The sequence below is a fragment of the Cololabis saira genome, chromosome 19, assembly GCF_033807715.1.
Source record: "Cololabis saira isolate AMF1-May2022 chromosome 19, fColSai1.1, whole genome shotgun sequence".
NCBI classification, from domain to species: Eukaryota; Metazoa; Chordata; class Actinopteri; order Beloniformes; family Belonidae; genus Cololabis; species Cololabis saira.
The window spans coordinates 34433269-34577447 of NC_084605.1; the positions used below are offsets into that span (position 1 = coordinate 34433269).

General features: G+C 41.0%; 1 protein-coding gene across 1 annotated transcript; it reads right to left on the minus strand.

Annotated features, from left to right (window-relative positions):
- Positions 1-14263: 14263 nt before the first annotated feature.
- On the minus strand, positions 14264-58337 carry gfra1b (gdnf family receptor alpha 1b). Its single transcript, XM_061707856.1, has 10 exons — positions 57789-58337; positions 57268-57588; positions 53847-53930; positions 32667-32845; positions 30983-31155; positions 23391-23500; positions 21400-21534; positions 20481-20668; positions 17714-17761; positions 14264-15755 (listed from the first exon to the last, which is right to left on the minus strand). The coding sequence occupies exons 1-10, from the start codon at positions 57823-57825 to the stop codon at positions 15603-15605; spliced, it is 1428 nt and encodes a 475-aa protein (XP_061563840.1). The 5' UTR covers positions 57826-58337; the 3' UTR covers positions 14264-15602.
- Between the last annotated feature and the right edge of the window lie 85842 nt (positions 58338-144179).

Here is a 144179-nt window from a genome sequence, read left to right on the forward strand (position 1 = left end):
ACAGTTAAATGAGCAGAGGTCATTGCAAAGCTCCGCAGAGGGATGTGCTGCAAATAGTCTGAGTGACCGCTGCACTGAACCTGAGCCACTGCTGGCAAACTGACGTCCAGGCCTGGCCAGCTCGGCTGCTTATGTTGCCTTTCATTTACAAACATTTGGTAGGTTTTTCTTTCTAATCAATCTGCTTATGATAATGTTAAAAGTCCAGTGATTAATCTTCATTTGATTTTCAAATGGAGACATATTTATTACATATGTGTGCGTGTTTAGTAGGCTATTATAACCTCATTTAACCTCCAGATTCAAACACACCAAGACAAATGACTGCTCTTGAAACAAAAATAATGTTGAATACTAGTTGGTCTACCATCATCAATACATCTGCTTTGTCATCAGTAGAAAATAAAACATGCTATATATTACCGTATTTTCTGAACTATCAGCCGCTACCGTTTTCATAGGTTTTCAACCATGCAGCTTATACAAAGGTGCAGCTATTCTGTGGATTTTTCTTCCACCGCTCGGGGCGCTCTAACCGGAATTAGAATAAAAACTAAGACAAAATAAATGCAAAGAAGAATACGCTACTTCTTCTTTATAATAATAATAATAATGACTTGGATTTATATAGCGCCCTTCAAGGCACCCAGAGCGCTTTACAGAGATCATTATTCATTCATACTTTCTTTATGCTGATAAAAGTAGGTAGAAGCAGATTTCAAATAGATAAATAGATACCGGTTATTTTGTCTTGGTTCTGTCCCGTTTTAATCAGCAAAGCTGCTGCCGTGTTAAAAGACACTGTTAGGAAAGGATCTATTTAGGTACAAACATGTACATCATTTACAGTTCAAAATCCTTCTCTACATGTAGTAAATATCTAATCTAACAACATAAATATCTGCGGCTATATCTTTTTTTTTTTTTAAATAGAGCGGATGCAGGTGCGGCTTGTATATCTTTTTTTAATAATTTTTTTTTAAATAGAGCGGGTGCGACTTATATGCAGGATCAGCTTATAGTCCAGAAAATACGGTAACTTTTTTCAATAATAGAAAACATACACTGAAGTTTATAACATACAAACGATTATAACCATTTAAATTAATAAATCCACGTGTCTTTTGTCTGAATGAGCAGACACATCCACAGTACTGGAGGAAGAACAAGTGAAATCGTTACAGTTAACAGCTGGTCCTTTGGCCACAATGACTTCCAGCAAGTATTTTCAGAGGCTCTTGATCAGATCTACACAAGGTTCAAGAGGAAGTTTGGACTGATCCTCTTTACAGAACTGCTTCGGGTCAGACGTCATCATCCTGCTGTAGAAACCACCTTCTACTAAGCTTCCACGGGCAGACAGACATGATGACATTATCCTTAAGGAAATATTGATAAATGTTTGGGAGCATATTTGAGACCGCAAGCCCACTTGCTCTCACAATGAGGTTCAGCCTCTGAAGCAGCGAAGGAATCCCAAATCATGATGCTCCCTCCACCATACTACACCATACACTGCTGGGAAGATGTTTAGATGTTGTTATTGCTGTTCAATAACGTTTGCATCCTAGACTCATAGACTGAGATCTTTACCGGCCTTTGGCTGAAATGTCTGGTTCTTCTTTAAGAAAAATCAGGATTCTTTTTTGTGCCTTTAATGTCATCTTGGCTGAATGCCCACTTCTAGGATGAGTAACCACAAAACTCCCCACTCTCCTTGTTTCCTAAACTATCTCTTTCCAACATTTTGTTGATCAATTACTCTGGAGGAGAAGTCTTCAGTGATCTTGTTTTTACGAGCAGTGTCTGAAACTCCTCCAAACACATTTCATTGATTGCCCCTTGGTGCACCAGCACTCTGAAAGGTAATGGGTATGTTGAATAAATGACATGAGATTATAATAGTTTCAGTGTTAACAGTAGATAAAGGTCATATTACATTTTTTGGCGCATTAAGGCAGAAAACAAATTAACTACAAGGGGTTCATTAACCTTTTCTTGGGAATGCTTTCTGATAAGAATGTTATACATAGAAATAGTGAGTCCATTTCAAATTTGTCATGGGTCATACGGATGCCAGTGGAGATTGACCTGCTAACTCTCTCTTCCTCACCAGCTCTTCCTGTTTTTCATACATGCTGCTCACAGCACAACAGGTTACCAAAATCCAGAGGTGAACGACCATCTGAAGTGGCACCAAAGCACCAGGAAATGCTTATTTTGCAAAGCTGCACAGTGTTCCCAGTGTTTATTTGCCAGTTTGCAGCACAACAGGAAAGAGAAAATGGGCCCATTCAAACAGACCATCAAATTCCATTAAAATAATAGGACTAGCTACCATGTGGAAGCCCAAACCAAACCAGGATTGTTCAGAGTTTGAACCAGCACAAAATGGTTACAACCTGCTAAATCATCCGCTATTCGTCTAAAAGAGGTGTAAGAAGTCTGAAATCCCTCCAAAAAAATCGTCTCTTCCAATTCTGAGGCAGTTTCAAAAGCAATTCCCAACTGATTTTCGAAGATGGGTCTCAATCTGAACAGTCTGGTTGCTCAAATAGGATTCCGAATCGCATTTTGAGTCATTGAAAAACAAAGTAGAAACAACTATATCTACCAGAACGATGGAAGTGATAGGTTCAGATCTTATAAATGACTTCATTTGTTCTGTTCTGACTGACCTTTTTCATATGATGGATAGTTAACATGACAACAATTAAAGCTGCAAGCAGCGATGAACGGGCCCTCGCACCCTTGTGCACGTTCAGGCTGCAGTGGAAGCTTGTATGACTTGCATGTAGATTCTTCAGACCTGGACATTTAGCGAATGAAACCACCCATGACTCTCTATATCAAACCATTCAAAAGTTATGGCAGAAAGTAGGAACTATCAGATATGGACCAATCAGATGAAGGGTGGGCGCGCTTTTTGCCGTCTATCGTTGCCATGGTAACGCTTTTGAAAGAGAAAAGTAATGCGCGTCGTCGCAGGATGGAGACGCACATTTTGATGTATAACACACCTGGGTGCACGTTACGGTTTGGGCCGCATGACTACCGAACTACCGAAAGAATGGCATAAATTTCGCCAAAATTACACAATTAATTCAAAATGGCCGACTTCCTGTTCGGTTTCGGCCATGGCGCCAAGAGACTTTTCTTTAAGTTGTGACATGATACAGGTGTGTACCGATTTTCGCACATGTACGTCAAACCGTATTGTGGGGCTTGAGGCACAAAGTTTTCTAGGGGGCGCTGTTGAGCCATTAGGCCACGCCCATTAATGCAAACCATTAAATATCACATTTCAAAATTCCTACAGATAAAATAGGGCCTTCGCACTTACAGTGCTTGGGCCCTAATAACAAAAGTCTATGGTCCCGTAAACAGTAGTCACCTCTTCATCTTGATTCCATGATCACTTCTTATATACAGTATAATGTAAATGGTCAGCCAGGAAGAGGGAAATCTGATTGGATATGCCTAAAAATCTTATTCAGGCTGCAGTCTGAGCATAGTCTAAGTTGCACTGTGACTACGACATGTACAGGAAGTAAAATCTGGACTACAAACAAAGTTTATGGCAGTTAAGGGGAAGTGTCTTCTGTCTTTCGACTTTAGTTTGGAATTCAAGACTAAATTTAAAGAGCACTCAAAACATCAGATAACATATGCAGCAACAAAAACGATCCACATCTCCTTAAAAGAGCATTATGTCCTCATTAGGATTAATCTGATATCCATATCTGTGTTGTGATTGTACAGTCAAGACAAAAGTATGATGAAATATTCTTTATATATAGCCATCTGACAAGATCAAGTTTGTGCCTACATAGGTGGATATCCAGGTTCAGATGTGACGATCCAAAGTTACTATCAAGTTATCTAATCCTTTCCCCTGAGAAGTATCACTGCTGATAACAGTTTTGTAATGTAGCTTCAAGGAAGTTGCCTATTACTGCAACTCCCCAGTGTATCGCTTTGCTGAGTTTAATGTTTCCTGGAAATAACATAATGAGTGCCTGGATGTGTAACATATCTACACATATAATCATGAATGTGTTTTCTAAACTGGACCAGTGATATCAAGAACCATTTAAAGTATAATGTTTCATCAATGACTAGTCACCAGCTTGCTGGAGTTTACACTCCCTTTCCTGAAGGACACTTTGTCAAGGTCTCACAATATCTGTTGTATACCATACTCTGTGTAAAGTAAAACATGACTCTTTCTGAAACACAAACAAGAACTAGTGTGAGAAATATACTTTTAGAGAATGTTATTAAAGAATTAAAGCTCCTGCAGGAACAACTAGAATGCACATTCGCAGTAAGAAGGCAGATAAGTGCTATTGTTGTAAAAATCAGGCAATGTATTAGTATCCCATGAAGACACCAGATAACATGGTTAGACAGAGTGCTGGCCTCAGTGGGCAAAGTGACAGCATTCAACTTCTGAGGCTTTTGTGGAAAATGGACAAACATTCTTGTTTTTTTTTAATAAATGAATAAATATAGAAGCAAATCCTCCGGTGGGAGTCATTAACTTGATTGAGAACAGATGGCATCAAGCAGCAGCTTCACTCCAGGTCACCCTTTGTGAAGATGGCGCTCTCCGTGGTGCTGAAATAATAGTGACATGATGTTCTAACAGATAAGTTCTAATGGATAAGTGGCATGGTGTTCCAACGCCTTGTGGTTGACTCAGTGATGATAGTTACTCACACACAGGACTCTTTTAAAACTTTATCTTCTTCTTGCTGTAATCCACTCAAAACAAAAACATAATTATTCAGAAGAGAGGGTAAACATGTTCAAGATGACTAATTGTATCTTAATGGGATATATTTCTGAAGAGAATACCCATTTTACTGGAATACTGTTATGCTAATATCATACTTTATTAAGCAAATTCTAACCTCTTATAGATATTATAAACAACTGGTAATAATAGGCCAGTGAACTCACTAATCATTGTAGCATATAATTTGATTAGTTTGTAAATATATCTGGTTGTAACTGTCAACTTAAAATACATGATTGAAATCAAAACATGAAATTAGTTGCCACATTTTTGAATGTCCTATAGTTGATAACTGGGATTATGGTGTTTTCTGGAATTTGACTGAGGAGAAACTAACACTTGAAGTGGTGATATCTTTCCATATCTCTTACATTTCTCAAGGGAACTTTTCTCAAAATCAGTGTGGTTATTATCATTATTATTATTATTATTATTATTATTGAGCTTTATTTCGAATATGCATATTAAAAAAGAACACAAAAATAAAGTATAAATACAGTATATATATATATATATATATATATATATATATATATATATATATATATATATATATATATATATATATATATATATATATATTTGTACTTTATTTTTATTTTTTTGTTCTTTTTTAATATTTTTAATATATTTATAATATATAAATACATACTTATCAGGTCCTACCCCTGAAACTTATATACATTTTTCCAAATAGCAAGATAATCAATAAGCTTACTTATAGAACACAAAAAGCATAATATAAGTCTATATATCAACATGAATATACATCCATTTATCAACATATCTACATATAACTATATATCCATATATATTAACAGAGATATAAGCCATACATAAATACTGTATGTATAATATATCTCTATATATCCATATACATACTTATATATAACATGTTTATTTCCATAATATTAATCTATATATCTACACATATTAAATAAATCTATATATATCTACATTTTTATTCGCCACTGTATTTTGAGAAAAAAGTTTCTTTTTATCTTTTTTTAAATTGTGATATGTTTTGACTTTGTTTTAGATCTATGCTCAGGCTGTTCCAAAGTTTTACACCATAGGTAGACATACAGAAGCTCTTCAGTGTTGTGCGTCTATTGATAACTTTAAAATTAAGTTGGCCCCTGAGGTTATAACCTCCCTCCCTTTCAAAGAATATCCCCTGTATATGTCCTGGTAATGAATTATTCTTGGCTCTAAACATTAGTTGTGCTGTATTGTAATTGACTAGATCTAGGGACAGTTCAGAGTCTGTAATCTAAAAAAAATCTAACCAACTAGGAATCTTTGCCAGTGTCTCAAAGTTAAATCTAAACTCTAAGTGGAACTTTGCTGAAGTGTGCAATCAAGAACCGGCTTTATTATTCCTTCCCCTTGCTCTCATGCTGCTCTTGAAAACTGGTGAAGGGAAAGCATCTTGAAATAACTCTCATAAAGTGTTGAATGTGAAAAGTCAGGCACACACTGACATTTGGGCACAACAAAAAACAAAAGTAATAAAGTGAAATTGCCTCTGCTCACCTGGTAAATGGAAAAGGTGAAATCCACTGAGTCAATTTTGAGGAGCTGAAACAGTGGTGCCGGGGAGGTCAAAGTTGCAGTAATTAGATACTGGGCAGCGCTGCTGTGATTGAACTGTTTTATCAGCAACCCAATTTAATCCATGCCAAGGATGAACTTTCTGGACTGAGTAGACATGCGAAGGTTTTTTATAGTAGCCGGACTGGAGGTCTCAAAACACTATCTCCTGGTCCTCAGGGCTTTATGGCATGAGAACACTAAACCAGCAGTGCAATGATATTTATGTACGTTTGAGTAAGTTTAATGACAGCTATTTGTCTTATAGCTTTGTTTGGATTGCATTCTTAAAACTTCCCCAGTTAATGCTGCAGTGTCATTCATCTTCCTTCCTGTATTAATGCCAAAGTAAAAGTTCTCAGAGGTTCAAGGCACTTAGGAATCTTATTTACTGCAGTGTGGTTATTAAAAAGTTGATTTAAAAAAAAAACTTTAAAACAAAGACAGCATTGCCTTAAGAACAAAATGCCTTTTTGAAACGTATTTTACTTTTAACTTGGATATAGTAAATTCACTTAAAGAATGAGGCTTTTAATCTTCATTATGCAAAATTCTGAACATTATCCATATGGGTCTGAAGCGAACTATATTTATTGAGGACTGCTGTCAGAAAGAAAATGATGCAACATAATGCATTATTGAGTGTCCACCAAGGATATGCAGAACTGTCTGGCACATAATACACCATAGATACCAGGGATTTTATCATAATGAAGGACATTAGTGCAAAAATGATGAAGGTCTGTGGCAAACTAGCATCAGTTGTGAATGGTGTGCACCGTATGCTTCAAATATCTCCCATCGCACTCATCCCGTTTATTTTCCATAGAGAACAATGAGGCATTGTTGGTTCTTGGGAAGGCAGGGTGTCAAAAGGCTGAGCTTGGTGGAACTGTATGCAAATGAGAGGGTCCAAAATGAAGGGGTTATCCAATCTAAGTAAACATCATTCTGTAGGGCATTTATTTAAGGCAGTTTGTCCTTAGGTTTGTACCTCTAGTGGTGGTATCTTAACAGAGTAGGTGAAAACTTTGTACCATAATAAAAATCACAGAGGAGGAGCTGATAATGGCCATGGTGGTTTTTTTTACTTCATGATCCATCACTGCCTGCCTAACTGAACAGCGAGTAGTGGAATAAAGCTTGGAGGTCGATAGCAGAAGTTGAATTACTTTTGTTTTCTAGGGTTATCTGGCTAAACTTGTTGTTTATAATTTGTTAAACCCTGTAGTTTGAAATTCTAGGCCATATGTCTCCACCCCAATGCCACAAAATAAGGAAGTGATGCATTTTTATGTCAAATTGCTCACAGATTGCAAGACACTCTTTCCAATCCCAATTCAGTCTAGTTTATTTACTTGTCCTCTAAAGTTAATCTGTTGAAATTTCTTGATGTCATCTTTGGATCTTTAAATACACCAGATGTTTTCATAATATTTCTGTGATACTTATACACATTTACAGGCTCACAACACCATCGTGTCGCCGCCGGTGTATCCGAAGTCAAAAACAGTTTTCTAAGCTGACTTAATAAACTTGATTCTGATTCTGATTACACAGTGTTTGGTTTAGCTTATAATCATTTTGACAAAGACTGAATTTAAATATCTTGTGCACTTTTAAGTCAGCTTTGACAGTCAAGTAAAAATGTTGGTACAACCAGAAACTTCCTGATGTTGCTGCTTGTTGCCAGCAGCTATAACCCCTAAAGCACGCAACCCATATAGTTTCTTAATTAGATTTTATTAGGGCCTGAGCACTAACAGTGCGAAGGCCCTATTGTATCTGTAGGAATTTTTTTAAATTTTTTTGTTGTTGTTTTTATTTTTATTTTTCTGACGAAATGAGGGCCTTTTTGCCCCCCTAAACGTGCCCCAAAAGTCACCAAATTTTGCACGCAAGCCAGGCTTGGTGAAAAATTTGATATTTAATGGTTTGCATTAATGGGCGTGGTCTAATGGCTCAACAGCGCCCCCTAGAAAACTTTGTGCCTCAAGCCCCACAACACGGTTTGATGTACATGCACAAAAATCGGTACACACCTGTATCATGTCACAACTTAAAGAAAAGTCTCTTGGCGCCATGGCCGAAACCCAACAGGTCAAACTTCAATGTTAAACAGGAAGTGATACTAGTAGCTGATTGGTCGATATTTGATAGTTCCTATTTTCTGTCATAACTTTTGAATGGTTTGACATAAAGAGTCATGGGTGGTGTCATCGGACTCGGTTTTGAGTCCTTGACCTTTTATTGATGAAGTTTGCACGCGCGAGGGCCCGTTCATCGCTGCTTGCAGCTTTAATTATTATTAATAATAATATTATTCTTTGTATTTAGTTGTATACTTGTATTAAGGAGAGAAAACAAAAAATGTGGTCAATACTAAGTTGCCTCATGTATCAGCAGTCTGAAGATTCCCCTTCAGCAGGAATCATTGAAGTAGGGCTTTCCTTCCAATTCCAGAAATTAAACAAAGTGAGATATTTATTAATTAATTTTTGAGATCCTGATCAGCTGTTTAATGTTGCATAGAACCATCGGATGGACAGTTATGTTTTACATTTTGCGCATAACACATGGCAGACATTTTAGACCTCCTGATTCTCTGACATGTCTAATAAATCTTTAGCTCTCTCTCTCTCTCTCTCTCTGTCATATATTCCATCACTCTGCCAAAAGAGGGAGGAGGGCTGTAAAGTTGAGGACTCACGTCCTCCTCCTGTCCAGAGAGGAGTCTGTCCTCTGTAGCCGACGTCCTTGTCTGCCCGTGTCACTCCACACGAGGACTGATATGATCTGACTGACAGAGCAGTCTGTCTGCCAGGTGCCATCTCATAATCCTGCTTTACAGGAGTTCATTCTATAATGAAAAACCAGATAAACTAGCAAAAAAAAGAATGAAATAAGCCAGAAGGGGTTATATTTGTTTACCGTTCAAACAAGCATATATCATATTCACCATTTTTATTTTTTAGTGTGCGGCAAACACTGAACAGATAATAAAAAGTTTGAATATTTACTTTTAGATTAACTTTAAGTCTTCTTTTTTTTGTCTTTTGTCTTTATTGGATTTTCATGTTATTACAACTGCACATTTTTACCAGATTACAAAGATCATCTGTATATTCACTGTGCAATAGAATAAGAAATCTGAAATAAAAAAGCAAAAACAAATGCAAAAAACAAACAAAAATAAAAAGTAGAGAAACATGAACATAAACTTGTGGGTTAGCACATTTATAATCTATCCAAAAAAAGAAAGAATAAAAAAGGTTGGCATCCTTATGCTTTCTCTAGATAAAATGTCCACTTTTGCCATCTCTTCTCAAACAGCCCTTCCCTCAAACCAGGATATGGGTCAGTCTTTCTATCGTCCATATTTCTTTCATAATATCCAGCCACTGTTTTAGAGTAGGTGATTCAGGTTCATACCAGCTTCTAGTAATGGTTTTCCTAGTAGATGTAAGGAGTGTCTTAACCAACCAGCGATCCTCTGCCTGCACTACCGTTGCAATGTGACACAAGTATAAGACAGTACATGTCAATGGAATCTCATACCCAAGTACTTTTGTCAAAACTGAATGTACATCTTTCCGGAAAGATTTCACTTTTTCACAATCCCAAAAAATATGTGCATGATGTGCATTTAAAGAACCACAATGACTACGTTTACATGCAGTCAAAATTCAGGTTATTGCTAATATTCTTGTTACTGAAACATTCGGAATATTCCGTTTACATGGTAATTAATCATTCGGGATATCTGGATCAAACCAGAGAACGTCATGACGCAATTCCCGTCATTTCCGCTTCTTCTTCCTCCCTTCCGATCAGAGCATGCGCAGAAAACAAATTCCTGTTCCGTTTGATGGGGATATTCTGTTTGGCGTTTACATGACCCAATATTCGGGTTTTAAAAGGAGTAACCCAGGGGTCATATTCAGGTTTTTAAAAACCTGAATATATTAGCAAATTCGGGTTATTCAAAGGGGTTATTACGGTGGCCAACAAGGGCCAAAAGCACTGTAACGGCCTAATGCGTCTCAGTTAAGGAAAACAGGTTCAAGTACAGAAACGATTCAAATTCACAAACTCAAAACGAGGTACAAAAAGAGGAACGTGGTGCAAAAGAAAAAACGTGCTGCAAAAAAACAAAGACAAATGCAGCATCATCAAACGCTGCTGCAAATAGAGAAACGATGCAAATTACAAAATGATATAAAACAAGAAACCATCTTCAAAAGAAAAACGCTTCATAACCAGTTACCAAACCTGCAGGGGGCGCTCTCGGCGTAACAGCTCAATGGACAGACACACGGAATGTAGAGAGACCGAACAGCTGACTGTAACGTTAAAATATAATAAAGAAACGTCTCGTAATGTACAGCGTTGTACAGTGATATAAACCACATTATATCACATTACCGTTCCCGCTGTATGTTTAAACCATGGATGTAAACACTGTGGTTCAGTCAGCTGTTTGGTAACCGGTTATAAAGCGTTTTTCTTTTGAAGATGGTTTCTTGTTTTATATCATTTTGTGCTTTGCATCGTTTCTCTATTTGCAGCGCGTTTGATGATGCTGCATTTGTCTTCGTTTTTTGCAGCACGTTTTTTCATTTGCACCACGTTCCTCTTTTTGCATCTCGTTTTGAATTTGTGAATTTGAATCGTTTCTGTACTTGAAGCCGTTTTCCTTAACTGAGACGCATTAGGCCGTTGCAGTGCGTTTGGCCCTTGTCGGCCACCGTAGGTTATTGGTGTTTACATGGCCCTGCAAATTCGTGTTATTGCCAATATTTGGGTTTTAAAAGGGTTATTGACTGCATGTAAACGCAGTCACTGTCTCCAGCAAGGATGAGATGTTGATGATTTTTTACTTTGGATCTTAGGCGTTATAAAATACCGAATTAAATTAAATTGGAATATACTGTACACGTCATACCATTCTTCTGATGAAATTTCCACATTCAATTCTTCTTCCCATTTCAATTTCACATATAATGTTGAATTGCCTTTGCATTCCATAAGACTCTCATAAAACTTGGAGATCACTTTGGTGCATTTACTGTTAGGTATATGCACTCAGCATAACACTTATCACTGAGTTTATCTCCTGTGAAGGCTCCATCTTCACTTCCTTATTGTAGTAATCTCTGAATTGTATAAATCTAAACAAATCCCTGTTTTGAAGCCCGAACTTGTTTGTTTGGAAACTCTGCAACTACTTATTTTCAATTACTGTATATCAGTATATCAATATCTTTTCTAATGCTTTGATTTACTGGACTATAATTTACCTCATATAATTTACTTTGATTTCTTACAATATTCACACCTAAATATTTTATTGACGTCATGTCCCATCTCAAGTCATATCCATGTTTGATTTCTTCTGAAGGAATATAATTAAATGTCAGTAATTGTGTCTTGGCAATGTTCAATTTATATCCTGCATAGTAGCTAAAATCTTCTAAGGCATCCAACAATATAGGCAGAGAAGCTTCAGGTTCTGTTAAGTGGATCATGACGTGATCTGGAAATAGACTAATCAAATGATCATTGTGTCCTATTTTAATACCTCGTAGATTTTCATGTTGACGGATTAACTGAGCCAGTGGTTCAATATAAACTGAGAACAACGTAGGACTCAGGCAACATCCCTGTCTAGTTCCACGTTCCAATGGGATTGCTGATGATAGTGACTCATTAACCTTGATCCTTGCTGTTGATAAAGTGTTTTAATACATTCAACTGATTGCTTGTTAAAGCCGAATTTTTCTAAAGTTTGGTAGAGAAATACACAATTAACCCTATCAAACGCCTTTTCTGTATCAAGGCTTAATAGTATAGCTGATTTGTTTTCTTGTTATATTTTATTTATCAAATGTAAGGTCCTTCTAATATTGTCATGTGTTTGACGACCTTTAATGAACCCTGTCTGATCTTCATCTATTAAGTCTGGGAGGAGGTGCTCGAGTCTTTTTGCTATAATCGATGTGTACAGTTTGTAATCGTCAATGAGGATTGAAATAGGCCTGTAATTACTACTGTATTCCCTATCTTTTCCCTCTTTTGGGATTACTGTAATGATCACCTCCTTCCATGATGGGGGGAGTTTACCTTTGTCTTTTATCCAATTGAATGTTTTCAGCAGGAGGGGTGATAGCTCTTCTTTGAATATTTTGTACCACGCTGATGGAAAACCATCACTACCTGGAGTCTTACTCGATTTGGAGTTGCCAATTACTGTACTAATTTCCTCTAAAGTAATTTCTGATGTAATGATATAATTCTGTATTTCGCCAATACAAGGTAAACACAATTCACTAAGAAAACATTTAATTGCTTCCACTGTAGTTGTAGAGGTGTCTGTATAAAGCTGTTTATAATAGTTAAGGTAAATTGTCTCTATTTCTTCTGGGTGATGTGTCAATTGATTAGTTTCTGGATCACGTATTTTGTATATGGTACTACCAACTTGTTTTCGCAGACGTCGGGCAAGTAACTTAGCTGCTTTAGGTCCCAACTCATAATGTGCCTGTTTTGTAAACCGTGCCTTTTTCCCCGTTTCTCGTTCTAATGTGTCACTGATCTGTGCCCTCAGATGTCGGATTTGGGTTAGTAGTTTTGGGTCTCTGTTGTGTTTATGCTGTTGTTCTACTTTTGATAGTTCTGATACAATTTTATTATATTTAGCAGTCCTCAACTTTTTGTTTAATGCTGACAGAGCAATAATTTTGCCACGTATCACTGCCTTCAGTCCCACAGTATAGCTGGATCTACTTCCCCATTGTCATTTATTTGTCAAGTACTCTTTTATTTCTAATTTAACTTGCTCCACAGTTGCTTTGTTGCTTTGTTGTTTAACATCCATACTGTATTTCTCTTTCTTTCATCAGCTGAACTGTCAAGTACACCACACTATGATCAGACACATCTGTTACTCCTATTTTACACTCCTTTATTCTGTGACAGTCTCCTCTTTGCATGAAAAAATAGTCTATCCTGGAGTATGTTGAATGTGGTGCTGAATAGTGAGTAAAATTCTGCTCAAACGGATGAGCATATCTCAATAAATCCAATATCTTCCAAAGTTGTGTTGATTAATTTTGTTAACTTGCTCTTACTATTCTTCAGACTTGTTGTGTCCATATCCCGATTTAATATTACATTAAAATCTCCACCACATATGCAAACACCCTCTGTTTCCAGTGCAATCACATCAATGATTTAAAAAAAAGTTTGTCACTATCAGGAGGTGCATATACATTTATCAAGGTCACCATATTTTCTTCAAGTTTTCCCTTGACAATTATATATCTGCCCTCTTTATCTTTTATTTCTTTATGGCGTTTGAATTTAATCTTAATTGATATAAGAGTGGCAACCCCTCTTCTATGATTTTGTGAATATGAATTATAGTACGTTTTTTTTTGTATCCAAATCATTTTAATTTATCATGCTCTTGGCGTGAAGGTTTAGTTTCCTGCAGGTAAATAATATGCACCTCCTCCCTTTTTAATTTGGCCATCACTTTAGCCCTTTTAATTGGATTTCCCAATCCATTAACATTCAAAGATAATAGTTTCACCAGTTCAAGTTGCACCATATATTAACTGAGAAATATTTTGCATCTTTATGCTCCCACAAGCTAACGTTAAAACAAAAAACGAACAGAAAAATAACAACAAACTTAGAACTGTTTGTTTTCAACATTAGAACTATAACAAAAAATGACTTCCAATGCCTAAAGAACATTCTCCAGATAAGTGGAGGGGGTGAAAAGCCTCTCCTAGTGAAAGTCTTCTTTTTTAAATCAAAAGCTTGACTTTAAAAACAAAAACGAATGTTTTAAGCGCCCCCTCTTACAGAATACAGCATTATGGGCCTTTGTTTACATATCAACAGAGATCTGACATTACGCTGTTTTAGAAATGAGAAGGATTTTTACAAGCTTTGATTATGTCATCCATTTCTTCTGAATGTATTTGATCATTAAAACTGTTAACATGTACTAAATACATATTTTCATCTATTTTTTGTCTCTTCAAATCAGATATAATTGCTACACTTAACGTCTGTGAGCGTTGTTTTGCATTCTCTCTGCTTTCGGGTACGTTTATAACCTTTATTCACTGAATCTTTGTTCTTTTGCTTTTTACCCAGATGTGATGGACAAAATAAAATAGTGGCAGTCTCAAAAATTTGGATCAAACTATAAAACATAGTGAACCTTTTAGCTATGAAAGACCTTTTTGTAAATTCCTTGTGTTGCGATGACAAATACTGTGATATTTAACAGAAAATACTGTTCCCATCACGATAGAATCACTAAATTAAGTCATATCTATGAACACAAGCGAAACGAACCACATCTCACATTTGTTTAATCACAGCAAGGCTGGATAAAGCTGAGGGACCTCAGTCACCTGTACTCACATAGACTCTCCAAATATTACAGACAATATGTTACAAGCCAACAGCAGCATACTGTCACAGGGTGTACACGTGTGTATTATATGTACCAAATGTTCTTTTTCAGAAGTGATGTGATAAAGCCACGAACCACCATGACAACCAAATCTACAAAACTGATCTATACCTAATACCAAACATATAGAAGAGATACAAGAGGAAATTGTTACTTTCTTCCGCCGGATGTGTCTTTGCCCTTTGAGGATTCTCCGACAAATTGAACTTTTTAATGAACTCAAATGTACCTTTTTTTTTTGTATCATATTCCACACAATTCATCGTTGCTGAGCCATATTGTAACCTCTCCATTTCTCTCTTGTCCAGGTTTATTAACCAGACTGATCCAACGACAGTTCAGCATGTTGGCAGTCCAGTCAGTCATTTGTGCACTGGTTGCACGGGCTCCAGAAAAAGTAGTGGATTCATGTTTATCTCCTTAAGTGGTGCTGTTGCTAAACGCAACAGTTAACAAATATAATCCACATCAATAGTCCAGTTTTGCTTATGATATCACTCTGTTATTCAGAAACGTTGCACGTCGGGCAAGTGTCTACATTTGAAGAGGTTAAACTGCAACTAGAGAAGTGTAAATGTGCGTGGCTGTTTGTCTGGTTTGTCTCTGGGATGGTTGTTGATCTGTCCGGGCCGTACATCCCCCAACAGGATGAAGCGTGTGTAGAGAATGAATGGATTCTTCTTGAGACATGTAGGATGATCTTTTTCATGGTTCCTACAAAAGCTGGAGGTCTTTGAGCTCTGGTACTGTTGATGTAAAAGCAAAGAGCGCGGCCAGGAACACGGTTGAGGACCGTAAGCAGGCGGGTTCTGCTGAGGAGCTTCTCGCCACGGCATTGAGAGCACTGGACTCATCCAGTTGATGGTTCTAAAGGAAAAGATAAAAGCGTGGATTGTTAGTTGTATGTTGGATTGAAAGTTCTTTTTCTTTTTTTTTTTTTGTAGATTTAACCATAAATACTGCAGAAATAGTAGGTGTTACCCATTTTGTGCTTTGTTGGATTTGGGTCTCACTTGAAGTCAGAACTTCAGGAGGAAAAATATCAGCAGAGTCTAAACTACGGTGGGCGACAAGGGCCAAATGCACTGCAACGGCCTAATGCGTCTCAGTTAAGGAAAACGGCTTCAAGTATAGAAACGATTCAAATTCACAAACGCAAATCGAGGTACAAAAAGAGGAACGTGGTGCAAATGAAAAAACGTGTTGCAAAAAACAAAGACAAATGCAGCATCATCAAACGCTGCAAATAGAGAAACGATGCAAAGCACAAAACTATATAAAACAAGAAACCATCTCCAAAAGAAAAACGCTTCATAACCGGTCCCTACAACCGGAAGTGCTCCAAACCTGCAGGGGGCGCTCTCAGCGTAACAGAGACCAAACAGCTGACTGAACCACAGTGTTTTACGAGACGTTTCTTTATTATATTTTAACGTTACACCAGACGATACAAGGCTGTACATAATACACATATTGATATAAAGCACCCATTATAAAGAAACGTCTCGTAATGTACAGTGTTGTACAGTGATATAAACATCGTATATAAATATAGTCATAAAAATCACATTACCGTTTCCGCTGTATGTTTAAACCTTGGATGTAAACACTGTGGTTCAGTCAGCTGTTCGGTCTCTCTCTCTCTCTCTCTCTCTCCATTGAGCTGTTACGCTGAGAGCGCCCCCTGCAGGTTTGGAGCACTTCCGGTTGTAGTGACCGGTTATGAAGCGTTTTTCTTTTGAAGATGGTTTCTTGTTTTATATCGTTTTGTGCTTTGCATCGTTTCTCTATTTGCAGTGCGTTTTTTCATTTGCACCGCGTTCTTCTTTTTGTACCTCGTTTTGAGTTTGTGACTTTGAATCGTTTCTGTACTTGAAGCCGTTTTCCTTAACGCATTAGGCCGTTGCAGTGCGTTTGGCCCTTGTCGGCCACCGTACTAAATGAACCCTTATGACATATCGTGTAATACTATCCTGCAAATGTATTGATATAAACATTTTTCTGTCTGTCAACATCTTTGTCTTATTGCAATATCTTATTCCGTCGACATTTGGTTGTGGCTTTGTGTAAGACTTTGGAGCCGAGCACTACTGTACTTTAGTGGTTGATAAACCAGCCTCTGCAAATCCAAGGAAGGTCCACCATCCAGTTTCCAAACCCTCCTCATGGAGAATTGACGCCCTTCTTCCTGTCTCCTTTACTGTCTTCTGAGTCAGCCCTACCGCCTGGGTCTCCAGTCCTCATGTCAGAGCCTGCAGGAAACTTCCGCAAACAAGCCTCTAATGACATTACGCCATCAGTATGAGCTGGCATCTGGTTGTGTCCTAGCCTGAACTCAGGACTTTGCTTTTTCACCAACAAAGTCCCACTTTCGTCAGCTTCGAGCCCAACCCTGCATGACTGGCCAATGATGTCTGGGTCACCAGTTTTGAGGTGCCTGACTTTAGTCTACCCTTGTTCTTTCCCTGCAGTGCCTCATGTTCTTTTTAGATTAAAGTCCACTTTTCGTTTCCACACTGCCTAGCTCCTTTAAGTCCTGTATTTGAGGTCCTTCCCTAAACTCAATCCCATGAAACATAGAGCTTAAAAAAACAATTAGTTCAGGTGGACTGAATTAAATTAGATTCATTAATGCAATATACATGAAAATGTGAGTAAGTGATTGGTCATTAACATGATCTCAAATCTACCTGTGAGTTGGAGTCTAAACTCACCAAACTGATGTTTAAGCTCATGTTGATGAAGAAATAAAGGCAGTTCTTGCAAACACACGATGCCCAGTGGTATGGCATCATTTTGTAACAATGCAACAAACTAAGTCTTACCACACAAAGAGCAGTGTCCACTGTTTGATTTGATACCAGTTTTTTGGCCTGGAGGGACAAGAAGAAGAAAGAAAGAAAAGTGATATTAACACAGATTCTTTTTGTGATTGGATTTGCCAACAGCCGGACAGAGGGAGGGGAAAAAAGGGGTGAAAAACCGCTATTTTCTGCAATTCTCACGTTTGGGACGACCTATGTGGACCGAGCTGCATAACTGGTTGTCTTGAGCAACATATGTTAAATTGAATTGTCTGAAATATTTTCTGTTTAGTGTTTACTTGTTGCATCAGTCCAAGGTTATGACAGTTTAACATACAAAACCTTTTCTCAGTCAACTCCAAATCTCTTCCACCGCACAAACATATACTATCCTGCATTCGCACGCACCGACAAATGCAAACACAGATACAGGGACGCAGCACAGAAAATGATAAAGTGACTGTTTGGTGGTTCCAGGAACAGGATAAACACTCCATGTGCTGGTTCTTAAGTAGGAGGAATCTGGAACCAGGATTGTGGAGAAGAATGATTAATTGCTCTATCAGAGGTCTTTTCTCCTAAAGATGTTTTACTGGTGATAAATCATATTATCACCATTAAAAGCCAATATGATAGATTGTTTCAGTTAGAGTATTATGTGATATTATCTCGTTTAAAAAACATAGCCCCAAATAATTTATCAGAGGAATAGAGCAGATATCTGGAGTGTGCTGGTGAAGGACCTGGGCTGGCTACCAGGACAATGAAACAAATTAAAAAAAAAGCGAAATGCTACATTCGCTTCTCTTTGTCTATGTTCACGCAAAGCAACATTGCATAACCATGTCAGTGTAAACTTTTTAGTTTAAATGTTTAGGTTTTATGTGAGGATGAACAGGACCACACCTGTCTTTGTGACTCGGCCCAGATCTCTCACCGATATCAAGACCTCAGCTCGCTGGCTTTGTTCACCTGAAGATAAACCAGCTTACTATTGTTGGTCAGTTCACCGTGTCAGAGGGGCAGTAGAAACCGAAGAGGATCAAGTCAGAGGTAGAGGAAGGGAGGATCATTTTTACTTTTTGGTGGGATGTAGAGTGACCGAACAATTGGTGCCATCATCTGTACCGCTACCTGTGGGTGGGGCTCAAGTCAACGCCACACAGGATGATGGTATACCCAGTACTCGAGTTGTAAAAAAAAATCAGGGGGGATGGTGGATTTTATCATATGGGGACAGATAATTAGTGCTGATTACAAATAATATAATATATTACAAATAATAGCAGTGACCAAAACACCTGCAGAAATACTGCAGGAATGACATAGCAGCAGTTAAATGCAGCCTTCTGTAAGCTTTAAATATCCACTGGGCTTACATCAAATACATCAAAACACAACAATAAAAAACACTTTTCTGAACTTATCAATATGACTCTGTCCTTCACAGGATAAGTAAAATGGATCACTGCAAAAACTCACAATCTTAACAAGAATATTTGTCTTATTTCTAGTTAAAATGTCTCATTTTAGTAAAAAAATCTCATTACACTTAAAACAAGCCTCATCACTGGAAAAAACAACAATTTTCACCTGTTTCAAGTAGATTTTCACTTGAAATAAGTAGAAAAATCTGCCAGTGGAACAAGATTTTTTTGCTTGTAATAAGAGGATAAATCTTGTCCCACTGGCAGATTTTCCTACTTATTTCAAGTGAAAATTTACCTGAAGAAGGTGAAAATTGTCACATTTTTCTGGAGCTATTTTTCTGGTGATGACTCTAAATGTTGAAATATCAGTAAAACCACATTTATTGATGAAATGACATAAGGGATGGAAAGGGGGGATGGCAGTTTTACAGGGGGGATGATTTGGACCGTTTTTATTTCAGGGGGGATGCCATCCCCCCTCAACTCCAGTACTGGGTATACCACACTTGGACTGTAGGGGGTCCAAAAAACAAAACAACAAAAAAACAGCATTTTTTTTTTCAAATTCTCATCTTAAATTTGGAAATGGCAGTTAAATCAATCATATCTGACATTTCAAATCATCAATAGAAAGATTCAGATATGTTTTTCTTTTAACCTAAATAAGAGCAGCGGTGGTGGTACAAAGCTGCTTATACGTAAAACAGCTCTAAAACCTCAGTCCTGCCTCACCATCCACCATGCAGCATTGGGGGAAAACATTTAGTTGATCCTTGCTCTAATACTTTGTCCCCACCTCCCCACACAGACCATCCCTGTAGGCCATTTCTGATGTTACAGAGGCAACCAATTAGCTTTGACAGGTAAGCTCAGGAAACTCTGACTCCCAACACATGTATCATCTTTCTACCGGGGAGGAGGATTGCTTTCACGGCATCATACAGCCGACTTTGATCTATCACGATGACGGAGACAGATGTCTGACACTCAGACACAAACAATGGTAGCAACTTGCATGTGTGTGTGTGTATTTTAACGTTGAGAAGAGTCACAGCTATTACATGCCAATAAACTATTGCATTTAGATACATAGTAATAGTGATAAATAAAAAAGAATAGTCTGGAAAGGTAAGGTCCCTTTTTGTTTTAGCAGTGAAGCACTTAGAAAACCACTAAACCTTTTAGTTGATGAAATAAGAGCAGACAAACATTCATTCCTCTTAGTCTGGTAGAAGGTTCTGGGCAGCTCCACTACTGGGAGATTTATTACAAAGGCAAAGGGACTCTGCAGTGGAATCAAATGTATATTTTTTTCGTTTCTTCAAATAAATTAATAAATAAAGGAAAAGAAACTTCACCTGTAAGGTCCCGCAGATGTGATAGGAGTCGCTGTTCAGATCCATTTTGGTCACATCTGTCAGCACAGCATTGTTGGTTTGAGCTTTGTGCCGCCGCGTGAGGCTCGGCTCCGGAGTGAGCAGGATAGGGGGTTGGGGTTGCCAAACGCCAACGTCAGTACCGTTTCCAAATGCCTGGATGGCATTACCTACAACAGATTGAATATTGATCCTATTGATTTTCTGAATGAATGAATGAATGAATGCACTGAAATGTCGTGACTGTGATGCTGTTATTCTGTATTTAATCCATTATTTACTAGAATTACAGGACTGTCTCAGAAAATTAGAATATTGTGATAAAGTTCTTTATTTTCTGTAATGCAATTAAAAAAAACAAAAATGTCATACATTCTGGATTCATTACAAATCAACTGAAATATTGCAAGCCTTTTACTATTTTAATATTGCTGATTATGGCTTACAGTTTAAGATTAAGATTCCCAGAATATTCTAATTTTTTGAGATAGGATATTTGAGTTTTCTTAAGCTGTAAGCCATGATCAGCAATATTAAAATAATAAAAGGCTTGCAATATTTCAGTTGATTTGTAATGAATCCAGAATGTATGACATTTTCGTTTTTGTAATTGCATTACAGAAAATCACAATATTCTAATTTTCTGACACAGTCCTGTACCTAATTTTAAAAAGTATAACGCAACTGAAAGCTATTTATACGTACATAAGTAAATCCCAAATGCTGTTGATATTGTTGTAAAACTAACATCTAACATAAACGATGATAGTTGTTATAAAAACATGCCAGATACATTGAGATTAAAGTAAAAAATAAATAAATGAATAAATAAAAGTGGTCATCTGATCTCGTGCTGGGAAGAGTAATAGGTGGCTGGAGAAAACAGAGTATGGGAACTCACGCAGACATCGATTGTTGGTGAAAAACGTGGTAAATTTCTCACAGCCGGGCTTGCTGTTCCCACTGCTGCTGCAGTCGCACCACGGTGACACACTGAGACCAAAATACCGCACATAATTAGGTGTCATTACTGTACCTGCGGCACAAAGGAGAAGAAAGCTATTGTCAGTGCAAACGTAGTCGTATTATCCTCACAAATGCCCTACCTATCCAGCGGGTTAACGCTGAAATTAAAATGTTCAGGGTGAGCTTTATAGACAGGTTCTACACAAGCCCAACAGAGTATTAAAGGAGACATACCATCCACTTGTTTTTTCACAAGTTGACACAATTTCTTGAGGTGTTACTGAAACGTCTGTGAGTATTTTTGGTTGAACATCCCAGATATAGTACCAGAGTTCCTTTTTCAGTGTGTATTTACAGCTTTTTGAAAACCTTACTGTATTTTCAGACTCAAACTCCAAACAAAGTGACGGGGATTGTGTCCTGTTGGAGCTTTTGATTTGGTAGATGCACACAAATGTGCTTTCAAGTACAGAAGAAATAGCATTCTTCTTCATAGGAAAGGTGTGTTACGAGAAAGTCAACAGGCTCTGCTCGGGCTTTACTGTGCTTAGCTGTGAAACCCTTTGAGTTCATTATGTGTCCCGATGCCCATGCTGGGCATAAAGAACCTGCTGCATCATGACTATAAGCCCCATTGACCTGAACAGTGCCCCCCCGATGATGTGGCCCGGCTTCTGGTTCATCTAAGTTATTCAAACAGGCGCTGATGTCAACAAAGGTGGAAAACAAGAGGTCTGGCGAGACTTTCTGAAAGTACTCCGAGGGCTGCTTATGCTTCACTGGGGACCTGGGGCACCTTGTACTTTACTGGCAGAAAGTGAAGTGAAAGGACTGTTGGCTATTTTGCCTTTGTGCTGGAAGCATGAAGTTGAGTAGGTTCACAGCAATTAGCTCTGCAAGTCCAAGTGGGGGGTGCGGGGGTGGGGAGGGGGGTACAGGCGGATAACAGTGTGATGTGTGATATGACTGGTGCAGATTAAAATGTCTGCCTGTCGAGATTGCAATTGGTCACTGTTGCCTTGCATTCAAATCTCATTACAAAAACGCAGCAGGACATCACTTTTCCTCTCTACATAATGAAACCTCATCTGAAGGAAGCGGTAAGTGCACAGTGTTGTGCCGTACGACCTGGGGTGACATGTTCACTTGATTTATTTGCAGTTTGACTGTGATGTCAGCTGCTGCCAGACAGCCGAGGTGCTGTGGTAGCTCAGCCTCTCCCCTGTAGACCACATGTAAAACGTTCAAATCATGATGGTTTTCAAGCTGTGTCTAAAACACAGATGTGAAGGTGGAGGTGAAGTCTAAAGCTAACAACATAGGAAAATGGGAAAAGCACTGTACATTAAAACCTCCAGACACAAGGACAGTTTCTTCCCCCAAGCTGTTGCTCTGATGAACTCTCACAATTAATAGAGTCTCAGAGAAATCAATCACGTGCAATAACAATAATAGCAGTAACATGCTGTAACAATGCACCTTCTGGCAATAATCATGTCTGCCTCATTCTGCTGCACCTCTCACTTAAAAAAAAAATAAAATAAAAAAAATAAAAATTGTATATATGTTATTTTATTCAGAGCCGTCATTATTCTACCTCATACTGCTGCACCTTCAGTTCTTTAATTGTATATATGTCAATAAGTGCCACATTTGTTTATTTACTGTTTGATATTTTTAAATCTAAAGTGCAAAATAACGAGTAAAATAACAATAATGAGTCAAATTCCTTGTTGGACAATGTTCGAACCTGGCCAATAAAGACGATTCTGATTCTGAAAATATGACTTATGTGTTGCTTTTAGTAAAATAATCAGATTTCTTGCTTCTCTGTTTCTTACTTAAATAAATTACCTTGAAACAAAATAGGCACAAAGAAATGATGAATATACTTATTGGTGCAGCCTCTGGCCTAGAATATCTTACCGATAAGACCTGAGTAAGACAGCAGACAGTCAGCGTAGTTCTCTCTGAGACAGCCAGATATAGAGCGAACTTCTGGCTGACAGTTACTGATGAAGTCTGCCAGCCTCGACCTAATAACGAGAGAGATACAAAAAATGTGTTTATGATAGCTTTGGGACTTAAAGGAGACACAGCTGACACAAATTTCTGACGACTTCATGAAATGTCTGGGACATGTTTTGGTTAGTATACCACAGGGATACGTAGAACTTTTCAACTCTGACTATACCGCTCTCTTTGTAACAGCTAGTTCAAAGGAGTGGAGTCAAAAGTTCAAACCCCCTCCATCTCCATTCTTGGTTATACAGAATTGTGTTACCTTCAATAGTGGTTGCGCAAATGCAGCAAGATACTGTATGAAATGAGGCGCAAATAAACATAGGAAAACTTTATAATTTCCTACAATTGGGGTCTGTGATGTCACAGTACCCTGACTGAATTAAGTGGCCCCAAAGAAAGTGAAAAAGTGCATAAAGTATACTCATGTGGAATGTTTTCCAAGTAAAATTGCTTCTTGAAAGATGTTTACAACTTAAACAATGTGTGTGTGTATATATCAGAAACCCGAGAGCACCAGAGAACACATACCGGAAGTTACGAATGTAACTATGGTTCTGTAAATTCCTGGATGACTGCCAGTGGCAGTAAACAGAGTGGATATGTCTCCTCGCGCTCCGCGCAGGTCGAGATTTAATAACAACAATGTCACGTGAGTGACGTGTAGGCTACCTGTGCGTCTATAAATATCGCCCGGTAGCCTACATCCGGCCTCCTAGAATCTTCTTGCAGGAAGTTCAGAGTGACCGGTGTGACTGGCAGTCATCCAGGAATTCACAGAACCTTAGTTGCATTCGTAACTTCCGTTCTGTTTCATTCCCTCCTGACTGCCAGTGGCAGTGAACAGAGTGGATGAGAGTGGATGACCAGCGTGGACCCAGAAGCCACATTAAGGCGATAGAACCTGGAGAAGGTGCACGGCACCGTCCAGGATGCCGCTGCACAGATCCCAGACAATGGTACCCCTCTCATCGCCGCCCAGGAAGTGGCCACACCCCTGGTGCAATGACAGACAACGCCTGAAGGGGCAGGTCTACCTGCCACGTCATAAGCCCGTTTGATTGCGTCAATAATCCAGTGGGAGAGCCGTTGCTTCGACAGGGCACGGCCCTTGTGCGCCCCACTGTAGCAAACAAACAACTGCTCAGAGCGTCGAAAGCTCTGTGTCGCCTGAAGGTACAGCTGCAACGCCCGGACTGGGCACAGCAAATTAGCCCGCTCCTCCAGTCGGGACTCAAACGGTGGAGGATGGTATGCTGCCAACTCTATGGCCTGATTGACATGGTCAGGGGATAACACCTTTGGCAGGAAAGTGACATTTGGCCACAGGGTCACTCCTGAGCCGTCCGCCTTCCACCGAAGGCATGTAGGATTGACAGAAAGGGCGTGGAGCTCACTCACACACTTGGCAGACGTAACAGCCAACAGAAAGGCAGTCTTCCATGACGTCGTCCCCAAGGACCCCCCTGCCAACCGCTCAAGGGGCGCCTCACCCAAGGCCTGCAGGACTAGCGGCAGGTCCCATGCCGCTGCATGCTGCACTCTGGGGGGGCGCAGTCTCCTGGCACCCCGCAGAAACTGTGCCAGCCAGTAATGCGCACCGACTGGCCTGCCATCGATGTGGCCATGGTGGACAGATATAGCTGCTATGTGCACCTTCAAGGTCGAGGCCACCCGACCAGCACCAAACAGATACTGCAGGTACCACAGTACAACTTGTAACAGGCAGGACACTGGGTCAAAACCCCTGTCCCTGCACCAGGAGGAAAAAGCGGCCCAACAATGTGAATACACCGTTCTTGGGGAAGGAGCTCTAGCATTCTGCAAGGTCTCACAAACATAGGGCTCAAGGTCTGTCAAGAATGACCCCCCCCCTCTCAACGGCCAGGCCCAGAGTTGAAGGAGGCTCGGAGAGGGATGCCACACCTCCCCGCCCAGCTGGGACAGGAGGTCCGACCGTACTGGGAGCTGCCAAGGCTCCCCGTCCAACAGGCTGAGGTGCGTGGAGAACCAAATCCTCGAGGGCCACTTGGGGGCCACCAGGAGGACCATGTGACCCGATAATCTCACCCTGTGAAGCGTGAGCATCACCAGGGGAGTCAGAGGGAACGCATAAAGGAGGCCCCTCGGCCAGGTGTTGGCGAGAGCGTCCATCCCGAGCGGGGCACTGGACTCCACCAAGGAGAACCACAGTGGACAATGAGTCGTGCACTCCGAGGCAAGCAGATCCACACGGGCTTCCCTGTATCGATCCCAAATCATCTGCACCACCTGGGGGTGCAACCGCCAGTCCCCCGGGGGCAGCCGCCGGCGTGAGAGGGAATCCACTACAGCGTTGGCTCTGCCAGGGAGGTGCATTGCCCTCAAGGAGGCCAACTGAGGATGAGCCCACATCCACAATCTCCAGGCCTCGTTCAAGGAGTCCAGCGACCTGTTTCCCCCCTGGTGGTTGATATGAAACACTGTCGAAGTGTTGTCTGTCCGGACGAGGACATGCTTGCCCCTGAGAAAGGGCAAGAAGTGCCTCAGCGTCAAGTAGACAGTCCGGAGTTCTAGGACATTGATGTGCCGTCCCCGCCACAGAGGGCCCCAAACCCCCTGGACTGACCTCTTCTGCCATACCGCACCCCAACCCTGAGATGAGGCATTTGTTGTCACCACCTCTCGCCTCGACGGGACCGAGCCGAGAGGAACACTGTGCAAAAAAAAGATGCTGTCCCGCCACCGGTGGAGATGAATAAGACACTGGCGTGCGACTTTGACCTTGACCCACCTGTGAAGGCGAGGGTCCATATGGAGGCTGTTGAACCACATCTGCAGAGGTGTCACAGCCGAGGTCGCCGACAGCATCCCTAGCGATTGGAGCCATGTGTGGACGGGCAACCTCGCTCCGAGGCGGAAAGACCGTAGCAGGCCCTGAATCCGCTCCGCCTGCTCTGCAGTCAGGCGTGCCTGCATCGATCCGCCCGCTCTGCAGTCAGGCGTGCCTGCATCGATACGGAATTGAGAGACAGGTCGATGAAGGTGGTCCGCTGTGTAGGACGCAACAAGCTTTTCTCCCAATTCACCGACATGCCCAGAGCCTCGATATGTGCGAGGACCCTGGATGTCGTCAGCTCCGCCTCCTGGAACGAGGGGGCGCATATAAGCCAGTTGTCCAGATACGGTGAAAGGATCAGCGAGGCGATACACGGGTCCACCGGAGGCATGTGAACCAGGCCATGTTCTTCCACCATGGTGGGCAAACGCCTTTGGATCTGCCCAGCAGTGCTGCAGCTCCTCCAAAAAGGCAGGTAAGGGCGGGGCTACAGGAGTCCGACGAAAGAATGGGTTGCCCGCCGGTTGGGCAGCGGTGCATCATCCAGCCCGACCTTAGCCAGTGTTGCCTGCAAAGGGTAGGGGCCCTCCCCCAGCTCAGTGCTCCCAGAGCTCCTGAGGGATGTCTCCGAGCCAGCCTCTGCCTGCATGCTAACTGGCTCAACCACCAGACACGGCAGCTCAGGGGAGGGATACTCGCCGGGGCTAAACACACTCTCACGACCTTGAAACATGGAGCTTGAAGCCCTGGTAGACATAGCATCGTCTCCATAACCCGACTCCCAGGGGACCGCCAGAGGTGGGGAGGGCGGAGCCCACTCCCTCACTAAGGCTTTAAGCTGCTCTAGTTCAGCCCGTAAATCCTCCATCTCACTGCGAGAGGGAGCATCCTTCGCCTTCTTCTGCGCAGGGCCGCTGCGTTGGTCATGGGGCCCCGCTCTGCGCTTGTCCGCTTGGTGTTTTTTGTGGGAACCTGCACTGACATGAGCGGGCCCAGAGGGTGGGAGGTCGCTCCTAAACAGGAGGCCTTCCACCTGACGCAGCCGTTCCTCTCTCACCGAGAGCGGCAAAATGCTGCAGTTGATGCAGGGGTCGGACAGGGCCTCCCTCAGGTGCCCCAGCCCCAGACACTGGGGGCACAATTCATGGCCATCCTCTACCAACAGTAGAGTGCCACACGATGTACAAGCCATCATCGCTTCCTCCAAAAAATAAAAGGGTCAAGTTAGGAAATCTGGGCGAGAACTGAGACCCGATCAGAACAACTAACAGACTCCCCACACCACTGTTTTCAACAACAAACAATTGAGTGTGGAGCCAGGCAATCCAGGCGAGAACTGTGGCAGGCCACAGAACGCGTCCGGAACCTCCGGCAATAGTAGAGCAGCTAGCTCTGTCCCAGCACGCGGCTGGAACATCTAGCATGTGGAGGAATCAGCTCAACAACAAACAATTTAAGATAGTTTGTGTAGCTGGTGAGCGAGCCAGCCCAAGACACGCCGCTTGAAAACCTCCAGATAGACAAAGGAGAGGCAGGATAGCTTGACAACCACAGCCTTAGAGGGCAACAACGTGCACTCCGACCAAAGAGTCACAGGCAGGCTGTCAAACACCAACAACCCAGAGTTGAGCTTACCTCCCACGAACCTGCAAACAAGAAAAATAGAACCGAAACACGGATCTACAGTACGGAGCGATTAACCCGCGAAGTACGTCAGGTTAACGGCGAGAAGATCAAAGAGGCCGGATGTAGTCTACCGGGCGGTGTTTATAGATGCACAGGTAGCCTACACGTCACTCACGTGACTTTGTTGTTATTAAATCTCGACCTGCGTGGAGCGCGAGGAGACATATCCACTCTGTTCACTGCCACTGGCAGTCATCCAGGAATTCAGGAGGGAATGACAAAAAAATGTGATTGACAAAAAATACCCATACCGACTGAAACTTTAGGACTAATCTTGAGTGTAAGATCAGGTTTTTACACACACACACACACACACACACACACACACACACACACACACACACACACACACACACACACACACACACACACACACACACACACACACACACACACACTATGAAGTACTATTAGCATCTTTAATAGAGGAGCCGCGCGCAGCAGCGTGTGTGTGCACGCGTGAATAACATAGAGAATTTTGTTACACGTGCGTGCGTGTGTGCATTGTTACGTACGCAGACTACATCACGCGTAACAAGAAGCTGCGTGCTACACTAACAGCGTGTGCACGTCTGTCTGGCACTGTTAGAAGATTTCTTTTACGCGATCACACACACTTGCGTTCGCATTCTCTGACTGTTCGCAACCGGAAGTAAATTTCCTCGGTGCGCAGCAGACGCGTCACATAAGCGTGTCGTGTAGTTTCTCTGTGTTCCATTTTCATCCAGTATATGGTGCTATCGAGTCAATAATAGGCACAACTGTCCTTAAATGAATAAAGAAGGAAAGTAAGACAGCTTCCTTTGTTGGACCAGAGAAGCTTAGGTAGCGTGCAGTAGCACATGGCTACTTAATATGCAGAATGACATCATTCTGCATTCTGCACTGCGGGAAGTAAGGGTGCTGGGGGTGCGGCAGCACCCCCTCCCCCAGCTCGCGCCCCCCTCCAGACAGGAGGGAGGGATGATGGAAAAATAAAATAAAATAAAACCTGTCACATTATTCAAATAAATAAAAGGTTGGCGTAGGCTACTGTATTTTATAGTTATGACGGGCTGTTATGACGGGCTGCTGTGCCAGTGTGCCACTGTATAGGCCTAGCCAGGGCTTAATTTGAGGGGGAGCAAGCCGGAGCGCGCTCCGGCAAACCTGTAACAAATAAATATATACTTTTACGCACCGCTGCGCGCTCATATCAATTCAAAAAACACAATAAACAGCACAACGGCATAATGGTAAACGTTATACATCTATGTGGCTTAAAAAGTACAGTTGGGTTGCTTAATGTGTCTCACACAGCGCATCTGTGTGTGTGTGAGTATTATTTCGGTTATTTTACCCTAATTTAATGGATCTTATTGACGGAAATGTATGAACCATATGCTTGTTTTACTTCCTTTGAGTAATAAAACCACCAATTCTCTTGCATTGCCCCGTTATCAAAATATATGCTTAATTAGTAAAGTGGGAGGTCCCGGAGCGCAGAGGATGAGTGCGGTGCGAGAGAAAAAAAAAAGCGCCCCACACACACACACACACACACACACACACACACACACACACACACACACACACACACACACACACACACACACACACACACACACACACACACACACACACACACACACACACAGACAGACAGACAGACAGACAGACAGACAGACAGACAGACACACACACAGAGCTGGAGATTGCCCATCTCCAGTGCGCTTTTGGCTTTTACGCATGGAACGAAAAAACAACAACACACACACACAGATGCGCTGTGTGAGACACATTAAGCAACCCAACTGTACTTTTTAAGCCACATAGATGTATAACTTTTACCATTATGCCGTTGTGCTGTTTATTGTGTTTTTGGAATTGATATGAGCGCGCAGCGGTGCGTAAAAGTATATATTTATTTGTTACAGGTTTGCCGGAGCGCGCTCCGGCTTGCTCCCCCTCAAATTAAGCCCTGGCTAGGCCTATACAGTGGCACACTGGCACAGCAGCCCGTCATAACAGCCCGTCATAACTATAAAATACAGTAGCCTACGCCAACCTTTTATTTATTTGAATAATGTGACAAGGTTTTATTTTATTTTATTTTTCCATCATCCCTCCCTCCTGTCTGGAGGGGGGCGCGAGCTGGGGGAGGGGGTGCTGCCGCACCCCCAGCACCCCTACTTCCCGCAGTGCAGAATGCAGAATGATGTCATTCTGCATATTAAGTAGCCATGTGCTACTGCACGCTACCTAAGCTTCTCTGGTCCAACAAAGGAAGCTGTCTTACTTTCCTTCTTTATTCATTTAAGGACAGTTGTGCCTATTATTGACTCGATAGCACCATATACTGGATGAAAATGGAACACAGAGAAACTACACGACACGCTTATGTGACGCGTCTGCTGCGCACCGAGGAAATTTACTTCCGGTTGCGAACAGTCAGAGAATGCGAACGCACGTGTGTGTGATCGCGTAAAAGAAATCTTCTAACAGTGACAGACAGACGTGCACACGCTGTTAGTGTAGTACGCAGCTTCTTGTTACGCGTGATGTAGTCTGCGTACGTAACAATGCACACACGCACGCACGTGTAACAAAAATGTTCTATCATCTTCATGCGTGCGTTCATGCGTGCGTTCGCGAAAAACGTGTAAATGTTACACGTAGTCACTACGCGTACTGTGATCACGCGTGTGCAGCAGTCATTACGCATGAACGTGCGCGTACACGCGTGACCGTTATAAATCAATGGGGAAACTACATTACATGTTACCCGTTGCTTTGCTGCACAGGCGTCAAAGCACACGCGAGTGACACGCTCAGTCGACAGGTGCGCACGCATTATGACTCGCATGGAACTTCATACACACACACACACACACACACACACACACACACACACACACACACACACACACACACACACACACACACACACACACACACACACACACACACACACACACACACACACAAAGCAATCATAACATTGCACTGTTACCTGCAGATGTAGTTGGTCTTGCACGTGTTCTGAAGAGAGAGACAGTTTGGTTTGTCTTTGTCCTCGTAGGAGCAGACTGGTACAATGGTTTGTCGTCTGCGTTCGGCGCATGCCGTCTGATCTCCCGCTGCGCACGAGCAGAACAGCATCCCATAGCTGTATTTGGTTGGGACCTTCATTTTGGAAAGGAACCAAGATATGCTGATGTAAACTGTTCTTTTTTCATGCAATCCAGACAAATATCTCTTATTGCAGCCCGGGTTTTGCATTTGTGTTGTAGCCTCTAAAGTTTATAAATGCCTTGGCGTTATATAATGGGATAAAGGAAATGCGGACGCCATCAGGCTCACCATGGCAACACTGAAGTAGCTTCTCATGATATATTCACATGATATGCAAATAAAAGTTGAATTGGATGGCAGCGATATTGAAAGAGTAAACGAAATCAGATTTCTTGGAGTAATAATGGATGCTCAAATTAATCTCATATTAAGCATGTACAAAACAAAGTTTCAAAGAGCATTGCCGTACTTAACACGGCAAAACAGGTTTTGGATTACAGGGCTCTTCATATTCTTTACTGTTCACTAGATCTTCCATATTTCACTTACTGTGCAGAAATTTGGGGCAATAACTATAAAACCAGGTTACACTCATTACTCGTACTTCAAAAGAGAGCAATACGATACATTCATAAGGCTGGATATCGAGATCACACTAACTCACTATTTTTACAGTCTAAAGTACTAAAACGTATGGATTTAGTGGCATTTCAATCTGCACAAGTAATGTTTAAAGCAAAAAATCATTCGCTACCGGACAACATTCAGAAATTATTCATTGGGAGGGAAGGGGGTTAGTATTTAAGGAGAAACCTAAACTGCAAATCTTTATTTGTCCGTACAACAAAAATACGTTTTTTTGTGTATCAGTTTGTGGAATTAAACTGTGGAATGGTTTGAAATTGGAGTTAAAAAAATGTACAAACATAAAACAATTTAAGAAGAAATATAAATAAATAGTTTATTTGAGGTATAAAAGTGAAGACTGTGTTTAAAGATCACCAGCTGTGTGTTCTGCTATTTCGTCATGTTGTCTTTGTATGTTTATATACTTAGATATACGTATTATATTTATATCATAGTTATATTATATTTATATCATAGTTATATTATATTTATGATAGAGCTTATATCTGGTATTAAACAGAATTAAACAAAATTTTTGTAAAAATGATATATATTTATACAAATTAGTGTATAGTATAAAAAGTAAAGACATATAATTTATGTTTAGTTGTGGAAAGGGGGTGGGATTAAATAAGTTTATACTTCCCCCCACTCCTTTTCGAACATGTAACTGAAATATGTGTTTTGATGTTGTTTTTTTTTCTTTATGTGGTGGAATGCCCACCTGTATTTGTTTTCTTATCTTTTTTCTTGTTTTTTATACATGTTCGAAATAAACAAAACTAACGAACAAAATATTGTTACCTGTGGAGTTGCATGTTATCAAATCTGAGACTTCTACAAAGTGGTTGGATTTAAAGTGAGTTCATTTTAAAATGAGAATGAAAGTGTTTTTTTCTTTTTTTGACGATTTTGTCACCTGGTAGACATAATGGTTCAAATCTCAACATGAAATCATATACAGAAAAGCTCTAAAACCTGGAATGCTTAATTACCTTGTCAAAGAACTGTCGCAGGGCCTTATGGCATTTGCGCTTGTTGCACACCTCAGAAGCAGACACCCTGCTAGTGCAGGGGTTGATGTAAGCCGAGCGGTATTTCTTGCAAGTATCATTCAGGTTACAGGCTTTGGCAGCATTCAGACAGTTGTTTTCCTTCGTGGACGCCGGCTCAACTAGGACAGAAGAGAAAAGTACATATTGCATGTTGTGAATGTAAGAATCACTGTCGTCTTAACACCGTGTCCACACTGTATGCGACGCGAGCGAGCGTCAGCGTCAAAAACAGTTCCATTGCTTTATTTTTTATTGCACTGTCTATACTGATTGCGAGCGATGCGGCGCGGCGCGCCGTTTTGAGCTGGACTTTTGTTGCACGCCCTGGTTCTATTTTCTTCCTGTCGCTCGTGTTGAAATCTGGTTGAAAGTTGAAAAAAAAAGTTGAAAGCGCTGTGGGAAACAGTCATTTCAATACAAGAACCTCAATAAAGTGGCAGCTGGCTGGAGGGAGATCGCCAGGGAGCTGGAAGGTTCTGATAAGAAAATAAGATATAATAAGAATCTTAACTTAATCTTATTAGGGCTTAATTTGTGCCGGATCCTGCCGGATTTCTCGTGTCCTCTGCTTTTTCCCCACATCCCAGTAATGATCTGACATGCTGACATGTTTGCTGCATTAACACCACACGCCGGTCACTCCACGCTGTTCGCTGTTTGATTGCGTCACCGTTCGGTTTTTTCCCCACTTATTCCACCAAATAATAAGCTTGTTTTCTGTTTAGAAAGTACAAACGTAGGAAGATTACAAGTAATCACCATCTTTTACTTGTCCCTTTACTCTTTCAGGAGTAATTTTAGGAGTTTCTTTCAGGAGCGCACCGGCGGGTGAATAAAGGCTGATTTATGGTTCCGCGTAAAATCGACGGCGTAGCCTACGGCGTAGGGTACGCGGCGACGCGCAGCGTTCGGTGAGTGCGCCGCGTACCCTACGCCGTAAGGTCTGCGACGGTGTAACGCGGAACCATAAATCAGCCTTTTAAAAGGTGAATCTCAGCTGTCAATCAAAAGAACGTGGTAGAACGTGGGGGCCCATAACGCGTTCAGTGTGGACAGAGCTGGTACGATGCTACGCAGTGCGACGCGACAGTCGGACGCTCGCATGCAGTTAGGACAGGCTGTTACAGGTTACAGTCTCAGTTAATGTAACGGGCACTGCAGTCCTTCATGGCAGCTCCATAAAACATGTCACACCTATAATCCCCATTTCCAATATTATAATCCCTTCCCTTTGGAGGCACTACACTATTTTACTTAGCACATTAAAAAAAATCAATATGAAACAAACGTAATTAGGGCCCGAGCACTTACAGTGCGAGGGCCCTATTGTATCTGTACTTCTGACAAAAGAAGGGCCTGTTTGCCCCCCTAAACGTGCCCCAAAAGTCACCAAATTTTGCATGCAAGCCAGGCCTGGCGAAAAATGTGATATTTAATGGTTTGCATTAATGGGCGTGGCAAAATGGCTCAACAGCGCCCCCTTGAAAACTTTGTGCCTCAAGCCCCACAATACGGTTTGACGTACAGGCCCAAAAATCACTACACACCTGTATCATGTCACAACTTAAAGAAAAGTCTCTTGGCGCCATGGCCGAAACCGAACAGGAAGTCGGCCATTTTGAATTAATCGTGTAATTTTGGCTCAATTTATGCCATTCCTTCGGCAGTTAATACGGCCCGAACCATAATGTGCACCCAGGTGTGTTATACATCAAAATTTGCGTGTCCATCCTGCGACGACGCGCATTAGTTTTCTCTTTCAAAAGCGTTACCGTGGCGACGCTAGACGCCAAAAAGCACGACCCCCCCCCCCCCCCTTCATCTGATTGGTCCATATTTGATAGTTCCTACTTTCTGCCATAATTTTTGAACGGGTTGTGATAAAGACATGTGGGTGGTCTCATCAGACTCGGTATTGAGTACTTGACCTTCATTGCCCTGAACTAGCCCCGCCCCTTCTTCTGATTGGTCAATATTTGATAGTCCCTATTTTCTGGCATAACTTTTGAATGGTTTGACATAAAGACTCGTGGGTGGTGTCATCGGACATGGTTTTGAGTCCTTGAACATAATTGGTGCAAATTAGCCCCGCCCCCTCTTCTGATTGGTCGATATCTGATAGTTTCTACTTTCTGCCATAACTTTTGAATGGTTTGATATAGAGAGTCGTGGCTGGTGTCATCCGCTAAATGTCCAGGCAGAAGAAAAGTCATACAAGCTTCCACTGCAGCCTGAACGTGCACAAGGGTGCGAGGGCCCGTTCATCGGACAGAAACGGAAATGATCTCAATAGGCATTAATAGGTTTTATGTTTTAAAGCGCTTTGTGTTGCATTTTTTATTTGTATGAAAAGCGCTATACAAATAAAGATTGATTTGATTTGATTTGAACACTTTAATGGGGAATTTATCACAATGTTTTCCGGCTGATTTTTTACTCCAGTTGCTGCATTTTTTGCAGATGCTTTGTTTCAAATGTAAATTTAAACTATAAATTGCTGACTAACTATTGTAGTTCTGGTTGTTAAACACTGCTATCAGAACTCCTCAGGCAGTGGCTCCACATTCGGCCATAACCGCACATGTGTTTCAGCAAACTGAGTTTTTCGCTTCCTTGTTGTTATGACCATGTCTTGTCTTTTCTAAACCACTTGTGAAGACGTCCGAGGTCAGTCGCATGCATGCTGGGTCCCCCCTCATTTACCGTTCAGTTTACTCAGTTGAAACAACTGACATGATGTAATCTTTATTCCAAGGGGTTTACATACTTTATCTTGCCATTTTATTTGAATCACAGCACTTCTTGCATCTTGTTTTTCTTAACAAAGCTAGTAATGTTTAAATTAAGCCTGAGGGTTTCACTCCCTTGCACCCTTCGGTGGTACTGGATCTGAACCAGATATTTGCAAAGGTCCTTTTAAAAATGTGGACAAACCTGCAAGTGCAACAGTAAATTATTAAGTCATTTGGCCATACTCCACAAGGACTTTATTATAACCTCCTGTCATTTCACTTCATTAAAAAAGCCAAACTTTTCTATTGTTTGTGAGACTGTTCCCATTTTTCTCATCTCATACACAGTTGAGTGTGCTTCTGTTCTCCTCTGCCCTGAAAACCCTTGAAAATACAAAAATGTGGTTATGGAAATAAAGTGCCTAACCTTTGCGTACATCCTAGTCTGCCTTTCCTTTCATCACAGCAGAAAGCTCTCAACAAAGTGCCTCCCACTTCTCATTATTTTTCATTTATGTAGTTAAAGTCCTTCCTGCTTCATTGACTTCTGCACACTAACACAAACAGCATGCTCGCCCTCAACGTGGAACAATGAATTTTGTAATTTTGCCATTTTTGGTAGACTTGACTTGAGCTCACTGCACTCGTTCATGCACCACAGAATGCATTATGGGTAAATCTGAATACATTCCTGAACCTTAGGATAAACCCACATTACAAAACCCATTACTGAGATGTGACAAGTGCCCAGAGATGTGGGCTGTGATCCTTGAGTGGCTGTGTGTAGGTCCTGGGCCCAGGGTGAGACAGGTTTACCTCATTTACAGTCAACCTGAGGCAAAATGCACACATAAATTGTATTAAAAACGCACTTCTTAAAACGCTATTACTTTGAAGTTCTGGGAAAAAGTGTGTGTACACATGCAGCAGCAGGCAAGTTGAGTTGAGAGTGGCTAAGATGTTTGTCACAGTGTGAGTCGATGGAGACGCATCACCTCAGAGAAAGCAAAAGAAACTTTTTCTATTGGTTGCATATATATATATATATATATATATATATATATATATATATATATATATATATATATATATATATATATATATATATATGTATATATATATATATATATATATATATATATATATATATATTTTTTTTTTCATTTAATAAGTAAATTTCAGTAATATTTGCTTATATTTGATTTATGTTACTAAGTACGTCAACACGGCTGCTATTCCATGTTCATGCTTTGCTCTCCACCATTAACGACTAGTTTCCTATTATTTCAGTGCTTTGATTAACAATACTTCATGAAATGTCCAACGTACTGAACAAAGCATGTCAGAAACTTCAGAGGTGATTGTAGTTTACATCACAGGATGCTATGATGTCATGCACTTGAAACAAATGTTAGCCAGCCTGTTTATGCTGCACCCCTTGAGCAAGGCCCCCGCAGCAGGACAATCTGGAACCGGACCCCCCTGACGTTCAATGGGTTGATGCAAGAAATGCTGTCAGTCTGGTGGGATTAAATAAAGAAGTGGTTCTGCAGCAAGAGTGCATTCACTAAAACACTGGGGGTGAGAATATGAGAACTTCTACGCAGCTTCTTAAATATCCAGTTATTGAAACGTTAATGCTCAGTAATTGCTTGGAAATGTTTAGTGTATTTAGTATGTTTCCTGAATGCACTGTCATATATTGAAGCTCTCTCAAACACACAATCTCTGTGATGCATCAGTGCTGTCCAGCAGTCTGCAGAACAGGTGAATCTTGTCTTCTTGCCTTTGTAGTTTAGCACTGACTGATGTGGACACAACTGGAGGATGAAAGAAACTACAAACAGTTTTTCTTTCCTTCTCTGTATATGGGTCAGAATAATATAAAAAGTGGCTTTTTTTATTTCTTTTTTCTGATTGGGAATATAGCAGCATACAGGAGAGTCGTTGCTGAAGGTTTACTTTTTAAATAAAACATGGCAACATTGTTTAATTGTTTTCCAAGCATTTTTTTTCCAGTAATACTGTAAATACACTGAAGAGCGGTACATCCTGAAGTATCAGACTATTTACATATGATCTAGAACCACAACCTGAGCTGAAAAAGATCTGATCGGAAATTCTGAACCGATGATTGCTTTTACCTTTTTACACAGCCCTGGAAAAAAATAAATAGATAAATCTGATATGAATCACATCAGTCAATCAGATATTGATAATCTGAGCTAGTTTGAGTGAATGTAAGTTGTGATGGAGATCTGTTATTTCCATTTACTCTAAGAGTTCATTACACTCAGTACAGACAAGTATAATGTGTATTGTTTTGGGTTTAGCTGTCCTAAGCAACTACAAGGATTTATTAAGAGATCTGCATGTTAGTTTGTCTAAAGCAGCTCGCTCCGCTCTGGTAAAACTGTTGTACTATTGATTCGCAGTGTCACTCGTCATCAGCTTCCAGATATGTTTGACCGTTTGCACAGAATGATAATTAAAAAGATTCACTGAATTTAGCCGTTGGCCAAGTCTTAATTTCTGGAAAGTTATCTTATTTCAGACTTATCGTCACCTAGTGATTAAAATATACACACAGAAGTATTTTAGATATGTTTTCCACAACATAGGTTTTGGCTCTCTTCAGATTCTGAATTAAATGTGTCTGAGGAAACCCGATGACGGATGTCCAATGTTAATGTGTGCTCTGAACACATATTAACCATTCAGGTCCCATCACTGAGGACACGTTTGGTCTGGGACAACTGTGTCCGCATTCTCCTATGAATGTGAAAACGTCTTCTGGCAGATTCGGGGACTGCCTAAAAACTGTCATTGACGGAGTGATCATTCACTTGATCTTGCGTGTCAATGACTACTGTCATTGACACGGTCATGCAGTTTTTCCTTCACGTCTCTGGTAGATCTTTCTTCGTATTCTGTACAGGCCAATGTATATTGTACATGTGATTTGTTGAATGCATTTTGTGGTAATAAAGTTTGTGGTGGATTTTCTTTTTTTCCTGTGAGTTAGACTTTGTTAATCAGCCTTCGCTAATTAACAATGCGCCTGGCATTTACAAGTGAGAATGAAGTGCATGTGGATATGCACATACAGTGGAAAAGTCAGATGTAATCACTCAATATGCATTTAAAAACACATTTTATTTCCAGGTGTGAACACACTAGCTCAGCACACGCCACTTGTGATTAGATTTGTCGGGATACATGCAGGGTCTGAAACTGCCAGTGCGATGTTTCTGTGGTTGTAAATGTGATTCAAATCTTTATTGAGTTTAATTTGTGCCCACATTTACATTTACACAAAAGTGCAAAACCCCTTGACTACACTCCCTGGATGTGGAAAGCTGTCAGCTGACCCCGACACCTGAAACCAGCTGCTATGAACGAAGGCTGTAAAGACAAGGCTGAAAATGGTGCTGTCACACTGAAGTCTTGGGGAATTTTTACTAAAGCATGTCCCGTAAAATTTCCCAAAAACCTCAGGGAATTGCAGTCATTTGTATAAATAAAGTGGAATAATATTTCCAACAATTTTAAGATAATGACCAGTAGTGTGAGAACAGGAATCTAAAAAAATTCATAGAAATAAACAGTATTTGTTTCTATCAAAATGTGTCTTTGCTAGTGTTTGAAATGTTTTTTCTATGATGTCGTCTTAAAATACGAATAGACAGATGATAAATAGTTTCATATAATCCACTAATACTACATGCTCTCAAGACTAAAACAGATTTTACAATTGACGCATGTCATGTATGTTAATTATATTCATTCCGTATCACCTAATATCTGATTAGCTACTGAGACCAAAACCTATAAATTGCTGTCTAAGATGGTGATTCATCAGTGTGATTCAGGACATGTCAGTAGTTTAGTTTTTTCTATCTATACGGTTTCCTGCATCTACTGGACTCATTTTCCTTCATAAAGATAAAACAGCAGTGGGCCGAGCCTCTCCCTCATGGTGTCCAGTCTCCAGCCAGGCTTCCTGTCAGCATCGCTACACCCGGACCATTCCCTCAACATTTATAACCGGGACCCGATCCTCATTTATTAAATTGACTCGTGTAATTAGTCTTGAGTCTCTGTTTCAGTCATTAATCTTGAATGGACTGGAAGAGTATTAATTTGGCCCTGCGGGAATGCAGCATGATGAAACACTGTGATTGTGGTTACATTAGGTCGTTGCTCTGGTCACATTTTTGTACAGCGTTTAGGCACAAAGAGGAAACAGAGACGGTCACAAGGTCGTGGGTGGCACCCCATGTTGAGAGATGACAGCTCTGCTTCGGCTTTGACTCACTGGTTTTTGTTTTTGCATGCCATTTGTGGTTCACTTACAATTAAACCAGACCTGGGTGTAGAAAATGTCAAGGTTAAATACAGTTCAAACTTCTCCGTTTCCATGGTGAAAGACCAAGCAAGCTAAAATAAATATGTTCTCCAACAAATATAAATGATGTAATCTGTCTACTTATGTAATCTGTTTTAACATATATGAAGTGGTCTCCCCTCACCCAGACAACTCAGAGAAGATGAAATCCCATGAAAATCTGCAGGGTCTGTGACCCCCGCCTGAATGAATCTTCCAGTGTCATGTGACTTTTTTGAGCCGTTCTGAATCTGCTCCCGTTGTTACGTAACGACGGGAGCAGATTTCCATAGGTCGGCCTCCGCTGCTGAAACCACGCCCACAACCAGCTCAGCCGGCTGGAGCTTCAGCCATTGTTCAGAAGCGGTGACTGTTTTCCACCGGTTTCCACAGCGAGGGAGAGTTAAAATGAGGTTTTGCATCGACACTTACCCTCATAAAAGGATCAGTTCCCACAGTACCGACCCGGCAACTGCACACAAGTCAGCGGTAAGTGACATTATTTTTTTATGTTATTTATATTTGTCTACAAGTTTGTTTTTGCATGGGCTAAGTATTTAGCTTAGCTCCGGAGTACCGGGGCCGCATACGGAGCTGCCGGAGCTGCTCATGGACCGGACCGGTGAGGAGCCCCGGTCAGGTAAATTAGTAATACATTTTTTTTCTCTTTATGGTTTCAGATCTACCAAGCACCTGAAGCTGTTCAACGACACCTTCAGAAGACGCACGGTCCTTCTTTGAGCCAGCAATAGTGCATACATGTTATTTATATACAACTCATATTTTATTTTTTTAACAATAAAGTTGCCATTTGTGAAAATTCAGTGTTGTGATTTATTTACAGTTGACATGATTAATTTGTCTTGTAACATAAGAAATGATGAGAAATCTTCCTGTGTGAAGACGAGGTAACTAAAGGTTGATTTATGGTTCCGCGTTACACCAACGGAGAGCCTACGGCGTAGGGTACGCGTCGATTTAACGCAGAACCGTAGATCAGGCTTTAACCTGTTTACACCGTGTAACTGAATGAGAGCGTCCGACTATCAGGTCGAGCTGCGTGACATCGGACGCTCTCTGTCCACACTGAAACCGTTAAACTCGTGGCCAGTTAGGACAGTCCAATACAATTGAATTTATCTTGTCGCCGAAGCTTCTCTCATGGGAGACGCTTTGTGTACGGAGACGCTGCTCTTCTGCCCGGAGCGACGCTTATTCTCCTCCCCTCCTACACGTCATTCAAGCAGCCAATCAGCGCAGAGCCTCATTATCATAGTCTCCCCCTCCCCTTAGAATGGAGCACAGAAAAACGCTTTAGAAGTGATAAAACTATAGACATGGCCCACAGGCTGAATTTCTCATTTATGTAGAAAAAACAAGCTTTAGATTGTTTTTAAGACATTCAAGGCCTGTTTAAAATATTAATTAAATGCCATAATATGTCCCCTTTAAGTGAAGGTAAGAAGACACATTAGTGGAGCTTCAGTGTTCATTTATAATTGGTGGGGTCATCACAAAACAGTAGGCAGAGACATGTTGTTCCTCAGAACAACGCATGACTGATCATGCCTGACAGATTATCGATGCACTGATGGCCGGAGAAGGCCATCTACATCACAGGCCTGTTTTTCCATTTTGTATTTTGACATTTTTGGTATCTGATTCAAAGACAAATAGCAAAATAACCACCAGTGAATGTTTCATTTTTCAATGACTGATTACTTAAGATTTTGTGTAACCCTTTGGGTATACATTTGACATGATACAAGTGAACACATCATGAACTATTTGACAGTTCATGGTGCATTCAGTTGTCATTTAATGCACCCTGCACTCTAACATGTTGTCTTGATTCTGATACCATCACCAGAAATGCTGGCTGATTCTACTGAAAATGTGGCTATCAGGATCCGTAAGTATTTACATGGATTCACCATCCAATATAATTTTTATAATCATACTTCCAAAAAATGACACTAGCAAAACTGTATCACTATGCAAGGCTGCAGTTTCCAGATGTGGCACGAATGTTTCAAAGTACAACAGTAGCAGCCTTATGAAGCTCCCCAGTAGCCATTACATGGGAGAGCATGAGGAGTTATTACGCCAAACAAACGCACAAACCATGGCGGATATAACAAAGTCCAGGGCTCAGAATCAGCATTGGAAAGGTCACTGTAGATTTCAGCACAGATGAAGCTTACCCTGAGATCCCTTACGTGGATTAGGTGGATTTTCCAAAGTGATGTTAATGAAATTTTTAAGCGAGTTTTTGGGTTTGATCTGCATGTGGATTAGATTTATTTGCAGCACCAGTGCAGGGTTTTGATAAGTATGCACTGGTGGACATATGGAAGTATGGATGAAGGGTGTAGTTAGTTCAAACAAAATAAATAAGAATTAAAGCTGCAAGCAGCGATGAACGGGCCCTCGCACTCACGTCCACCGCCCCCCATAAGCATATCAGAAATGACACCACCCACGACTCTCTATGTCAAACCATTCAAAAGTTATAGCAGAAAAAAGGAACAACCAATCAGAAGAAGGGGCGGGGCTAATTCAGGCCAATGAAGGTCAAGGACTCAATACCAAGTCCCATGACACCACCCACGACTCTTTATGTCAAACCATTCAAAAGTTATGGCAGAGAAAAGTATTCTAGGGGGCGCTGTTGAGCCGTTAGGCAACGCCCATTAATGCAAACCAGGAAATATCAAATTTATCACCAGGCCTGGCTTGCATGCAAAATTTGGTGCCTTTTAGGGAACTATCAAATATGGACCAATCAGATGAAGGGGACGAGCGCTTTTTCGCGTCTAGCGTCGCCACGGTAACACTTTTGAAAGAGAAAAGTAATGCGTGGTGTCGCAGGATGTAGACGCATATTTTGATGTAAAAAAAATACAAAAATTGCTGACAAAAAATTTCGTCACTCAGCCAGACTCGAACTCTCGACTTCTGGAACCAAAGACCGCAATGCTGTGGTTGAGCTATGTCTCAGCTTTGCCTTTCCCTTCGACTTACTGGTTTAGGAGGGATCAACACAGTGATAAAATGTCTGGAACTTTTTTTTCCTAATTTTTTAAATATTTGTAAGGTATAAATATTAGTAAAACACTCCTATTTTTATTACTTTTTCTGTAACCATTCTACCGAGGTTCTAACCGGGCTGAGCACGGGTCTATTTCTGATGTCACCATATTACAGGCAGCTGATTGGTCGGGGAGCGGGGCCGGCACAACCCTCCGCGCCACTGATCGGTCGGGGGGCGGGGCCGTCATCACCCTACTCGCCACTGATTGGTCGGGGGGCGGGGCCGTCATCACCCTACTCGCCACTGATTGGTCGGGGGGCGGGGCCGTCATCACCCTACTCGCCACTGATTGGTCAGGGGGCGGGGCCGTCATCACTCTACTCGCCACTGATTGGTCGGGGGGCGGGGCCAGCAGACGTTTGAATCAGGAAGCGGGACTCTCTATGTCAAACCATTCCAAAGTTATAGCAGAAAATCGGGACAACCAATCAGAAGAAGGGGCGGGGCTAATTAAGGCCAACGAAGCTTAAGAACTCATTACAGAGTCCCATGACACCACCCACGACTTCCTATGTCAAACCATTCAAAAGTTATAACAGAAAAAAGGGACAACCAATCAGAAGAATGGGCTAATTCAGGCCAATGAAGGTCAAGGACTCCATAAAGAATCTGATGACACCACCCACGACTCTCTATGTCAAACCATTCCAAAGTTATAGCAGAAAATCGGGACAACCAATCAGAAGAAGGGGCGGGGCTAATTAAGACCAACGAAGCTTAAGAACTCATTACAGAGTCCCATGACACCACCCACGACTCTCTATGTCAAACCATTCAATAGTTATGGCAGATAAAAGTATTCTAGGGGGCGCTGTTGAGCCGTTAGGCCACGCCCATTAATGCAAACCATGAAATATCAAATTTATCGCCAAGTCTGGCTTGCATGCAAAATTTGGTGACTTTTGGAGAACTATCAAATATGGACCAATCACATGAAGGGGGGGCGCGCCTTTTGGCATCTAGCGTCACCACGGTAACACTTTTGAAAGAGAAAAGTAATGCGTGTTGTCGCAGGATGGAGACGCACATTTTGATGTATAACACACCTGGGTGCACGTTACGGTTCGGGCTGAATTAACTTTCGAAGGAATGGCATGAATTTCGCCAAAATGACACGACTAATTCAAATTGGCCGACTTCCTGTTTGGTTTCGGGCATGACCCCAAGAGACTTTTCTTTAAGTTGTGTACTGATACAGGTGTGTAGCGATTTTCGTGCATGTACGTCAAACCGTATTGTGGGGCTTGAGGCACAAAGTTTTCAAGGGGGCGCTGTTGAGCCATTTTGCCACGCCCATTAATGCAAACCATGAAATATCAAATTTATCGCCAGGCCTGGCTTGCATGCCAAATTTGGTGCCTTTTGGGGAACTATCAAATATGGACCAATCAGATGAAGGGGGGGTGCGCTTGTTGGCGTCTAGCGTCGCCACGGTAACCCTTTTGAAAGAGAAAAGTAATGCGTGTAGTCGCAGGATGGAGACGCACATTTTGATGTATAACACATCTGGGTTCACGATACGGTTCAAGCTGAATTAACTCTCGAAGGAATGGAATATATTGCTCCAAAATTACGCGATTAATTCAGAATGTTCAAAATGGCCGACTTCCTGTTCGGTTTCGGCCATGGCGCCAAGAGACTTTTCTTTTAGTTGCGACATGATACAGGTGTGTACCGATTTTCGTTCATGTACGTCAAACCGTATTATGGGGCTTGAGGCTCAAAGTTTTTTCTGTCTGAACCAATCAGATGAAGGATGGCCGCGCTTTTTTGCGTCTAGCGTCTCCACGGTAACGCTTTTGAAAGAGAAAAGTAATGCGTGGTGTCGCACGATGGAGACGCACATTTTTATGTATAACACACCTGGGTGCACGTTACGGTTCGGGCTGAATTAACTGCCAAAGGAATGGCATACATTTCGCCAAAATGACACGTTTAATTCAAAATGGCCGACATCCTGTTCGGTTTCGGGCATGACCCCAAGAGACTTTTGTTTAAGTTGTGCCATGATACAGGTGTGTACCGATTTTCGTGCATGTACGACAAACCATATTGTGGGGCTTGAGGCACAAAGTTTTCAAGGGGGCGCTGTTGAGCCATTTTGCCACGCCCATTAATGCAAACCATTAAATATCAAATTTTTCGCCAGGCCTGACTTGCATGCAAAATTTGGTGACTTTTTGGGGACGTTTAGGGGGGCAAAAAGGCCCTCCTTTCGTCAGAAGAAAAAGAAAGAAAGAAAAAATTCCTACAGATACAATAGGGCCTTCGCACTGCAAGTGCTCGGGCCCTAAAAATCACCTTGTGTACCCTGCAGTTTACGGTGCTTTATTTTCTCATCTGAAAGCTACAATTAACCAATACCGGCATTACTTAAACTTGCATATTCACTTGGCTCCCTGTTCACAGCCTGCCATCGCTCAGACGTGCTGTCCATTCATCTTGGTGAGGAATTTCTGTTTTTCAAGTCATTTAACTCAGCGTTCATTTTCGAGTAACATTCATATGTGTCAGAGAGTGATTCAGAGTGCTGGAAGTACGTGAATATGAATACTTTGTGTGTGTGTGTGTGTGTGTGTGTGTGTGTGTGTGTGTGTGTGTGTGTGTGTGTGTGTGTGTGTGTGTATTTATGTCTGTGCATAGGGAGATACAGAGCTCTTTGATCAATGACATTCTTGGAAGGATTCATATAACATATTTTTGTTTTGTACAGCTTAGCAGGAGTACCAAAATAATTCTGAATGAACGTGTCAGCTTTTGATCACTTCTTGGAAAGGTAAATGGATTGTTTTCTTCAACTTTAGAAGTCAAGTTCTTTCTATATATATATATATATATATATATATATATATATATATATATATATATATATATATATATATATATATATATATGTATTTATGTATATATGTATATAAACCTCAATGTTCAGATTTGTTTTTGCAATTAACTACCACCTGCACACACATACAGAGTAATTCCATGTCTCTGTGATGGTTTGCTCTGTTGGAGATGGTCCTTCAGCATCTGGATTTTTTGTGCGAGATTAGAAGTGTGGGAATTTTAAAATTTTATGAGACAGTGCATTATTAAAGAGTTTGAGATGAATGTAGAGACGGAACATAACTAATTGTTGTATTGGGTGGCACTGCATAAAAAAAGAATTTACATTGCGTAGCTTTTTGGCATGGATTGTATATGTTAGTACAGGTATTGTCAGGGTTTTGACATTTTCCCCAGTTTGAGTTTCAGTTCTGTCCATCCTGTTTCTAATCTGCCTGATTGTCTACACCTGTGTCTTCCGTTATCCCCTGTGTATATCTAGTCTTGTCTTTCCCCTGCTCCCTGTTGGTCCGTACTGTTTGCTCCCTCCATGTTCTCCTCTAGTTTTTGGATCCCTGTTTCTGTTCTGCTCTTTTGATCCTGCTCAGCAGTTGGTTCTTGTTCTGCTGAATAAATCCTGCTTTTTTGCCAACTCCTGCCTCCTGCTCTCCTGCGTTTGGGTCCTCAACAAACCGCACCTTGACAGGTATGTGTCTATAATACTTGGTAACGTGGGCCTACATGGCATTGGGAGACAGTGCTTGGCTGCAACTTTGAAAACATGAACAGACATCAGGGCATGTTTGGGATATTATGAGTCATGACCAATAACTAGACTAGCTCTGTATAATAGCTGCCAGACAAATAACTGAATTGTAATATGACTAATATGAAGAACTAGATGAGCCATTTGTGCCCTGACCCTCAACAGCCATGTATAAGATATTAGAAGAAATGTTAAAGGAGGAATAATAATTAGAGCTAATTAGAGATATCTGGATTTGTTGGGGTAAGATGCTCATTTTAACGAAACAACGGTACACAAGGTAACAATGAGATTTATCTTGCAGTTTTTGTTTAATCAGACCCAGAAAAACATCTGACATGGGGTTTTCTAAGCAATTCAAATCAAATTCATCTCAACTGCCAAAAAGAAACAAGCCACAAAAGCTGTGTCAAGACCCTGTCCATGTGATTGCGCTGCGAGGGGCGTTCTGGTTTATAATGCCAGCGCCGCCCTGAACTCTGCTGACATTATCATGTATGCCGCTGCCATCGCTGCCATCGCTGCCATCGCTGCCATCGCTGCCATCGCTGCCATCTCGGCTGCTGCCACACTTCCAAACTAAATATTCAACATTTTGAGGGACTTTCATACACCTGTCTTGAATACTTCTAACATTTCCATTTTTGACAAATATTTCCCAAAATTTAGGCCCCACCGTTGTGTTTTTTCCCATGTTTAAAGGAGCTGTATGTAAGAGCAATAATAAAACGAATCATAAAATGACCCGATATGTCAACAGACATTTAAAAATCATGTTCATTTCAAATACTTATGTCACTGACAACAGCACTCAAGCCAGGATATTCCAGTTTAAAAAGAGGAGTTGCAGCCCTCAACTGATGTTTATGTTGTCATTTTTTGTTTTGGCCTGAAGCTCCACCCTCCACCTATCTCCCAATCACCAAGTCAGTATTGTTTCTGAAGCTCCACCCTCCACCTATCTCCCAATCACCAAGTCAGTATTGTTTCTGAAGCTCCACCCTCCACCTATCTCCCAATCACCAAGTCAGTATTGTTTCTGAAGCTCCACCCTCCACCTATCTCCCAATCACCAAGTCAGTATTGTTTCTGAAGCTCCACCCTCCACCTATCTCCCAATCACCAAGTCAGTATTGTTTCTGAAGCTCCACCCTCCACCTATCTCCCAATCACCAAGTCAGTATTGTTTCTGAAGCTCCACCCTCCACCTATCTCCCAATCACCAAGTCAGTATTGTTTCTGAAGCTCCACCCCTCCACCTATCTCCCAATCACCAAGTCAGTATTGTTTCTGAAGTTCCACCCTCCACCTATCTCCCAATCACAAAGTCAGTATTGTTTCTGAAGCTCCACCCTCCACCTATCTCCCAATCACCAAGTCAGTATTGTTTCTGAAGCTCCACCCTCCACCTATCTCCCAATCACCAAGTCAGTATTGTTTCTGAAGCTCCACCTATCTCCCAATCACCAAGTCAGTATTGTTTCTGCATCCGGGTTGCCAGCTCGGCTCTAATTATCGCAGCCATGGCAGCCTACGTTCCTGCTGCATTCTGCAGCCTACCTGGCAACCTCTGGTCGGGGGGAGGAGGGGGAGGGTACACGCCGCTCAACAATATTTTGAAAGTGACTGCAGTACCAGTTTTGGCCATTTCTTACAGATGGCTCCTTTAATCTATTATCTATTATTATTAATCTATTATTAATTTATTATCTATTATCCATGTTCCATCTATTCTGAGTTTGTTTTTGGGGCTTTCCCTGATTGTCAGAAGCACGGGAAAAGGACTCGGACAAACCCCTGTGGACCACAATGGGCTATTCTTCTTTCTTTCTTTCTTTCTTTTCTTTCTTTCTTTCTTTCTTTCTTTCTTTCTTTCTTTCTTTCTTTCTTCTTTCTTTCTTTCTTTCTTTCTTTCTTTCTTTCTTTCTTCTTCCTTCCTTCCTTCCTTCCTTCCTTCCTTCCTTCCTTCCTTCCTTCCTTCCTTCCTTCCTTCCTTCCTTCCTTCCTTCCTTCCTTCCTTCCTTCCTTCCTTCCTTCCTTCCTTCCTTCCTTTCTTTCTTTCTTTCTTTCTTTCTTTCTTTCTTTTTTAAGTGGGGCTACAGTATGTGAAGTTTTGAGCAGTTAGTTAAGACATTATGAGTAATTAGTCTCTTACCTGCATTCGACAGCAGTCACAGTGCTCTCCATCACAAGGTCCATGGATCATTTGGCAACAAAGACCCTCTTGGGTTGAGCAAATAATGACAAAGTAAAGTTGCTCCCCTTGGCTTCATTCTGAGTAGTTTTTAGTTTAACTTCCCTGATTTTCAAACGTTGAGCTCTGTGACTGCTGGCTACAGCATAAAAGAGACTGACTACTTGTAGGTACTTCACATGAGCCCAGTTGCAAGAAAAAGGAAAACAAAAAGCCTGCTGTGGGGTAGGATGTGTCAGACTACTTTGTAAATCAAAGCCCTCCCTCCTCAACCCCGTCTGGACCAGCAACAACGCATTGTTGGCCCCACTCATAAAGTTTGATTTAATGCCAACTTTGATCAATCTGCACCTGGATTACTGAAGGCGAAATATCTATCAGTTCCTAAAATTGGATTGAGACTTGTCACATAAATTAAAGTGGACTCGTCAATATAGGGAAAAAAAAACAAACAACAAAAAAAGTGAGCATCCAGTTAAAGAAAAGTATCTATTTTTTTCCAAAAAGTACCGTAATTATATCAGAGGTAGTTGTTGAAAAGTAGAGCCAGAACCCTCTCTAGGAATGTTCTTCATTATTTTATATATTAGTTGAGGGAACTAACTAATTTATCACAGCCAGTTGAACCACAATCAAAAAGCTTTGTCTGATTTTCATTAGTTAACCTGTGGTAAATTACCATCTATTATTACTTTTGTCAGCTACCTCTGCGACGGTTGGGGGTTTTCCTGTCTTTAGTGGAAGTACCTGCACACTCGTTCCTATGCAGCTGGAGAGGGACGGAGCAAAAACAAAGGCAAACCCATGAAAGCAAGTGCCTGCGGCTGATTTGCTCCTGTTGGAGAGAAACACTTTAGTGCAAAGACGATCTTCTTCTGATAACCACACTGACTGTTCTGCTTGCAGCTTGGGTGTGATGTTGGAACAGAGCGGGCTGCTGAGGATTAATCTGTTGCTTCGCTTCGGGGCAAGTGGGGCCCGCTGAAATATTCTTGCAATAGAAAATCACTATTCAGAACATGATTTCTTCTTCACTGGACTTTATCCTAAGCAAAAGAACTGAGGAGATATGAGGACGGACTGGGAGGGGAGGGGAGTGACGCTGGAATCATTGACAGGTGATGCTGGTGAAATCCCTCTGTGAGACTGATTGCTGCTGTTTTTAAACTGAGGATTTGGCTCGAGGGTGTTTTTTTTGTTTTTTTCTTCCTTTTGAAATATGTCAATTTGAATATTAAATGATTAAAAAACAACAACACTTGCATCAGTATAGAATGGAATACTAAGGAAAATAGGGCTTGTAGCACCCTATAATGTAATAATTTCCTGAAAATGTAATAACGCCTCAAAATGTAATAAAATTTGCACTTAACTCAATCGAAAATGTAATAAAACCCAATAATGTAATAACTTCCCCAATAATGTTATAAAATATGCTGACGGATATTGTAATAACATCTTTACCAGTAATGTAATACCTTATTACATTATTGGGGATTTATTACATGGTACTCAAAGTCTGCAATTTAAACCCAATTCAGTTGTTTTTCAAATCCAGTGTATATAACATTCTTAAATACTTAAAACACAAAATGTAGTTAATGTAATAAGGTATTACATTATTGGTAAAAATGTTATTACAATATCAGTCAGGATATTTTATTACATTATTGGTGAAGTTATTACATTATTGGATTTTATTACATTTTCGATTGAGTTAAGTGCAAATTTTATTACATTTTCAGGCGTTATTACATTTTCAGGAAATGATTACATTATAGGGTGCAACAGGGCTCAAAGATCTCATAAACAGCGAAACCAAGACGATGGAATCTCGTCTGAAATCACCTCATGAATTTGCTCCAGCTCAGCGACTTTTAATTATTAATGAAATAAATACACCAGTAGATTTTTGTCCATATGTATATCTCGGGTGTTGAGGAGAGAACTTCGGTCGCAACATTTCCTCAATCTGTTCAATGGTATTATGTTACTTCTCAGAAAGGCACTTCCATGAATTGATCACATTTATTGATTTATAAATGACATGGCATTTAATGCCAACTGTTCCTGGGGACCATTCCAGTTGTTGATGGCTCAAATGTCACACCTTTCAATTTGAGATATTAATGTCACCAAGATATCAATCAACGGGACAAGGAGTCACACACGAGCTTGAAGAGTGAAACGACTGACTGTTTTTGACCACACTCACGTCACCTGGCAGACATAGACTATACCCACTTATTTCCCATTGATGTGACTAATATGTGATTTTTTCCTGGAGTCTGGGGACACATAAACCTTATCACAAGTTTGGATTTTCTGACTGTATTTGTGTTATTTAGGTGTGTGGTCCTAGATCATAAATGCTGTATATCCGATATGTGGTCATGTGACCTGAGTTAGGATGTATTTAGTGTTACTCCTGCTGAGAAATGCACCCCATCCCAACAAAGCACACAGCTAAAATTAAACCACTGGTCATTTTAATGCCTTCTAAGCTACGGTTTAACAATAAAATTATCAATGATCAGGATCTACAAATTACAAAAGGTTTGAGGTATGAATAAGAATTATTTGACTACGCATTTATGAAAACAAAGGCCTGTTTTCTTGATTATTGTGCATTTTGACGCAGAATATGCTGCAGGTTTTGTGTATAATGTATGTGCAACAGAGTTTTGCATTTGCACTGGTGTTGCTGTACCAGGCAGCAACACCGGCAGTGCAGCAAAAATCAATCGCAACAGCCTTGATCTTGATCTTTTTACACATAACTGGATAAACCTTTGTCCTTCTCTGGAGTCCATCCATCCATCCATCCATCCATCCATCCATCCATCCATCCATCCATCCATCCATCCATCCATCCATCCATCCCCTACTGATCTGAGCCTGAACAAAGCTGCCCAGGCCTCGTCTTTCATGTTGGAAAGATTAGGTCTAACTTGTAACCCATGTCACTCCTACAACAGTGTTTTATGCAAGTAACTGAATATTGAGTTATAACCAATTCAACTTTTACAAAATAGTTTAATATTTGCATCCACACTGTGTAATTAAACAGATTCCAGACTAAACAGAAGCTAAACATAGTATTTACTAATTAAATTAATGATGTTTTGGGTCTATTTTAGTGCTAAACCATAATGTCCTTGTAAACGCCGTGTTTACCTGTGAGTGTTTTTGTGTTTTAGGGGAAGAGGCTCTCAGGGCCCGTCTTGTTAAATGAAGCTGTACATTTGGGCAATGTAGTCATAAATGACCTGGCACATTCAAGATTCACCACAGCACTTTTAAAATGGACACCGTCATCAGCTGTCCCGTGTGCAGTTGATTCAGAAGTAAATTACTGACAACCACCAGGCATTGGATCCAATTATTTCAGACTCTCATTGACCTAAGAAAATTATTATCCAGGATAAAACAAAAAAAATGAGAAAGGTAGCGGATTTGCTAAAATTCAGTGGCTGCATTACTGAAAACCAGAAGTAATGACTCATATCTGCAGTCCTACACGCAAGCATTAGTTCATCTCACTTCAGGTGGAAGCAGCAGGACTCTTTCAGAAGTATAATGGGTGATAAAATGGGGAAATAATCGGGATAAAAAGAAGTATATTGTAAGTTAAAGCTTGTACAGACTGAATGTGCTGGAATGCAGGACGATGTTGACTGTCCACGCCTGTATTGCCTGGATTGTTTCTGAGGATTCAGAGCAGTGAGCATCACGTCCTCCCCCCTGACCCGTGGGATACAGTGAAGACCACTCTATCCTGACTCACATGTGCATTATTTTACTCTGTGGATTTCCTCGGGCCTGGCTTCGTTTCAGGCAGGAATGAGGTCACCTACGGTAAATGGAATCCTGATATTTAAGCCATTAAGTGATTTATTTTCCCTTAGAGGCCCTTGTGGCTGTTTACGCGCTGCGTTACGTGAAGCTCAGAGTCACTTCCAGTCCATCGCAATTTATCTTGCTCACATAATGCAGGTAAACAAGGTGGTTAGAAATCAATGTAACAGCACCCATTAATAACACGCTTTCCTGACGGGTTTGGATATTTGAGTCAGTGGCTTTAATAAAACAACATATTGGAAGTTAATCTAATTTAAACATCTCACTTTCTTCAGGAATTTTTTGAAAATGATTAATGTCTGCTGTGTCATAAAGCATAGAATGACATGCAAATCACACATTGCTTTTGTCTTTAAATATCATTATTATTTGGTTTATGTGAGAGATCGTGTTAAAAACCCATAAAAGCTGCTTGATGGCTAATGCACATCTAAATGTTTAATTTTCTTTCAGTTCTTCATTCTCTCTTATTGCTTGGCTAAGCCATCGCCAGTGTTTTACTGCAGGAGACAAATGTGAAAAACTGTGATACGTCGAGTGGATTCAATCACAGTGAGAGCCAGAGACAGAAAAGCCGGGGTGGACAGAAGATAAACAAATGAGCATGTTTTTCTTCTGAAGCGGGAGCTGGCCTGTTCAGAAATGCCCTCCTCCAGCCAGGCGGCTGGAGAGTCCTGCTCTATCAGTGCTTCTGAATGTAAACAGATGGTTAATTGCACCTCTCCTCCTCCTCTCATGTGCCGGATCTCAACAGATCCAAGTAATGGTGTGACTATGTGTAAAGCTCCCATGCAGGTCCACTTTGACGCTTGTGCACATGTTTGACATTGAATTTTACAATGGCAAAGCAGTCTTACATTTTCTAATCCCGACCATATTAATGGAACTCAAACAAAACAAACTCTAAAAGGGCGATTAATTAAATACTATCACAATTATCTGTTCTGCATTAGAACAAAACATGCATGCCGCTGACTTTGATGGTTAAAAATGAAATATACCAAATTACTCTGCTTTGTGTACTGTAGCTCACAGTTGCAGATAAAAGCTTTTGCGATGGATAATAGGCGTTGAAAGCTGCAGCTCGATACCAGACAGTGATAGGAAAAGTGTCTGTCAAATATAAATATAGTGTCAGATTAGCTGCAGCGATGTGGTGACTTCAGCTGCGCGCAACTGAGGAATGTCGGTAATGTTTACTCTGACTTGACACTGTGAAATGTGCAAACTGAAACTTTTAGGGACATTAAAGCAGCCTCTTACCTGCTATGATGGGAGCCAGGCGGAAGATGTCTGAGAGCCGGCTGTTGACTGGTTCATATGGAGAGTATTCCAATAAATCATTACCTGCAGAGGAAAACAGAAATTACAACAAAATGGACTTGAAGTTGTTTGTGCATTTGTGTATGTAGTAAGTTATCATGTTGCCTTGAGTGAATGCTGTGCGTTAGGAATGGGTGATATTTTACCGTTCACGATATACCGTCAAAAAAATTCCCCACGGTAAGAATTTGTCATCTTGCGGTAAAAATGATAAATTCCAGTTGATGACGTTTTTGTGTAAAGTCGAAAGAAAGAAAGAAAGAAAGAAAGAAAGAAAGAAAGAAAGAAAGAAAGAAAGAAAGAAAGAAAGAAAGAAAGAAAGAAAGAAAGAAAGAAAGAAAGAAAGAAAGAAAGATAGATATGAGCCTGAAAGAAAGAAAGAAAGAAAGATATGAGCGTGAAAGAAAGAAAGAAAGAAAGAAAGAAAGAAAGAAAGAAAGAAAGAAAGAAAGAAAGAAAGAAAGAAAGAAAGAAAGAAAGAAAGAAAGAAAGAAAGAAAGAAAGAAAGAAAGAAAGAAAGAAAGAAAGAAAGAAAGAAAGAAAGACTGAATGTGGTGATAGATTTATAGTTACAAAGGTGGAGTTGAATTGGTATTTTTTTTATAGTCATTTTTATCGTTATTGGGATAAATGCCAGAAATGATCGTGATACATTTTTTAGTCCATACCGCCCATCCCTACTGTGCGTTACACATAACTACTAAGCCATAACTGGATAACTTTCATGAATTGGGTCTGGTACTCCTCTCATTCCCACCTGTTTCCACTGGTACAGAACATACTGAACCAATGGCAACAGGGCGAGGGGTTGAGGGGCAAAACCCACACGTCATTAATCAGAGTTCCAACTCCATGCCACACCCTTTTGGATGTCTTTTATTGCCACTAGACTGGCTATGTCACATGCTTCTTGTCTCTGATTGGTTGTATACCTGTCCAATGGCATTCAGGGGCAGGCTCCTCTGCATCTGTTGGTACTGTCCTCTGGGAATCAAAGTTGAATCCAGAGGACCCAGACTTTGTATCAAACAGGAGTGTGTGTCTGGCCAGGCTAGATCTGAATAATGTCAGGCACTGCTTCCCCCAGTATGATTAACATTCACACAACGCACAAGACGACTTCATGTTCAGAGGTAAACAAGTATTACTCGTTTAAGTACAATAATGAGCTATTTTTCCTTTCACCACTGACATTTAACATTTAATTAAAATTGAACATAATATTAGATTATTACATGATGATCATTTCAATTCAATTATTTGCACCATCCCACCACACAACAAAAGTCATCTCAAGCCACTTTACACATACAGCAAACAAAGTCAATGCAGTTATCCATCCATCCATCCATCCATCCATCCATCCATCCATCCATCCATCCATCCATCCATCCATCCATCCATCCATCCATCCATCCATCCATCCATCCCTATACCCACTTGGAGCCTATCCAAGCTTTCTTTGGGCAAAAAGCAGGGTGCCAGTCCATGACTAGACAAACAACCACACACAATCCTTGGGGCTATTTAGAATCACCATTTGACTGGACACACATGCTCTTGGACCGCAGAGAAAATCTGGAGTGGAAATAATGTACAATAATGAGCTATAAATAGCTCATTATTGTACTTAAACACGAGCAATAGTACTTGTTTACCTAAATCCCGAGTGCCTGGAGAAAAACTTCCACATGCACAGAGAGAACATGCAAATGCCAGAGAATTTTCACATCAACGCAGTCCCCCTTCCTGAACAAGCAGAAAGCAACAGTAAGGGGGGTGGGGGCAACGACTTAGCCGGAAGAAAAATGAAGGGCAGCCATCTCTCTCAACCAGTTGGGGGTCAGTGTCAATGAATATATTTGAATAACTGTCTCTCTGCGAGTTCTGAGTTAACTCAATTCCAGTAACTTCATACAGTATGAACCCAAGATATTTTAAGGGTTGCCATGTCAACTTCATTTTATTTGTTGAAACTCATCCATTCATGTATTTTCAGGCCTGAAACACATTCAAAAAAACAAAAAATAATACTCTGGGTAGTGGCAATTTAGGGCTAGTAATGGGGTCAAAAAAAGAAATGTTATCCATAAAAGCTTCCATTTGTGATCAACTATAATATAAAAGGGTCTCCAGTCAACAAATGTATGACAAAAATCATCAAAATGTTTGAAAACAATGCCCCGAAAAGAAAGATTTGATGAGATTTCCATATTCCTTCGTCTACAGTGACAGCAGTTGAAGGAAATCTGGAGGATTATCAGTGTGTAAAGGGCAAGTCTAAGCTGTGCACCTGTGATCTTCAGTCCCCCAGACAAAACTGCACCAAGAACTGCTATATCTGATATATGGGCAAAGGATAACCGGGTAATCTTTGTGAATCTAAACTGAACAATATTCACAAATGCCACTTCAAACTTGACTGTGCAGTAACCTTGCCCAGGGATGATGTCACTGGGCTTGAGAGGGATGTGGGATGGACGATGGACGAGTGGAAACATAAACTGTGGTCAGATGACTTAGTGTTCCGGATTGTTTTTGGAAGAAAGAGCCAGGCGCTGTGATGATATTGAGTTGTTCTAGTGCCCTTGTCAAAGGTTACCCACACTTCTGTGACGGCAGTATTAATCCAGAAAAATACAATGAGGTTTTAAACCAACACATGCTGCCTTGTCAATCAAAGCAATGCAGACCACATAGTCCGGACTTCATGGCCGAGTAAGAAGAACGTACACACTAGACTAGCCTGCCTGCAGTCCTGACGTATCCCCAGTGGAATACGCACAGAGAGTTTTGTAACCAAACAATGAAGGATGACGACCCTGTCGAGCACACCTTCACATTTTCAGGAAGACTGGAACATGAACCTGAAACACTTTCATCACTTATTATCCTCAATGCCACAATGTTTTAACTGAGTTGGGTATTCTTCTTCTTTTTTCATTTTTTTCTCCCCAAAATGAGATACTAACAAAACACATGATGTTTATAAGATATTATTTATCTTTTTTTTTTTTATTCATACTGTCTCCAATGAATAAAGTGACAAAATAAATGTAAAAGTAGCTGAATTGATTAACTAATTTATATGCATTTTCTACACACTTATTTTTTTCTCATTTGTGATTTTATTTCACACTTTAATGAAGTTGCCTAACATATATCAAATATTAAAAATATAAACTTATTGTTAGAAAAAAAGGCACATTTTCTACAATATAACAGTAAGGACATTTCCCCCTTAGAATATATGTTATTTCTTCATATAGGTGATTTTGAATTCGGGACTGTTGTTTCTTAATTTCCTCCAGCACATTGAATCCAGCGTCATTTATTTCTCTGCCCCTGAATGCCAGCATACCTTGTAAGCTCTCATATATGCTCCAAAAGATCCGCAGACAGTTCTTCTCCTTCTTCATGGCTCTCCTGCACCTGCAGTTGTACAGCGGGCTCTGCTTCATGGCTTCCATGGCGCTGCGACACTCGCCCTGCGCCTCGGGTCCGGTCACCGCGCTGAAGTTGCTCTCCCTGCCCGCCACGCACTGCCTCATGGTCCGGTACTTGGTGCTGCACGAGTACTCCTTCAGACATTGCTCGCTGGCCCTGACACAGTCCAGCCGGCCGGAGCGGGACCCGGACCCGGAGCTGCTGCTGCTGTCGCCCTTCAACGCGGACGCGGAATCTGCGGGTCGCAAAGTCCGAGTGAGAATAATCCTATGTGCGCCAAGTCATTTTCAAGACATTTAATCTTTTTTCTTTACAAGTTACATAACTTAAGCGATATTAATATGCCTGTTAACATAATTTAATTGATTTTTTCCCCCTCATCGTTTTAAATTGTCTATAAACATAGTAAAGTAAACTGATGGAGATGACACTTACCCAAGGAGGACAGTATAATGAAAAAAGTTAAAATCATTGCGCTTAAGGATGGTTCCAAGGTTGAAATATTTGTTTCCGCTGTTACAATAAACTGTGAACAGAACTTGTCAGACTGATCCACTTTTCATCAGGCTGCACAAGTTGTGGGCTGAAATGACGCTGCATTCTGCAGATCCAGATGTGAAGCTTTACGCGTCGTCCAGCGGCTGGAGCCGCGCCGCGCCAAGCCAACGCACTTTGTACAGACACGAAACACAGAGGAAAACATAAAGCAGGGAGAAAATAAGTGTTTTTATAACGTCTGCCCCCGTGGGTACAATTTGGTCCCTCACAGTCTTTGGGTTTGAGGACCAAAACTTTACAAGCTCAGCAGGGGAAAGAGTCGGCGGTGATAAAAGTCTAAAAAGCAATCACTAAAACTCAGTGAAGGAAATCATTTAACTTTTCATTGTCCTTTACAGCCCCAAATAGGAAGAAGGCGGCAAATTGTTTCACAAAAAGGGGAAAAAAAATACATTCCGTTTCGGCAGGTGAAAAGGGAAAAGTCCTCCGTTGGATGCGGACTGTTTCTCCACAATGATGCGAAGTGAGAAGCTCGAGGTGCGGCGCTCCGGGCCGTGACGTCACGCTGCCACGCGCACAATCATCCTAATAAACCCATTATAACAGAAGCCCATTTACATCAAACTGCTCAGACATTCAAAACTAATGGCTGGCCGGCGGCGGGAGGTTACACTTGTGAGGTTTGTACACTGAAAAAAATAAATCTAAGCGCATGCAAATATAACATATTTAAATCTGTGATATTAACGATTAAAAGTTAAGTTTGTTGCTTTACATGAATACATCTAGTTTTGAACTTAATCTGCATTTGTTCAAAAAGCAAGACATTGTGCATTTTTTCCTTAACAATCCAGGCAATCTTTTCATTACACACAAACAATAAGCAATGGTCTTGTTTGTATTTACTTTTCCTTTAACAATTTTAATCTATTGGGCAGAACGTATAGATGAAACATGCTTTATTTGTTTAAGTAGAACACCACAGTAAAAAAATATCTTGCTTGATCTACTTTTAAAAAATTAAGGCAACTTTTTCGCACAAGATTTGTATGTAGATCAAGAAAGACTAGTCTTTGGATAAACTACTTAATTTTTAGTATGTAGAAAATTCATTTGCAAGTAAAGTCAACTTAATTTTGATAAATAAAGTAAAAACACAAGTTGACTGTACTTGCAAAATGTATCATTTACATACAGAAAATTAAGTACAAAGACTAGTCTTTCTTGATCTACATAATATTCTCATGCAAAAAGTTGACTTATTTTTTTTTAAGTAGATCAAGCACAATATTTGTATGAGTGTAATAACTCAAATTTGGAAAATCAAAAGTTGAAACCATATTCTGTAGTACAACGCGACTCCACGATCAAACTGATTTTGAACAAATCTCGTATTAGAAGTTCGAAGGTATCTTACTGTCTGAAGTGCAGCTTTTAATTAAGCCTCCGATTGCTAACCAACCCCCCCCCCCCCCCCCCCCCCATATCTTTTCTTTATATGGTGTATAACTACACCCCATAGAAGACTGACCTTTATTTTCGTTATTTTTTCTATTTAATGGATAACACAAAATGTAAATGGAATAGGGTAAAAAGCACTTGGCTTCTTTATCTAAAATTGCAGTTACTGGATAATTTGTGACTCTTCCTGAAGGAACTTATTCTATTAATGTTTTTTTTTTAATGCTTGGGGATACAAATGCCCTATCTTACTTTGACAATGAGTAAAATTTAGATAGTGATGCTTAAAACAAACAAACAAACAAACAAACAAACAAACAAACAAACAAACACATAAACACATAAATAAATAAATACATAAATAAATAAATAAATAAATAAATAAATAAATAAATAAATAAATAAATAAATAACAATGATAAACAGATCTTGCAGCCTTTAGTCTCAGTTCCTCTAACCGCTAAATTCACAGAATGTCACTAATAAGATAATTTTGTGTTCTAATGTCACACAGAGTACTGTTATCACATTGTTCATTTTGGATAAATGATTTGACCCATTGCCTTTGCATTTATGCACACACCTAAATACAAAAGAAAATAATAATCAAAAAATAAATCAAATAAATCTATGCAAAAAAAAGGAAGAGACTGTTTTGATGTCATGTTAAAAACACTTTGACCCACTGTAGGTGATATCTGTAGGTGATATGAAGTCATTTAAGCGTTTGGTGTACCTTCATACATTAAAATGAAGAAATGGAAGTTATGCTATCTGTGGGTGTAATCTACTCGAATTTCAGTCGTATTGAGTGTATTGCTCAACTGAAAACTAGTTGAGGACATTCAGTGAGCAGTTTCCTGCCACTGCTCAGTTATTATGTGTGAACAACTCAAAATCAAAGACGCACCAAAATGTTACTGAGGATGGCATCTGGAGCTGTTGAGGGTATCCCCATTCATAGTAAAGCCAATGAAAAGCCAAGGAATATGCTGACATCACTGTGAAAAACGGAATCCAGCCAAGCAAGAACATTGAAAGTGTTCAGTGCCAACACTTTCAATGTTTTGCTTTTAAAAACATGGATTCCAATGTCTCTTTACTTTAATCAAGAAAAGAGCTGTCTTAGTGCATGTAAAATGCCATTATCAAAGCCAATATTATTCAAAAAGCAGCCATGTAATTCCCAAAGATCAAAAAATTCCTTTTCAAAAGTTTATATTATAATCAAGTAGAAGAAGTTTCATACTTTTAAAACCCCTTTTATCGAAAGGTACTAAGAAAAAAAATCAATGACACGAATCTCTCAAGGTTGTTATGGATGTGGAGAAAATAAAAAATAAAATATTACTCAAGACATCTAAAGAGTTTCAGCCTTGAGCAATCTGGAGTTGTGGTTTCAGCCTATAACACAGGCTGGACACCAAACGCAGCAGGCCTCCATGGGAAGAGGCCAAGGAGAACACTTCTGAAAGAGGAGAAAAAAATATAAAACAACTTTTTAAAAACTTTTTGGGAATGCTATATATCAGTTTGTGTACGGACACTGAAATTAAGCCAATAAGGCAAAGAAAACCTTCAAAATAGTGGAAAATGTAGGAAGAGCTACCGCAATGTTGGACTTTTTTTTAATCTTTAGAAATGAAGGTATTAATCAATTTAAAAAAGATGGAATTACAACATTATCATGATAATTTAGGACAAAATGCATGGTCAAATGTTGGAAAGCTAGGTTTGAGGGAAGGAACTGCATGCAGCCATCAGCACACAACAAACTGCACACCCTGAGGATGCATTTATTGTGGCGGGTGACTTTAATCACTCCAACCTCAAGACAGTGCCTCCCAACACGTCTCCTGCCATACAAGAGGGGACAGAACTTTGGACCATGTCTACACTAAAATTGTTGGAGCCTATAGCGACACCCCTCCCCCACTTTGGGCAATCTGATCACCTTTCTTTGTTCCTCACGCTCAAGTACACACTGCTCGGCAACCGTATGAAGCCATCAAGGTGTGGCCAGCGGGGGTGGACTAAAGTTTAAAGACACAGACTGGAGTGTGTTTTCCTCTCAGGCTACTTTTGGCTCTCACACAAACATTGAGTCTTATGGCGCTTTTCCACTAGTACCTACTCTGCGCGCCTCGACTCGGCACGCCTCGTCTCGCCTCCACTCGCCTCGTCCTCGTTTGTTTTTAAACACCCAGGTGAGAAGTAGGAGGTTGGTGCGAAGCTGCTGTGGTGTATTTGATTGTGTGATCTAAACGGAGAAAACAACACTAAAGATGTAGAACCTGGAGGAGATGATAAATGTGCTGCTGGGTCTGTGACTTGTGTTCGATATCAAGTTAAAAAATGAGAATGAAAGAAGCTTCAAGTGACAACGCTTTTTTTTTGTTGTTTATTTGTGTCGGCAGGTGATGAGAACTCAGCTGGAGCCGCGAGTGGCTGAGAAGTGACAGAGCTCCTGGTGGATCTGATCGTTCATTATCGCCCGTCTAGATCCCTTTTTTAATTCTCTCCTCAGCCACCAGGTTTATGAACATCTGCACCTCAGAGTTGGATCATGAAACAGACGTTTGCGCTGCCATTGCCTGTTGAATGAAATCGCGGACTCCCGCTTCCTGATTCTAACGTCTGACGGCCCTGTCCCCCGACCAATCGGTGGCGTGTATTGTGATGACGTCAGATACAGGGCCGACTCAGCACGCTTAGAACCTCGGCAGAATAGATGCAGAAAAAGTATCTACTCGGCACGCCTCCACCTGCTAGTAGAGGTACTAGTGGAAAAGCGCCATTACACTCTGTCAGTACTGGAACACATCAAGACCACAACTGACAGTGTTACTGCAGTGAAACAGATTATTATGTACCCAAATAGAAAGCCATGGATAAATAAGGAGGTCCAACTTCTACTAAAGGCACGTACAGTAACAATACCTTCGCATCAGGTGATGCACAAGCCTACAGTACGTCCAGGGCTGACTTCAAGAGGGACATCAAGAAGGCCAAGTATAACAAAAAGCTGAAGATGGAAGAACACTTCAACGACTCCGACCCCAGATGCATGTGGCAGGACATTTCCACACCTACTGCAAGGAATGTGTCCTCCCACAACGAGCTGAATTACTTTTATGCCTGTTTTGACAAGGCAATAAGGAAATGGCTACCAAAGCTGAACCCACTGACACCAAACCAATCCTCACAATTCCCTTCAGATGTACATAATGCACTGAGCTGGATTGATGCAGCTGCTATCCCTGATGGCTTCCCTGTACGAGTGCTCAGAGCTTTTGCTGAGTAGCTTGCAACAATCTTTATAGACATTTCGAACCTGTCCCTTGCCCAAGCACTAGTACCAGCGTGCTTCAAGACTATAGTGCCATTGCCGAAACACTCCTCTCCGTCGTGCCTGAATGACGACTGCCCTGTAGTACTGACATTCATTGTTATCAAGTGCTTTGAGCGGCTGGTCCTGGCACACACCAATTAACCTACCGGAGCAACTGAAGCACAGAGCATGCTATATCAACAGCGCTCCATGGTGTACTCTCCCATCCGGAGAACAAGAACACTTATGCAAGAATGCTGTGACTTCAGCTCAGCATTCAACACATTTATTCCCTCCAAGCTAATCACTAAACTTGGTGACCTTGGAATTAATACCTCCCTCTGCAACTGGATCATAGACTTTCTGACCAACAGACCTCAGCATGTTCGATGTTAAGCCACAACTTCTCTACCACCATACTACCATACTCAACACTGGTGCACCACAAGGCTGTGTGCTGAGCCCATTCCACTACTCCCTCTTCATCCATGACTGCAGATCTATATATGGATGCAACTCCATCATAAAGTTCCAGACAACACCACAGTGATTGGGGTCATGAGGGACAATGATGATACATTTAGTGTATCTGTATATATTGTTCATATTATGTCTCTATAGTGTTCCCACCTGTATATAATAATATAGTACATACTCTACTGTATATACTGTTTATTCTGTACAAACTGAACTTACTACTTTTGCACTTCTGATTAGATTGCAAACTGCATTTTGTCACCCTTTATTTTACATGTGTAATGACAATAAAGTTGAATCTAATCTAATTTTAAAAAAACTGAGAAAAAATGATTTAAAGAAATGTTTAAATAAATGTTTCTAAATGAAATCATGGACTGTTTTAAATTGATCAGCTGGAATTCATGGCCTAAATCAGAGATTTTAGTTTAGTTAGATTTCAACCTATCACAATTGAAATCTAGCCATAGCAAAGTTTATAAACTTTGCAAACTTCACAGGCCTCAAAATAAAAATAAAAGAAAAAAAAAGAAAATATGGAGATGGTATCCAACATGATCAACAGATCATGACATCATCAGACAGACAACAGATGATGCAGGAGAAACTTCTAAAAGGGACTGTTTTTTAACTACTGTCTCAAATGATTCCTTTCGAATTGATAAAACATTTGGAAAAGGTTCATTAATGATGAAGACACAGTGATTTTTAGTTTCTTTTTAATTTCAGGTTGAAGAAAAAATCAAAAGTAAAAGCACAGCCTGCATAAAAGCAAATAATCTAACTGTCAGGATTTGCCACGAGACTGAATCAATCAGAGCTTGTCTAATTAATCAACTAGGAGTTCTCACTTTGCGTCCCATGGCGCATTCCAGCCTGAAGTAAAAGGCAGAAATGAAATGGAATTGATTTGCCTATTTATGATGCGAAAACTGATACAAAGACCTCTTTTCAGCCTCACTCTCTATACTGATTATTAGTGCTTGTTAAAATGGAAATCAAATTACATGACTAGATGAAAAAAAAAAAATCTAAAGTTAACCTCCACGATCATCTTCTTATGCCACAGTCATTCTGTTAAAGAATATTTATTACAGATTTAAGCAGCTCTACAATAATACAGTATTTACACATTACAATAACATTAATTGCTATAAACTGAATCGTTACTGGAAATGAAAAAAGCCATCATTGCAAAGTTTCCAGTGACAGTTCTTAATGTATTTCCTGGATATGCTACATCAAAGTTAAACAAATGGAACATCTTTGCAGAATCAGCAACAGGAAGAAGCTCTTCCTCTCGGGTCCTGTGCTCATCCACAGGAGGACTCTTCATTACCTTGCAAAAGCTCTCTTTCAGCACTTTCCACCTCCTACTCTTTATGGTGATCATTTATTTGATGTGTCCCCCATGGACACAGGAGCCTTTGGCACACATAAAACATTTACAGGCTGAGATTTATTAAGGAGTAATCAATATCATTGTTCTGAGTATATCACAAAAATTCACACCAACAAATTACCGGGTTCCTAGTCACTCGCTGCAACGCTGAGAGCAAGCTATAACTCAAATTATGTAGATAGTCTCAGTCAGTCAGTCAGATGATCATTTAAATCACTTATGCTCATACCGTCTATAGATATAATATATATTTTATATTTTTTTAGGTAAAAATTTCTGAAAATGCCTCTTTTATAGGATATAGTTACACACCCAGGATTCAGTTACTCTATGTAGCAATACCATTTCTGACCACATAAGGCCAGCACATCACAAGAAAGTTTAATTTGCATAAGACCAGGGCCGCTCCTCCTTAAACGCAGAACACGCGCTGTGCGTAAGGCCTCATCTTCCAACAAGGGCCACATTTTGCGCGAGAGGACACATTTGCACGGTAGCGCATAAGCACAATGGATGCGCATATGCGCTACCATGAGGCGGAGGAGAGAAAACCAGCCCCCGAATCTCGCACTCAGCAGGCACGCCGATTTTTTCCAGTGGCCAGCCGCGATACTGCAACAGAAAATCCCATGGGGCCCAGAAAGCTTTTTTCCCATAAACCGCAATAGTAAAAGAGAAGCCTCTAAAACTGTTCACAGGAACCTCCAGCTGTAATCACCGGCAATTACTAATCTTTGTATTCTATATTTTTAAGTCATGGACTTTATATCCGTCAAAAATGTTTTATAACGGCCAGAAAAGTCAAAGAAAAGTCTCTTTCTGGGCGTGACGTCACAGCCGTGTCCGTGCATTCCACAGATGTATTATATTAATATATATTATGTAATTATATTATATTAATACATTAATAATATATGTAATAATATACATGAATTAATATATTATATTAATACATATTATATTAATACTCGCGTCATTGCCCCGGGGCATGATGGGAGGCCCCAGAGCATCATGGGAGGTGACTCACCTGCACATTCTCTATGGGCCCGTTAACGCGGAAGTAAACCCGGAAGTCAGAAATGTTTTCGGCGTATGCGCTGGCTGAGCAGAATGCATTGAAATGAATAGGCGGCCATTTTCGACGTACCATCCAGTTCTATAATACATCCATAGAGAAAACCCACCTCTAATCTGGCCGCGCAATGATTGGCAGCACCTGACATCTGACCAATCAGAGGTGGAGCACGTGCAGGCAGGCTCCTGCAGCGCTGCAGAAAGTGAGATTTCCACATGTCGTCCAAAAGACATCACGAAAGAATCAGGAGCGAGCAAAAGGGAAAAAAATACAAAACACTTGGAAACTCGTGCTTCACGTAAAGGTGGGTATGCTAAACTTTGTGGCACAACCACCTGAGCTGCCGCTCATTAAATAGGAATCTCTGTCTAGACTGGAGAACTTTGTTTTTCCAGCAGCCCTGATGAACATTTATTGAACGCCTTGTTAACGCCCTCTGCATTCACGTTTGTTGAAAAAGAGTAGTAAAATGACCAGTTGGTCGTACATAGGTGACACATTTGAACATATTGGCTGTAGTTTTATATCAATTTATGTTATTAAAAAGTTTTTGACCTCATTGATGACTTTGCATCCAGATCATAGAGATGTGCATCTGTAAAAGGCACACATGCATGTTTAGTTCTGATTTCAGACCTGCTAAACCTGCTTTGAGTTTTTTGTTGGGGATTGAGGTGGTGGAAGTAACTTTCTTTTGATGAGTAATTGATGGCTATTTGTGACGGGGATTTGTTTATTTATTGAAGTTTTACGTTTTTTATTTAATATTTATTTATTTATTTCAGGTTGAAGATTTTAATTCAATACTTATTTATTTATTTCAGGTTGAGGATTTTAATTCAATACTTATTTATTTATTTCAGGTTGAAGATTTTAATTCAATACTTATTTATTTCAGGTTGAAGTTTATTTAATATTTATTTATTTCAGGTTGAAGATTTTAATTCAATACTTATTTATTTATTTCAGGTTGAAGATTTTAATTCAATACTTGTATTTCAGGTTGAAGTTTATTTAATATTTATTTAAGTTAGTTAAATGGCATGTTGATATACGGCCATTTTATATCTATGATATATTTGGGATGAGGAGAGGTGTGGGGGCAGGGGGCCTCTAAATTACATTTCACTTAGGGCCCCAATTCGCTCAGGGACTGCATAAGACACAAAAAACTGCACTTTTAGGAAGACAAAATGGTATTAAAACATGTTCCTGACTGTGTTTACGCATGACTCCTTTTTGTGTGAAATCAGATGCTGAAAAACTATTAGCTGCAAATTTGAAACATGAGCAGAGCCATCCCTAAAAGCTTCTGCATACTGTTTTGCCCTAACAGGCTTATTATTTAGCCACTGACTAGCTAGAAAGCAACACTGTTGATTTATTTAACACCTTTACTTGTGTTTATTCTGGGTTTATGCCGTTCAAATTCGACTGCTTATTTCCACTTGTAAAACAGCAACAACCCAGATGTGTTGTTCCAACCATTGCCAGTGGAATACAGCAGATCTGTATGCCCCCATGTGGTCGGAAGTGATATTGCTACATAGAGTGGCTTTAATGCAACATCATTTCTACCCACCAGATGTTGCTGATAGTTCAACTCAATACCGAAGTGTTTTAAACAAAAAAAAAAAAAAGTTTAAGGAAACCTGTCAACCCCACATTAATATAAAACACAATGTAATGTTCTTAAATATTGTCCAAACTGAGATTTAAACTAAAAGGTGATCTTGTTAAATTATACAACTGTTATTTAAATAATCATACTAATCACCCTCAAACATCAAACTCCGAGAAGGCTCAATCATTCATGTCAGAGGTTGGATTGTTTCAGCCTGTTTTATTTGACAGATGTGTTGCTGTATAATCCTTTTCGGTAATTGGATGGTTTCAGTTTAACCAAGTCTCTGGAAATACATGCAAAATGCTTTAAAAAAATGTTTACAGATCATGTTTTTTTTCTCAGCTTTCCTTAGATAAAGGTATTTTTTGAAGCAGCAAGAGCTTATTTTAAAGAGGATCTACAGTGCCATCTAGCGGATGAGGATTTTTTTAGGATTCAAAGTAAAGGTGCATCGATCTTTTTAAATGTACTATATTTGACCATTTATTCACTGGCACTGAAATTGTTCTGAAATTGACAAAAGGGGGAATTGGAATGTTTGAATGTGTTTTTGCAGGGAGATGAACAATTATGAATTATAAATGAACCCCTCACAGTCACATCAAAATGCTCTCTCATTATTATTTTTTATTTATTATCATTCATACAAACACAAGAGCACATAAAATTAGAGACCTCACACTTTCAACGCGGGTTCCCCCTTGGAGAAGAGATGATGTGATTAGATTTTGGGAGATCCTCATTGCCCACATTTGCATATCAGAGATGTACGTGGATAGAAAGACAGGTCATTAGGCAGCTCAAATGCCTCATGTTTAAATCACAGTTTCCCCGAGGCAAGAACAAGGTCAGTTTGGTTTTGATTAGCATCAGGGAAAGGTTACTTTGATTAAGCTAGAATAATAGGAGCGACTGACAGAGAGAGGTTGGGCTCCAGTGAACACGTCTGTCTAGACAGATCTAGTGGGGGGGCCACGTATCCTTGAGCTTTAAAACTCAGTTCTTCCCTGACCCAGAAAAAGCATGTTTGTGGTGCCATGTTATCGTGCTGCACTGGTAATGGAGGATATGGAAGCTGACACACTTGTCTCACTTATCCTCGACTAAAAGGGAAAATATGACATCAGTGATAAAACAAGCAGGGAATCTGCCCGCTCGTGTAAGTGAAAATAAGCTAGGAGCTTCGGGTTTACTTGTGTTTATTCTGGGCTTATGGCAGACGTGGCTCCCTCGCATGTTAACCCAGCGGCTTGTGACACATCCATCTCTTCAGTAGCACGCATGTATTTTTGATGGAGCTGGAAATGTACTTTACCTGCATTCCTTCAGTCCAAGTTAGTTTCTGCCTGGGAGAGCAGCTGCTGTTATGGAGGGCAGCAGAGGAGAGGAACGGAAAAACGTCCGGGATGCAACCTGGTTTTAACTTTGTCTTTCTAGCTTTGTGTAAGAGTTTGTGTAAGAGCTCCCAACTGGAATTTTTTATTCATATGTTAGCTAATTTTATAAAAAATTTAAGGGCATGAATTAAGCATAGCAAACCTTATTTATTAAACCATTAAACAACATGTCAAAACATGGTAGTTTAATCACACGTAATTTAAGCATCTCCTTTGTATGTGGTTTAAAAAAATCTTACAGGATTGTCTGTGATTTACTGCCAATTACTTTAAGACTACTAAACATATGGGAGCACAGACAGAGGGTGCACATCGCCAGCTGGCTTTAAAGAAAGCCAGCATGATGAGTAAATAGATTTATGGGACAGCTTTGCTCATTTGGTGCTTCTTCTCATGTTAGCTCTGAGGGAAGCACATTTCATGTTTTGTAACAGCACAGCAGTCCTTTTCTAACAGAGAACCGCAGCAAAGATGAGCACCGTGTAGCTGCAGCATGGGAGTTGTCGTTCATACTTCCACCAGCAGGGGGCAGTGTTGTTACATGATAGACGCATTGGAAAGGCTTGAAGTGAAGATAGCTCTGTATTTCATAACATCCCCGTAGAGATAATCTTAAAAATAGTGCTGAGTGTTGCTCTGCTATTGTCTGATCGCCTCAAATGCTCTTGAAGAGTTTGGCCATGATAGTGCGATCTTGCAGGCTTCGTTTTCTTTTCTGTACCCCCCACATGCACTGAACAAAACCGACAGTTTGGGCGCCAGAACCAGTCATGTGGAACAGTTCATTTTCTTTTTTGCCTGTACGCTCAGCATTTATGGTTCCTTCTGACTACCCACATATTCATGCAGACTGTGTGTGGGCAGAGTTAACGCGTAGAGGAACATGACTAGGTTGCTTCATGACCATAAAACAGGACTCCACTGGACTTTTACAGTTTTATCCCGTTAATTGTGGATGGTTCTGTTCCAAGATCTTCATTGTTCAAGCACTTAACTGTAATCCTGCAGTGTAATCCCTGTGGAGAGACTATATGTACGAAGCAGGGCTTTTGATGTTTAGATCGGAGCCTTTTCTTAGCTTCCTTTCTGAGTGTCTGGGATGTTTTGGCCTCCAGTAGATTTGAAGTGAGCGCGACACAGTCAGGCTTGTTGTGATCTTGTAGAACAATTATAACAAGCAGCTATAGCAGCTGTTCCCATGTGAAAGCTTTCAAAATGCGTTTACAAGATGACGCTTTCAGAGGAATGGAGCAAAACGTAAACAGTAACATGAATTTGTTTTCTATAATTCTACCTGACGCACAGAAATGCCACAGAGATTACACCGACTCTATGAACGCTGGCTGACTTCACTGATAACTGTAGAAACTTTGTAGAAACTTTTAGATATTAAGCTTCTTATAAGCTCCTTGGTCGTTTAATCCTGGTAATAACACGGCACCAAAAACATAAGATCCTTTCATTTCAATACAAAAAGCAATCATTTTCTTACTGGAAAAAACTAACTTAAGAATAGACCAAACACCTGTAATGGATTCAAGACAAATCTAACAATTTGGTTTCCATATATAAGGAAACTGTCAATGGAGTAAATGTTTTAATTGCAAATAATCAAACAATTTTACATTTAACTTGCGATTAATGTGAATTAGTTATAGAAATATTTAAAAAAAATGTTCTGTTTTCCTTCGTAAAATATTTTTCAAATTGCAATTATGGGCCAGACAATTTTCCTCGCTTTAAACAAATCATTGTTGTATTCTTTTATGTCAGAGACATATCCTGAAAGCCTGAAAGCTCCTTTAATACCATAGAGAGCGAAACTACCAGAGTCAAATTCCTTGTTGGACAATGTTCGAACCTGGCCAATAAAGCTGATTCTGATTCTGATTCTGATTCTATAGAGGGCAAACTTCAGTCCAACAACTGATGTTGCTCTAAGTAGTTCTATAACAGAATAATGTTCAGTTAAACATCCCCTGTTTTTAATCAGTTGTTAATAAACATATTTACAGTCGGGTTGAAAAAAGCATTTTGTTTGTATTGTTCAATTTCACATTCATGACAGCTCTGATGGAGATTCATTTTCTTTAAACACATCAGGTGAACTTATATAAAGAAATACATTGCTTTAATAAGATGTAACGTATCATTTTGATTGACAGTCGGTTCAGCCAATGTCTAGGTATCATCACTTTGCAATCAGAAGTTTATACTGACTATATTGGCTAAATGGAGCTCCAATTTCGGATTTTGTGAAGCAGGAAATTCTGCTGTTAACGTCCACCGGCAGCTTTGCAGCTCCTCTGACGTGGGTTGGTTGAAGGAGCTGGCAGCCACAGTTAACTTTAATTGACATAATGTGGGCGTGCTCCAATTGGCTTTCAGAACCACATGGCGGTACAAGGAAAAAGCATATATTCTTTTATTTCTTTCATATTTTACAGTCTATGGGAAGAAAGTGCTTCGAACAGCCCTTCAGTAAACAAAAGTCGTGTAACTGATGCTTTGTGCATTATATTTTACAGGTTTTACAGGTTAGACCAAGGGTCATATTTCCTGAAATTTGCGTGTGTTCATTTCGCGTTAAAAAATGGCTTAAAAAAGAAAGCGCTAAAGTATTAATAACACATCAACTTTGACAACACTCATTTTAACACAATCTAACTGGTGTCACCAAAGAGCAGTTATTATTGTCATATGTTGTAATGGCTAAATAATATATCTGGCACACGTGCAGCATGTGTTAAGATAATGTCCTGTGCAGAGCCTGCCAGTCAAGAGTTGGGTTACAATGGTTATGTTGTTTGTACAGTAAGCAGTTGTTATGAGCAGATAATAAAGTCGATGATAAACGTGCCTACTAGCTTCCCTTTTCATCGTGTCAGAAGTAAAAGTTGGGAAGAAGAGAACCTCTGGCAAAGGTTAATACCCCTACAAACTTCCTGTGACAAACCTGGCAAGTGGCTAGATTGGAAGCAGCTTATCATTCCACTCCGGACTGCCACCAAGCTCTTCAAAGAAGATTGCGCCCTGCAGGTTAGCACCCTGATTTGCGGCATGGATACAAGGGCAGAAAATGTCTACAGGTTGCTTACCTTCAATAAAGGTCACTGTAATTACTTTAACTGTGTGATTGCAAAGTTTGATGAGTATTCTGTACAGATGAAATGTGGTTGGAATACTAGACAAAGATCTGTCCTGTAACTTACAGCTGACCTCATACTGGCTCTGACCATTGAGACGATCAGGCAGTCTGAGGACATTGCAATTCAAGCATGCAAGGAGAAGCAGCTGCAACGATCCATGAAGTATCGCATGAGCGCAGCAAACACAGCAGAAACCCCGGTCAGCAGAAATATGGAAACAAGACGATAATCATGGGCACTGTGGAAATTATGGCAAAACAAAACACAGTTAAGATGACAGAGATCAACATGTAATAGGTGACATAAAGTAGGACACGGAGTAGTGTGCAGGAACAGGAGAGCAGGCAGTGAAGGGACAGAGCCAACGGAGCAGGCACAACCATATTTCCTGGGATCAGAGTGACAAGCAGATGGGTCATACGAGCAATGGGCTGTAAAATTGCTAGGTGGGCTCCACACCTGTAGAATTCAAGACTGACACAGGTGCTGATATAGCATAATCAGGGAGAGACTTACCCTTCACTTATTCCCAAAACCCCTGTCAAATACAACTCATCCATTAAAAGCACATGTCAACCAGGGAAACGCTGTAAGCAATCTGCTAAGCAGTCCCCTTTCTGTTAAGATGAACCTGGTGAAGAGGGTGGACGAGACCATGACCAGCAGATAACATCATAGGGTGAGCATGGGACACTAAAGACAGAACCTGACAGACAATGCTCAGCCATATGCTGTCTCAGCATGCTTTCAAAAATGAAAGAGGAGCTGCAGAGAACGGAGCAAGGCGGCATCACTGAGCTGATGACACAGCCAACCGATTGGTGTGCACCCATGGTGCCAGTTCTGAAGAGAAGCACAGGCAAAGCCTGCATATGTCTTGATCTCAAAAGACTGAACGAGGCAATCGAGAAGGAACAGTACATCTTGTTCACCACAGAGGAGATCACATCAAAGCTAAGTGAGGCCACAGGGTTTTCTTTCACTTGATGCTGCTAGCGGGGTTTTGCAAATTCCACTATCATAGTCCCTTTAGCTTTGGGGGTGCTTTGGGGGACTACCATTTATAAATAACGAGTGCACTGGAGATTTCAATGGAAACATGATTGAGACTATACGAGATTTTAGAAGATGTTTTTATGAAAAACATCGTGGTGTATAGCGCCACTGATGAGGAGCATGAACACCATCTCAACCTGGTGTTACGGTGTATTAAAATAGCTGGTGTAAAGCTCAACAAAGAGAAATACTCAATCAGACACAGGCAGCTGCGATCCCTTGGGCACGTCATAGATAACTTTGGTTTCTGAACTACCACCAGCATAAGATGGGCAGGAGTTTCAAAAGATCCTGGGGATGATGAACTATATGGGAACTAGCTAACTAAATCTTTCTACTGTAGCACAATCACTCTGATCTCCTGAAAGCCAAGCCTCCATGGAATTAAGACTTACACACAGTAAACAGCCTTTGAAGGCATCAAAGCGCTGCCCCTATCTGCCCATTATGATGTGAACAAACCTACCACTGCAGTTATGGACAAGGAGGTGTGCTACTTCACCCTCACCGAGAGCAGAGTAAGCCCCTAGCTTCACAGTATACACAAGCTGAAATGCAATTTGCCCAGATTAAAAAGAAAGCTCTGGCAGGTGTGTGAAAGATTTGACAGATATCTCAATGGGCTGGTAAAGTTCAAGCTAATGACCACAAATCAATGGCACTCCCTCATTAACAGCCACAGTTTGGACAATGTACAGTATCTGTGTTGCCAGCGTCTTCTCTCGAGGGTCATGCAATTCAACCCAATAGAAGAGCATGGTCCGGGGAAGACCCTGATTATCATAGACACTTTGTAACGTAGAACACCGATAACCAAAGAGTCTGACACACAGTGAAGTGACGGGGAATGTAGCCAATGTCATAGAAAAAATTACAGCATCCACTAGAAAGCTAGAGGAAATTAGTGTTAGTTCCCGTACAGGCCCTAGCTTATGTCCAAGTGAAGTGGGTGCAGGATCGTAGTCCCTAGGCCAATGAGAGGCGAGACTATTCCGAAACTTTACAAATGCTTGACTAAATGCAGGGAAAGAGCACCGTCTTCAGTGCGGTGGTCTGGACTCTCTGTAGACCTGAGGAAAATAGTGATGTCATGCCAGCTGTGCAACACGCTGAAAAGAACACAATAAAAGAAACCTCTCATCTCTACACCTATACCAGAATGTGAATGTTCATCTGAGCCTCCTTTCACAGTTGTCAAAGCTGCATCTTCTTTTTGCATACTGTTCTAAAGAATGCACTTCTTTTATGCTAAGCTAATGATTGCGTTCCAATGCCAATTAATGGAGTTTTTACATTCTGATTTTTGTCTTCATTTCTTTTTCCTACATCTACTCACATGTAGAACAATTTTATTAATTCTTCTGGGAATTAATGGTTACTAATTGTTGATGTAGAGCAGGAATGTCAAACTCATTTTAATTTTGGGCCACATCAAGCTCATGAATGACCTCAAAAGGCTGGTTGTGGCAGCACTTAAGTTGCTGCATGATGGAGACCAGACTTGGCCCCAGGCCGTGAGTTTGACACATGTGATGTAGAGTATCAAAAGAAAAGGTACTCTCAATACATTTTTTTTTATTAACCTTTATTTTACCAGGAAAATCCCTTGAGATTTAATCTGTTTTGCGAGGGAGACCTGGCCAAGAGGCTTAACTGGTGCAACAACAATAAAATCAATTTAACAACAACACAGTGCAAACAACATTACAATATCTTACATTAAAAATAGCAGATGCACATTTCTGTTATTTTCTGTTTAAGAAGAACTTTGAATTCACCCAAGGAGATGAGTCCAGAAAGTTGAAGAGAGTTCTGAATGTGGTTGCAGGACCAGGGGGCAGTGTAGGAGAAAGCTGCTTTGCCAAGTTCTGTATGAAACTTTCTACAGCTTCCGTGTGGAAGAGCGGGAGCTGTACACACTATGAGCTGGAGACAACAAGTTGGACAGATATGGGGGGAGTTTATTCATGGGTGGCTTTGTAAATAAAAATAATCCAATGGCGTTGTCTCCTCAGGGCCAGTGAGGGCCAGGAGACCAGAGAATAGAGAACACAGTGATGTGTCCTAAACGCTGAGTTAGTAATAAAATAGGTGGGTCTGAGTTCATGTTCTCCTCAATCTTTCAGAAATAAGCCCTTAAATGCAATTTCACTTTAATTCTTGGACATTAATAGGATGCAGCTGCATTCGGTTAAAGTAGAACACTACTACATAATTGTGGTTCCTGTGCTTCAATAAACTTACTTTTAATCCAAGGTATTTCAGAATAAAACACATTACTTTTTGGCATGGACTCCAATTGCCATTACAGAATTGTAAAGACCCAGTGTTAAATTAATAACATAGAAATAAAAGAAAAGGAAGAACACATAGATTTAAATATCCTGCCGATCTGATCAACATATACTGAGAGCTAGAATGTTGCCTAAAATCTTACTAATGCTGTAAAGTTCAAATTTTATTTGCAAGGATTACGCTATACTGAAGCAGTCAGACCAGGGTGAATTTAGAGCAATTTTATTGGTCCAAAAATCTGTCAGTCAACAATATATATAAAAGAACAAGGCCTGGCACAATTGATTCTTAACAGGAGACACAGAACTTAAAAACCGAGAACAGAGTTTCTGTGGACAAAATTTTGTGGCCCTGAATTTATTGGGTTACCAAGCTCTCAAAGGATGCTTAAACCAGTCTTTTTCAGTAATTATATATTTACTTTTTTATTTTCTCAGGGGTTTTCAATTTTCAGCCACTTGACACTGCAACGTTAGACTAATTAAAAATGCGTATGTTGTACCCCAAAAGTTGACAACCTTGATGAGTTTTACATTAATTCACATATGTACTGAGTCTGTGCTTTTCACTTATTTCTTTTTGTCCAGTTGGCACTGAATTAAATCCCTCGTCTCTGCACTAACCGCTTGGCTTCTTCACTTGGTTATGTCAGTGTCAGTGTTTCATGCCCCATCTCTCCTGCCTCTACCTGCACTTGCCAGTTTGTTACTTTGTTTTTCTGTGTTCGTTCTTTAGTGAAAAGCTTCGATGTATTGTAAATGAGGCCTCTACCTCAATGAATCTTTGAGTCTTACCTGATGTTAAGGAAAGAAAAGAAAAAGCTGTTTTAAATGGTAAAACTGGAGAGAAAAAAAACGATTAATGTAAAAAAACTAAATTAACAGAAATTATGGGACAACTGCGGACAACTCTAGATTAAAAAATCAAAGAAGACCAAAAAAAAACACATCTGGGTGGCTCTGAAAGTAGGGAAAATTGACCACTCAGTGCTTGGTCCAAAAACAAGCAATCCATTGAGCCCCATGTTGAAATAACACATTTTCTAGTAGAAATTAAGATATTTACAGCTTGGTTTAGAAAAAAAAAAAAAAAAAGTCTTAGCTAAATTCCACATACAAGGTAACTGTATGGGGGAGTACATCTTTATGTACCTCACCATGTAAAATGATATAAATAAATGAGTGACAGCTTTGAAGTTAACAGGTAGTTGTCATCACTTTAGCTACCCGGTACTTCTCACTTTTGATTGACTTGACTGCTGAGCTGTAAAATAAAGACCAACAACGCAAAATAATTCTTATTTTAAAGATAATATGGCTTTTTGTGCTGTTAATTGTACTAATGGACCACCAAAACCAGTTCTTGGTTGTCCTGGAAGTATCAGAGGAAGCTTAGCTAAGCAGCAGCCAGCAGCTACTTGACCAAAGCCTGCTACTTGGAGTGACCCAACGATGGCCTCTAGCTCATGGCAGGAGCTAACAGCCGGCTCCTCCAGTTAGGCCCCCCTCCAGGTTGGCCCAGATCCTTGCAGAATGACTAACTTTGCCTGGACCTCTAATGAGCATGAACTTTGAGAGAGCCCCGGGCCCCGGGCCCCTGGCAAGGTTTGTTAGTGTAGGGGTCCCAATGGTGCTTGATTAGAGCTCTAGCTAGCCTGTCTTTTGCTTTTGCAGACCTGTTTTCAACTGTTGCTTTATTAGCAACATAGGAAAACAGGAAAGATAGATTCAGTCAGAATGACTAATGCTAATTAGCAACACCGCTTCACATAAGCTAACACGAGCTAAAACAAAAAATCATGCTTGATATCTATACTGATATGGATTGGGTAATGTGTTATGGGGAAAAAAACTATCCCACAATGTTTGATGGAAATGAAAATTATCGACGTACAGAGTCCTGAATTGAAAAATAGTCTGCAAATCAAAAGGAAAAAATTATTCTAGCCTATTTTGATGACATTTCACAGCGTAGCTTGTATGGCCCTACATCCTTGTATGCATGCCTGAGAATGCATGTTCATAATGAAATACGGATGGTGTCCCAGGTTATCTCCTCCCAGATCTGGACCAGGGCATCACTGAGCTCCTGGGCAGTCTGCGGTGCAAACTGATGGCATGGTATGGAAAACATGATGCCCAAGATGTGTTATGTTGGATGAAGGTCAGGCGAGCATGGGTCCCAGTCTGTTGATGTCAATTCCTTCATCCTTGAGACACTCCCTACGTACTGTTGCCACAAGAGGCCAGGCATTGTCATGCAACAGGAGGAACACAGGACCTACTGGACCAGGGTGTTGTCAGACGGTTGGTCAAAGGATCTCTAGGATCTCAAAGGTCCCGCTAGAGCAGGGGTTTTGAATTCCAGTCCTCGGGCCCCCCTTCCCTGCATGTTTTAGATCAGGGGTCACCAATCCTGGTCCTTGAGAGCCGGTGTCCTGCATGTTTTACATGTTTTGCTGCTTCAATGCACTGTGATAAAAGGGACTGTGTCGTTAAGAGAATTGTGCAGACCTCAATGACAAGCTGATGACGATGATTAATTAGAATCAGGTGTGTTAAAGCAGAGAAAACTCTAAAACATGCAGGACACCGGCCCTCGAGGACCAGGATTGGTGACCCCTGTTTTAGATGCTACCCTGCTTTCAGCACATCGTGATACAAGGTGCTGTGTCATCAACAGAGATGTCCAGACCTTGATGACAAGCTGGTGAGGACCATTAATCAGAATCAGGTGTGTTGATGCAAGGCAACATCTAAAACACAGTTGTCAAACTGAATCCCAGAAGGGCCGGTGTCCTGCATGTTTTAGATGTTTCACTGCTTTAACACACCTGATTCTAATTAATCATCGTCACCAGCTTGTCATCAAAGTCTGGATAGTTCTGTTGATGACACAGTCACTTGTATCATGGTGAAATGAAGCAGGGAAACATCTAAAACCTGCAGGGACACCGGCCCTCGAGGACTGGAGTCCGACACCCCTGATCTAAAACATGATGGCCAGGGGGCCCGAGAACCGGAATTGAAAGCCCCTGCTCTAGAGGATGTCATTCCCTCAGGCCACCATGATGTCTGTTTCTGATTGTTTGGTCTGAGCCATTCATACCAATGGCCTGCTGGGGGTAATTTTGTAGGGTTCTGGCAGTACTCATTCTGTTCCTCTTTGCACAAAGGAGCAAATACCGGTGCTGCTGATGGTTTAATGACCTTCTACAGCGCTTTCCAGCTCTCCTAAAGTAACTGCCTGTCCCTTGGGATCTCCTTTGTGATTTTGAGGCTGTGCTGGGAGAACCAGCAAACCCTCTGGCAACGGGATATCTTAATTAGCCATCCTGGAGGCGTTGGACAGCCTGTCCAGTCTCTGTGAGATCCAGGTATCACCTCATGCTATCACTAGTGACACTGACTGTAGCCATATCCAAAACTAGTTAAAAACAATCTTCTCTGGTGCACCTGTTGTTAATTAAATTAACATCAAAGCAGCTGAAAACAATTAACACTCCCCTCTGCTACTTAAATGACCAAATCAATATCTCAGAAGTGTAATTGACTTGATGCGATAGGCTACTGTGATTCAAAAGTTTTCTTTTAAATTATCTTTTTTAGAAGCGTGTTTTGACTATGATACTCTTTAAAACTAATATGTATGACGTATGTGAAAGTATCTTTGATACTGTTCATGGCTTTCATTATTTTGTTTCATTATCATTTCATTCTCATCCATGCTTGCTATTCCATCCCACACTTCCAATATTCCAGTGTGACACAGAAGGGTAAATGTCTACACTCTCTAGAAAGAGACCTCCTCCTGATAAATCTCCCCCGGAGGTATGACCTTACCGAATAATTATTTACTAATTGTTGTTATTTTTTATCTTCAAGATTACATACAACAATATTTGAAATTCTCAGTTAGGAGGCTGAAAATGCGGCCCGTTCCTTTATTTTCTTGCAGGATATACCTTTTATTAATATTAAAAAGGATAATGTGGAAAATGCAAACATTTTTTGCATCTCAGTCCTGAAACACGTTGGGATGGTAAAACTATAACCATTCACTAATGACCAAAAAATGACCATATGTTGCTCTGAAATCTTAATGTGGGATCGCATCAGTGTAAATGGTCTTTACCAAGGGCGCTGATTCACACAGTCCCCACCTGGAATACTGATTTGTTAGACTGTAGTCCCCATCTCCATTGTATTGTGGTCCATCCATTGTATTGATGTTTCTGAGCCCATAGACATTAATGACACCTCTGACTAAAATGTTTAAGTTACCTATAATGTGCTCGGTTCTTGATGCAGTGCCAATTGGGGGATTGGAGTCAGGTGTCAACCTTAGGCCAGCACCTAAGCCCTTTGTGCAGTGAAAGAGTCCTTGAATTTTTCAATTATATTATGTGAAATATGCAAATCCCTTGTTTTTTCTTTGAGGAACATTATTGCTAAACATTTCAACCATTTCCTCATGCATTTGTTTTCAAAGTGCTACTCCTCTTTTTTAAGTCTCAGCCTTCCATGGATAGGCCTACTGCTTTTGTTAAAAATTGATTACCTTTTTTCCTTTCATCTTCTTACTAGCACAGACTTGCCTGCTTATCTTTTTTCAGTTTGTTGCAGGCCTGAAAATTGATGTATGTGAACTGAAGCTGATGAGTGAACATGAACTATCTTCAGTTTGTATTGTCTGCACACTTCAGTGGAAGGATCGCTGCATGCATTTTCATTATTATTGCAATTTACCTCCTTTGTTAATTCTTAAATTTTCTGTTTTCTGGATTTTCTTTGATCAATTTGCAAACACTCTTTTCACATATCTAAATGTCATTTTATTTTATTTATTTTTTTAAATATTTTTAACACGATTTTTTCCCGCATTTTATCACCCAGTGCTCCTACCTACGTAAGTCAGTCCTGGGCATTGCTCCATCTACCAACCCAGAGGGCCCTGCACTGCTCAGGTCTCCTCCTTAACCTGAGGAGTGAGCAGCATCTTTTCACCAGACAGGGTGAGGTTTCTCCGGCCGGACGTAGCGCGTGGAAGGATCACGTTATTCCGGCCGGATCCTCCCCACCCCATCTGGCACCCCGGTTGGCCAGAGGGGGCATGTATAGCCCAAGACTGCTGTATGTTTTTGTGAGGGTAGAGAACATTGCTACCCAAAGGAACACGAGGAGAACATGCAAACTCCACACAGAAAGGCCCTTTCGCCAACTCCACCCTGGGTGTGGACGCTTAAGTCATGGGGGAACTTCTTTTTTTTTTTTTTTACTCAAGACGCTAAGTATCCTTGTTAAATGTATTTATTAAATGTTGAGTGTGCAGTGTTTAAAGTGTTATTAAAACCGTGGGGCGGGGAGTACCGGGGCACGCGGGACAGTGTCCCCCACGCCCCCGGACCCCATGGGGGAACTTAACACGCACTTCAGCGCCACAGCGTCCCCGGCAGGAATTGAACCCAGGACCTTCTTGCTGTGAGACGGCTGCACTACCAGCTGCGCCACCGTGCCCCCAAATGTCATTTTTTAAGCTAAATCTTTCATGAGAGGTAACATTTAAGTGAAATGGGACTTCCAAATCTTTTAAGGTTGCCAGCTTTCTGATTTGTGTTGTGATTGTGGGTCTGTGAGTCACACTAACATCGTACTCTCAACCAGTCAGGAGGCAGGCAATCAAGACTCTAGTCTTGCAGAATGCCCCTGGAAATTAAAGGCCCGTGTTGTTGGACTCACACTGAGTGGGTCACATTGGTTCAAATACATATGTCTTCAGAGAGCACTGCCACAGCATTTAAAATATTTAATAGGACCTTTAAAAAAACAACAAAAAAAACAACCTACCACTCTTCTGAATATCTAGCAAAGTTCAGTTCCAGTTCAGCTTTATAATGGTAAACTTTGGGAAGTTATTTGAAAAACAGAGTACAGTCTGTTTTTTTTTTTTTAGACTAGCTTTTTGGATTGAGTGTAGATTTTCCCTTTTACATCCTTTTGTCCTACATTAGAAAGCAATGGTCATCTGACTTTGTGAGAACATGACTTTTTGGAAACTCAGCATCTGATGAGAATCTCAATCGGCCCTTATGAAGACGGTTAAAGGTCATTGCAGATGATGGTCTGCCAGTTTTTTGGGAACCAGAGTCAACAAACAAGAAGCCAGACTAAATCCAAGATGAGACACTCAGGATGGAAGCAGTCAAACAAAAGGACTACTGAATAATCCCTAATACAGGTTAAAAAAAAAAACAGCGTTAGCTACCAAAATGCTGTTTTAATTTGAAAGAAACTCAATATCATGTCTACAAATCTTAAGAATTAATAATAATGCTGTCATCAATTCAGCACTTTATTAAAGAAGGCCAGAACCCTGGAAATGCTTTAAAGGTATTGTGACATCATTTTTAACATGCTTTTAACACTATTAAAAGTCTTGGCCAACATCCCTCAAATGTGTCTAAAAGAGTGTAACAAGAAAAACTTCATTCTAGTACTCCATTCCTGGCTTTTTATTACAGTGTTTTTTTGCGCCGTGAAAAACGGGTCCTTTTTCCCCTTTCCTGTCAATCATTGCGCCGCTCCTCCTCCAAACCTCCTCCAACCAACCGCTACACACTTCTGCCGTCTTCACACACACCAAACCACAAACACCGACACACAGCCCAGACAGGGCGACTACAGCCCGGAGATGAAGTCCAACCGGGACCAGAGGACCGGGACCGCAGCTCCCCGCGAGCCATACGCTCACAGCGGCGTCGGAGAGTGAGCCGGGAGCGACAGGCGAAGCATGCACGGAAAAGGAGCAGGGCGAAGCAGACAGTCCACAGCAAAGAATCATAAAAATAAAGGCATGCAAGCAGCAGTGTCTCCTTATCTTAAGTCCAGTCAGTGGCCGCGGGTCTTCTTAGCAGTTTTCCTCCGGTGATTAGAACAGAAGGGGCTCTAAACAGCTCCGTGTTAAGCCTCATTTATGGTTCCGCGTTAAATCGACGCAGATCCTACGCCGTAGGGTTCAGTGTACGTAGCGCGTCGCCGCGTAAGCCTACGCCGCAGGGCCTGCGTCGGTGTAACGCGGAACCATAAATCAGCCTTTATGGTGCGCTGGAGAGGAGAGGAGGCAGGGACCTGGGTGGAGGGGGCGGTGATTTAGCGGGCCCTGACGTCACGGCCCGCCACCAAACCAGGTGCGCCGTTTTTGCACAGTTATGCGGAAAATCCCAGAAAGCACACAATACACTGAATGTTAAAAGTTCGTTGTTTTTTGGGTGTAATTGATGTCAAGACACCCAACAAAACACAAAAAATCAAGAAAAATGTGTTTTTCATGTCACAATACCTTTAAAAGTGAGCACCAGTTCCTAATCAGCTGCTCATTTATCACAGTTTCAGGATGCTTTCACATCTACAGGTTTCAATAAGTTTAAAGTTAACTAGAGTTTCTCTTTCCACTGATTGCAGTTTGTTTACATTGTCATTGCTTTAGTTTGGAGTTCATATTTAGTTTTGCTGTATTTGTGTGTCCTCCTTTGTATTGCTGATTTACTTTTGATTTTTCAGGGTTTATGCATTGCTGTTCTTCTAGTAAGTTGCAATGCATTTTGTGGCATGTTGCACTAAAGAAGAATCCAAGAAGTCTGAGTAAGCAGGGCTTGACATATCTTAGTTATTCCATTGCGTGAATGACAAGCAGTGGAACAGAGGCTAGTCACATATAGATGCAGTGATGAAATGCATACTAGGTGCTTGAATGCTAGGTCAAGCTCCCAACACATTAGGAAAAGTCAATGAAGTCAATCTTAATAAACTTAAGAGACCGTCTGGTAGACAATAGTGGATAGACTGAATATGTAGTAGTCCAATACATAAACTCATTTGCAAAATGGTTCCCTGCTGTGAGTGATATCATTCAAACCAAAGCAGGGTGTCTTTGACTACTTTGTAATTTTATTTTAAGAGCTTTATCCCAATTTGGACACTTTAAACATGAAAAGACACCTTTTCATAGTTTATAATACTATGCTTTGATATGCCTGTAAAGATAATGTCATGCAGCTGATAGCAAGACATGTTCTACAGTATAGCTCAATAGCATAACCAAAAGTGCCCTTTGTTGAGATTATCTGCATCACTAACCGAATTTAAAAACATGGCGCCTGAGAAGAGAAAGGAAAAAACAAAAATATTGCCCAATGCAGATCATCTATTATGCACAGTCTATGACTATCCTTTCATCAGGTGCAAAGCATCCAACCAGAATATCAAACATTGAGTTGAAACTGTGTTTTCACCATCCTACATTTCTTTTTGGTTGAACATCTTTAAGTATATTTATTGGAAATGGTCTTGGTTGCTGCTATCATCTGGTTCTTAGAGCAAGGGAGATTATTTTAAATCATTCAACTGTTTGGCAATACAATATTTTTTCATGAACAAGAGTAAATGGAATTTGAATTTTGAATACACATTTTGTAAAAACAACAAAAATGTAGATTCTGGAAGTGGTCTCATACAATGTGTTTTGAAGTGATTAATGATCTGTTTTGCACAGGAAAGATATGAGACTGTCTTTGATAGACAAATACATGTTGTTTGCTATGGAGCAATGTGACATCCAAAATATGAAAAATATGTATATTGTAAATTTTTACAATTGTATAATTTATGGAAAATAGCATATCCACAACGGCAAATGTATGTATCAAAAATACAGTTTTTGATGCAGATGTTTTATTAGCCTTATTTAATATTTACATAGACAACATGGCTTTTTGTGTATTTATCAAAAGTATCTGCAACTTTCCCCAGGCCTTGAAAACTGCAATAATAAAACCTCTTCTAAAAAAATCAAATCTGGATGCTACAACACTTAGTAACTATAGGCCAATATCAAATCTGCCATTTTTGGGGAAAATCATTGAAAAGGTTGCAAAACAATCTTTTTAACACATTTCAGTCTGTATTTCGGCCACACCACAGAACTGAGACTGTACTCATCAAAGTCTTAAATGATATTTATCTGAATAATGATGCAAATCCTCTGTTCTGGTATTACTGGATCTCAGTGCTGCATTCGACACAGTTGATCATAACATTCTTCTCAGCAGATTGGAAAAGTGGGTGGGACTTACCGGCACTGTGCTTCAATGGTTTAAATCTTACTTGCAAGACAGGGCCTTTGGAAACCATGAATCTGAGAGAACTAAGATCACATGTGGGGTTCCTCAAGGGTCCATTCTCGGACCGCTTCTATTAAACATCTATATGTTACCCCTAGCTCAGATTATGGAACATCACAACATTTCCTACCATACTTGCCGATGACACACAGCTTTATATTTCAGTGTCACCACATGACTACAGCCCCCTGATCTCATTGAGTAACTGTATTCACTAAATCAATGAGTGGATGTGCCAGAATTTTCTCCAGCTAAATGCAGAAAAGACAGAGGTGATAATTTTTGGCCCTAAAAATGAAAGGGAAAAGATCAGCGCTCACCTTATTCATGCATTCATTTTCAGTAGGTTGGATTATTGCAATGGCATCTTTACAGGCCATAACAAGAAATCAATCAGGCAGCTGCAGCTGATCCAGAACGCTGCCGCCAGAGTCCTTACAAACACCAGGAAACTGGACCACATTACACCAGGAAACTGGACCATATTACACCGGTCATGAAATCACTCCACTGGCTTCCAGTGAGTCAAAGAATAGAGTTTAAAATCTTACTGCTGGTCTACAAAGAACTGAATATGCTGGATCTGTACCTATGAAGCACCCAGACCCCTGAGGTTCATCTGGATCTGGTTTGTTGTGTATCCCAAGAACAAGAACCAAGCAAGGTGAGGGTCAGAGACATGTTTCCCCAGCTTCACCCGCTGCTTCCTGTCAGACAGGAAGTCTGTGATCCACCTGCAGGTGGAGTCAGGAACGTTCAGCTGGGAGAGCTTGTCCTGGAGCAGAGATGCGATGATGGTGTTAAAAGCAGAACTGAAGTCCACAAACAGGATCCTGGCGTAGGTTCCTGTGGAGTCCAGGTGCTGGAGGATGAAGTGCAGGGCCATATTTACAGCATCATCTACAGACCTGTTGGCTCTGTAGGCGAACTGCAGGGGATCCAGTAGTGGGTCTGTGATGTTCTTGAGGTGTGGCAGCACAAGGGGCTCAAAAGACTTCATGACCACAGAGGTCAGGGCGATGGGTCTGTAGTCGTTAAGTCCTGTGGTCCTTGGTTTTTTGGGGACAGGTATGATGGTGGAGGTTTTGAAGCAGGCAGGCACGTGGCATGTCTCCAGGGAGGTGTTAAAGATGTCCGTGAACACCGGAGACAGCTGATCGGCACAGTGCTTCAGGGTGGATGGGGACACAGAGTCCGGTCCTGCTGCTTTGCGGGAGTTCAGTCTTTTGAATATCTTGTTAACGTCTCTCTCCAGGATAGAGAGGGGCGTCGCAGTGGTGTGGGGGGATGAGATGGGGCCTCTGGGGTGTGAAGTGGTAGAGATGCTCCGGCACCTGCAGAGGAGAGTGGGGGGGGGGGGGGGGGGGGGGGAGTTGGGGGGGGGCGTTCGTTTACACGAAAACGGAGCTCAAAGTCACCAAAAACGATCATTTCTGAAAACTCCGGCCAAAGTGGAGATTTTCAAAAACTCAGTTTTCACGTTTGCGTCTAAACAGAGGAAAACGGAGATTTAGGCTTCAGAACGTCACATTATGCAACAGAAACGTCACCAGCGTCATGTGTGCGACCTGTGTTTACAATTTGTTTGGCCACCGTCAATATTTTCTTGTATTTTACCTGTTTTATATTCTAAAGTCACACTTAAAAGTAACTCCACTTCTATGTCACTCCAAACGAAAGACTCTCGTTCCGTCTTGGAAGTAAAGCCTGAATTATGGTCCCGCGTTAAATCGACGCAGAGCCTACGGCGTAGGGTACGCGGCGATGCGCGCCGTACGGTGTGCGTCGCCGCGTACCCTACGCTGTAGGCTCTAAGTTGGTGTAACACGGAACCATAAATCAGCCTTAACTGGAAGTTACACGTGTCGTTTGTTGATGTTTTTTCCATGATTCTGATTGGCTGGCATGACGTTAACAGCCTATTTATGCGGATTCGTGTAAACGAAGAGATTTTGAAAACGATCTCGTGTAAACGATGGAATTTTTCAAAACGTAGAGGGGGAAATATCCGTTTTTGTAAATACCCGGCTATGGGCCTGATTTACTAAAGGTTTGCGTGCGTAAAAACGTGTGCAAACTTGACATCACCCGCAAACCAAAGTGCCAGCTGATCTACTAACAGCGTGCAAAGAGGACTGCGCCTCTCAAATGAGCAAAATAGCACACGCTGTTCATTTAGTACTTTTGCCCTGATGAATAATCAATATGGGGCGTACCCGCCAGAAAGCGCTCAATACTGGGAGGGGAAAATGCAAATAGGTCCATTTACCACACGCAATGAGAGGTTGCCACAGGAGGCACATTCATTTTTTTATTTGTGGTAATAAATAAATCACGTGTTTTCATGGAGAAAAAAGTGTTTCATATTATGCGCCTACCTTGTTCTGCAGTTGGCTCTAGCGTGTCATACCCCGGTATCCCAGTTATCTGCTCCTCGCAGAGGTGAGCTGCACCTGCTGCTCAATGCTGGTTAGAGGCATCTCTTCCGCAGGCCCTCCACATCTGCCTCATCTGCCATTCTTTTGGTCTTACCACCTGCATTTATTCTATCGCAGATTTTTCTCCCATATTGCGTTTCTTTTGGTAATGTTTAAATTTCTTTGCTGTAGTTCATCAATGTGTTTATTTGCCTCTTCCACTAATATCTCTAACTCCAACTCATCAAATTTCATTTTGCGCTTGCGACTATCCTGCTTTCCATCCAGACTCTCCATGGCGCAAACCGTAAGAAACGCAACACCTCATTTAAATACTGCGGTTTGCGCCTGTTATCAATTGCGCAAGCATTCTTAGTTGATCACCCGCAAAACACACAACAACAGCACGTGCAAACTTTTTCAGTGCACACGCAATTTAGTACTCTTTATTTAGGATCTTAGTAAATCAGGCCTGAATGCAGTCCCGGGGGATGGTATCAGGACTGTCCCTTTGTCTTTCAAAGCGGCAGTAGAACTTGTTCGGGTCACGTGACACCAACAGAAAAACTTATCAGTTTCATTTGGAGTTAAGTTGTTGTGATCACTTTAAGGCATAATATATGTTGGAAATTTAGGTTTAATGTTTTCTTTTGTTGTTGGGGTGTAAATCATAGTTGTTCAAACAATAGTTTTTTCTTTTTCTAATTATTCTTTACGTAAGGAAATGTTGGGAAACATATTTTGTTGTCTAATAGTGAGTTTCACTGCTTTATAGCAGAGCACTGTCAACTGAAAGAATTTATGTGGTAGTACACATATTTTCACACAAAGGTTTGATATTTGGACCTCCGACCATGAGTGTGAAAAATGTAGGAATCTGGCTCTGCTAAAATATCTTTATCTTTCATAGTACAGTAAAGCTTTGTTTGTACTACATGTGAGGTGTAACAGTTCTTTATGTAGGGACCATGAGTCAAAGTCAAACATTTTTCTTTTAAGTCAATTCTGAAATGAAAGATGAAAAAAAAAAACACCTCTCAGTTCCTGTGGCTGATGTGCAAAGGAAACTATATTTGAGCCAGTTTTCCCACACAGCATCAAAACTGTTGGACCAACACCCACTTGCCTGCTTCCTGGCAATAGTTATTAGAAATTGTGATATGACAGTAACATACTGATTCATGCTTATCACAAGTTTCTATTCCGAAGGGGTTTGTTTCTTCAAAGAGATGCTGGCATGTCAAAATAGCTGCAAATTGTAAGACATGGGGACAATTCATATGGCTCCACCCCCAGAATGACCTTTTAGGGTTAAAATAATTACGCTCTTTACCTTGTACTAAGATCTATCCAAAGAACCAAAAAGATAAGAGTAAATAATTGTTTTGTTTGCATGTTTGTTTCTAAATGTTATATTACTGTCTTGTTTTTAAGGATTTTTGCCTCTCTGCATTATTCATCAGTGAGTCAAAGTAAAAGTAAATGAATAAATAAAGCCAATAATTTCATTCAGTGTATATTTAACTGAGACACTGACGCTCTGACTCACTTGACACTGAGTTATGTTGATTATTTATTATTATAACTTATTAAAAGAACCCCTCTGTGAAGTCAAGCTACAGTTTCTTAGTTACAGCGAAAGAACATTAAATTGATCTCTCTATTTATCTTCTTTGTGTCAAAGCAGGTCATTAATTGAGGGGGAGCAGTGAAAAATAACACAAAAAAACAACACATTTTAGATCAGTAAATCCTACAAGGAGGAAATATGGATGTTCTAAGCTAAAAGGACACCCACACATAGAGCAGAGCACATTAAGACACATTAGACTAAGTCTCACATGCACCATTGCCCTCATGCTCTACAAAAAGAATATTTTTTTTAAATTATAATTGGTACAGATATAGGTTTATAATCCCAATTCGAGGTCTAAATGGACATCAGTTATCTGGCTTTTACTCTAAATAAAAATGCTATGAAGATGAAAGCAGGATTTAGCTTTATCTTAAATCTACTGTACCTTACATTAAATTTGCATTAATATATTTTTGTTTGAAAACACAAAACTTTTGTTATGGTATTTTCAGTTTGCAAATGGGACTGTGGTTGAATGTTGATAAAAAAAAAAAATAATAAAGCAATCATTTGAAAGCAATGACATAGTTGCACTGATGGGTGGCACCTCTCAGTGGGTTGCCAATCACCAATGAACGTGACGAAGAGCCAGGTGGAGATGAAACAACATGCAGTTCTGATTTTGTTCTTAGTAAGAGCTGCTATGCAGCCAAAGTATTTATTTCACACTGCTACAGCCTAGGAAGACGTTACAAGGTTTTTTAATAACAATCTGAAACGACCATCTACACTCATGTTAATGTGCCCAGTCAGCACTGATGGTTGTTTTTTCGTTTTAGTATGGTGTAAGATGGAGCTCTTTACTGAAACCGTTTTATTTTGAAACAGTGTTTTGGAATACAGACTGGTGATGTAGCCTAAAAAAGATGGTTAAAAGAGATATTGTAGGTGTAAGGCATTAATTAGACAATTCTACTACTACTACTACTCATTTAGGAAGGGAGAAAAGAAGGATGGAAGGGAGGGAGAAAAGAAGGAAGGGAAGAAGGAAGGAAGGGAGAAAAGGGGAAGGGAAGAAGGAAGGAGAGAGCAGGAGGAAAGAAGGAAGGAAGGAAGGAAGGAAGGAAGGAAGGAAGGAAGGAAGGAAGGAAGGAAGGAAGGAAGGAAGGAAGGAAGGAAACAAGGAAAGAAGGAAGGAAGGGAGAAAAGAGGAAGGGAAGAAGGAAGGAGAGAACAGGAGGAAAAAAGGAGGGAAGGGAAAAAAGACGGAAGGAAGGAAGGAAGGAAGGAAGGAAGGAAGGAAGGAAGGAAGGAAGGAAGGAAGGAAGGAAGGAAGGAAGGAAGGAAGGAAGGAAGGAAGGAAGGAAGGAAGGAAGGAAGGAAGGAAGGGAAAAAGGAAAGAGAATGAGGTCATTTTGTCCCGAAGACAGCACAAGGGTTAAAAACTGAGGAGGACCCTCAGGACCTAAGTCAACGTGTGGGTGAGTCATGTAGGGGAGCAGGAGCAGGAGGAGAAAAAGAGCATGAGGACAGGCGGCAGTGGTACTGGCCCTGATAGACACCCACGTTTCTCACAGGCCACACCAGGGCGGGGGGGCCCCGGCCACCCAAACCACGCCGCACCCCCAGGACTGGGCCCCCGTCGCTGTCAGAGCCCCCAGTGTGGAGCGGGACATGGTACAAACGGTCCTCCATTCACACCCACGACAAATAACATATAAACCTGAGTCCCCCAGCTGCCACGCCCATCCGAGCACCCCCCACAGGGAGAGACCCGCCCCCCCAACCCGGCCCCGCTCCACCCCTCCCCCACACAGCAGACACCCCAGAAAATAGAAGAATATTGTAAGCATGCAGGATTGAGTCATACAAAACTGACCAAAAGTCACAGTGGTATAATAAAAAAAAAAAAAGGCCCAAGTAAAATATAAAACAATTAGCTGATGAAGTAATCCAATAAATCTGACTAAACACTACAAAAAGAACTCGAACAAATGCAACTGCGGCAAATATAGAGGTTGTGCCCAACAGTGTAAGTATGTGTGTATGTGCGCAGGCGTGTGTATGGGTGTATGTGTGTGCATGTGTGCACAGCAGCATATCCACTAATCACCTTCAGTCATCCAACAACACAAGCAGGTCTGCGGGGAGGGAAGTGAAGCACGAGTTTGTGAGCTGTGCTGCGTTTCAGGTCCAGTGTGAATTTGAAAGCTGTCAAGCCCGACACACTAGGAAGGACAGGAGCTTGTTCTCGAGGTACGAGGCCCAATGAGAAAAAAATTGTACTGATGTATGCTTTGATCAAGTGACTTTTATTACTGTTGCTTAAACACAACAAAACAGGATCAGAAAAGGGGATTCTAACATTTGCATGTGCACGCCTGTACTATGTTTGTTTGTGGTATGTTGTGCATAATCGTGGCAATTTTTTCTTTGTCTGTTTTTGTACACATCTTATTCTCTTCACAGCACTGGGTAATTCAAGTCAGATTGCTTTACTTGTGAACTAGCAGTTCAAAAGAGTCATATCATTTACTGTTAAATACAATCCAAATTAAATCCAGATCACATTTCAGTTGAGTCCAATCCATCACATTTCATGCGTAATAATTCATGTTGATTCAATATCTATTTGAGTCCAAAATTCTAATTTCTTGTTAGGCCAATTCAGAAAATGTAAGCTGTCAAAGAAACCCAACAGAGTGCACAAAATCTTGCAAGCAGTAGGCGATGGTAGAGAGGAAGAAAAATCTGGTTATAAGGTCAAAAGAACCTCCATCAGAACCAGACTCAGAGGGGGGCTGCCATCTGCCTCGACTGGTTGGGGATCTGAGATGACAGAAAAAAGAGACAATAACAATGGCATATACAGTGGGGCAAAAAGTATTTAGTCAGCCACCAATTGTGCAAATTCTCCCACTTAAAAAGATGAGAGAGGCCTGTACTTTTCATCATAGGTAACTTCAACTATGAGAGACAGAATGGGGGGAAAGAATCCAGGAAATCACATTGTAGGATTTTTACTGAATGAATTGGTAAATTGCTGTGTAAAATAAATATTTGGTCACCTACAAACAAGCAAGATTTCTGTCTTTCACAGACCTGTAACTTCTTCTTTAAGAGGCTCCTCTGTTTTCCACTCATTACCTGTATTAATGGCACCTGTTTTAACTGGTTATCAGTATAAAAGACACCTGTCCACAACCTCAAACAGTCAAACTCCAAACTCCACTATGGCCAAGACCAAAGAGCTGTCAAAGGACATGAGAAACTAAATTGTAGCCCTGCACCAGGACCTGCACCAGGACCTACACCAGGACCCGCACCAGGACCTGCACCAGGACCAGGACCAGGACTAGACCTGCACCAGACTGGGAAGACTGAATCTGCAATAGGTAAGCAGCTTGGTGAAGAAATCAACTGTGGGAGCAATTATTAGAAAATGAAGACATACAAGACACTGATAATCTCCCTCCATCTGGGGCTCCAAGATCTCTCCCCGTGGGGTAAAAATTATCACAAGAACGGTGAGTAAAGATCCCAGAACCACACGGGGACCTAGTGAAGGACCTGCAGAGCTGGGACCAGAGTAACAAAGGAACCATCAGTAACACACTACGATCAGGGACTCAGATCCTGCAGGGCCAGACGTTCCTGCTGAAGACAGGACATGTCCAGGTCTGAAGTTTGATAGAGATCATTTGGATGATGCAGAAGAGGATTGGGGGAATGTTATATGGTCAGATGAAACCAAAATAGAACGTTTTGGTAGAAACACAACTTGCTGTGTTTGTTTTACTTCCCTTACTTCCCTTACCCAATCTGGCCTCATCATTTGCACCTGTGTGTCCTCAACCCCTGCCAGTGTGTCTATACATAGTTTCTTGGCTTGTCTCTCTGGTTTTCTGCATAGTTTCTGATTACTTTGTCTTTCATGCTTACTCCAGTGTTTTTGGTTATACTGTAACTGGGTCCTGCGTTTCTTGACCAATCACACATTTCATCATATTCAGTTGTACAGTAATCCCTCGTTTTTCGCGGGGGTTACGTTCCAAAAAGAACCCTTGATAGGTGAAATCTGCAAAGTAGCAACCTTTTTTTTTTTTTTTTTTTTTTTTTTAATAATTATTGTACAAGGCTTCAAATTGCGGAGATCAGCACCGCCCCACCGCGACTCGAGTAATTGGATTTGAACGGGAGAAAATGAAAAATGTGTGTGACTCGTGCAAATTTCACTGCTCTTCTGACTGCCGCTGCATCCTGTCTCCGCTCTGTAGCGTCTGTTTCTTCTAAAGCCCGCGGTGCAGGTGTGATTTTTTCGAGAGAAGAAAATAGTTATGGGCCATTGTTGTCGCTCTTTTTTCTTCTGGACAAAAAGATTCTTATAAACCGACATGCCACCATGGATTATATCTGAGACTGTAATGAACGATTCACCAAAGGCTCCCGTTCTTGAGCTGCTGCTGAAGCTTATTGGCCGTTCTCAGCATTGTTGCTAAGCAACCAACGTTATTGACACACAGGAAGTGAAGAAGCGGGGAGACTATTTAGCCAATCAGAATGCAGAACACGATGCACAATGCAAATCCGTGAAGCAGCGAGAACATGAAAGGTGAATCGCATTATAGCGAGGGATTACTGTACGCAATTATGGCAAAACTAAGTCCTCTTGGAATTTACGAGTTGGCAGTTACTCAACAGTTAAATATATACGATTGGATTATATTTAACTATAGTAATGTTTGTTGTACGTTCAAGAAGACTTGTATGTATTGGATTTTATAGATTTTTAAAATAATCTTTTTTTTATGCCTGTTGAGGGACTGCAGATAAAAACTAGCCTTTCTTGGCTAGTTCTGGCATATTATACACATTAACAGTCCTTTTTTTAAGGTTAGTAAACAAACAAAAAACTCCCCCAGATATATGCTCACAAGGAAGAAAAATGTAATACTCCTTTTTGAAAGCTCACTCAGTCTGCCAAGTATAAGATTGCACAAAGACAACTTGTAGGTTGAGTGAGTCATTTTTAAACAATCCATTTTTTTCTTTATAATTTCAGGATTTGTCCATGACTCACTTTTCCAGTCAACTAGCAACAGGAGGCGGTCATGCACATGCACAAACAGGCGATGTGCAGGAATTCATATGGTTGTATGGATGACTACACATCCTTAATGAGGGAAAATATGATTTATAAAGCACCTCTAATTCATTTATTGCAGGGGAGTATTTTGTGAATTTGCAGACAGCCAGGCTCAGGGCTTTCGTGAGATGCTGCAGCGACCAACTCTTTTCTATTATTCTCCTGGCTGGGGTGAATCAGCCCGCTGTTCCAGTGTTTGAATGGAAATTAATGAAATTTGCTGTGTTGGTAACACTGATCCAGTACTGGAAAGTTAGAAACATTGTTGAATGACTCGGAAAGATACCCTCAGGAGGGAGTAGAAACACACTGTCTTAACCTGATGTCATGTGTTATTTAAGAAGCTTCCCTTCTCTGGTTGGCGTAACCACAGAAACCATAACAAAAGTAATGTTCCTTGGTTGCTTAGATCTAAAGCCTTCACTTGGTCACCGGTCCTTTATGGTCTGACAGCTGGTCTGGTCTGTGTCTCTTTTACACCTATTGTTAAAATCATTAAAGAGTGCAGTAGGAGACCTGTAGAAGGAGTCAGGTAAGCATGGATGATACATGAGAAATTTTCCACACTGATTTGGCCAAAACAATACACAATACAAGTGGAAAAACAAGGTAGATTTCCGTAATTAACAGGCCCACTTTAAGTTGCCATTGGTAAGTTTTATTTTTGTCATATTTGCTAAATGAATATAAATTAGGTAATTTGAGAGGCAAATCCCCTCTTTTGCCACCACCTGCATCTCACAATGCCATCCATCCATGGTGGGTGTAGCAGCCTAAGCGAAGAGGGCCAGGCTTCCTTCACCCCTCTCCTTCAGCCAAGACAAATAATTTCTCCAGCGTGTCCTGGGTCTTCCACGGGGCCTCCTCCTAGTTGAACATCCCTGAAACACCTCCTAAGGGAGGCGTCCAGGGGGCATCCCCACCAGATGTCCAAACCACCTCAACTGACTCATCTCAATGTGGAGGAGCAGCAACTCTATTCCGAGTTCCTCCCAGATGACTGAGCTACTCACCCTATTTATAAAAGTGCCCAGCCACCCTGCGGATGAAACCATTTCAGTCGCTTGTATCCGCAATCTTATTATTTCGATCATTACCCACAGTTCATGAGCATAGGTGAGGGTAGGAATGTCCTGCTCCATTCTCCCCTCACTTGTGAACAACACCCCGAGATACTTCAACTCCTCAACCTGAGGCAGCACTTTGACCCCTATCAAGGGAGGACATTGCAGTCTTTTCTGACTAAGAATCATGGACTACGTTTATATGCAGTCAAAATTCGTGTTATTGCTAATATTCCGGTTACTGAAACATTCAGAATATTCCGTTTACATGGTAAATAATCATTCGGGATATCTGGATCAAACCAGCGACGCACGGAGAACGTCATGACGCAATTCCCGTCATTTCCGCTTCTTCTTCCTGTATCCAAATTCAAAACAAATGCTGCTTCGCGAAACTTTTTGCTCACCTTCTTTTAAATCTCGCTATCCCGGTACTTTCTACCGTCTACAAATGCTCTCACTCACTCACTCATCTTCTCCCGCTTGTCCGTTCCCGGGTCGCGGGGGCAGCAGCCTCAGCAGAGATGCCCAGACTTCCTTCACCCCTTACACTTCCTCCAGCTCTTCCTCCAGCTCTTCCTCCAGCTCTTCCGAGGGGAGTCCGAGGCGTTCCCAGGCCAGCCGAGAGACATAGTCTCTCCAGCGTGTCCTGGGTCTTCCCCGGGGTCTCCTCCCGGTGGGACATGCCTGGAACACCTCCCTACGGAGGCGTCCAGGAGGATCCAATACAGATGCCCAAGCCACCTCAGCTGACTCCTCTCAATGTGAAGGAGCAGCGGCTCGACTCCGAGCTCCTCCGGGGTGACCGAACTCCTCACCCTATCTCTAAGGGAGTGTCCAGCCACCCTGCGGAGGAAACTCATCTCGGCCGCTTGTATCCGTCTACAAATGCCAAAATGTTCATATCCTTCATTACATTATTATGAAGTGATTAGTCTCCTCCTGGTCTTGTGTTTCTCCGTGTTTATAAGAACTTCCTGGACTCAAAAGACCAGGATTCCTTGTGAACAGAGCATGTGCAGAAAACAAATTCCTGTTCCGTTTGATGGGGATATTCCGTTTGGCGTTTACATGACCGAATAATCGGGTTTTAAAAGGAGTAACCCAGGGGTTAAATTCTGGTTATTCAAAGGGGTTATTGGTGTTTACATGGCCGTGCAAATTCGGGTTATTGACAATATTCGGGTTTTAAAAGGGTTATTGACTGCATGTAAACGCAGTCATGGTGTCAGATTTGGGGGTGCTGATTTTCATGCATGCTGTTTCACACTCGTCGCGAACCCCTCCAAGGAAAGATGAAGATCATGGTTTAATGAAGCCAACAGGACCACATCATCTTCAAAAAGCATCAATGAGAAGGAGGCAGTTGTGGGTGATAAGGAGCCTGCAGACCAGAACTCAGGGGGCAGAGGAGCATACAGAAACCTGCACTGCTCTTGCTCTGTGCTTCTTGGACATTGTTGTAAGCAGTACTTATTTTGTTGTTAGTTGCATTATTGTTACAACTTACTTTTGTTAATAAATAACTTTCATCTACCCAATACCATCGGGTATTTATGTTACTTCCCTTTTCCCCAAGCTGGTCGTAACACATTAACTTTAATGTTTTTCTGTAAAAATGTAAGCATCATGTTGTAGTCTTGATTTCTGTTAACAGTGTCAGATTCTTTCACAAATGTGAACCAAATGGGAAATGTAGTCAAATATATCCTGAAGAACCCTTTTTATACTTTGTGTGGTAAACAAGAGTAACATCCATTTTGCCAAACAAGTGGCAAAATGTGTAGTTCCCAAAACGACCACTGAAGGCTGGCTCCAATCGTGTCTTGTGCTCAGTAGCTCCATTATCTCAGATAAACTCCCAACAGCAGTGATTAGTGTTAAACATTTGTATTTTGAGCTAGATAGCTTATCTGCAACAAAGGACAAGTTTCTACATATGGATTGTAATCAAATAACTTTAGGGTAATGTTAGCAGAGTTAAAAGCATTGTTGCTTTTATTTACATTTAGAACAAATAGACGAGATCGTTGTTGATTTTCTGGACAATAACTTAAGCATTAGGAAAGCCACCGATGTCTAAACTCTGGTTCGTGTGCAACTGATGCTCAATAGCCATTGATTGGCTCATCTGTGTTTGAGGGGCGGGTCCTACTGATGGTACATTGTTGAGGGGGGATGAGGGGGGATGGCAACACCCCCTGAAAAAAAAACGGTCAAAATCATCCCCCTGTAAAACTGCCATCCCTCCTTTCCATCCCTTATGTCATTTCATCAATGAATGTGGTTTTACTGCTATTTCAACATTTAGAGTCATCACCAGAAAAATAACACCAGAAAAATAACTTATTTGACAATTTTCACCTGTTTCAAGTAAATTTTCACTTGAAATAAGTAGAAAAATCTGCCAGTGGGACAAGATTTATCTTCTTATTACAAGCAAAAAAAATCTTGTTCCACTGGCAGATTTTTCTACTTATTTTAAGTGAAAATCTACTTGAAACAGGTGAAAATTGTTGTTTTTTCCAGTGATGAGTCTTGTTTTAAGTGTAATGAGATTTTTTTACTAAAATGAGACATTTTAACTAGAAATTAAAGCTGCAAGCAGCGATGAACGGGCCCTCGCACTCACGGCCACCGCCCCCCATAAGCATATCAGAAATGACACCACCCACGACTTCCTATGTCAAACCATTCAAAAGTTACAGCAGAAAAAAGGGACAACCAATCAGAAGAAGGGGCGGGGCTAATTCAGGCCAATGAAGGTCAAGGACTCATTACAGAATCGGATGCCACCACCCACGACTCTCTATGTCAAACCATTCCAAAGTTATAGCAGAAAATCGGGACAACCAATCAGAAGAAGGGGCGGGGCTAATTAAGGCCAACGAAGCTTAAGAACTCATTACAGAGTCCCATGACACCACCCACGACTTCCTATGTCAAACCATTAAAAAGTTATAGCAGAAAAAAGGGACAACCAATCAGAAGAAGGGGCGGGGCTAATTCAGGCCAATGAAGGTCAAGGACTCCATAAAGAATCTGATGACACCAGCCACCACTCTCTATGTCAAACCATTCCAAAGTTATAGCAGAAAATCGGGACAACCAATCAGAAGAAGGGGCGGGGCTAATTAAGGCCAACGAAGCTCAAGGACTCCATAACGAATCTGATGACACCACCCACGACTCTCTATGTCAAACCATTCAAAAGTTATAGCAGAAAATCGGGACAACCAATCAGAAGAAGGGGCGGGGCTAATTAAGGCCAACGAAGCTCAAGGACTCCATACAGAGTCCCATGACACCACCCACAACTTCCTATGTCAAACCATTCAAAAGTTATGGCAGAGAAAAGTATTCTAGGGGGCGCTGTTGAGCCGTTAGGCCACGCCCATTAATGCAAACCATGAAATATCAAATTTATCGCCAAGTCTGTCTTGCATGTAAAATTTGGTGACTTTTGGAGAACTATCAAATATGGACCAATCAGATTTCAAAATGGCCGACTTCCTGTTCGGTTTCGGCCATGGCTCCAAGAGACTTTTCTTTAAGTTGTGCCATGATACAGGTGTGTAGCGATTTTCGTGCATGTACATCAAACCGTATTGTGGGGCTTGAGGCACAAAGTTTTCCTGGGGGCGCTGTTGAGCCATTTTGCCACGCCCATTAATGCAAACCATGAAATATTAAATTTATCGCCAGGCCTGGCTTGCGTGCCAAATTTGGTGCCTTTTGGGGAACTATCAAATATGGACCAATCAGATGAAGGGGGGGTGCGCTTGTTGGCGTCTAGCGTCGCCACGGTAACACTTTTGAAAGAGAAAAGTAATGCGTGTAGTCGCAGGATGGAGACGCACATTTTGATGTATAACACATCTGGGTTCACGATACGGTTCGGGCCGTATTAATTCTCGAAGGAATGGCATATATTGCTCCAAAATTACGCGATTAATTCAGAATGTTCAAAATGGCCGACTTCCTGTTCGGTTTCGGCCACGGCGCCAAGAGACTTTTCTTTAAGTTGCGACATGATACAGGTGTGTACCGATTTTCGTTCATGTACGTTAAACCGTATTATGGGGCTTGAGGCGCAAAGTTTTTTCTGTCTGAACCAATCAGATGAAGGGTGGGCACGCTTTTTGGCGTCTAGCGTCGCCACGGTAACGCTTTTGAAAGAGAAAAGTAATGCGTGGTGTCGGAGGATGGAGACGCACATTTTGATGTATAACACACTTGGGGGCACGTTACGGTTCGGGCCGTATTAACTGCCGAAGGAAGGCATAAATTTCGCCAAAATGACACGATTAATTCAAAATGGCCGACTTCCTGTTCGGTTTCTCGACATGACGCCCAGAGACTTTTCTTTAAGTTACGTCATGATACAGGCGTGTACCGATTTTCGTGCATGTACGTCAAACCGTATCGTGGGGCTTGAGGCACAAAGTTTTCAAGGGGGCGCTGTTGAGCCATTTTGCCACGCCCATTAATGCAAACCATTAAATATCAAATTTTTCGCCAGGCCTGGCTTGGGTGCAAAATTTGGTGACTTTTTGGGCACGTTTAGGGGGGCAAAAAGGCCTTCCTTTTGTCAGAACAATAAGAAGAAGAAGAAGAAGAATAATTCCTACAGATACAATAGGGCCTTCGCACTGCAAGTGCTCGGGCCCTAATAAGACAAATATTCTTGTTAAGATTTTGAGTTTTTGCAGTGATCCATGTTACTTATCCTGTGAAGGACAGAGTCATATTGATAAGTTCAGAAGAGTGTTTTTTATTGTTGTGTTTTGATGTATTTGATGTAAGCCCAGTGGATATTTAAAGCTTACAGAAGGCTGCATTTAACTGCTGCTATGTCATTCCTGCAGTATTTCTGTAGGTGTTTTGGTCAGTCCTATTATTTGTAATATATTATATTATTTGTAATCAGCACAAATTATCTGTCCCCATATGATAAAATCCACCATCCCCACTGATTTTTTTTTTTTTACAACTCGAGTACTGATTGTAGTACCAGACTGGTTCTAGGTTGGCCTAAAGAAGTCTGGCTAGCATTTGCAGCTGTCAAGCCATAACTCATCCATGTTCTGTTGATGCATTTAAAAAAGGTAAACAATATTAACATTAAAAAAATAAAGCCAGAAAATATAGACATTTAGAAGCTGAAGTTGTCAGCATAGTGTGAATGTTCTTGTTGGCCGGATCAAGTTTAAATAGCATGCCTTTTTTTTTTTTTTTGGTCTGACAGAAATAGATGATTTACTAAAATAAAAACCAAAAACTGTTCCTTGATGTGGTTTGATGTTTCTCTACAATTATTCATTACTGTACTTTAATATTTTCTTTTGTACTGTTGAATCATGGCAAAAGAGACACAATGTTCCATGATTACTGCAGGTTAAAGGTCAGCATTGGGATTCAAATATCTACTGTTGTAAAAATAATGACATGTACAAATATACACTTGAATGTGAAGCTTGTGTCTCGTCATTAGTTTTCACTTAGTGCCCTGTATTTTTATATGTTTTGACACATTTTATGAAACCTCTAACTGTCCACAGAGACTCAATTAGTGCTAATAACTAAACAATAATAGCTGAAGCTGATCAAAGTGACAAGACCGACTATACATGTATATTACTAAGGAAGGTCTCAAACGGGCGATTTGCTTCAGATAATTCTGTTTTTAACAATGACTCATTTCACCCAGGCTAAATCTGGAGTGTGATATAATCTATAAGCCAAAGCAACAGACTGGAACTCGCTTCAGCCTGCTAATGATAACAAATGCCTCTAAAACTGGGTTGTCAGTATCTCTGACATGCACTAAGTCCCACGGCAGCAATTTTCTCACCAAATCAGCCAGAAAGTATCTCATTCAAGATAAAAAACAGATGTGTGAAAATGTTTAATATTGTTTATCAAGTTTGGACACTGTATTCATGCCACAGGCCAAACAATTAATTTTGTTCTCCATTCCAATATTGTCAGTTTATTTCATCTTTTTGTGTTGCATTAGCAAAATGCCCTCTGAACAGCAACAAAGCAGTCATTGTATCATTACACAGAACCAAATCAGCTGACTCATTCTGGGATCATCCTGTCACGGTTTGGAATTGAACACAATAATTACTGGGAGAGTTGTGAGTTTGTTCCGTACGGTTTGCAGCTCAGTAAATTTAGAACGGGGCATGTGAAGTAAACTGAGCATTTTATCTTGGAGAGTTCTATATAGTTGTTAATACTATGGGTAACCATGGAGATGCTGAAGTGCAAAGAAGAGATGGTGAGTTTAGGGGTTCTTCACAGTATTTCTAGAAAGGTTATCTATTAAAAAAGTGCCACGGAGATGAGGTTAAAATGTTACTTTTTTTGTTCACATACATACAGCTTTTTTTTTTTTTTTTTTATGTGTGCCTAAAGCTGAATACTGCTTTTGCCTCAAACTGTATCATAACATGCTTGGGACATACAACAGCTAAAAAAACATCACTGCTCGGTTATTCAGCTAATCAAATCTTTTAGTCTGTATCATAATTATCTAGCTTTCAGACATTAGGATAAGAAGAATAGGTTTGTGACATTAAGATTATTATATATAATATTATAAAGAGTTACGAGATCTCAGCTAATGTATGCTCCGCCTCTCCTGTAGATTGACATGGTGCTGACATTACCCTAGTTTCAGAACTGCAAAAATAAAGAGACACAAACAACAACCATTTCAGGTCTCTGAATGAGGACTAGGCTACTGCGATTAACTGTCCCCCAAAACTGTGGAGTGAGTATGTAGGTGAGTGAGGAGGTGTGTATGTCTGTGTAACTGTGTGTGTGCAAAGCGTTAACAATGCTTTACTTGAACTGCCTGAACTATAGTGGAGGAGGGAGGGCACAACCACGCTACCCGAGAGACCAGAAGTCGACAAGGAAGAAACCCAAACCCAGAGGGCAGGAGGAAACCCCCTGCCAGCAAGGCCCGCCCCCTCCCAGCAGGCGACAGAGGGAAGTCCCGGGCGGGGCCCCCATGACCACGGGAGGAGGCAACCAGGAAGCCCACGGTGATGGACCAGGACCCAGCCGAGCACCAACCACCTCGACCGTCAACGCCAGCGGGCCGGCACCCGCCCCAACAAAAGCGGGAACCCCACACCCAAAGGCGTGCCCAGCTGCAAGGGCAGGGAGGGGAAGCAGAGATGCACGGAGTGCGAGAACCCCCGACAAGGAGCCACCTAGATGAGCCCAGCAGCAAAGAGTCCCAAACCCAGGCTTAAACAACGGACACCCGTTCATCCATCCATCCATCCATCCATCCATCCATCCATCCATTTTCTATACACGTTTTATCCTTTACAGCAGTGGTCCTCATTCCTGGTCCTCGAGAGCCGCTGTCCTGCATGTTTTTGATGTTTCCCTGCTCCAGTAAACCCTGATACAGATGACTGTGTCACCAACAGAACTGTGCAGACCTGGATGAAAGATTGGTGATGACCACTAATTAGAATCAGGTGTGTTGATGCAGGGAAACATCAAAAACATGCAGGACAGCGGCTCTCGATGACCAGGAGTGAGGACCACTGCTTTACAGGGTCACAGGGGTCTGTCTGAACCTATCCCAAATAATCCTTTCTTTTTTTTTTTTTTTTTGACTTTCTGCTGATGGAGGCTCAAAGTTTGGTGCATCTTCCATCGCAGGACACCCTTACACACATACACTCACTGACAAAGACATGGACAATCATTCTCTCATCACTTCCAATCTACCTCCGGAGGCCCGGCACTGTTAAATCTATCTATGGACACCAAAGTCATTTTTTGTACCAAGCTGTAAATGTGTTAATTTCAGCCTTAGGCTTGGACAGGATGAGTCCCTAGTAGTTATTCAAGGAAACGAGTATTGCCACTTGCACAACTGTGGAATAACTGTTGACAGTTTAGCAAGTTGGAGTAGTCAACTTCAAAAATTCTGCTCTGGCTGTGGGTCTCTGATGTCACAGGGGCTTGCACATTTTAATGACTCACTAAAATTACATTTTCACAAGCAACCAACCAATCAAAACCTGCGTGGCAGGGTTGATTCAAAGTTGATGATTTGGTAGCTGTTACAGATACCCAAACACATACTCTCAACCAAAGGGTTTTTTCTTAGTATTATGTTCCCCTTTAAAGAGTAAAAGGGTACAAAATGGAGCCATACAGCTGTAACAATTGAACAAAACTCATTCAGCAGAAAAACAATTTTCAGACAAGTAATGGCATACAAACAGCAGTCACTTTAATCATTGCAGACAATAATGAAGCCCTTTTAAAACATAATTCAGTGAAGTTCAGCTTTTACATAACTCCAAATCACAACAAATGTAATTTCAAAGTGCTTCAAGAACACAGTTCAACTAATTCCAAAGTAATCCAATTAATAAAAGCCAATGAAAATGACAACTGCCTAGCTAAACAAATGGTGCTGCACTTTTGATAGGATCCCTGTCCTGAGCACAAGGCGACCGGCGAAAGGAAAAACTTTTCACAGGAAGAACCCTCTGGCTGAGACAAGCTCATTTGCCTTGGCAAGTTAAGTCTGTTTAAAGCATTTAACTGTTTTGTTTTTGTCATAATTCGGATGCTACAACAAAAAGGCTTGACAGTAACAATAATTGTCACAAATGGGGTTGATAGGACCCAAACGCAGGAGAGACCAGGAGGTAGGAGTTCCAAAAAAGATGATTTATTATTTCAAAATCAAACCAAAAGTGCTGCAGAGCAGAGTGGACAAAAAGCACAAGAGCAAAAATCCAAAAGCATGACAGGACACACAGAGGGTGGAAACAGTACGGACCAGCAGGGAGCAGGGAAAGACAAGACAAGATATACACAAAAGGGTTGATGAGACACACGTGCAGACAATCAGGGCAGATGGGAACAAGGGAAGTAAAGACAGAACTGAAACACAAAGACACGGGTTTCAAAATAAAACAGGAACTGAAACCAAACCATGACAATAATGATCATAATAATAAAGTTAAACATTTTTAATAACACATCCTTTGGGGATGCAAATCTTATTCCAAATTAAGATGTACCTCTCCTTTGACATGCAGCTCTTTGTGAAAGCAAGCATCTCATACATGGTAAGACATTGGTAAGGCTTGTGACTTTGAAAGAAAGGCAACCTTGTTCACATCACATGAGGCTGACACATTCAGCAGCTGTTGGATTAATAGAAGGAAGTGCAAGTCTGAAAGGGGCCTAATTAGATTATCTGCTTTTGGAGTCATTAACAAAACACAGGGCGCTGCTTTCAAACATCAGGCACTCCCAGAGCTTCGTCTACACATAAGCAGGTACATCTCTTCCTATTCCACACTATTTATTTTGTTTTAGTGCTAACTTCATCAAAGTGGGAAGAACCTATAGCTACGTACTATATATGATGGAACTAATCAATTTATATTCAAGTAAAAGTTGGACTTGAATTAAATGAATTTAGACTAAAAGGGAATTAGACAGCATGAAGCATAAAAAAAGTAAGAACGAGGGGGAAAAAAGGTGAAAATGAATAAAGGACAAAAGAACTCTGTGGGGATTTTCCTAGTCTATTTAATGTGCGTCACGCTGCAAGCCAGGTTCACCCATTCTTAGTCTACCCAGAGCTTTATCAAGCACGCATTCAGACAGCAGGAAATGCATCAGGGATATTGGAGTAATATGAAGTTCACTGTCTTGTCAGAGGACACATATGGACCCAGCATTCTCAATCTTCTGCCCTGACAGTGCATGTGCAGTATACAGTGTAGACAGCAAGCTAAACACTAGTGATGTTTGATACCACCGATTTCCTTTCCGATTCGATATTGAGTAAAATTCCGGCTGGCATCGGCGATACCGATTTGATACCGATACATTGTGCAAATACACCTTATGTGCCCAGTAAATCCCCCCAAAAATCTGAATTTTGGATAGCTTAACAATACAAGATATCAGAGTCATTTATTTAGCTATTTATTTTAATGTCAGAAGTATACTGAGGTAGCGGCCTCATTCACAATATAACCGATCTATTACAACAACAGAAAAACCAGTGTTTTCATCACTAAAAAAAGATAAGTAAAATTAAAGCTGCAAGCAGCGATGAACGGGCCCTCCACCCTTGTGCACGTTCAGGCTGCAGTGGAAGCTTGTATGACTTGCATGTAGATTCTTCAGGCCTGGATATTTAGCAGATGAGACCACCCACGATTCTCTATGTCAAACCATTCAAAATTTATGGCAGAAAGTAGGAACTATCAGATATCGACCAATCAGATGAAGGGGCGGGGATAATTTGCACCAATTAAGGTGAAGGAGTCAAAACCGAGTCTGATGACACCACCCACGACTCTGTATGTCAAACCATTCAAAAGTTATGCCAGAAAATAGGGACTATCAAATATTGACCAATCAGAAGAAGGGGCGGGGCTAATTCAGGCCAATGAAGGTCAAGAACTCAAAACCTAGTCCGATGACACCACCCACATGTCTTTATCACAACCCGTTCAAAAGTTATGGCAGAAAGTAGGAACTCTCAGATATCGACCAGTCAGAAGGAGGGGCAGGGCTAATTCAGGCTAATAAAGGTCAAGGACTCAAAACCGAGTCTGATGACACCACCCACGAGTCTTTATGTCAAACCATTCAAAAGTTATGGCAGAAAGTAGGAACTATCAAATATGGACCAATCAGATGAAGGGGGGGTGCGCTTTTTGGCGTCTATCGTCGCCACGGTAACGCTTTTAGAAAAGTAATGTCCATCGTCGCAGGATCGAGATGCACATTTTGATGTATAACAGACCTGGGTGCACGTTACGGTCCGGACCGTATTAACGGCCAAAGAAATGGCATAAATTGGCCAAAATTACACGATTAATTCAAAATGGCCGACTTACTGTTGGGTTTCGGCCATGGCGCCAAGAGACTTTTCTTTAAGTTGCGACATGATACAGGTGTGTACCGATTTTCGTGCATGTACATCAAACCGTAAATAAAATTTGGTGACTTGGGGCACGTTTAGGGGACAAAAAGGCCCTCAAAAAAAGTAGTTCCTACCAGCAGTGTGTCATTTAGACAATATCTGAATAGTTATTTTCCACCATATTCCTGTTAATGATATATATTTCCACAAATTACGTATAAGTATCAAAAATATCCAGATTTTCATTTGAGAATCAATTTTAGAGCCTACTGTACAGATCTGGTATCGGAAGTAGATATTTCAGTATCAATGAGGATAGTTTAGGTATCTTTAGTTGAAGTCTTTGTGAAACTGCAACAGAAACAGCAACAAAGAAACAACAATAAATGTCAGCCACAGTAGTTACATTAGTTACATTAGATAAACATCCATTGCCTTTACAAAATTAACTTAATATGGACATTCTGAGCATGCCGTACACATTTGACAACCCTGTGCTTCCTCAGCATAAACCATGCAGTGACAATCTAACAAACATACTAATCAATATAAATCAGTGGAGTGTATAGAAAAACATTGAAAATAGAACATAGAAAAATATTACAATACTCGGGCAATACAAATCACGGGCGTAATCAGGAAGGATACAACTTGATTCTCCACTCTTTAGTCATCTGACTAAAATGGAAGCTCAAACTAATTAACATGGGTGTGCTACATAGCCACTTCATTCTACCAGTGGGGGAGGCTATGACCATCCAACTCTGCTCCTGAGGGCAGAATACTCACACAACCTTTTCTAACTCCTGAGCAACAGCTACGATAAGTGCCTATCTAAAAAGATTTGTGATCAGATCAAAATTACTTGGCATTGTCTGTACCTAGTTTCCTAGTTTCAATGTATTTTCCAAATCTTTAAAGTTTTAATTCTTCTTCACCTACTCGTTTTTTATTTTAGTGTATCTATTGCAATGCACAGATCACGATGAGTAAATAATGCATCTATCCCTATTTATTATTTATTTTTCAGATAAAACTATTTTTATAAAGCAAAAGGCCTTTTGAGATGAATACCTGCTTTTATTTCCTCCATCGAGCAACCAATTGGAATGAAAATGATCTTTCAGGGTGAAGAATGGGAAAATCGTTGCTCAGTCCTTGTTGGTGATTTCCTCGTTTATATCTCTCATTTTGAACACCCAACCTGGTTACTGAACTGGGTAAAAAGGCAACATTCAATTTCACTTTAAATCCCACAATAGTCCTATGCTGTCACACAGGAGGAAACTCTAGGACAATATCTGGCGGGTGCTGGCGTTAAAGGCTTAACAGGACACAGCCATAATGCAAACACCTGAATGGAACTTCAGGCACCATTAAACCTGAGTGACTTTTCTTTCATCTTCGTTTCATTTTGGAGACGGGTGTGAAGCTTCCTCTTCCCAGGTCCCAGTCCTTCATGGAATCTTGAATTAATGGTACTTTTATACGTGTCATTTTACATTTTCTTAAACCCTAAATGACACACTTCAAAGCAAATGTGGAGAATATTTCATTTACTTTAACATTTATTGAATTGTCCATCCATCTTCTTCTGCTTATCCGTTCCCGGGTTGCGGGGGCATTTATTGAATTGTATATAAGAGATTTCATGTTTTGGGAAATCAGATTTACATAATTTATCAATAAAACAATGTTATCACATAACAAAAACAGGACAATTTCACCACGTTGTAATGCTGCTATTCCCCAACCAGAGTGTCTTTGTGAATCAACAGTAGGCTACTTGGGTTAATACATCCACTAGAAAATTGAAACCAAATAGTTTCTATATTAAATTAAAAAAAGGTTTTTATGTTTACCATCATTTTCAGATTAATTTAAAGGAATGTTTGATTATTTCCAGATGAGTTGTATATCTCTCAGTCTCAACTATCAGCAGAAACCATTTAAATGAAATATGGATTCCTATTCTGGTCATGCCTTGTGAAGACTGCCTATAATTTTATGGCACTTCCCTCACACATTAAAAAAATGATGAGAGTAGCCTATAGAAGAACAACATGACACCACGGCAGAGGAAACACGTCCCTCTATATTGCAGGGTTTTATTAAACAAGTTAAGTGCTGTGTGAAGGGATGCTAGTGCAAGAGCAAGGGTGCAAACCTAAGAGGCACTCATGATTTCCGATTTTTCAGACAACACCACACACTTCATCAATGACACTTAAAAACTTAACTCTGCAGAAAAGAAGCTTTAATGTTATTAACCTTGTCCAGAAGCAGCATCAACATCTCTGGGCTCAGTGACCATCAGGCAGAACATTGGAAATGGGTATTATGATCAGACAAATCATTATTCCAGATCTTCTTCTTTTCTTTTATTTGAATAAACCTTGGTATCATCAATGCCAGAGCACCTCTTAAATATGAGAAACGTGCTACTGTCGTAACTGTTTTTGAAAAAAAAAATCATGAAATATCTTTGTGCTCAGTCTCTAAGCAATTAAATAATCAATTAAAACATGTGGATGCATGGATTGATTGTCTCTACATTTTATTTCAAATTACTGTATAACATTTAAAACCATTTTTCTTGTCATATCTGTTTATGCCTCAGTGCACTCACTCACTATTTTGTGGTGTTATTCTCATAAAAGCTCTCTGATCTCTGCCGCTCGGGCTTTTACGCTGGGGGGGAAGTGGAACATTTCTCTTTGTTGTGTTTATTCCATTTTTTTTTTAAATGTAAACTTATCTCCTTGGTTTGTGTGGGGTACTACTGCAACACATTTCTGTTCATTAAGTCCTGTTTCACAAAAGGAAACTACCGCCTTACATTCAAGACGCCGCTCTTCAGCGTCAAACTTGTGGTGTTTATTCGGGAAGAATAAGAGTAGATGACTGGTGGAAATACAAGGCTTTTAATTACGTGCAGTCATCCAGCACACTCATGGGTTGGATACGACCTCAAACATTATGTGGAAACAGTGGGGTAAAAAAACATTAAAAAGTTATAGATACTTCTGATGATCCATCTGATGAGGTACGCCCTGAAAATGAACCCACATGATGGTAAAACACTTATAGGTTAGTCATCTTTAAGTGCAAATAAGTTACTTGAGAACAGGCGTCGATATTTCATTTTTATTCTTGGAGAGAATAATAAACAGACAAAAACAACCTCTATAGCAAATGCTTAAAGGGGCAATTTGGAAGCAATGGGATTGTCATCATTTGGTGTGCTGACATTTCAAGACTCCCTGACACTAGTCCTCATTTTTCTCACACCGAGTTTCTGTGAACAGAAATAAGGTTCCACACCACGGCAGCAAAAGAAATAAACTCACCTAAACCACTTTTCCCTCTCTGTCTAAAGCCAATCTGCTCTCTGTTGCTTTCTTCTAATTTCATCATTTTATCAAAATGCATTTGAACTGCCATTCTACTTAACAAGTGAACTGCCTGCTTAACGGATGCAGATGCATCTCCATTTTACAGTGGTAAAAGAAGTAAGCCTCCTTAACTGAGCTACAGCTAATAAATTAGGTTTAATTTGGACGTTCAGAATGGTATGAAGAAAACATAAAGGCAACGTTTCTTATGATTATGTCTCTTATATAAATATAAAGGTGACATTATTATGAAAAAAGTGAAAATAATCTTTGGTTGAGAGTGCATATTTGGACGTTTTGAATTGATTAACAAATGAAACTCTGACATAACACAGCAGTGTCACTAAGCTACTACTACTGTCATTTATTTTAGCAGACACTTTTATCCAAAGCGACTTACATCTGAGAGAACAACACAAGCACAAAATCACACAGGAGGGTACAAGCTTTGGTCAGCCGGAAAATATGTTGTTCAGTTGGCCATTCACAACTGCAGGATACTATGACATCATAGACCCAGTAAAGCAGAATTATCCAGCTTTTTTCACCCAACTCCCATCATGAAGCCTTAGCTGTTCCTTAAGTGGGTTTCACAAAGCTGTACAGTCAGCATGCTTACATGATGTTAGAGAAAAACAATTATTGCATTACTCCCACTCATAATTTTTAAATGCATGGTTGAAGTCGAGCTAAAGAGCTTGCGTGCTCTGTGTCCATAAAGGAGTCCAATTAAACAGCACAGTCAAGCTACAGCTATTGCTTAACTATAAAACATTTGATTCAAAGACTATTTCAAAGATCATTTCAGAGACAAATCCAACAAGTTTTCCTTCAATTAGTCCATCAATGAATCAACCTGTTTTTTTAACCCACTTCTATGACATATGGCGCTTTTACACTAGTACCTACTCGGCTCTACTCATCTCGGCTCGACTCAACTCGGCCAAGTTTCTTTTCCATAACAATTCAGCTGGAATAGAAGTAGGAGGGTTGGAGAGAAGCTGCTGTGACATATTTGATTGTGTGAAACGAAGAAAACAACAACACTAAAGATGTAGAACCTGGAGGAGATGATCGATGTGCTGCTGGGTCTGTGGCTCGTGTTTGATATCAAGTTAAAAAATGAGAGTGAAAGAAGCTTCAAGCGGCAAGGCTTTTTTTTTTTGTTTGTTTGTCTCGGCGCTGCTGAAAAGTCAGCTGGAGCAGCTATGAAGAGACAGAGCTCCTGGTAGATCTGGTCGTTCCTTATCGCCCGTCTAGATCCCTTTTTAATTCTCTCCTCAGCACCAGGTTTATGAACATCTGACCCTCAGAGTTGGATCATGAAACAGACTTTTGTGCTGCTATTGCCTCTCGAATAAAATGAACAAGAAGCCGCAAGTCGCTCTTTCGCTGATTTCCTCCTCCTGACTCAGACGTCTGACTCCAACCCCCCGACCAATCGGTGGCCTGTAGTGTGATGATGTCAGATGCAGCCGACTCAGCCGCTTAGAACCTCAGCAGAATAGTTACAGAAAAAGTATCTACTCGGCACGTTAGACCCCTAGTGGAAAAGCTCAAAACCGAGGCGAGTCAGGCTGAGTAGGTACTACTGGAAAAGCGCCATAAGATACTGAAATGAATTTGACGCAATTTATTTAAAATTACATAAAGTTCAATTTAAGCATGTTCTACATTATGCATTTTTAAATGGTAATAGCTTTCATGAAGTCTATAAACGGACTACAATGCACTCAAGGTAAATATTATTTGTGTATACATTTGGAATTTTCTGTTTGAAAGTGGGTGGAGCCGAGAATGAAGCTCAAGTAATCGAGACAATCTACATCACATTTCATTCACAACCTCCCAGCAGCCCTCCGTGCTCACCTCAGCAACATCACCCTGAGTCTGACTCAGTCTCAGCATCAACTACTTTTTGAGAGATGGAGATGGATTAATCATGGTTTTTCTATTGACGACATAAGTAAGCTTTAAAAGGTCAAGAAATTGGAAACAATGAAGTAACATCAATAAATGACAAATGACATGTTTAGCCCAGTTTCATTAATGGTTGTGGTCACCTTGATTCATCTTCAAATAATATCATACTAAATTCCCAATAAGGTTTCTGTGTGATTATGAAAATATTAAACTCCCACATTGTATTACTCTTGCAAATAAGACTGCTAGCAGACAGCGCTCTGCGTACTACACTGGATGTAGGGGACTCCAGTAAATCACAGAACTGTGCAGATCACTGTTGCGCCCTGGCTCGTTGGAAATGAGGAGGCACAATATAAACTAAATGTTGTTAATAAACCAAGAGGTATAGGCAGATTAGTATACTCTATCACAACCAGACAACACTATAACAGGTTGAAAGTTAGTTATTTATATGGAGGCTTCTTGGTCCAAGTTACACACACAGCTCCAAACAATAAAGCCTTTTCAAATACAGTCAACCACAGTACACAAGTGCTGCACAGACAGTGTATAGCACACATACAGTGTTCTAACAGTAAACGAGTACAGCACATCAAATGGCTGTCATCAAATGGTTGTACCTGAATGGTACAATTTCCCACTACAACTCCACTACACAAGCACCACACAGCGGTATGGTGAGCTGAAAGAGACTCATGTTGTGCCACAAAGGGGGTGCTGGTTCAGTTATCAAAGAGTTATTAATGATTGTCCTTCGACAATTATTAATAAAGTAGATTATTTATCAAATTGAATTATCAAAATTATTAAATCAAAACGGGGCACCACCTGACATAATCAGGAAAATGATAACTAAATAGCAAAATCAGTCTCAAGGTAAATTATTCCTCAGAATAATAGTGAAGGAAGGAGTCCGAGCACAGACCTTTGCAACCAGCAGCTGTGACAAATATGTGTAAAATAAGCACAAAAAACTTTTCTCATTCAAATTAATCAGAATTGAATTGAAACAAGTGTTAAAAGATGATAAAACAACACTTAGGATAAATTCTGATGGCTAAACTACACAAAAACAACTAACTAACAGTAAACACAAACTTCAGATTATATCAATTCAATTCAATTTTATTTATATAGCGTCTAATACAACCAGTGTTGGGGAAGTTACTTTTAAAAAGTAACTAGTTATAGTTATAGTTAGTGCTGAGAAAATGTAATTAGTTACTTTACTAGTTGCTCAATTATAAAAGTAACTAAGTTACTTTACTTTACTTTATATACACATTTTTTTTTTTATGTAGTGGAACAATAAAACACAAGAGATATGTTTAGAAATCTTGACAGGAATATTTATTGTAGCCTCAACTTGGCCTTCAAAACAAACAGTGTAGTTAGACAGTCACAGTAGTGCTGTGCAATATGAAATAAGATGTCTACACTAATTATTAGCAGCATAGTGTTAATTTAACTATACTTTTTATTTCCCTTTCTCAGTGTAACAAATATGTAAGCAGCAACTGCTCTCATTTGGGTATGTAACAAATAATTAACAACTCCACTATTTTAACAGTGTAACAATTATATGAAAAAATAAAATAAAATAAAAAATAAAATAAACTGTCAGATTGCAGCTCCTGTGCTGACCTGTTCTGACATCATAGTGACTCAGTTATGAATGATGACTCTACCCACTCACTCATTTCACCACAATGTTTTTACCGTCCTTTATCTCAATGAATTCAAAATAATGTTTATACTTCCATCCTGCAAAGCACCCGATGTCATTGTCACTGCTGTCTTCCATTGTAGCTACGCTTGGTGTCTGTTCGCCGCTCGCCGTCATCATGCACCGTTATTAGTTTGACTTCGTTTAGTGTTGTTTATGTGTGGCGGGCGGTGTGTGCGCTTGGGTGCATGCTGTGTGTGCAGCCGCTTCCTGAAAGGCAAAGGCCCGCCCAACTCTGTTTCTGATTGGCTTACCCACGGAAGTTACCCAGTGTGTTAACCAATCATCATCACTTTCTCTGTAAGATTCATGTTAGTCTGAGAGCTCACTTCCACGCTCTTTTGCTGCTGCTTGTTTTGGTAGGACTAGGAGGAGGAATCGGATTGTAAAGAAACTACCGAAAATAACGGAACTAACGCAACTAACGGACCAATTTAATTCATAATAACGATAACGCCACTACCAAATGGGAAAAGTAATGCGTTACGTTAGAATTTAGAGAGAAAACTAATTTCGTTACTAACGTAACGGGAAAATACTCGTTAGGTCCCAACACTGAATACAACAGAGTTGTCTCTAGACGCTTTCCAGAGACCCATACCCAGAACATGACCCCCGAGCAGTTATTACATAAACAATGGCAGGTAAAAACTCCCCTAGTGGGAGAAAAACCTTAAGCCAAACAGTGGCAAGAAAAACTCCCCTTTAGGAGGGAAGAAACCTTGAGCAGGACCAGGCTCATAAGGGGGGACCCTCCTGCCGAGGGCCAGACTGGTGGGTCAGGGACGGCAACAGCACAGCAGGCAGGTGGAAGCAGCAACGGGATGACCAGGGGTGGGGACCGCAGGCCAGCACGCAGCTCCCGAAGCTCCGGCCCAATCAGCAAGTCCCAGGTTGGGGTGCAGGGTCAGGGAAAGACTTGTGCTCCGTAATGCAAGCTACAAGCCACCCACGACCACCTGCAGAATATGTGTGTGTGTGTGTGTGTGTGTGTGTGTGTGTGTGTGTGTGTTCAGTGGTCCGGCTCAGTGGTCCGGCTCACAACGTAAAACTAAACTTGTGTTAACTAAGTTTCTCTGCCCAGACACAAAACAACCTACGTGGAAGTGAAGAAAAAGGTGGTTTGGTCTGGCCGGCGTTCCTTGGTGAACAAAGGTCAGCAGGGGATCCTGATAAAGAGCGGCACTCTCTCATTCCTGTTCCTTGTGGATGAGGGGATGCAGCATGGGCACTGCAGCTGGGCCTCCTTCCGCTCCAGGTCGGTCCAAAGGCGTTCACGTCGAAGCATGCAAGGGTCCCTTGTTCGGCTCATCTCGGGCTCGGAACATTCGTGGGTCACTTGTTGCAGCGCTCCAAACAGACGCTTCTTCGGTCATGATCATGGAGGAGGCCGGTCCGTAACTAGTAGCGGTTCATGCTAAAATAGGAGCTGAGGCCTTCTTCCTTGCTCACAGGGAACTCCATCAGACCGGAGACAGGTCAGAGGGAGAAGAGACCCTGCAGGAAAAAGCAAAAGAGGAGTGAAGAGCAGAGATAAAAAAAGAGCCAGAAAGAGGGGGGAGCTTGCTCTTTATAGTTGGGCCCGGCTGTGACTGTGGCCCGTCCTGTGGTTTGGGGTCCATGCCCAATCAGAGGCTCTTCCTTATCACTGAAAGATGTAAAATGCAAATCCTGCCCGGGCTTTAAGTGAAGGTTCCTTTGTTTCAACCATGCGGTCAGATGTAAGCAAAATCAAGGCTGGTCTCAGAGTTAGGCCTCAGAGCTGGGCCTAAAGATGAAATGAAAGCTTCCCATGTTCACATAGAACTGTGGCCCAACACTCAGCTGCCTAGACAAAAGGGTAGGATGGGCTTTATAAAGTCCAGTGACGGGGAACCATACAGCAGTATACATGTATTCCTTCCTGATTGCGACAGTCAATACAAAAGTCATGTGCACTCAGGGCCACAACATTACTTGGTCACATCATGCAATTTCAATTCCCAAAAGGCAATCACATCATCAGAGTGGACTTGGCCTCATCTTTGCCCTCAGGGATGTAGAATTAGGGTAGACAGTGGGGACGTGTCCCCACCAATATCCAGCAATTATTACATTGTCCCTCCCACTGATCTTCACTTAACCCTTTACAAAAACAAACAAAACAAAAAATGCCATGTTAATGTCTCATTAATCTAAATGTACACAAAGGATTGAATCAAGTTCTCTACTTGACTTCTCAACCCCCAATGTGATTGGCTCTGCCTTATACGGGACCGGCAGTTTGTTGTCAGCAGCGCCAAAACTGTGGATATGGATTCTTACACAAACTATTTAAGACTCTAATGCCACATGGAAGACATATGGGTGTGAAGGGTGCAAGGATGGCAGCAAAAAACAGGTGGACATAAGGAACTACAAAGAAAAGTGTAGGCAACACACTTACATTTACTGGTGAATGAGACCATAATGCAAGTTTTTTTAGGTGCTTTGGTACAGGCTAAAATAGGTTGTTGTCAAGAAGAACAGACTACTATAAAAGTGTTAATATGATCCCTGTCAGTTCTTCGACAGGCCCTCAGAGAGAAGCTTCTTTTAAAAATATGTCAGAAAAACTACAGTCTCTTGCATGCAAAGTCTGTGTTGGCTTTCATTTTGATCCTGTTTTATTTTGGAGGCCTGTATCCTCAATTTTAGTTCTGATTTGACTTGATTGACTGATTTGATTTCTTTGAGTTAGAATCTGCTGTGTTTGCACCTGTGTCTTGTTAGCTCCTTGTGTATATGCTCTTGTCCTTCATTTTCCGTTTCCCTGGTTGGTTTTTGTTACCCTAACTGTAATTCCTGGTTTTATGGTTTTTCTAACTTTGTGTTATTTGGATTACCATTTAAGAATGCTTTCTGATATTAAAGTTATTTTTTATTTTGCTGCCCAACTCTCCTACTTTTGGGTCTACTCTGCTTATGACCCCACAGCATGACAGGAACTTTTCATTCTGATGGCCCTAACGTGTTACCATTAGTGCTGTCTAGCGATTAAAAAAATTTAGCAATTAATTAAGATCTGTAATTACTTCATCTATTTTTTTTAATCTCACCTAAAAATTGCTGAGAAAAGGCCTCACCTTGAGGTGCTTTCCTTTAAATTCATTATATTATTGTGGCAGATAAAAAGTTTGATATATGACAACAAAAAGTGGCTTTATAAAGTCATTTATTTATTTTTTTAACAGACTTGAGCAGATGTTCTCCTCGAGTCTAGTTTGGGGAAGAGCGTTGCTGTGGCAACATCGTTGCTGCTAACGTTAGCTGTGGCTGCGCTTGCTACCGGGTGCTTTGCGTTTATGTGGCTATACTTGAGCTGCTTCGGTGGTGAGCAAAGTCCTTTCCACAAAGACACATATAACTCTACCTTTATCAATCGTGCCGTCGGCGCGTTTTAGAAATGTAAATTCCCCATTCACTGGACCAACAACTTTCACATGCTCCTCCATTTTCACTTCTCTGCTATTTCTCCCCCCCCCCCCATTCCTGTGCAGCTACAGTGGGAGTCTACCAGCGTCTGCTAACCACGCCCACACACAGGGACAGCCAATCAGTGTCCACTTCAAGGTGGGACTGACCATTGTTTTCCAACGACAACTCAAGCACAAGAAGCCCACCCCACAAACACAGATTTCATAATAACTGCAACTCGAAAAAAGAAAGTAAAGTTAGAGATTAAAAAATAGAATAAGCGATTAAAAAACATAACGCGCTAAATATGCCTGTAATTAATTAATCGCAATTAAAGCGCTAATTTGACATCCTTAGTTACCATCTTACCAATTTGTCAGTCATCATTTTTATTTAACGTTACATAATTTATTATGTAACACTGTTATATTCATAATGGAATAACAATGCTCAAAAGAGCATGCAACTAATGTAAATTAATTTTACATGATTCCCTTATTACGTGATAAAAGACATCCCTTTATCATGTTTTAGGGCAGGGGTGTCCAAAGTCAGTCCCTCAGGGCCGGTGTCCTGCAGGTTTTAGATGTGTCCCTCCAAAACTGGTACTGCAGTCACTTTCAAAATATTGTTGAGCGGCGTGTACCCTCCCCCTCCTCCCCCCGACCAGAGGTTGCCAGGTAGGCTGCAGAATGCAGCAGGAACGTAGGCTGCCATGGCTGCGATAATTAGAGCCGAGCTGGCAACCCGGATGCCGAAACAATAGTGACTTGGTGATTGGGCGATAGGTGGAGGGTGGAGCTTCAGAAACAATACTGACTTGGTGATTGGGAGATAGGTGGAGGGTGGAGCTTCAGAAACAATACTGACTTGGTGATTGGGAGATAGGTGGAGGGTGGAGCTTCAGAAACAATACTGACTTGGTGATTGGGAGATAGGTGGAGGTTGGAGCTTCAGAAACAATACTGACTTGGTGATTGGGAGATAGGTGGAGGGTGGAGCTTCAGAAACAATACTGACTTGGTGATTGGGAGATAGGTGGAGGGTGGAGCTTCAGAAACAATACTGACTTGGTGATTGGGAGATAGGTGGAGGGTGGAGCTTCAGGCCAAAACAAAAAATGACAACATAAACATCAGTTGAGGGCTGCAACTCCTCTTTTTAAACTGGAATATCCTGGCTTGAGTGCTGTTGTCAGTGACATAAGTATTTGAAATGAACATGATTTTTAAATGTCTGTTGACATATCGGGGTCATTTTATGATTCGTTTTATTATTGCTCTTACATACGGCTCCTTTAAATATACCCTCATACAAATGAATGTGTCAGTAACAGACTTGTGCAGACTTTGTTGACAAGTTATGATGATCCATTAATTAGAGACAGGTATGTTGAAACATCTAAAACATGCAGGACAGCGGACCAACTTTGAACGGCTCCATTATAGGCGATTCATACATGTCCGCGCCAATGAGAAAAGCAAATCTACCCCCTTGTTTGGCCTTTACGAAACAGTCAAACTGTCAAAAACAAATCTAGGATCATTATATGTCAGTGTTTCATTTAATTGAAATAGCTCATATTAAGCCAACTGATTGATCTCCTAACATTGACCAGGCAGCTAACACAGAAAACGGGGGGAAAAAATGTGCTCTGGAAAAATTGTGATTTACTGTCCCTTATATCCATTATGTCAGATATTGCAAACAATTTCTCTTCTTTATGTCACAATTTCTCTCCCTCCTCTGGTATTCGTACTATAGGCCTGTGCAGCACCAGCTGTACTGCCTTCTCTCAATAAGTCCTCGCTGATTTTTCTGTTCTCTTGGATTGTTGTATCATAACGCTGTCAAAGTTCCCCCAGCCAATGGAAAACCACATTTGATGATGGCAAAGAAATTCTCACATCTTTTTGGTCGTGCGCCAAGGCTGTGCTCGTCTTATTCACAATCTCCCCCTACATAAGGCTTCGGTAGGCTTCCATTTTTCTTTGACTTTTTTTTTCTTCACTTTATTAAAACAAACATGGGCCAAAAATAATTGGTTTTCTGTTGCATTCAACCTTTTTAATTGACTTTAAAGCAACACAGTGGCTTTTTTTTATTTTAGAACCCCCTACAGCTCAGTGGTGGTACCATTGTTGCCAATATGCAATGAATTGAGCAAACCAGCTGACGTGGCAGTCCATGTGGATTTGTTTACACACTTTTACACTTTTTGTTGGTTTTGTCGGTTTTCTTTATTTCTTAGTCTATGTTTTGGCTTAAGTTTTTGGTTAATCTGGGGGCTCCTGTGACTTAGGAAATCTTGCAGGCCACAGTCTGTGTAATATAGGGTGTTTATGATGGACACCATAGTAAAGCTGAAGGTGTGGTTTAGCTCCTGAGAGGAGTTGTGGTGATGCCGAGGCTGGTCCTGGCATTCCTACATTACATGCTCCAGTAAATATGTGTTTGTTCCGCCGCTGAAGCCAACGCTTTTTATATTTGCTTTGCATGTGTTTTTTTTTTTTGTTTTTTTTTTGTATCTGTGTTGATGGTTATTTTTACTTGATATCTATGTTATGTAAAATATGTGTTGTATCCTGTTTTTTTTTTTTACCTTGTCTGCACACATTTTAATGATTGATACCATACAGGTAAAAAACAAAAGGCATATATATGTGCATTATTGCTATATTTAATATATATACATATATATACGCATACATATGCATACACATACATAAATATACACATACAAACCCATTGAATTATTTTTTTTTTTTTGGAAATCTGCAACAAAAGCCACAAACAAAACACAAAACCGAAAAATATCCTGTTAATCTCAGTTACTCAATAAAAAATTTGATCACAAAAAAAAAAGAAAACCAGTGAAAGAAATCAAATGTTAATACAAGCTTTTATTATATCATGCACAATGCTTTCCAGCGGGAGGTACACCTTTCTCAAACCACATAGGTAGGAGAGAAATGCACCCGGTGGTCATGGATGCAGTCGTATTTATACTAAAAAGGGAGGTGTTCTTTGTACGTGAACCCCATCGGTGTAGCCAGCTGTCAAACACATCAGACCTTCAGCTGTATATCCCTGTTTATTGCTTCCTACTTGAGATGTCAACCCAGATAACAGATGGGACCCATCAGTGTTAAAACATCTGTTTCTCTTCATTGAAGAGAAAATATCTGAACTATTTTAACAGTTTATTCATACTACAGTAGTTAACCCTGCAAATAGAGAAAATAGATGAACTATCTTAACAGCCTAGTCATAAAAACAAGAGGTCACTCTGCATGAGAAAAACCACCAGTGTACAATCTTAAATAAACCCTCATACCTTTAACAATTTCATAAAATCCTAACAACTATTTTAACCTGTAAAGATTATGAAACAAGGAAACTACAGAAGAAAAGAATATGTCAACTGATAAGGTAAAGTAGCATTTTCATAGCTTCCACATGAAGCTAACAGAGAGCACAAACTAAAGGTTTGTGTTAGTAGCTTGGGTTTTTAGCAGCTAAGCTAAACTTCAATTTAACTTAATAAAAAGTGCATTGTGGAAGTTTATAGTCATTAAATCATGTGGGTTATTATAATTTTTGTTGTTTTTCAAAGTTTCTATCTTACAAGTCTTATTTGAACAGAGATTTTAAACATTGACCAGTTGATGATGCAACATGCAAATATTCACACATAATCTAAAAAATGATTTTTATACAGGGGTGCATGCAACTCTGTAATCGGCGAAAGATTACAGTATCGCGCAATAAATTTGTTTTTGTATGAACCATGAGAGTGTTCTCGTAGACTTGAATGTAGATGATGTGAGAAAATTATGAAGTTTAATCTTATAGATGTAGAGGATAACTGGTGAACTGCCACGTTGTATTATCTTTTTTTCAGACATCTGCCAATCACTATGGTTTTATTTCATCAATCTGATAGTGGGGGTCAGAGGAGTGTAGGATGTGGAGGCAGAAGGAGAGGTGGTGCAACCACAGCAGGGAGATGGAGAGGACCTGAGGAGGCTGCAGAAGCTGCAAGAAATATGCTGAAATGCAGGGTTTTTTTTTATAGTATGCTTATGGGATCGCATTATCCTATAAGCCAGTGTTTCATGTAATCAGCCAGTGGTTTGTCAGTTGCTCTCATGTGTTGGTAACAGTCATGACTATATCTTTCATTTAAGGGAGGATTCAGTCTGGTTCCTCACTGTATCAGCCTGGAAACAAGATGTCACAGTTTTAACAGCAATCAATATGCTTCTGCTGTAATTTATCCCCTTTACCAGACATGTGAAAATCCAACCCCTGATACAGGAATTTACGTGTAAGTAACTATGGTTCTGTGAGTACCTGGATAACTGCCACTCACACAGGTCACTCAGTTCCTCATTGGCATGAGAAGACCTTGTGAGACTGAACGTCGTCTACCGAGCTGTATTTATAGTACGAGCACAACGGTAGCCAGCAGGTCACATATACGTGACTCTGTTTACATAAAAACTTGACCTGCACGGAGTGTGGAAAGACATAGCCACCTTGTTTACTGCCACTGGCAGTCGGAGGGAGGTTTTCTAAAAAAAAGAACATATTTCTGATTTAATGCAGGTGATATCTGTAACTTACCGTAGCTGAAGAGAAGTAAAACAATCCATCTTCACAGTTTCATATATATATTATACCAAGAGGATGATGGATGGTGAAGATGAAGGTTGTGTCTCTGATGAGAATCAATTCAATTCAATTCAATTCAATTTTATTTATATAGCGTCTAATACAACAGAGTTGTCTCTAGACGCTTTACAGAGACCCATACCCAGAACATGACCCCCGAGCAGTTATTACATAAACAATGGCAGGTAAAAACTCCCCTAGTGGGAGAAAAACCTTAAGCCAAACAGTGGCAAGGAAAAACTCCCCTTTAGGAGGGAAGAAACCTTGAGCAGGACCAGGCTCATCAGGGGGGACCCTCCTGCCGAGGGCCAGACTGGTGGGTCAGGGACGGCAACAGCACAGCAGGCAGGTGGAAGCAGCAACGGGATGACCAGGGGTGGGGACCGCAGGCCAGCACACAGCTCCCGAAGCTCCGGCCCAATCAGCAAGTCCCAGGTTGGGGTGCAGGGTCAGGAAAAGACTTGTGCTCCGTAATGCAAGCTACAAGCCACCCATGGCCACCTGCAGGACAAAAGAGAGAAAAGGGAGGAGAAGGGGGGGGCAGCAACGGGATGACCAGGGGTGGGGACCGCAGGCCAGCACGCAGCTCCCGAAGCTCCGGCCCAATCAGCAAGTCCCAGGTTGGGGTGCAGGGTCGGGGAAAGACTTGTGCTCCGTAATGCAAGCTACAAGCCACCCACGACCACCTGCAGGTTCCGGTGTCCGGCAAAGGATGCTGCAACATGGACAAAAGAGAGAAAAGGGAGGAGAAGGGGGGGGCCAGCACAAGAAACCACAGGAGCGACTCTGACACACTAAAGTTTACACTACCTAGAGATTTACCAACACCAGCTAGAGGTTTACTAAACACTAACTATAGGCTTTACTAAACAGAAATGTTTTAAGTTTAGTTTTAAAGGTGGAGGTGGTGTCAGCCCCCTTAACCCAGATTGGAAGTTGGTTCCATAGTAGTGGCGCCTGATAGCAGAACGCCCGCCCTCCAAATCTACATTTAGATACTCTAGGAACTACAAGTAAACCTGCACTCTGAGAACGGAGAGCTCTGACAGGAACATAAGGCACTATCAGGTCTTGCAAATAATGCGGAGCTAAGCCGTTTTGGGCTTTATACGCAAGTAATAAAATTTTAAGTAATCAAATCAAAAGAAAAGAAGAAAAAATTCAGTGTTTATTGTTTCCAGCCTCAAATCCCACATTTCTGTAACAGCTCTATGAAATGATTGAGTTATTACAATGAACTACTAACTCAGAGATGATTAAAAATCAAAACACTAAAATAATATAATTTCAACTTGTTACAAGCATATTGACAACCGGACACATCTCCTGGTAAAATAGCAACAAGCATGCTACAGTAACTATTGAAACTGGAAGCATAATCTTATCTAATAATGACATTTACAAGCATGATAATGGATCATCACCTTCTTGACATGGTAAACAGCGGTGAAGGTCATTCGGGGTCTAACTTTGGAGGACAGATTTATTGCTAACACTGATAGCTTTACTCAAGAAGACCAGTGATTTAGAAATCATGAAAAACCAAACAGTATATGTTCTCAGACTTACTTGAGGTTCTTCAGCGGGAAGATCCATGGCAGCAAAAAGTGTCCTGGTCAGAGTTGATGTACAAAAAAATGAATACGTTTTATTAGTATAGTCAAAGACAAAATGTTAAAAGAAAAATTATTATTAATTTTGGGTGGAAATAACTGAAGGCTTCAGCAGGAGTTTCAAAAAAAAAAAAAAAGTATGCTCTTGATTAAAGTTAGACCCCTATAATTAAAAACAATGCACAAAACATCAGTTAATTGGTTTTCTGAAGAGCAATTTTGTAGCCTCCTTTTTTTGTTCTCCATAGACTGTAAAATCCAAGAAAATAAAGATGTTTTAAAGATGTTGTTTGACCAAAATTTTGACCAGGATGTTTTTGACATGATGTTGATGATGATGATGATGATGATGATGATGATGATGATGATGATGATGATGATGATGATGATGATGATGATGATGATGATGATGATGATGATAGGACCTTAAAGCAAGTCAGCTCTTGTACTATTGCAATTTGAAAAATATACAGTTTCAAGGTGAATAGAACATTGAAGAAAAAAATCATTTGCATTTATGTTTTCATACCGTAGGGAGTGCAACCAGCCGGCACCATTTAGGTGCATCCTTTGGCCCATATTCCACTTTGGTGTTTTTTACAACATGATGAAATATTAGTGTCCTGCCTTAAAAGTGCAGTAAAATGTATAAAGGGATCTTTCTAACAAACCAAACCACTTAAGATCAGCCATTAATTCAACAAGTTATGGTGCCTATGTTGACGATGGCAGGTTAATGGCGTGTTCCAAAGCTCTTTTCTGTGGGATAATATAATGCTTCTAGTTTGTACGGCTTTTGGAGTGTCACCTGGAAACTGAGAGGTCCAAGTAAAAAACCTGGACAGAATCCGAAGGTCTAATCCAAAATGGCTGTGCACTGCATAAACAAGTCCAAATATGCCTTCATGTATCTTATTAATCAGTTTATATTTCCACGTCACTACAGAAGACATACGTGGTTGTAAGGTCACACCTCTGTGTAGACATATTTGAATGTTTTTGTATGCCAAAATACCACGATTTAACTTGATATTGTTGGTGCTGACAAAATCAGCAACCTTTGCAACTCTTAACATATCAGTAATGTCAGTAATATCTGACAGTAATATTGCTGAAAACACAATTCATGAGTGAAAACAATAAGACAATGAAAGGTCAGGGGGGACTTTTGCACTAGTACCTACTAAGCTCAGCTCTGCTACTCTGTTAGGAGGGTTTTCCACGTGGTAATATTACAGTACCAGTGAGTACCTCCTTTTTTCCCACCTTCTTGGTTCTAACTAAGCTGAGCTGAGTCGGACTGAAATCCACAGGGGGCTCAATTGGGCGACGTGTTCGGGCCGTCTTGCCATTAAGGTCCCACCCACAATGAGGTGGAACTGAACTGTAATGGAAAACGACTGAGAACAAGATGAGTAGAGTCGAGGCGAGTCCACTTGAAAATTGTATAATGGAAAAGGGGCAAAAGTGGCTCCAACAACAGCGTTCCTGGAGCCTTGTTTATTGTTGCCATTTTTCCACCTCACATTTGTTTTTCTAAAATCATTTATTGTTAGTGTATCTTGGTATCTCATTCTTTTTTCCTCATTTGAAGGAATACAGGACTGTCTCAGAAAATTAGAATATTGTAATAAAGTTCTTTATTTTCTGTAATGCAATTTAAAAAAAAAGTCATACATTCTGGATACATTACAAATCAACTGAAATATTGCAAGCCTTTTATTATTTTAATATTGCTGGTTATGGCTTACAGTTTAAGATTAAGATTCCCAGAATATTCACATTTTTTGAGATAGGATATTTGAGTTTTCTTAAGCTGTAAACCATGATCAGCAATATTAAAATAATAAAAGGCTTGCAATATTTCAGTTGATTTGTAATGAATCCAGAATGTATGACATTTTTGCATTACAGAAGGACTTTATCACAATATTCTAATTTTCTGAGACAGTCCTGTATAGTATCAACTAACAATCTTTCCTGTTAGATGATTTTGCTAGTAAATCATATCGTCCACCAAAGGGTTTTAAAGCAGGATTCAGATTTGGGAAATCTAAATATGTCTGGTTTGTTATACAGCAGAGTGCCTCAGTTGCAACAGTTTTCATGTCACTTGGATTTAAGTGTTGCATATTTTCACCTCTCTCTCTCTCTCTCTCTCTCTCTCTCTCTCTCTCTCTCTCTCTCCCCCTCTCTCTCTCTCTCTCCCTCCCTCTCTCTCTCTCCTCCGTTTTTTTCCTGCAGCAGAGCATCGTCCTCCCAGACTACTGGTGCTGGCTTGACGGTTTTCACTAAACAACGCACCAATGGCTCAGGAGCGTTTGGAATCACTCACAGCAGAGTTCACCCCAATTCAGAGTACGTTAACGCCACATTTATATTATGTCACGTTAGATCAATCCTCCCCCACTCCTGAAATTGCTGAATATCACAGGGCAGAAGGATTAAAAAATGGGGCTTAAAATAACAATACAGAACAGCAAATGTCCTTTGAGATGAGCAGTGTTTTTGTAAATGGCTACACTCACAGCATTATAAACGGGATTTAAAATGAGGAAATGTGAGAATTTACTTAACACGTGCACATGCATTCATGTCAGATTTGCATCAATATTTGAATTAACATAATGAAGCAGAGGTACGTGATCTTTCTGTGTAGGCTTGTCAAGCTGTATATTGTGTGTCTTTTTCACTGCATACTGTAGCTATCTTGCTATTTGTCTTGCTAATTTCACAGCATGAGCACACTGACTAATGACTGTTCTGTGGGAAAGGGAATAGAAATAGCCCACTGGCTCAGAGTTTCTTAATTGCACCCAGCAATGAAATCTGGTCTTTTGACCCTCTCTAAAAGTCAACCTAACTTTTAAATCAGTTTTACCCACTTAGTGAAGGGTTGTGTGCAACTTCCAAATTGATGAAATGTAATACGGGCCTTTCAATTGCCAAATATTATTTTTTTAAAGTCTTTTATCAGTGTTAAACAGGATGAAATGGAATGACAGAATGGGTTGAGGAGTTCTGCACGTGTTTTTTCAAGGCGAAATGGGACAGTTATTGTCTGGTAACTGAATATGGGGAGATTGTATAATAAGGGGTAAAAGTGCCATTTCTGTAAAGCTGTAACATTGAGCAATGCATTATTAAAAATGAACAATGCACCACTGAATAATGGAAAACGGAACATTTTAGAGCAGAGTATTTATTTCATCGTTAAGGTTTACATTTATTACAAACTGTAAACACAAAGTACTTGGGATGCATTTACCAGATATTACAGCCTTTTAAAATCTTAAATATAAACAACCTGCATTTCAACTAAGCCGAGGCTGAGCTGTCTCCATCTGACCTGTCCTCAGGCTTCCTGCTGGAAGTGTTTCTTACTTCATTTATTTATTTATTTATTTATTTTTATTGGAGGACAGTAAATGGGTAGCTGAGCAATGCTTCACCCTGAGCATAAAAAGGACCAGACTGAAGATGGCCACAGTCTGCTGCAAGGAGACACTCTAAAGCTCCAGGGAGAAACACTCGGGCAAGAAATGGAGCAAGGCTGATGATGATAGCTTCAGAACAATAGTCACTGGTTTAGGAAAGCACAGAAATGGATACGAAGTTTGAGTATTTTATCTTTTATAACGTCAAAATATTTTGTACAGTAACGGTATGATGCAATAATGTAAAAACTGATAACAATCGCAAAAATGAAATGACAAAGTACAATCCCACCGGACAGGTGACTGATTCAGTTTTATTTAAAACCAGACAGACAAATTAGAACATTTAATAAGGACATCTCTGTGTAGGTGACAAGGCCACAAATCAGTGTTGAGTTCATTTAATGTTTGGATGCTCATGTTTGGGTGGCGCCATTCCCAGGTATCTATGTCTTATGTTGTCAGTATGAATGGGAGGATGTTGGACCGTTTCCCCCTCCGTCTGGGGGCTCCGGCGGCTCCGGGGGCGCCCGTGGAGGTACGGTGGGGCCCTGGCCCGGCTCGGGGGGCCGGCCCCCGTCTACTGGATGGCCGGTGGGGGGACGCGGGTGTCTTATCAGGGCCAGCTTTGCTGGTCCTGCCTCCTGGCTTCGGCCTCCGCTCCCCCTCTTGTCCCCCCTACACGATTCATACGCACATAGGCGAAAGGCGGGGGGTCCGGGTCGTGGGGGGCACTGTCCCGCGTGGCCCGGCACTCCCCGCCTCACGGTTTTAACAGCAAACTAGACACTGCACATTCAACACTTTATAAATACACTTGACAAGGACACGTAGTTCGGGAGGGGGGGGGGTCGGTGTCAATCGATACTTGGCCCTCCCTCCTCCCTGTTTTTATGGCATTAATCACATGCACTCAACACAAGGGGCGGGAGGGGGTCCCACATCACCCGCGTTCCCTCACCGGCCTGGGCCTCGGACGGGTGGGTCGGGTTACCCGGGCCTGGCGGGGCCCGCCGTGCAGCCTGGGGTGCCTTCTGGCGGTGCTGGACCCCCCCGGGGAGGGGGAAACGGTGCGTGATTGTATGTCTGTGTCGGTGAGAATGCGGTATGGAAGGGTCCTGCCATGGAGGATTTGAGCCTCCATTGGCAGGACATCAAAAACTTAATAATTTATCAATATTATATTATACAAAGATGGTTATTATTATTATTATTATTATTATTAGTATTATTATTATTATTATTATTATGTATAGTATATTATATTATTATTAGTATAGGTATCGGATAGGTGAATGGATGAATGAATGGGATGCCTGGGTCTGGGGCCCTCCGTTGTCGGGCCTGCGCGGGTGTCGCCTTGTTGGGGGGTTCCCTCTCTCCGGGCCCGTCTCCGGTCCCCCCCGCTGCCTCTACGGCGGGGCGCCCCTCTGGTCTTGGAGGGCCACTTTCGTGGGGGACGGGTGCGCCTGCCCGCGTCGGCGGCCGGGGCGGCTCTGTCTCTCCGGGCAGGCTGGCCCCCTGCCGGGTGGGGGTCGTTGGCCTGAAGGGTGAGGGCCTCCTGGCCGCGTGTCCGGCCCGGACCGGGTGGCCGGGGATTGCCTGGGTCGCGGTCCGCCGCCGCGGGATCCCTGGCTGCTTCTTTCCGCGCCGTGGGGGCCCCGCCCGCGGGCCCCCTCGGCCGCCGCCGGGCGGGGGGGGGGGCCTCGCAGGCGGTGGGTTGCCTCCCTCCTACTTCTCCCCTCTGTGGGGTTTGCCGGTGGCCTGGGTTCCGGGCTCTTCCTTGTCGGCCTCTGGTCTCGCGGGTGGCGGGGTCGCTCCCCCCCCCTCCCCCACTATAGATACACTTCAGGTGGAGCTTTGTTTGGTTTATTACACACACACACACACACACACACACACACACACACATACACACACATACACACATATAGTCATTTAGTCACATGCACACACACACACACACACACACACACACACACACACACACACACACGCACACACGCATGATCATATACATACACACACACACACATAGACATACACACTGGCTTGTTCACCTGCATGCTGACTCTGGTTTTTGGGTTTAGGTAGCGGTAGCGATAGCTTAGCTCAGACTGCGATCAGATCTCAAGATTTGGGTCGATTGCTGTTCGTGTTTTGGTTGGCTCCGTGCCGGTTTCGTGCTTTGTTTGTGGTTTTTTGTTGCAGATTTCCAGTGCTTGACGTGTGTCTCCGTGTGTTCCTGCTTCCTGGATTGGCAGTGGATGTCGTCACCCCCCCCCCCCACCCCCTCCCCCCCCAAAAAAAAAAAAAAAAAAAAAAAAAAAAAAAAAAAAACAAACACTGGGTTTGTATGGTTTGTATGTGTATATTTATGTATGTGTACGCATATGTGTGCGTATATATATGTATATATTACATATAGTAATAATGCACATATATACACTTTTGGTTTCTACCGTCATGGTATCAATCAATAATATGTGTGCAGACAAGGTAAAAAAAAAAAAAAAAAAAAAAAAAAAAAAAAAAAAAAAAAAATGTTTGGATGCTCAGGTGGCATTGCATTAAAATAGCAATGATTCTGTAACAGAAATCTTTTTATGGACTCAGTACTTCTAGGAACTGATGCCTCAGAATGCAGTTAGCTGTAACCATAAATGCAGGTTTACCTTCTCGGTCGGACATAAGGAAGTATAAACTTATTTAGAGAGCTGTGCTCTCTGGACAAAAAAACAGAGGGACGTTCTTGCTTGCTGTCACCAATTAGTTCCAATACATGTATGTCCAATGGTATGGGAGTACATTGATGTCTATTGAATGGGCAGTTTGCACATCTGGAAAAGACTGTCTTTTACAAGGACGGTCTGACATGTTTCAGCCAGACAATGCATACAGCACCCATTACAAAAGCATACCTTTGTGCTCATGTGCTCTAGTTGTTACAGACTCTACTTCCTGGATAAAGTTTTCAACATTGACAAAACATTTAGCTGCAATCCCAACATTAGCCAGTAGGAGGCAGTACTGTGCCTTTTTAATGTATAATTCAAGGAAAACATCATCTTTTTAACTTAAACTGTAAATTATATGAACTAAACTGAACAGCAGTACTAACTTGTACTAGTGTACCAAACAGCAGTCCAGAAAAAACTATGACAAAAACAAAACAAAATGCTTCACCAGCGAAGTCATATATCTAACAAAGTTGGGACATTATTTCGTTTCCTTACGTATGTAGACCGTTTTGCCCCGTCCAAACGTTTTCTTTAGATATGTGTCAGCCGCCTTATTAAAAAATACTTTTACTCTTATTTATTTAACCTTAATTTTACCAGGAGGTCCCTTGAGATAAAATGTCTTCATGGAAGGAGACCTGGCTAAGAGACACTCTAGTACAGTATGCACAACAGAATAAAACATTCCAAGAGGAGAGTCATACAATTACATAACATAAAGGTAAGACTGGTTCAAGAATAGCTACACTACATTTAAGCAGCTTCTCAGTAAAGTTTTAAATTCCTCAAGGGAAGCATAGTGTTGAATCTGTAGTGAATTTTGAAGATTGTTCCGTGTTCATGTCCTCACTTTCAACATGTCATCTTGTCTGTAATCTATTGTGAATGGACTATGGTTTAGAGATTTTCAAACATTGCATTCTGCTTTTAGGTTAGATTTTTCAGTGTCCCAACCCTTTATGAATTAGGGTCACGTGTTACTGTATGTCTCCAACACAGGGTTAGAAAATGTCTTTTACATTTTTAAGTAGCTGGCTATGTTTATACTAGTAAGGTTGCAGTGGACTGCAATGTTGTGAAACTTCAGGATGTTTTAATTCCAAAACAGTGTGGTGATAATAACTTCAGAGTTACCTGGGAAATAACAGTTGAATTTCTGAAGGCACAAGAAAAGAAGTATTAAGTTAAACAGAAAGTAAAAGAAAAATGTCAGCGCATGTAAAATGTACCTCTAATCTGCTGCATATGACAAATTCAGGTTATGTTATCCTGGTATTTCCTTATAGAAAGATCAAATACTTCTTGTTCTACCCTGGAGCCCTCAGTACAGGGGGAGAATGCCATAACAACATAAGCCTGAGACCGGGCAGTGCGTAAAGCGTTTTAAGATACATGACAGTGATATATGTACAATGTTCTGTTATGCTATATTATGTTTTATGGACGTCACAGGTTTATAATGGGAAAAATACAAACATTTATGATATTTTGTAACATAACTGTATCATACTCGATGCAGTAGAAAGGAAACCTTACATCACCTTCATCACCTTTTTTATTTCAGTCTATCAGCAATGTTTTCTGCTTCCTTCAAGAGCAAAAGAAAGGTGGAAACTCCCGATAAAAAGAGCAAAATAGCCAAGGAAATGATTGATTCAATTAAGATGAATAAAAATCACAATTTCTTCACCGAGAGACTTCTTTTGCAAAGGTACCTTTTGCTCGGCGAAAGCAACAATATACAAGTGACTGAACTTTTTAAAATGGAACAAAGAAACAAAGTTTGAAGGTCATAAAAGATATTCAAATGGGGAAAAAAAGTGAGGAAAAACATCTGTTTGTTTGAAAGTTTTCTTATTCTGGTCAAAGGTCGTTAGATTGTAAACAGGAACATGACGTGAGATTTGTCATTCAGACCCAAAAACACACAGCGTAGATTAAGGTGTCATTGTTGAAGCGGCGAACCGGAACTTTGGCTGTAAAATCATTTGAGCCTGACCTGGCGGGAAAACTCAAGGCCAAGGGACTCGAAGTTTGATGCGGCTGCAAATCCTCAGAAATTAGTTCAGGATGTTTTTCTGTTTGTTTGTTTTTTTTTTTCTTTTAAGAGAATGGTGTTGGAGCTCAATCAACATTTCACAGTCAAATACAAAAAAAAGATGAAAACACAGATTGCACATACTACTATTTTAAATAATGAATTACCAGTTTATGCACAGAAAAGAAAAAAGCATAAAATCCCCCCAGACAGCGACAGCATCTCAGGTTCATGCAGCTTCACAGGAGGAGGCAAGTTAAGACGCTGGGTTAGGATGTCCACATATTGCAGAGTTCATTTTTCACTTGGTTTAGTTCATTGCCATGAAGGATCTATTGAACTGGGGAAAGAGACATGCATGGAACTTAATCTTGACATATAGATAAGAGTGGTCTGTCTCGTAACAAAAAACCCATTTGGCTCAAAACCATAGGGGTGGGGGAGCTGTGCATATGCTCAACTTCTTCTTAGATCAAAATATGGAGCTTTCACTCTTTGGGATAGTCTGCGTATAAAAGATTAACCAATATGAATCTGAATTGAATTTTAATGCTTCAAGATCAATTACATTGATGCAACTTGAATACTGGATGAATGCAAAGTGTAATTAGAGCTGCAAGCATCGATGAACGGGCCCTCGCACGTGCAATTTTCACCAATAAAAGTCAAGGACTCAAAACTAAGTCCGATGACACCACCCATGACTCTTTATGTCAAACCATTCAAAAGTTATGGTAAAAAATAGGAACTATCAAATATCGACCAATCAGAGGAAGGGGTGGGGCTAATTTGCACCAATTGAGGTGAAGGAGTCAAAACCAAGTCCGATGACACCACCCACGACTCTCTATGTCAAACCATTCAAAAGTTATGGCAGAAAGTAGGAACTATCAAATATGGACCAATCAGATGAAGGGGGGGCACGCTTTTTGGCGTCTATCGTCGCCATGGTAACGCTTTTGACTGATAAAAGTAATGCCCCTCGTCGCAGGATGGAGACACACATTTTGATGTATAACACACCTGGGTGCACGTTACGGTTCGGACGAAGAAACGGCCGAACAAATGGCAGAAATTGAGCCAAAATTACACGATTAATTCAAGATGGCCGACTTCCTGTTCGGTTTCGGCCATGGCGCCAAGAGACTTTTCTTTAAGTTGCGACATGATACAGGTGTGTACCGATTTTCGTGCATGTACGTCAAACCGTATTGTGGGGCTTGAGGCACAAAGTTTTCTAGGGGGCGCTGTTAAGCCATTAGGCCACGCCCATTAATGCAAACCATTAAATATCAAATTTTCCGCCAGGCCTGCCTTGCGTGCAAAATTTGGTGACTTTTGGGGCACGTTTAGGGGGGCAAAAAGGCCCTCATTTCGTCGGAAAAATTAAAGAAAAAAAAAAACGAGAAAAACGAGAAAAAAAAAATTCCTACAGATACAATAGGGCCTTCGCACTGTCAGTGCTCGGGCCCTAATTATGGACTACTGGAGAAGGGGTAGGATTAAATGAGTTTTATGTTTTCCTACCCCTTTTCAGACATATTAATCAGGATGTATGTGTAATGTGCATATTTATAGGTAGATGTGCATTGGGTATAGATTTTTTTTTTGTATATTCATTGAAAACAGATTCACTTATTTATATAGATTTATTTACAAGGGGTTCTATATGTTCAAACTGTGTGTGTATACACATGTGTATATGTATATCTATTTATATATAGATTCATACAAGTTGTGGCAGGGTGGAGGAGCAGCCACTCAGGTGATGGGGCACACCTGTGCCCCATCAACCTCTCCACCCTGCCTGCCTTGATAAGAGGGGACTGCACAGCAGCAAAGGGTCGGCTGGCTGAAGCTGCTGTTGTATGGTGTGTCTGCTTGTTCACGTGTGGGAAATAAAGGTGTTCGTGCACTAAAACCCCGTGTCTTCTCTGTCCTGTCGGTCGGGCCTACACTGGCACCCAACGTGGGGCCCGACAGGATGGAGGAGGGATGCACGGAGCGGACCCTGGAGGCACTGGCCCAGGCGCTGGCAGACCTGGCAGCCCTGCTCCAGGGCCCGGGGGAGCAGCAACTTGCGGCGCCACCAGCACTTCCAGCGCAATATAACATGTCCAACGGTGTATATTTGGTGTTGGGGACCCCAAACCCTCCTGTCCATCCACATCAGCAGGTATATAAATCAATTGTGTTTCTACAGTTTTTTTTTTTTTCTATTAAATACACCTATTGCCCAAGTTGTTGGGTTCTTTCCACTTCAAAGCTTTCCTTTGATGTCACAGTATGTATTTAACCTTGTATTGTACAACTCAGGAAAGTGACAAAATTAGCGTCTCCTTCATTGTCCGCGATCAGCGGGGTCCTCTGCAATTGGATGAGGGGAGGAGTCACATAGTGCAGTGATGCTCCCACCACATCCCATCTTAAAGACCCTTTTATAATGCATGATTTTGCTCAAACAATTGAATTTTTGTTTGCTGTTGGTGGTTGTTTTGAAGAAATGATGGGAAATAAACTTCACTCAAGCACGTTAGCTGAAATATTGGTAGAGACAATTTTATTAAATTAAAACGTGTTGGTAGGTGCGTGACCCTAGTGTCCATACCTAAATCTACATGCTTGGAAATATATACATCAGTGCAAGAGGAAAACTTAGGAGTGTATAAAACAACAGCTGTTACAGATGCTCAGACTAGTTTTAAATTTTACTTTAAAGGGGTTCAAAAAAGAACTAATGTCCAAGAACTAAGCTCTCATGACTAAGAGCATGACTCATGACTAGACCAAAGCAGCCAAAATTATTAAAACTCATTTCCTAAATTGAAGCTTAAGGGGTTTTTTTCTCCCTTTTCAAGAGACAGGACAAATTGTGACAAGTAAACCAATCCACTTAATCCTTCACAGTATACTGTAACCTGCAGACAGAGACGTACACTTCCATCTTTTTCTGCTAATGTTCTGCATGACCTGCAATGCCAACATATTCACTTATTTCTTTTACCAGCAGCTTTCTGCTTTCAGACTGATTTTCAGTGAATCAAGTGCATGACTGGAGTCAGGATCGACTATTAAAAACTCCCTGGCTACTGTGTCTCTGTTTGTTGTCTTCGTTCTGCTGTTCTGACAGTTTTGTTAAGTTTACGATCAAGAGTCTGACCTCAAACCTTTCCACGTATGAAGCTGTTTGTTGGAAGTTAAAAGTACAGATCACTGTAACAATGGGATTGTTTATGTTGTTTCACACGGACGGCTTCAGGTGAAGCACCGCACATGCGCAGTTGATGTACCTGCGATGAGACTACGTTGTACTGTGAGTTACGTGGAGTGTTTAATAAGGTTCCCTGTGAGTAAGGGTAATACTCAACCGTCCAGTTTGTATAATTAAGGAAGATAGAACAAACTGAAACATGGTGGCAGCGGTCCGGCTGACCAGCAGCGGATTTACAGCGCAAAACACCCTAACTACAGGCGTAGTCCAGACGAGAGCGTGGAATGAGACGCATATGGTCGCGACGAGACATGGAGGGATTAAAACCGCCAGCACAATGGGACATGGACGCAAGCAACCTGTCAAAGTCATGGAAAGAAGAGTTTATTCTGTACATGGGACTAGCACTACCAGAAGCGGACGAGACTGCCAAAGTGATGCTATTTCACTACCTCGTCAGGGAGCGTGGAAGAGAGTTCTGCAACACGCTAATGAGCAATGTGAGTACAGGAAACAAAACTGTGGGGCGTATGTTGCTAAATTTGATGAACATTGTACTCCAAAAATCAATGAGACTGTAGAAAGATACCGGTTTTTTGTAAGAAACCAAGGCCCAGATGAAACAATCGATAAATCGTCACAGATTTGAGAAGATTAGCCAGCACCTGCAGCTTCGATGTGCTACAAGATTCCCTTATTAGGGATAGGATTGTGTGTGGCACACACAGCACAAGTTTGAGAGAAAGACTGCTGCGTGAGGATAATCTGACAGAGCATAGCAAGACTATTGAGGGACAAGCAGTAGAGGAAGTACATGCTTTCCAGCGGAGAATAAAGAAAGAAGTCAAAAGAACAGAAATATCATCCAAGTTCTGTGGAAGGATACACAAAAGACAAAAAACAAAATGTCCAGCTTTTGGGAAAAGCTGCAAAAAATGTGGAAAGGAAAACCACTTCGCAGTTACCTGCAGGAGCAAGGTGAGTTACAAGGAACAGAGGAAAAAAAGTGCACGCTGTTGCAGAACAAGACTCAGTCTCATGTGAGGATATAATGACTGTCACTGCAGTTACACAGGAGATGGAGACTGTGAATCAAATAAAAGACATGAGAGTGACACAGAAAGACACACAGCAATTGTTCGCAGGAATAATGATTAACAACAACCTGGTGAATTTTCAAATTGACTGTGGAGCGACATGTAATGTAATACCAGTGGACATGCTTAACCCAGACACAAAGATGGAACAAACGGATAAAGTGCTGGTGATGGTCAACAAGAGCAGGCTATGCAAGGTAAAAGTAAGAAATCCCAGAAACCAGAAGTTATAGAGTTTCAAGTTGAGGGAGAGGACTGTAAAACACCACTGCTTGGCAGGAAAGCTAGCGAAGCCATTCATCTCATTAAAGTACAGTATGAGAACATATTTGCCACTGACAGTATTGTGTCCAGAGCTAACACCAATGAGACCACATGGACTTTGGATGAGATGAAGACTGAGTTCAGCAATGTCTTCACAGGAGATGGATGCTTGGAAGGGGAATACAAAATAGAGATTGACTCCACCGTCGAACCTGTCAAACTCCCAAAGCGAAGAGTTCCTGTGGCTATGATGACACCTCTACGAGAGGAGATACAGAGTCTGGTGGACAGAGAGATTATTGCACCAGTTGACTGCAGTACAGATTGGATAAGTGGCATGGTGTCTGTGCAGAAACCAAATGGAAAGCCCAGAATCTGCATCGACCCGAGACCGCTAAACAGGGCTCTGAAACTGAATAATTTCCCACTGCCTACGTACTATAGATGACATTTTGCCAGACATGTCAAAAGCAAAAGTTTTTACTGTATGCGATGTAAAACAGGGATTTGGCATGTGAAGCTAGCAGCAGAATCAATCTACTCAACCACGTTTGCCACACCTTTTGGAAGATTTAGGTGGCTCGGGATGCCAATGGGTATCAGTCCAGGGCCTGAGGTTTTTCTACGCAAGCTGATGCAAGCACTGGATGGCTTGCCAGGCATCTACATAATAGTAGACGATGTTCTCATCACAGGAGAAGGTGAGACGATGCAGAACGCAAGTCTAGACCATGACAACAAACTCTGCCAGTTCCTGCAGAGATGCAGGGAGAGGAACATCAAGTTGAATGCTGAAAAACTCAAGCTCAGAAAGCAGGAGGTGCCTTACATCGGACACCTTCTCACAGCAGAGGGTTTAAAAGTCGACCCTGAGAAGATTCGAGCTATCATAGACATGCCGCCACCTATGGATGTTAAAGGCGTTCAGAGACTGGTAGGGATGGTGAACTATTTGGCTAAGTTCTATGAGCACCTCTCGGATGATTCTGAGTTACTGAGGTAGCTCACACACAAGGAGAGTCTGTGGGAGTGGTCTCAGGGGCAAGAGAGTGCATTCAAGAGACTAAAAGAGAAAATGACACCGGTACCGGTCTTGAAGTACTATGAGCCAGAAATGGAGCTTACACTGCAGTGCAACGCCAGTGAAACCGGGCTGGGAGCAGCGTTGACACAAAATGGCAGGCCCGTGGCATACGAGAGCAGGGCACTAACACCAACAGAAAGGGGCTATGCCCAGATTGAAAAAGAATGCCTCGCTATACTATTTGGGATGGAAAATCTTCATCAATACACCTATGGCCGACCTGTGAATGTGCAATCAGACCACAAACAACTTGAGAATGTCATCAAAAAACCGCTGTGGAATGCACCAAAACAACTTCAAACAATGTTGTTAAGACTTCAGAAATATGATCTAAATGTTACTTATGTTCCAGGTTGTGACATGCTACTGGCCGACACACTGAGCAGAGCGTATCTAAAAGACTGTCACAAAAGCCAGAGAGACCTGGAGGTTGAGATTGTCAACATGGTGGCTTTTGCACCATCTCAGCAGAGAGGCTGAGTGAGATACGCACTGTGACACGAACAGACAAGAAGCTACAGGCCCTGATCAACACCATACAAAAAGGGTGGGAACAAGACAAGAAACATGTACCTGTTGACATAATGCATTACTTTTCATTTCAGGATGAGCTGAGCACCCAGGATGGACTTGTTTTTAGAGGTGAGAGAGTTGTCATTCCTGAATCACAACAGGCAGACATCACTCAACGGATTCATTCGTCACATCTGGGGGTTGAGGGATGTCTGAGAAGGGCAAGAGAATGCATTTATTGGTCAGGTATGAATGAACACATAAAAACATTTGTGACAAAGTGTGACATATGCAGGTCAGTAGACAGAAAATAGCAAAAAGAGACACTTCAGCCACACGAGATCACAGACAGACCATGGGTTGTCATGTCTGACAACGGACCCCAGCATTCGTCAGTTGAGTTCAAAAAGTTCAGCCAAAAGTGGTAGTTTACACACATTACTTCCTCACCAGGCTACCCACAAAGTAATGGGAAAGCAGAATCAGCTGTAAAGACAGCCAAGCGACTTATGAAAAAGGCAAAGATGTCCGGGCAGGATCCATACTTGACCACAGGAACACCCCAGCGCAAGGGCTGAATGCAAGTCCAGCGCAGAGGCTCCTGAGCAGACGGACAAGGACTCTGCTGCCCACTGCAGACTGCCTTTTGAGACCAAAAGTGATGAACACTACAGAAGGACTTTTACGCAACCAACAAAGACAAGCAAAATACTATGATTGTACAGCAAAGGACATGGACACATTAAATGCTGGAGACTGTGTGTGAGTTCAGCCACTTCAGCCAAACTCGACCTGGAAGAGAGCAAAGGTGGTGACCCCAGCGGGTCATAGATCCTACGAAGTGGAACTGGACTCAGGCAGTATCCTCACACGCAATCGCCGGCATCTCAGGCGAGCTGTGGACAGTTAATCCAACAGTTACTCCTGTAGACACTGGAGAGAAACATGTGCCCACACAGGACACTGATAACAAGCACAGTGTCACTACAAGGTCCGGACGAGCTGTTCAGAAACCGAAATATCTCACTGACTATGTATGTAACTGAAAAAAAAAACAAAAAAGATGAATGCAAAGGAAAGGAAAAACAGGAAATGTTAAAGGAAATAAAAGTTCTATAATGAAAAAAAAAAAAATAAAAAATTGTTTCTGGACTTTCATACAGTAATGGTTGGTTATGTGAAGTACTTTATTGAGAGTATAATTTAGCTGTTTGAAAGTTATGGTTAAGTCTGCCATTTTAATTAAGTTATATTATTGTTTAAGTCTTGATATTTAGAGGATGTTGTATTTGTGAATTTGTACAGTTGAAAAATGTACAGATGTACAGGAGTTGGGAAATTATATATACATACAATGCTGTCGTTTAATTTGAAAGGAAGAGTATGGAAAAGAGGAATTTAAAAATCCTTTTTCGTTACTATTGCTTATTCTGTTTAAAAGAAAATAGATGTAACAATGGGATTGTTTATGTTGTTTCACACGGACGGCTTCAGGTGAAGCACCGCACATTGATGTATCTGCGATGAGACTACGTTGTACTGTGGAGTTACGTGGAGTGTTTAATAAAGTTCCCTGTGAGTAAGGGTAATACTCAACCGTCCAGTTTGTATAAGGAAGATAGAACAAACTGAAACAATCACGTATGACAATCTAAAAGCTTATTATTGATGCACATTCACAGTGTGATCTCCAACTTTGCAGCTAACGCTGCCTTAACTTAACACGTTGCCTTAGCTTTTACAAAAGTCTTTGATTTTTCACATCTGATTGATGATTCTATTATTAAATGACAATAAACATCCCAAAGGGAAGTGAAAGGCAATGGATTTTTGCCTGTCATTTATAGCACTGTTTTGTCAGACTGCAATTTAAACATGTAGCTTCCGGCTATCTTGTCTACATTTGTAACAATGAAAAATACACACCTTTTTTAAAAGGTCTGTTTTATGCTTCAGTACCTGCACAAGCAAACCTGTAATACATTCTGCCTTTGCAATATCACCATAAATGGCATGTTTGGATGAATTGGCAACATCAACAGGAGTAAAATCACCTGGTGTAGAAATGTGTAGCGATGTACTGATTAGAGGGATATGACCATTCATTTCACATTCAGGTTGGCAGCCTAATGCCCATTTATAAATGGTCAACATATCAACAGAACTTGATGTAGCTTTGCAGACCAAGTCTCTGGCTGCTGCATGAGTCATGCCTTGAGTGGTCCCACCTGTGAAGATGAAGTTTAAAGATTTGCCTGAGGCTGGAAGATGCTGAGGATTCAAAGTCTTGCTATTGGATTGCAGCATGCGTGGTGCATTACATTTCTTGGAGTTTTATGAAAACAATTTTCATTGAAAAACATGGATTATTGGATTGATGGATCGATGGATGGATGTATCTAAACAGGAGATTCTTAAATTGTCTTACAGAAGTCTTGTTAATAGTTTTGTGCATGTGCTGCTGGTATATTGGTGCTACAGTCCTAATGGATAAAGCATTTCTATGAAGAATTTACCAATTAATTAGAATTTTCCTGAAAAGGAGGACTTTATGTCTACCTAAGCAGCATTTAAAACTTTTTTTTATAAAGTTACTTACTTATAGCAATAGGCCTATGTTTAGTGCAAGCCAGTCTGTGCACAGGGACCAAGTAACCACGTAATTTTTGATGTGTAGGCTAGACCAAACCATGGTCATTCCATCTGAACTGGAATCATAACACATGATGAGTGTTATGATGTACTGTATGGCTCCACAGTTCCTGTTCCATCATTTTGTTTTGGCTAGCACAAACAGGCCACGATGACAGATTTCTGCCAGGTGTCCAACTTAAATGGCAATTGTTCTGCAGCTTTTACCTTTTTTCTTTTTCACACCGACAGGCAGGATTGAAACCTTTAAATGGGTTGCTCCTGCTATTTCAGTATCTTTTACACTTGTATTGTGACTAATATTTTACGTTTGTGACTGTTAGCGATAAGAAGTCTATTCGATATAGAAAAATGTTGTTAGGATCCCAGAAGTAGGGTCTTTCATTTTGTAGCTGCACAAGCCCTCTGCACCAAAGGAGATGTATTCTAGGTTCTTCTTATTGTCCACCACATTTTAATAATGAAAGTTGCAAGATGGAATGCAGATATAATTATAAAAGAGGCTAAAGCATCACCTATCACCTCCTTAATCACGTAGCTGCAATAACATCTCTGTGGAAACAAGACAGACTGATCGCCTCAGGCTGACTTGTTAAAATGCTATCAAGGGTCTTAATAAGCTTAGCTTAGGGGCACAGGAGATTAGCAACAGGACTGCAACAGTAATAGCACACGATACCATCAGAAAACAGAATCCTACGATAAGCTGAGCAGCAGAAGTGCAAGAGCTCTGAATTCACTGTGACACAAAGCAAAATCCAAGAACTGTGATCATTAGATGCAGTAAATTGTGAAAATATTTACATTGCACCTAATTTAAGAAGACATTTTTTTTAATATGTAGAAGGCTTACAAAGTTTGGAACGTGTCGCCAGCATTTTAGATGTTTCATTCAGTCGTTGCATATTTCTGAAGGGGCCTTGACTAGAACATTGTTCTGAGAAATGCCATTATATGCAATGTCAAAGAACAACCTGGCAACAAAACATGATGACAAACTAGTCTAGACGGTTTTTAAAGGAGACCTATTACCTTGGGTATCATGAAAGGCGCTATATAAGTATAAGTTATTATTATTACTAATACCTATTTTAAACAAGCCTTGAATCTCTTAAAAACAAGCTTTTTATTGTTTTTGCTAAATAAATGAGAAATTCAGCCTCTGATCCATGTCTTTATCTTCCCATTCTCTAACCTCATTATCTATGCGGGATTCTGAGTGGGCGGGGCTATGATAATAAGGCTCTGTGCTGATTGGCTGCCTGAATGACGAGATACACCGCTACGAAAAAATGGTGGAAGCTCCGGCCGGCGGAGTTAGTTGTGGGCGTGGTTTCACACATCGGAGGCCAAACTATGTAAATCGCTCCCGTTGTTACGTAACGACGGGAGCAGAATCTGAACGGCTCGTAGATCCACATCACACTGGATGGCTCATCCGGGCGGCTGTACAGACGCTGCAGAATGTGGTTGCTTTCCTCCTTCTCTGAGTTGGCAGGCTGAGGGGAGACCATATTGTTGTGATGTGGTTGTTGAGGACCCAAGCGCAGGAGAGCAGAGTAGGAGGCCGGGGGCAGGAGTTCTCAACCAAAAGGGTTTATTTACCAAAAACAAAGAACTAAAAGTGCTGCTGAGCAGGAACAAGAAACTAAAGACATCACAGGGATCAAAACTGGGCACAGGAACACAGAGGGAGAACCAGTACGTACCGACAGGGAACCAAGGAATGACAAGACAAGATATACTGAGGGGATAACGAGACATGACGAGACACAGGTGCAGACACAATCAGGGCAGATGGGACACAGGTGGGGCAAGACAGAAACTGAAGGCTGGGGGAAATGTCAACCTTGACATATGTTAAAGCAAGAGAAAACATGCTTTTCATAATAGGTCCCCTTTAAGCATTAATTTCGTCCGTCTCTGTAATCAGACGTAAAGAAGAGTGTTGTGAATTTTTTTTTCAACAAGTAGCATTTCATGTACAGTAGAAGCTGAAACAATGGTTGACATACAATAGCTCATTAACCAGCTGCCATATCATATCACTCCATACACTTCTCATTATTCTGTAAGCAATCATAGTCACTTGACATCAAAGTTTGAACAAAAACTGCTTGCATTTCTGGAAAATGCAACCACTTGACTACATTGTCCACATTATAATGAATGTGAGATGATTAAGAGCATCTCTCCTTTCATTAGATAGTGGAGCTACACTGAGACAGGGCAGATTGAGGCTGGCAATGTACTTAATAACCCCGGATCATCCGTTGTTCTGTCTGGCCCACCTCAAGGTCCTTTGATGGCAATAAAACTGCTTTATAAATCCAACGCAGCTGGAAAAGACAACATTACAGGCACAAAGATACACAAAGGGCAAAGGAACAACAATCTTGCAAATAAACAAACACAGTAAATGCGAGCCCGCTGAGGCTGATCAATGAATAAGGGCCGTTGGCTTTGCCCACCAGCCAATAACGCTGCTGCAAGGAGCATTTATTACTCACTGCAAAAGGCGATTAATGAAGTCTGAAAAACAACAAGCACTCATTAGCATCCACTGACCCCTGCACATTTCAATGACTGGTGAAGCTTCTTACTTCTAACTCTTGATTAAAATTAGCTTTAAAACAGATTGACCAGCTCTGAAAATCTGCTATTCACTCACCAAAAAGGTTTGATTCTGGTGACACTGATGAACTTTCATATAGCATCAGTAATGCTGCTGTTTTTATTGCCATTTACATTTAAAGTTTACTCAAAGAGGCATCTCGTCTGTTTTAGCCTTTTGACATATCAAGTTTAGTCTAATGTCATTAAAAGTAACAAAAGAAAAATAACAAGCTAAACACAGTCAATAAAACCATCAGTTACATTGCCCATTGCTAAAAAAAAAAAAAAAAAGGCTGGGTTGTTCTCGCTGTGAAGCGGCAAAGTGGAAGATTGTTACATCTGACTTGACCTGGATATCATTCTGGATTGCCTGAAGCTGCGTGTGCTCTGAGGAGCTAGATGCAACGATGGGTCCCCGGAGAAGCTTGAGCGGGGATACAAGACATCAGCCCTCAACACACACACACACACACTCCTCTTTATAATAAATCTGCTGCTGCCTGGACTATGCTGTCTAATGTTAATCCAGATAATATAAGTAGAGAAATGAGTGGTGGTGGCAGTGGAGAGCTTAAGAGAAGGTTCTGCAAAGATCAGAGAGTTCAATTTTTTTCCTTTTTTGATTCATCATCTACTTAGAGGTATGCAGTCTGGAGGTCTGGACCAATATCTAAAAATTGTAAGGGGGTAATGCTTTTGAGCGTGGAATTAAAACTATAAACCAACCAAAGCCACCACAGAGCTGTTGATCCGACTGGACCAGCGTCAGAACTGCTTCAGAGGACAGTTTTCTGAGGAAACAGCTTTGTTTTCATTGTTTTGTTACACAAGCAGAAGAAACCAATAGCACTTTTATACTGAATTATATGACAAGTCTGATAAAAGCTGCCTCGGTACCTATTCATTTTAAATGAACACATGTGGTCAGATTTAGTTTTCTTCAGCTCCAAATTCTTGGGTTAACAAGTTGTTACCGTGAAGTAAAAGACCGAGGCAATGGAGTGACCTGGAAATATATTCCCTTAAAATAGTTCTTTTTCTCTGCAAAACCCTTATTCAGAGCCATTCACAAAGCAACAAAACACACCTGCTAACAATATGCTATCTTGCAAGCCACATTGCCTTTTATTATATTGCATCTAGTTGTTCTAAGGTTGTTTTCACAAATGCTGGTGTGCACCGACACGCTGCACCATAAACCATGTGACAGTCATTGCAGTCACTGGACATCCCATGGACCTCTAGTGCAATCAAACACACCTACTTCCCAACCATACCAGTTAAAACCTAAAATCTCATTTATTCTGAGTGTTTGCAGAGGCACATTCTCTGGTAAGTTGCAGGAAGCTGCAAGATTTTGATTGAACTAGTGACTGTCTCTGAAATCACCCAGCGTGCTACATACGCCATTTTGTAGCACTGCCTAAATGCAGTAAGAATCGTAATACCCCGACAGTGCACTCAGTGCACTCCCACAATGCATCAAGAAAAGTAATGTGAAACCGATGGCCTATGCATTAGCTGACGGCAATCCGTTATAGTTTATCCGTGCGACAGCAATGACACAGTGAACACTGCCAACAAAAGCAATTCTAGTAATGTCCAACAGTTCACTCTGGTAATGAGATCAGTTAATTGTTGTATGTATGTATGAGTGCCATGTTAGCTATTGCAATGTTAAATGTACGTAGTTAGAACTTCAAACAAGAATTTAAAATGCTTGTTATAGAGAGCTGTTGACTGTAAACCTCCCAGGGATTCATTCTCATTCATACATGTGTGTCAAATCCAAGAAAGATCATCTACCCAAGCTTTCATGGATACATATTTAATAAAGCAGCACGGTGGCTTGGTGGTTAGCATTGTTGCCTCACAGCAAGAAGGTTCCCGGTTCGACTCCCAGGCCCAGCAGGGTCTTTCTGTGTGGAGTTTGCATGTTCTCCCTGTGCTTGCGTGGGTTCTCTCCGGTTACTCCGGCTTCCTCCCACAGTCCAAAAACATGCATAGTAGGCTCAGGCCAGCTGACAGTCCTGCCTGGGCCCCGGACAAAATAATCTAAGATGGGCCCCCCTGCGCCCGGATCTCTCCTTCTCCTCTTCCTCTCCTCTCCCTCTGCTCTTCAGGTTTTTATACAAGCTAATAGACGTTAACATTAGAGCTAGCCAGTTAGGTTAAGTTACAAGGTTGGTAAACGTTGTAACTGTTTCTTACCTTGCTCTACGCTGACTTTATTAATTCCAGCTTCACCGTCACCACCTTTTTAAAATATTTGTGTAGAGAATCTATGAGGCCTCTATTTTCTTCTTCTCT

Coding starts and splice junctions, on each gene's coding strand:
- gfra1b (XM_061707856.1), bottom strand. CDS start 57,825: ATGATTTTAACTTTTTTCATTATACTGTCCTCCTTGG. Junction 31,156..32,666: donor TGCGACAGTTCTTTGACAAG/GTAATTAAGCAT, acceptor TCCAAAATGAAG/GTCCCAACCAAATACAGCTA. Junction 21,535..23,390: donor GTCTTACTCAGGTCTTATCG/GTAAGATATTCT, acceptor TTTGTGCCGCAG/GTACAGTAATGACACCTAAT.